This window comes from Anser brachyrhynchus, assembly GCF_964034855.1.
Source record: "Anser brachyrhynchus genome assembly, chromosome: 15".
Taxonomy (NCBI): domain Eukaryota; kingdom Metazoa; phylum Chordata; class Aves; order Anseriformes; family Anatidae; genus Anser; species Anser brachyrhynchus.
Window position 1 is genome coordinate 4145198 of NC_137733.1, and position 142768 is coordinate 4287965.

Consider the following 142768-nt stretch of genomic DNA (forward strand, 5'->3'; position numbering starts at 1 on the left):
CATGGCTATCTGGAGCTTGGGCATGATCAGAAGAGAATCTTTCTAATCATTTCTAGTTTCTGCTCTTTTTTGTTTGCAGTTGGAATTTCTTATGTTAAAGCTAATTGCAAAACAGCTTTACCAAACCTTCTGCAAAGCAGTTTCTTGTCACAAAATATTGTTCTAGTACTAAGGAAATATTCTGTAAGTTTGATATTTTAGAAAAATCACAATTTATACACCATAAAAATTATGTGTTAGAGGAAGAAAAGAGCTTTAACGTTTTGTCAATGGTTTTTTCATTTTGAAAATAGGTTCTTAAATAGTTTATATTAGAGAACACAACACTGAATGCAAAATCAAGCCTTTGATTTTATTTTTTATGATGTAGGTTTTCATAATGTAGGGGTCTTTTCAAAAACCTAATTTTGATATCTTAAAATCTGCTGGGAAATCAGTGTGTACAGTCCTCCTTGCACAGTCCTTCCAACTTCCTTAAAAATCCTCTTTGAAAGATCCGTTTTAAACTCGCTAAATACCCGCTCACAATAGCTGATGAAACGTTTCACTGCAGCACTGGGTTGCTGGCTGCTCCCTCCCGAGCCTCCTGTAGTGGCTCCCCGTAATCATTTTAACTTGTACTTCGTGTTGCTACATAAAGCATTATTTTTCCTTTCTTCAGGGCAAATGGATGGGATCTGTACAGCAAGAGATTTTGAAATGCATCTTAACTTCCAGATCAGCCTTTGAGAAATTAATTTCCACTTAGTTTTTGGAGTTGTTCCAACTCATCCTCACGAGTGAAATATGGGCATCAGAAGGTGGAACAGAAAATACAAAGCTAATGATCTGGTTCATGTTAGTTAGTTCTCTCTTAATCCTTTGAAAGATTGCACTTCCCATCTCTGGATTTCCTCTCACTGATGGTTTTTAAAAGAAACAAGACAATATTTGCCATACATTATATATCAAGATTAAGTCAAGAAGCAAAGATGATCTATTCACCATCCCTATAAGCCTCTTGTAATTAGGTCTACCCACTTTCAAGGACAGGACTCTTATCTTTAAGAATAAAAACTCCCACTGAAATTTAAACTGTTTCTCAGAGTAAACTTAGAAAGGACAAAGGGACCTGATCTTCACCACTTGTCCACCCATTGTTTTTACTGGTCTGAGAGTTGTGACTACACAAGTACTGCAGACCTGAGGGCACTTTGCTCCTGGAAAAGGGTCACCGCTCCTTCCCAGCCAGCCTCACACCACAGCTTCCTTCAGTTGGGATGTCCCCCTGGCATACAGTAGGGGCCACATTTTATTTTCTATACTTCAAGATTAAGTGCTGTAAGCTTTTTTCTCTTTTTGCAAATCTGCATTGCCTTCAGCTGGGCCATCTACAGTAATTTTGCTGGGAGATCCCTCAGGAGGAGGAGGCAGGACTCTGTGCTCTCCTCTTCCACAGTGTTTAGTGGAAGTTGCATCATGACAAGGCGCAGCACAGCGAGCTGGCAGCTGATCTTGTGCATAACCATGTCTTGGGAGGGCTGTGTTTCTGTCGTTACTGGGGTTAAGAGCAGTGATGCCATGTCTGTTAGAATCATAGAATGGCTTCGGGTTGGAAGGGACCCCAAAAATAATCTAGCTCCAACGCCCTGCCTGGGCAGGGATGCCACTCACCAGATCAGGTTGCTCAGGGCCTCATCTAATCTGGCCTTGAACACCTCCAGGGATGGATGGGGCATCCACAACCTCTGGGCAACCTGGTCCAGTGTCTCACCACCCTCTGAGTGAAGAATTTCCTCCTAATCTCTAGTCTAAATCTCCCTCTTTTAGTTTAAAACCATTCCCCCTTGTCCTGTCACTATCTGATTGAGCAAAGAGTTGCTCTCCATCTGTTTTATAGTTCTTTAATAACTGGAAGGCTGCAACGATGTCACCCCAGAACCTTCTCTTCTGTAGGCTGTTAGGAAGTGAAACCATTGTGGTGTGGCTTAGCGGCCCACCAGTTAGATCAAGCCTGCAGAAGGCTTCTCTGCAGTCCCCCTGCGTTTCCCCTGAGCAGATGCAGACCCGCTAGTGGCTTAGAGATCTTGGCCCAGTAGCTGGGCATTTTCCTGCTGCCCACAGGCTGCTGCCGTGACACAAGTGGGACAGCAGCTGCCTCCACCTCTGGAACAGAGGGGCTGGCCCTTTTGAGTCCCTGAAGCCCACCTGTGCCTGCTGCTCTGCCTTCACCCTCCTGCTTGCTCTCCCTGGCACCATCAGGGTATGCGTAGGACAGCAGCTGGGTGCTCAGCACTGCTGCCTGCGCTCCAGTACAAACCCCAGGCCTGACTGCTAGCGCTAGCAAGTTTGAACTACCCTGGTGGGCTGGCGCTGGCCAGAGCTGTTTTTGACAGGCAGCTTAGAAAGATATTCAGGATGAAGCACTGGCTGAACACGGAATGAAAATGAAAGTATTATCAAGTCTTTCTCTTTGTGTCCCCAAAGGTCCTCTGTGTCCAGGCAGCTCTGTCAACAGCGACACAACAATATTCTGCTAATGGAAGTTAGTAGCAGTATTACTGATATGCAAAGAAAATGAACGATATTTGTTTGTCTTGAAATGAACGGTAGTAAGGTTTGCTGTTTACTTACAAATATTGAGGGGGAGGGGATATTTGCATGAAACTATCACAGACATCATATTTTTCCTCTCATATTTACAGTACTAGAGAATGTTTCAAAGATCCATCCTCTTAAAGAAGCATAATCCTATCAGTTAGATGAAGAAGGGTAGATTTGAAGAGACAGTTTATTTAATTTTGTTCCAATAGAATTGCAAGCATTTCATTTTTTCCTACTATTTCAAGTGTTGGGCTGCAAAATTCAGTCCAGCTTCCAGTACTGGTACTTAGAGGCTGTAAAGAGAAGAAAATGTATGTGTTCACTTCCAAACAGCAAGGAAGATGGGTTTTAAAATGGATGAAAGTTTCCTGAAAACAGCTAATTTCAGTCTTTGTTACTGGCGATCAAGCTTTAGCATGGAGAGATGTTCATCATTCCTCTCAAAAAAGGTAGCTTGTGTTGAGGTTTTCAGAATTTCTCATCTTTCTCCCGTTTCCCCCCCCCCCTCCCCCATTAGATTATGCAGCTGATGGGGCTCTTAGGCTATAAAATAAGACTTTAAAGCAGAGAGCCTGTGTTTGTCCTACTTTCTTCACTTTTCTACATTCAATTCCACACTTGATAGCAGGGAAGACAAAAAAAGGAGACATTTTCAATACTCATACCCTAATAACATCCCCCTGGGATTACCTGCAGCTCAATACATCATTCAAAAGCAAAGATTAAAAGTAATAGTCACGTTAATATTATTTCACAATCCACAAACATAAATCCTCATTTGTTATTCATGAGCTTATCACATGCACCTCTTAGGAGCAAAATACTGCAGCATGTGCAGAAAATGGTAACACAAAGCAAACAGTGAAGGAGATGTAGACGACTTTATAGCTTATTTAAGGTAAAGATATTGCGGGTATGTTTGCTAACAGAGAAGTGCTCCTGCTTGGCTGTGATGATGCACCGTGCAGTACTATTCATTATCTCCCCAGTCATTACTTAGCCAGATTCCAGTCCTTAAGTGCCCCCATCATAAATGTGTTGCTTTTTTGTGACAGGTGCTTGCAGAAATTCCTTTGAAAGGAGTCTGAGGTGCTGGAGGGCACCTTGCAGTCCCCCTTCATTTGGGATGACAGACGGAAATCATGCCATGAATGAGGTGATAGACCTCATTTCTCAAGGAAGCTCAGAGCTACCACTCTACCTCTTTGGCCTACTATCTGTCAGGATATTTATGCTTTCTACATAGAAATAAGCTGCTGACCTTGAGCACTATAGGATTCCTGGGCTTGTACCATGCTGCTTTCTGCACACCAAGCTATGCACAGAAACCTTGGAATGAGGCCAGTGCAACACTAAGAGGCCAGTGCAAATTCAGAACCACTTATTTCACAAGTGATCTCCTCCAGATGCTAAGTCATAACTTTAATGCCCCAAATCTGACCATTCTGAGCTCTGAAACAAAAGCAAAGCAAGCAACACTCCATATGTGACGTACATAGACTGCTTCGGCGCTGCAGCGATGTGGGTTTGAACCTAAACGTGAACCCCAGCTAAGCAAATGCGTACGGCCCTCCCTGTGGTGGTTACTGTAGAAACAGAAAGGAAACTTTTACCAATGTTTTTCTCTTGTTTCCCAATAAATAGCAGCATCTCCCCTAGAAACTATATTGATCTGGAGTTGTTCAAATAACTACTATTATAGAAGTAGATGAACTCTCCCCTGATAGACCTGTCAGACTCCCTGCTGATGAGAAGGCTTCCATGCAATCCATATCCACAATTGCTTTGGAAGTAGAGGACTGACTTTCCTTCCCTTCCCTTTTCCCCCTCCAGCTATATCCCTGTAGTTTTTTTTGCTTTTTTAAGCTGATACTTGTTTTCAGAAACTGCTCAAGTTGTGACAGAAACTTCTGAGCTATCCCAGTAATTGGCCTGCCTGTGAGGGAGGGAGAGGTTGAGAATGACAGTGCAAGGAAGAGAGCCTTGAAAAAATCATGTCTGGGGAAGTTTCTGTCATAAATAGTGTCGCATTTTGTGAGTTTTTCATGTATGTGCAGTGCTCTGTACGAGTATTTCCTCTCAACTCAATATCTTCTCATGTACTTATAGATACAGGGTTTGATTTTATATATTAACCCTATTACATAGTTCTTTTGTGTTTCTGTATCTATTGCAAACCATTTTCTCCATCTAAGTGGAGAAGGCATAAAATACACAGCTCACTTCATTGGAGTGTTAAAAGTTTCCTGACGCAGACTCAGATACTGAAGAGTTAACCTAAGCAATCAGAACATCAGCACTTCACTGGAACTGCCAATATACCTAATGTTCATCATGTACTAAAGTGTTCTATCCTATAATGGTTTAAACAAAAAATGGTGTAGGCCAGATCCTCAACTGTTGCAGTCCCACACAGTTGCACTGATTTCGCTGGAACAATGTGGCTTTATGGAGCACAGACTCTGGCCTGCAGTGTAGCTGTCCTGAGTGCAGACAATTTGTCCCTTGCATACCTCCTCAAAATCATTAATTGGAAGCTGTTTCATAACTTTCTTGACAGATGGGCAGCACAGTCCACTGCCTGATTTCCTGATGCTCAAGGAGTGACCTGACTGAGCCAGCAAAGTTCTTAATATTTCACCACCTTGACATCCAGGGAGAGGTGCAGGAATGTAGTTTGTAAATGTATTTTTCTTTCTTAACTCTTTAATGAAAGAGATGAAAAAACAGTGGTGCTTATGCTCTCCTTTTGTTGTAATGGTAGGGATGAATGAGCAGGCCTGACAGTGTGCAGTTTGAACACTGCTTACAGAGCTGTCAGCTTTCCCAACCTCTTGTTCAGCCCACCTCCAAGTGACCTGAGGCTGTGCAGGAGGACAGGGCGACCTGCCAGGCTGCACCGTCTTCAGCTGCTCAGCAGCCGTCACCACACCTGAACCTCTCTGCAGCAACAGCCAGAACTGGGGGGATGGGGAAAAGGGGTGTCACCTGTATGTGCAGGGAACAAAATGCAAACACACCTGGATGCTGTTAGCTCTTTAGTTGTTCTCAACTGGTTCAGGAAGCTGGGTGAGTAGTGGAAATTTATTAGATTGCAAGGAAGCTAGATACACTGACCGTTCGGTTTCAAACTTTATAATATGGAGTTGGTCAAGGGGGAGGTTATAACCATGTTTTGACAACAAGGCTTTAAAAGTCTTCGTGTGCTAACCATCTGCTAAGCTCCCTGCTTAAACTCTTAAACTTTAAGCAGTGTTTCTGGCATTGGTGTTTCTCTATTCATCTTCTAGATGATTTCATTATCTGCCAGAGTGAGGTGCAACGAAGGAGCTATGTAAAGGTTTCTCATATCTAGACACATCCCAGTTTGAAGCTGACTCTTCCAGGAGTAAAACCAAGTGCTCACTCCCAACTTCTTTTACTCCAATATAATAGACCTCCCTTTTCCACATTTGTGTCCTTGAATGTAAAAAAATATTGGTAGTGGTCAGATATTGGAGCCCATCCCTCTCTAAGAACAAGTAATTTTAGAATAGAAATTAATGCTTTCAGACAGCAGTAAGAACCAGCAGATAACTCTCCAAATTTTTTGCTCTTGTTTAAAGTGACATCTGCTTGAAAATGTTCAGGTGCCTGCAAAACTAAAATAGGTCTGCTGGGAATGAATTCATAGCCCACAGACATGTGAGGCAAAGCTAAATTTTAAAGCAAATACATCACCTAGCACTGCAGTTCATCATACAAGTTCCCATACGTGCAATAAACCTCTCCCATCTGCACCTGTCGATACAGCCCTTCAACTCCCTCCAAGGAGGGAACTCACAATTAAGATTGACCCTGGTGCAAACGCTTTGATATTATAAAGTACTCAACCCATTCAGCAGGAAAACTGCTGATTCTGTCTCTCAAATGTAGAATGAGCAGGCTAGTATTAATCTTTTAAGGAACTAAATACTCCAGAAAGTAAGAACTTCAAAGCCTGTGGGTGGCAATGCACTTTATTTTTTCTTTCATCTGGAAGATGCTTTGTCTCTGTGTTTGGTACTTGATTACTTTTAAGGGAAGATTGAAAGATACAGTGTTTATACTGGATGTGCCGAAGGATGGAGGGGAGTGTTACTAATGCAGTCTGACTCGGCAGCTGTTCATGAAGTGTTGGGAGAACTGTATTTAACTTCAGAGAGATAAAGCTAGTGGTTTTGTTCACAAGCTTGGAAGGAGGGCTTGGGATCATCCTTATACCACCAGCCTAGCTGGGAATCCAGCCATCAGATTCATTCAGTTGACTCAGAGCTGAGCTGTGTGACAGCACAGAGCAATAGGAGATACAGAGAAAAAACAGCATTGTTCACTTCTATTGTTAAATACATCAGTTACTGAGCTAGAATCATGCTGAGATTACACTTCTATCCCCCAGCACACACAGCTGCCCCAGGGCTGGAGGGACCCCAGTACTGCTGGAGCGAATGTTGCTTCCCCTGGAAGCAAGTGCATGGCTCCATCTGGCAGGGAGGGATGCAATCCTGTTGGGAGCGTCCCAACAGGAGCCTCACAGGTGTTACAGGGAGCAAGACATGAAGGTGAGAGGGCTCAGGAGGTGCAGAGCTAAAGAGAAAGAACATGAACAGAGATAGGGAGCAAGCTCTGAAAACAGAAGAGCTGCAGGGGATAAGAAGAGAGAAACTGCCTCTAGAAAGACCCGAATTAATAAACACTGATGGTGGCTACAACAGAATAGCTAGGCACTCATGTTATAACCTGCCCAATTCTAATTTCATAGGGTTTGCAATATTCTGACACTCCTTTCATAATGCCAGGTCTTGTCCTAACTGTTTGAGATACCTGGATGAGCAATTTGGAAGTCTGCAGACACTCTTGTCAGGGTAGCACCCTCCACAGAAAGCACAAGGAAGCACAACTTATCTTGCCTCATTCAGTCTGAGCACATAGGCAGGCAAATGGAGGGTATTTTTCCTGAAGGATGCTCAGTGCACCCATCCCCAGACCAATAAAGTTCTTACACACTGGCTCAACATTAACTCCAGTGAGTCTATTCACATGCCTAAATTTAAGTCTATACGTAAGTATTTTTCTAGACTGAGCACTGTAGTGCACATCCCATGTCAAGTCAAATTTTTACTACGCAATTTGCTCCTCCATTTTGTGCATATAAAAAAAAAATCCCTTCAATTCTCATGTCTTTTTATGTTTTTCTCTATCTACTCTGTAAGATGCTCTGAGGTCCCCATATAAAATGTTTCATATGAGTGAGATTTCAGCCTGGTACTCGAGTTCTTTACTCAATGCTTGCCTGCATCAGCGGTCACCCTTATCAGCCAACCATCAGCCTCCTGTGCTGCTGCCTTCTCCAGAGAGCGATGTTGTGTGAGCATGTATGGCATCTCCCCAGATGGCAGGAGCTGCCAGCTCACACCGACAAGTCAGCAAGGAGCTCCCTGCCCACTGACAGCTCTGGGGGCTGCTGTGTGGGCAGAATCCAGCAGAAATGTGCTGTTAGGCCAACCAGCTCTTACAATTTTTCATAGACGTTTGATTACACGGGAAGGCACGTTGCTATCTAGGACCACGTTTGCCTGATGTTTGATTAGATCACAGAAGGGCTGCAGTTCTGTTTCATGAGCAGCAGCAATAAACCAAGGTTTGATTCCAGTCACAATTAACACCCCGAGCTTTAAGCCTCTTGACTGAAACTCCGAATGACAGCCTAGCTGGCTGCATCGGACCTCAAACCCTAGTGTCAGGGAGCAGCAAGAGCAGGGCAGCTCCATGAGAGAAGGAGCCAGGAAGGCGAGGCAGCGCAGCTCTGCCTGAGCACAACAGGGAGAACCGAGGGCTGGCAGCAGGGTCCACGAGCAGTCCCAGGCCAGGTGAGGGGCTGAGCCAGGCCCAGAGGCCATCTGGGGGGTCAGGAGCAGCAGCCCACAGGAGCTGGTGCCCTACAGCATAGCTCAGGCCGTGACTGGGCTCTAGGGCCCTAGTTTCAGCGGGGTTCTGGGCCCCATGGGTGTGGGTGGAGGCCACCGCTGAGGTGGTTCGGGGCCTTTGAGGGCTGCTGGCACCCACAGGGCCCAGACATCTGGGTGTCTGAGGAGCCACAAATGGTTAAAACAAGGTCTCCAAGCTCTTACTTATCAGGCAGGTTGCCGTGAAGCAGAGCTGCTGAGGTGTCAGGAATCAGGGGAAGGATTTAAAAGCATGGTCTTTATTTTGGAAAATGAGGTTATTTTTCATGCACTGTTTAAATTTTCTTGACTCGGTAATGGCCACAGAAAATCCTTATTTTATCCCTTTTTCTCTTTCCAACCAGCTTTATCTATAGTCCGAAGGAGGTAAGTGTTACAAGAATCAATACTTATTCTTATCACTTCCCTCTTTACAAACATCAGGATAGAGACTGAATGAGGAGCTGAACCCAGGGCGCCTGCATCCTCCTGCCCATGTCACTCAGTCCGTACTTACACCCACGTTTCCACAAGTAAGGATCATGTAACGTTAAATCTCAGGCAGCAGTTACCTACTGTTGGTTGTTTTCTGAAATGATTACTAGGTTAGAGGTAGCCTTGGATTTTGTGTAAATGTTTGTGTTATTCAGAGTATCACGTTGTCACCCAAACTGAATTTCTGCTGGCTTGGCTTCTGACTTGCTCCTTAGTGGGACTGACTGCTGCCTGGTAAACATCTTTGGAGGTGTGATTTTGGTAAAGGAACTATAGGCTAAAGAAAGAAAGAAAAAGTTCCTGATTTGTTTTAGTTTTCAAATGTCTTCATTAATTGATGATTCTTTGAAATAGATGAGAATTACTGAATTTTATATGGGAATTTCAGTGCAGATAAGGGACAGGTAGAGATAGTGATTTTTGGTAAATTCAGTTTGGCACCCAGCTCTGTAATTTATTTGATGATGGCCATCACATATGTTATGCATAACTGAGTGCACTTGTGTGTGCATGTGTATATAATACATAACTTTTTAGTTTGACAATATTGATTGAAATCCTTTCAGTTTGATGAATGAGTGCATTATGCAGTGAACAGTGAAACTAGCCTTGATGAGTCATTGGCAGGATTTTCCCAACTTTTTGAAGGCATCCTCTCCCATGGGCTAGAAGTCAGAAATGTCCTCCCAGCATGTCTGCTCAAGCTGAGTTTTTGACTGTGACAAGACAAGCCCAGATATTACTTCAAGCCTGTCAATTCCTCCCACCTCTTCAAATCCCTCTACACATAGCCTAATATACACATGGAGGATCAAGGGATGGAAAGTCTCTCAGGGTTCATTTGGATTTGCAATGCAACTCTTTCATGTTAATTTTCCTTTTCCTTTTTCTTCACCTCAATTCACTCTGACGTCTTGCCACAATATTGTCAGTCTCAGAGAAAACAACAAGCCAAAGCAGATGTGCTGAACACATGGTCACCAACAGGAGCAGTTCCCAAGCAAAGTTAGCATGTGAAATCGTTCCAAAACAGGGATGTCTTATCCAAAAAATAATCTGCATCTGCTCCTGTTGTTTGGTGGATTGGGAAAAAAAAAAAAAAACTCCACGTCTAAGCTTAGAGTTTCATTTTTTCCAGCATTCTGAAGTTAGAAGGGTCGTGACAGGCCCTCTGATACCTGTGTAATGAATTTCTCTTTCGTTGAATAACAGGGGCATACAACTTTTCTAGTGTTTTTTTTTTATAAACGGTAGAATATTGCAAAGACCCTTTATGTTTTGGTGTTATGATGGGCAACTCCACATTTCTGCAGGTACTCTTAAGAATAAGAAATCGGGCAAAATACTCTTAGAAAGATGTGGTTTTCCCATGGAAAAAAAATGCTACTTTGCTTGTAATGTTTTTCTGTTCATTTTCTTTGCCGTATAGAATATAGCAGAAGCTTGTACTGGGCTGTGAACTCGTCCAAAGGCAATAGATAGAATAGCAATTAAACATTTTTGTTATTTCTGTTTCTTTTGAGATCTTTAATTACTAAAATAGGAGAATATGAAGGAATCCCTCTGAAGACTGAGACACATCTGGCAAGCTCTAAAAATAACTTCAGCTTTCCAAGGAGACAGCACAAAGAGTCTTGGATCTGCTGAAGAAAGATGAGCAGGCATCTTTCTAGCTGAATCCTAGCTGAATTTTTAGCTGGAGTTTTGTATCAGATGAGACCATTAGCTGTTCTCTTTGATAGAGGCTGTCAATTCCTGCTCTTGCTGTTTCTGTAGCAGCAACTTCAGTGTTCAAGTCTGTTTCTGGAGATTGTTGAGGTCTGCAATATAAATAAAGTAGGCACCGCAAAGCAAAGCCAGAGCAGTTAAAGGAATGTGCTAAAGAAATCCATACGTGTGTTTGGGAGCAGGAGTGGCCAGGAGGCTCAGGTACTCAAAAAAATGTTCAGCCTCTGAATTTACGAGGACTTGTCCAACTTCAGCACCCTGAGGGACTCCCCCATTGCTATGATTTGATTGCCCATACATTCAGATTGAGTATACACCACCTGTTAACATACAGAACAAAACACTTCCACCAAGAGCATTTGGTAAATAAATGACTTGGAAAATATTATTAAGCTCAAAACCACCATTTTACCATGTTTGATTTGCCACCAGATGCTTTGGGACCTAAAGAGATTGGAGGAAAAAAAAAGTCAAACAGTGGCAATGAGAATAAAATAGAGGGAAAAGGCAAGTTTTGTTGTGAAATTATAGACAGAAACGGATGCAAGGCTCTTATTCTACCCTGGACTACGTTTCATACAGTAAACCCAGCCTGTTCAATCACAGAGAGTTAGCACCTCTGCCAGTCTTTGCCACGTACCTTATGAAGAATATTGTGCCTCATTGAAATAGCAAAGAATATATTAAAGTGAAACTGATCGTTGTAGTGCACTGCCCCACATGCTGGGACAGGCTGATGTACAGATAAGAGGCAGTCTCTCCTTTTGAAGACAGCTAATAAGCCTTCAAAGATTGTTTCTTGCTGGGATGACGGATGCCATAAGAGCAGCTGATGTAATGAAGCAGGTGAAACTTTCATCTTTTTGCCCCATTTCTCAAGTTGAGGAGGAGGGACTGCTAGTGTAAACAAGCAGGAACATTCCTCCTAGATAGCTTGAGTTTAGCAAACGTATGGCACTTTCAGTCTTCAGACTTTCTTTATTTAACCGATGAACATTTGCAGGTTCCTTTTGATAGTGATGGGTGTGTGGGGAAAGTTGAGTAAGAAAGGTCAGTAATGTGCCAAAGACCATGGTTAGAAGTGAGTAATGACTGTTGAAAAGAGACAGTAAGACATTTTTTGATTCCAGCTGTCTTCCCAGATCACACTGGCACCTTTTCACCTCAAGCTGAGTTCCCAGTGGACTCGAAAATGCCATCTCAGGCCAGAGAAGACCTTAGGGAAGGCCACCGCGTGTGGTCCAACTATTCTCCTCGAGACTGGAAAGAGAGGGGGTGCTCTGTAACCTCTACACTTCTAGCACAAGGTCACTCTGCCTTGTGTAACAACACTGGGAAGCGTTGTTACTTTTTAAGCTGATGGTTCTCTTAATGCTGTCCTCAGTGCTGTTACCTGGTGGTAGTAGACAAGTGGGCCAAAGAAGTCTGCCCAGTGGCACGTGTTGCATAGCCAGCTCAGCTGGCTGGGGACACCAGCACTAGTTAGGCTGACATTTTATTCTCTTGTGATATTTTCCCTCCCTTTTTATTACATTTGAACTGAGCTTTATTCCAAATCAAACTGGTGAGTAGATAAGACCTCCTGCAAACACATGACAGCAAAGTGAATGTGGTAAACAAACCCAGGCTACACTGAAACAAAGAACGTCCCTGGAGCCCCTGCCATTTTCCAAGTCATAGTGTACTGCACTCAGCGTCGTGGTCCCCAAGACAGATGATGCTAAGAAAGCCAATTTCTTCAAGTACCCAAGTTTTAAAGTTATCTGGTGACTTGGGAAGGAGAGATTTTTTTTCCTTTTTGCTTTAAAGTGAGTGCAAGATGAGGTTATATGACTAGTTGGAATCAATGCAGGTTCTTAATGATGCATGAAATGAAATATTGCTGTCCAGTGCACAGTGACTGTTTGGTGTTCTGCTTTATGATAGATACATCCCGCGTTGATCTGACAGGGGAGAAATGCCCCGCACAGCAGCTGCAAGCTCTGCCCCGTACCCTGCTCCGCACTTGGTGTCAGATGGGTTGCTGTCATCTGCTGCTGCACACTCTTCTCTAGGCTAATGGAGCTGGCAGCCAGTTAAGTTGCTTTAGCCAAGAGGCAAATAGAAAGCATTTTCCATGTCATGGTTCTTGCTTTGGGGGGAAAAAAAATCATCGACCTTATGGAATTTCTTAATAGCTACATATTTTATCTGGGACCTGTGCAGCCTGGGCCTGGATTATTTGTACATGGAACTACAGCTTTTTGCCCTTTAATACCTGCAGAAACATTACTAGTTGAAGCTGAATGCAGACGGATTAAAGCACTGCTCAGTCGGGGCCAGTGCATTTGTAGTTCAAATGCTTGCTGAGTTTCTGAAAGTTTTGTCTGTCAGAAGGAAGCAGCAGCATGGAAGGGGCTGAGTTACTACTTACAGAAGATGGAAGGCACATACTTACTTATGAGAGACATATCCTGGAGCAAAGAGCAGGGAAACAGCCTCTGAGTGAATACAAGCTGTCTGTAGGTTTCTGTTGTTTTAAAACCATGTGATGTTCTGTTTGAAATAGTTCCTTCCCTTTCACAAACTGCCAAAAAGGTAACCCACTGCAGGGCTTTTTACCCAAGCAAAATGACCAGCAAAGGTAAAGTAAAGAGGAATAGGATTGTAGAGCAATAGTGACTACACAGCTGCCTTTCCAAAAGGAAATGTCCTTCTGGAATTGTGCCCACAAGAGGCATTACACGGAACAGTTTGTTCTGCTTTAGTTGTGCTTGTTTTCTTATGCAGACAAGTGGCATCATCTTTATCACTCTTGCGGAGGTGACATTGGTATGAGAGAGAAGAATTAGGGAAAAAATAAATGAGAAGGGTATAGGCTTCCCTTCAGTAGAGCCCATCTCCACTGTATTTTACCCCTCCTTAGAGGGTGGACACAAGGGACAGGGAGACAAGCTTTAGAGACCCAGTACCAAAACCAGCCCTCTATTTGATGCAGGCTGCTGCCACATTTTAGATTTGTAACCTAAACAGCCACATGGCTCTGAAACACTGCAGGCAAATCCTAAAATAAAGGTGAGTTCAGAACGAGAAGTGATTGCCCTTTTACCTGTGGCATAACTGGGCAGACTGGGGTCATCGCAGCAGATATCTCTATCCCGTCTGTTTTCAGACTGATGTCAGAGGCACCAGCTGGTTTACAACACCAGCAGCCAGGCAGGATCGGTTCAGTTCTGGCATGAGTACACGTGGGAAAAGCAGTGGTGTGGGGCACTGGCAGCTGCTGCCTTCTACATCGTCTTTCCCAGCTTGAACTGCTTCATCTTATAAACCCTTTGAACGATATGTAATGCAGCAGAATGTATTTGTGGTGCCTTTCATATTGAATAGTACACACACTTCCATATTTCTTCTTTCTGTTGATAAATAATCTGGATGCTCCTTATCCAGGTACAAAGGACAGTGTGAGTTCCATGCTGTGCCTCAGCTTTTCTCCACAACAGCTCTGTCCAAAATAAAGATTTAGCCACAGAAATGACACCAAGAGCTGCTTGTCCAGTATTCCCTTTGTGATTACACTGAGGAGGAGAAAAGGAGGGGCAGCAAAAACAAGCAGTATGAAAACAAGACTAAATAGTAGGAGAGAAGAATAAAACTTTTTACCCCAGGACAAGCGGAGAAAGCCAGTGAACTGCAATTTGCTCTTTCCTATCCTTTGCCCAGGGAAGACTGTAGTTTTACCATGGTACTCTCCAATATTTCAGTCTGTGCACTAATTCTCCATGCCTTTCTCCCTACCCCCATCAACTTCTGCTCCTACACACCAGACGTAAGCTTTATCTTCATCTTTTAAAGCAGCTTGAATTGCCATTTCAGACCCTCCAGATTTATGGTTAAAATTAAAGTTTTGGCAAGCTTCTGTCACCACATTGCCCATTACTGTGGTACAATATGATGTAATTAATGTTTTTATGTTTAAGGAAGAAGAGGCACATATGTTCCTCAGCTGCTGATGAACAGATTTATAGGTAACACATCTGAGTCAGTGCCCATGTTTAGACATTACCCTGACAGATCACTAATCATTTTCTAAAAGCTGTGCACCACTGCCCCGCTTCCCTAGATTTGCAAGCAGGACTGCACTGGGATACCATAGTGAGATGATAGATTTCAGGTGACACAAGGGGAGGAAGCAAAACATCAGTAAATGTTTCAGCATATCTATCTCTTCATAAGCAGATGTTCTAGCTTAACACGTACCATTAACCCAGAGTACAGTGTGTGCTTTCTTAAAGAGAAACCCAGCCTGCTCAGGGTAGGCAGCTTGGAAAGGCTCCCTCGCCAGCCTGCGTTCTGTCCCCAGAAACTTAAGCCAGAAACTTATTCAAGCAAAACCCTCTCCATTAAAGAGTGGAAGCTGTCTTGCCCTCAGCTTCCCAGGAAGTGTCAGCTTGTGACTTTTATGGCCCTGTTCTATCTTTTCCTCCCATTCCTGTTTTGATTACACAAAAGAAAGCCAGAAAGAACAGAGGACGTACCCATCCCTCCTGCTGCCTCGGGAGGTCGTTCCAGGTGTCTGCCAGAGCACTGCCCGGTGTCTGTGCCATGAGACAGAGGTGAGTGTGTCTGCACAGCTTCCCCAGCATTCCTGCACACCTGTGCCGAGCTGGCCAAGATGCAGCCCAGGGCCGGGTGGCCATGGCCAGCTGCTGGCCCCCTCCCGGCCAGGCTCTCCCTTGCCTCTCAGCAGGACAGGGAGAAAGCGAGATGGAGGTGCTGGCCAGGATAAAGGCTGGGAGATCACATACAAATTACCGTCAGAAGCAAAAAGGACTCGAGGAACGTTAATTTATTGTCAGTTAAAAACAAAGCCGAAACAACAACAAAAACACATTTCCTCTAACCCTTCTTCTTCCCAGGCTCAGCTTCATGCCTTCCCTCCTGACCCCCCTGCTTCCTCCTGCCCGGGCAGGGCTGGGCCTGGGGCCGTGCCAGCGCCTCCCTGCCGCTCCTTGCCCTGCTCCCCCGTGGGCCTGCTCGGGCTGCAGGGGAATCTCTGTGCCTGGAGCCCCTCCTGCCCTGCCCCGCCTGACATCTGTGTCCCCTCGGCACAACGGCGGCACCGAGGGGCTCCGCTGCGCCCTGCGGGGCCTGGAGCGGGCTGGGACCGGCACCGGGCAACCCCGGCCTCTCCTCACGCAGGCCCCGCCGCGGGCACTGCGCCCCAGGGCACACCGTAGGACCAGCACAGTGCTGCATTTCTAATGTGAAATGGACTTGCAACTAAATCCCGACGGATGACTGCAACTGCAGAGTGCGGCTAAGAAATAAGTTCTGGCTGCCATTGAAGCTATGGCTTGTGTGCACCTTCTGCTGTCTTACCAATTCGTAGTCTCTGAGGGACTTACTAGAAATATTCTGATGGCTTTACAGTGAACTAAATATGTAAGATATGTTTTTCAGAAAAAAAAATATATATATATATAAAGATATTTAAGTGAGGGAAGCAAAGCTCTTGCAGCAGAGAAAGATCGGAGGCTTGTCTCCTTTGTACCTCAGTCAAGTTTTCCTGTGTTGCCTTTTTTTATTGTTATTATCGTGGTTTTTATGTGTGGTGGTGTTGTTTCTGTGGACTCCAAAAAAGGGAAATCAGTGACCTGGGAACTTTCTTTCCTTTTCAGCTCTCTCTCCAGGTCTTTCAGCCTAAAGTCTTTTAGCTCTGTCACCATTCCATGATTCTGTGGTGGGGAAGCACGCTGTGGTAAAAGGGCGTCAGCCCGCTGTCCTTCAGAGGAGGGAACTCCTCTTCATTCAAGAGGTGCAAGTCCTAGGTCTGTTTAAGGGATTTAAGTAGCTTAAAAACATCAGTAAGTCTTCTACTCATATAGCTAGGGGCTGCTTATGCATTTTGGTGAGTCAGCCTCTACTTCCAAACACAGGCTGCCTTTCAGAGCCCAGTGTATTCAATCTACTGACTACTGACTTAATGGCATTAAGGAAAAATAACACAGTTCAAGAAAATCTTTGCACAGAGCAGATTTGTTAGCCTATACTAAAGCCCATTCTGGGCACTCTCATTCAGAATTAAAGTGGCTTTAATTCAAGTTGGTGTTTGAGTTAAATCTAAATTAAATTTGAATTTAAATCATTAAATCTGTGCAGGGATTTAGTGTGGTTTACATAATCAATTTTAAGTTCATACCCTTCATTAATTTGGATGACTATCATTCAGTCTTTGCTTACTTAAAAATAGTTCTAATGCATTTATTAATATTATAATAGTCAAACTGGGTTATTCGTGAAGGAACAAGGAGTTTGAGCTTTCTTTGAAGTTTCACAAAAATGAGAGCATATTGCTTAAGAAATTAATTTTGTTCTCATGTATGTTAAGGGCAGAGAGGGCTTTTAATTCCACTTAAGGAGCTTCTGTGTCATGGCAGCCAGTGAAGCAGGCACGAGGAGCACCCACATGGCCACACAGCTGCCCTTCCCGAAGAGGAGCAGCATCTGCTCTGCTGCAGGGCTACGTCCTGCCTGTGCCCTGTTCACCCTTGCCCTCTCCCTGCTTTAGTCCTGGGAGTGTCCCCATGCTGGCGTTGTGCCGTGAAGACTGTGTTCGGTAGGCGGTGGTAGGTCTGCAAAGCCTCCTCAGCAAATGTGCTCCCACAGCCCTACACAGGCAGATATAAACATGGCTCCAGCCCATCTGCTAACCCACCTCTGTGTTATCCCCGTTTGGAGGCAGGGACCAAACTCAGTGGTGTACAGCAAGGCTGGGGCAAGCGACACAACTCCCACCTCCTGAAGCAAAGTGCTAGACTCCAGGAAGGTGGTTATGTGGGCGCTTTGGATCCCTCTCTTCCTCGAAGATGGAAGTGCTTTTGAAAAACGCAGCCTTTGGTGTAGAAGTCCCTACTTTCTTCCCTTCTCCATGAAATGCCAGACATGTTTGATTAAAATCCCACCTGTCACTAGATTTGAGAGGAATGCATAGTGGATTCATTTTACAATATCAGAACCAGCTGCTCACAAAAATAGCTTTCACTCTCCCAAGGTCTACTAATCATTTCAGGAGACAAGCATAGAAGAGGATATCTCAGCTGACACTGGAGAGCACAAATGTTGACACAAATATGAATCTGAATTTTCTGACAGCAGTTGATTGTGTTGCTTTAGAAGGTTTAACAGACATGCCACTCAGCCGACAAGACCCTGTTTAATGCTTCACTTTAAGTATTTGTATGATCTTTGGGGTTGTCAGTTCTGGGAATTACAGTTCTTTGAGAGCAGTTTCGGCAATCTCCGTGTATGTTACACAGGGAAGAGTACAATATCTGTTTCTTTTTCAGGCTGGCCTGCTGGTAATCTGCAATCCCATGGCATCTACTTTCAAGGGCGGTCAGTAAATCTTTTTAATTCTTTTCCCTGCTTTATAATAATGGCTAGTTTTTGTTGGTACCAAGTTCTCGTTACACCAGCCAGGTGTGTGCAGAAGCAGCAGTTGTGTTACATGTGGATGCGACCCGTCTGTGTGCTCTGGAACTGCGTCTCTGATTGCTCGTTCTTACTTCAGAGCCTCAGACTGCAAATCCCATATTAACCTGTTTTGTATAGCTTTTAATTTTTAGTGGATCAGGGAAATCCAGTTTCAAACAGTTCAAACAACATTGAAATATTTTTCAATATAGTCTTTTCTCTTTTGTTCAGCAAAAGATATTTGGCATGAATTCATAGTCATAGGTCTCCTGGAAGCACATTTTTGGGCAAACAATATTTAGGTGAAGGACTAGCTTGTTTCTAACAGAAGTAAACTGCTGTGTTACACTTGTTAGGATGCATTTATATGCTGTTTGCTTCTGGGGATCTGAAATTTCATGGGAATGCAATGAAAATGATTAAAAATTAAACTTTGTAACTGCTTTATATGTTTGGCATTAATATCATCTTTCATTGTTTTCTAATAGTGATAATTAGGTGTTGCATTACTCTAGGGTAAGCCTTGTAGCACCCCTGGGAAGGCTTTTATGCACAATATAAATACTACTGTATACATAAAACTAAATTTTGTTGAGACACATCCTCCGCTGGCTTTGCTTTCTTAATATTTGCTTTCACCCTTTTCCTCCAGACCCAGAAGATTCTTTTAGAATTTCCCTTTATCAGCTTCTTTTTATTCCTTCTCCACCTGAGCTGCCGTTTATCTCAGACCTTTCATTCTGCACCAGTGTCATCCTCACCACATGGGTGGACTTAACCAAGCAGTTAATGCTATTACAGTGCTGGATCCTCCTGTACTGGGCTGTTAGTGCACATCAGCACCAGCGGGGACGGGAGTCTGACAAGCACGTGGGAACTGTCACATAGGGACCGATGTCTGTTGGTCTGTAACTGATATGCTCTCAGTGTCCTGTTAGAATAAATGACTATAGAGGCAAACTCTCCCCGCAGTAAATCTAACGGCAGACATTTTAAGTGCCTAATGGTAAGAACTATGAAAACTGCATTCAGCTTGATTCAGGGGCAGGCCGGACCATCTCCGTGTTGACCAGCACCTTCCGCCCTGAGGAGTCCTCATGGTCACTGGTGCTCTTTAGTGGGGACAAAGAAATAGCAGTCTGGCTGTATGTAATAGTAATAAAAGTAGTCATAATAAAAGTAGTCATAATAAAAGTAGTAATAATAATATAATAATAATAAAAGGTAGGCCGGTAGTTATGGAGATAGGCACATTTTCAGCATTTCTGGGCATCGAGATTTTCGCAACCTAACTTCCAGTTTCCAGTTCAAAATTCCTGGCTGCTCCATGGTAATCTGATTTCTTCACAGGTATCTACACAGAGACAGTATATAAAATGCCCCGAAGTAGGTGAATATTCAGTTCTTCCCCTGCCCAGAGTAATGGACATAGGAAAGTTAAATAGATAAGTTAAATACTTAGTGAAGCTGGGAGAAATTCAGTAAGAATAGTGCTGTCATTTATGCCTATTTTAGCAATTTTTAGTCATGATTCCTGGATGTTTTAAAGTGGGCCGTGCGTTCCTACTTTCAGGGCTTACAAGACTAAAAAATTCACTCTAGACAAAACTTGGTGCAGCAGTGATGTACAATAAAGAGGCACCCTGGAGCTCCAGGTATGTAGCTGATCTAAAGGCCTTGACTACTGGGATACTAATTCTAACTTTCCACAATAGGAAAATAGAGAAAGTGATGATAAAAATAAAGTTACAGATAATAATTGTCTGAACATGAATTGTAAAAGTGAGTCTTCAGTATTAAAAACCCTCATAAAAAAAAAAAAAAAGGAAAAAAAAAACATAGATTGCTGAATGTTATTTGTTTAGTATTATTATTGTAGCTGTTATTGTGGTGATCGGCATGAAAGCCTGGAGATGAGTGACCGCCTGCTGCTTGTGTTGCTGTTCAATTTGCAAACAGTCAAGTACCATTTGGTTTGTGCCAGCTTGCTGCATTACTTAGCCATAAAAGAGACTGTGTTACCTAACAGCAGCTTTTTAACTAAAAATAGGTGTTCTGCTTATATCCAGTAGAAAAGTGGTATTTAGCGATTACAATACCAGGTATTCAGATTTTTTCAGCTGCTTCAAGCTGAAAGAACAGCTTCCTCAGCTACAACAACTAGAGCAAAGCTCCTTAGAGAAAAATTTAGTAACACTAGCAAGCTTGGAGACAAGACAATCGGACAGATTTACAGCTGCCGTAACACTGCAGAAGATGGCCTGTGTGACTGTGGGCAAGCCTTCGGATGGGGTTTTGGAAAGGCTGAGCACTCAAAACTCCCCCTGAAGTTCCTGCAGGCCCAGGGTCTATGCGCTTAGGAAAATCTGGCCCTTAATCTTCAGCATTTCTCTCTCTAAAACCAGATGAGGGTAAAAGGATCTTTTGTATTGACCTCAGAGAGTCAGACCAGGCCCTCACTTACGGGGTCCAGTATGAATTCAGAGTTGTTTTTTTTTTCTGTCATGACAGGTCACCTGTCACTGAGAGAGGACAGTTAGTGCACCTACCTGTACAAGGAAGAGTTGTCTTGTGTTTAGAGAAACTGAGTCGGAGTTCTTGGGAGCTGCTGTTATATCACACTGTGACTTTTGGCAAGAAAATTCACCTTAGTTTTTCAGTTAACCTGTCTGTAATACTTACACCACGCAGGCATGGTGATACTTAATTGTTATTTATAAAGTGCTTAGGGATCGCTGGAGATAAAACCCTCCAGAAATTAAAACCACAGTCATTTGCAGCAGCCAGATAGCAGAGGAAATCAGTAGCTGGGCAGACAGACTAGCTGTTCAGATCCCCGTTGCCGCTGCTTGGGCACGGAATGTGTTAAACTGCAGCATGCAGAGACATTCCTTATTCATTAACACCCTTATTGCATGATGAAAGGGAAGGCAAACTCTGCGACCATTTTGCTGATGTTAAGGATTTCATACACATAATAAATTATACGTGAACATCGTTGCCATGCATCCATCCCAGAATTCAGCCCCTCAGGGACTCAATCATGCTGTTCTCCTGTAGCTAGGAATATCAATGCACCGAAACAATGAGCTAAATCTACACGTATCTCATCAGTGGCTGTTATGAAGATAACATAAAAGGGGAGTGAAGGAATGTGGACCTCGCTCCCTGCCTGATCAGGGGAGAAGGTTACTGACCTCATCATCTAATGTAATAAACACCATCCAGGTAGGGAGCTATCACAGAGCCCCGAGCAATACGAAGCCCCACGGAATGAGATACAGCACAGTACATGCAACTTTCATAAAGATTTCTGTGTGGGTAGCTTTTGTTTTTGAGAGGAAGAAAGGAGGAGGCTGTGTGCCCACTGATGAAATATGGGCCGGCGGCACCGAGCCTTTTCTCACAGCACCCTCGTGTGCTTTCAGCGGAAAATGCTCCGTGTCACTGGGGGAATGCTGTGTCTTCCTGCAACACTGTAACTTGTTGAAAGAACTCATTTAAATTAAATAGGACAGCCAGTACATATTAATTAAGTATCAATTGATTCTTTAAAGAGTACTTATTGAGGGTTCTCAAGTTGGGAAGGGATAAATCTGGCTGTCATGTAATTAATTCAGAATGACACAGGCAGCAAATGCATATTACATGTTTTTCCTCTGAATATTAACTTGTAAAGAATGTTTACATATCCAATTAACATTTAACAAGATAACCTTATATTACGTTAATTAGCTATCTGCTAATTAAAAACGTACCAAAATTAATATAGACATTAGGCAAGTCAACTGTATAACTGCTTACGCACAAGGGAAAATCAACACAAAATATTTGGAAAAGCTCTTTGAGGCAAAATATGGGAGGATCTCATCCCGTTATCTCCCTGCCACTGTTTCAGGACACCAGTATCTAGCCAAAGTAAACAAGAATCAGTGGGGTTTACTTTTTCTTACATACATGTATAATGATTTGCTCTCTGGGACCACATCTCATCCCAGTGTTGTTGGTCTCCATGGTTTGGGAGCCTTACAGAATTAGATTGGATGCTTTTCTTTGGTTTTGGTATTAAATGTGGTGGATCAGGAAAAATAAAAAAAAGCAGGGGGGGATTTAGAGAGCTATATGAGAAACAAATAATGAATAAGAAACCCAACTGTTGTTCAGCTAAGCACCTTGCTTGACCTCTTACATACACAAATACTACAAACATCTGACCATGTGAAAGATACCCTCCTTGCAGACTGTAATAAAATTACTGCTCGGTGCACAGTGAGAGGAGATTTTGGGTGGTTGTCCCTGTCCCTGTGTTTTAAAAGGACAGAAACCTTCTTGCCTATTCAAATAAGACATTGAACAGCACAAGTGCAGTTTCCAGCCAGCATGTGGATGTGAATAGTTGTCTTTGTGGACAATTCAATGTACTGTAAACATCTAGAAAAGCATCTTGCTCCCATGAGTTTAACAGTTCACTCAATTACGTCTGCCTCATGTGTTTTATTTCTGAATGTATGCGCATATGGATCTGTGTGTGTGTATATATACACACATGCACCTGTGAGTCTTGTTAAATGATTACTCTTCTTCCCAACTGTAGTACTGATTAAAGTACTTTAAGATAAAGTTGATCTTTTTGATACCATTGCCAAGGCATTTACATAGAAACATTACAATATTCAGTTTTCATCTGAGTTTAATCATAATATATGATTATACGGATATAATTTAATCACTAAGATTTTTAAGACCTATGTAGTTCAAAACCTGATAAGCAATAATAGAAGTGAAGAAGAGCAAAAGTGAAACACAGAGCATTAAAATTATAGAAGGAAAAAAATAAGAAAGATAAAATAAACAGCGAGATGTAACAGTGAAGAGGAGTGGAGGAGGATGCCACTGAAAGTGCGTAGGAAAGAGACTGGTGTGGGAACAGGGAAGGCGGTGGAAGGTATGTGCTAAATTACTGGAAAAAGCTGAAAATAGGAGGTGATTCTGTGGGGGTTAGGAGTGATCAGCAGGAAGGCAAGGAGGACACGGGAGGGAAAGACACGTCATGTTTCACAGATTCACAGATTTCTCTAGGTTGGAAGAGACCTCAAGATCATCGAGTCCAACCTCCGACCTAACACTAAGTACTCCACTAAACCATATCCCTAAGCTCTACATCTAAACGTCTTTTAAAGACCTCCAGGGATGGTGACTCCACCACCTCCCTGGGCAGCCCGTTCCAATGCTTAATAACCCTTTCGGTAAAGAAATACTTCCTAACATCCAACCTAAAACTCCCCTGTCGCAACTTTAGCCCATTCCCCCTCGTCCTGTCACCAGGCACGTGGGAGAATAGACCAACCCCCACCTCTCTACAGCCTCCTTTCAGGTAACTGTAGAGAGCGATGAGGTCGCCCCTGAGCCTCCTCTTCTCCAGGCTGAACAAGCCCAGCTCCCTCAGCCGCTCCTCGTAAGACTTGTTCTCCAGACCCCTCACAAGCTTGGTCGCCCTTCTCTGGACTCGCTCGAGCACGTCCATGTCCTTCCTGTAGCGAGGGGCCCAAAACTGAACACAGTACTCGAGGTGCGGCCTCACCAGAGCCGAGTACAGGGGCACAATCACTTCCCTCGACCTGCTGGCCACACTGCTTCTTATACAGGCCAGGATGCCGTTGGCCTTCTTGGCCACCTGGGCACACTGCTGGCTCATATTCAGCCGACTATCCACCAATACTCCCAGGTCCTTCTCGGCCAGGCAGCTTTCCAGCCACTCATCTCCCAGCCTGTAGCTCTGCTTGGGGTTGTTGCAGCCCAGGTGCAGGACCCGGCACTTGGCCTTGTTGAACTTCATGCAGTTGGCCTCAGCCCATCGCTCCAGCCTATCCAGATCCTCCTGCAGAGCCTTCCTGCCCTCGAGCAGATCGACACACGCACTTAGCTTGGTGTCATCTGCAAACTTACTGAGGGTGCACTGGACGCCCTCATCCAGATCATCAATAAAGATATTAAAGAGGACCGGCCCCAGTACCGAGCCCTGGGGGACTCCACTAGTGACCGGCCTCCAACCAGATTTGACTCCATTCACCACAACTCTCTGGGCCCTGCCATCCAGCCAGTTTCTAACCCAGCGAAGCGTACGCCAGTCCAAGCCCCGAGCAGCCAGTTTCTTGAGGAGGATGTTGTGGGGAACGGTGTCAAAAGCCTTACTGAGGTCAAGGTAGACCACGTCCACAGCCTTTCCCTCATCCACCAAGCGCGTCACTTGGTCATAGAAGGAGATCAGGTTCGTCAAGCAGGACCTGCCCTTCATAAACCCGTGCTGACTGGGCCTGATCGCCTGCTTGCCCTGCAAGTGCCGCGTGATGACCCTCAAGATAATCTGCTCCATGAGCTTCCCCGGCACTGAGGTCAAACTGACAGGCCTATAGTTCCCCGGGTCTGCCCTGCGGCCCTTCTTATAGATAGGCGTCACATTGGCTAGCCGCCAGTCAACCAGGACCTCCCCCGATAGCCAGGACTGCCGATAAATGATGGAAAGCGGCTCAGCCAGCTCCTCCGCCAGTTCTCTCAGTACCCTTGGGTGGATCCCATCCGGCCCCATCGACTTGCGCACATCCAAGCTCCGTAGCAGGTCGCCAACCATTTCCTCATGGATAGCCAAGGCCACATCCAGCTCCCCATCCCCTTCCACCAGCTCAGGGCACTGGGTGTCCGGAGTACAACCGGTATTGCCGCTAAAGACTGAGGCAAAGGCGGCATTAAGCACCTCAGCCTTTTCCTCATCCTTAGTAACTAGGTTTCCCCTCGCATCCAGTAAAGGATGGAGATTCTCCCTAGTCCTCCGTTTCGCGTTGATGTATTTGTAAAAGGATTTTTTGTTGTCTTTAACGGCAGTAGCCAGATTGAGCTCCAGATGAGCTTTGGCCTTTTACATGTTCTTGTAGTGGAACTGACTGTGCTAATACCCCTTCTAAGCCTTGCAGCCCACCCCTTGTAAATGAGATGTTTTCAGAAGCCTGAGAAGAATCAGGCTGAGATGACAGCCCTATGCAGTCAAAAAAAAAAAAAAGGCTGGATATAGTCCGTGTCCCCCCTCTGCCTCCTGCGGCTCCCCGAATCTCACAAGAAGGCACAGTCCTCTCAGAAGCTTTTTCAGTGTACCTAGATGTAGGGACTATGAAAAACTTTGAGAGAGGAGAAGAAAATGTAGAAGGGAAGTCTCTGAAAGAAGCACGGGCTGGCCTGTGTGCACATGGTGACCTTTGAGCAAATAGTTCTTTTAATAGCAAGCCAGTTTGCTCTGAGAAACACAGGACCCTCGCCACTATGTGGCATGCAGTACATGGAAATAGAACTGACAGAAGCCATCTAATATCAGCTACAGCAGGGATGTAGTGAGCTTAAGAGGAAGCAAATGTCTGGAGAGAACAAGAGGACTGCAGACTCGGGGGGGAGGAGGGCATAAGAAACACTGAGTTTCCAGAGAAATAAAACAATGCAAGCATGGAAGCAGTTGAAGCAAGTATTGATTCTGTGTGTGCAGCTGAACATGACATATACAGATGAAAAAGCAAATATATATTTACAGGGACAAGACGGAAGATGCTGATGTCAGGAGTTCTTCCCGAAAAACTGTGAAAGCTGTTCCAACTAGCTGCGAGCTGTGAGTCAGCAAAGAAAGGGACCGTCAGGAAAAGGCGTTTGGTGTGTGGTCGTTAACTGCTGGTGGGACTTCTCTGGAGTGGAGAAGGGGAAAGTCAAGCTGGGCACCAAGCATCATAAACTAGCTGTTTCCTACCAGTAGAGCAGGAGTTCTAGAAATTGGAAGCAGAAACCCCATGAAACCATAAGAAACACAGTAAATCCTCCTCATCAGGGTATGGTGAGTGGTGACCTGAGTCTGCAAAGAGGCAACGCTGCAGCTCGCTTCTGGTTAAGTACTGTGCGGTTAGAGGTGCGGTATGATGTATCTCAGGGCAGACAAGGAGTCACAGTGATTCAGATCAGGAGCCAAAAGCATTTGCTCCAAACGCCTTGACAGGAACAGAAAGGGGACAGATAGAAGAGGAGGTTTTGGCTGTGCTGTCTGGAACAGAACAATTCTGTGACTGGCTTTTGGCACAAAGTGTGTGTGCTGGCTGATCACAAGCTGTTAGAAAGTGTGATGAAGAAACAAATGCTTGGTGCTTCCATACAACTACAGACAGAAGCGCTTTCGTGTAAGGTAAAGGCATAATTTGGGAGATCCATTCCTGAAGGCAGACTTGAGTGGAAAGGATATCCTCATTCCCTGGAAAGGAAGGAGTTAGTGGTTGTTTGGATATCTGAGATGAGCATCACAGTGGACACAAAAGACTTCTAGCCAGAAGGAAACCATTTTTCACTTCTCTTACAGAGGCAAGGGAAAAGACACCGAGTAGGCCTTCCTCTTTCTGTTGACAAGCTGCTAAATGCTGATTTTGGAATTGTAAGCACCAAATGCAGTACATCGATGAAGTGCACAGCAATTCTAAGTTGCACTCCACACAATTTGTGACTGTTATCTAGGACTGTTACCTAGTTTGTGATTCTAGAGTACAAGGCTCTTAAGAGGAAAACCATTTTTTTGGAAGAAAGGTTTAAATGAGTAACTTAATCTGAGGCCTCTTCAGTAACCTTAGAAGGTTTTTACCAGCTTCTAGGAAGACTAGTTTTGTCCTTTACCAGATGTACTGCAAAATTCAGCTTTTAACTGTGCCTGTGACATGCTTCTTGAGGACCTTTGATAGTATACCATTGCTCAGTGATCAGTAATACATTCTTTACTAGCAACACATCTAATAGGTTTTGCGTTTCTAAAAGACTGCTTCAAAACCATGGAAACCAGTATGTTCCCATTCAGATTTTAAATCACTGCAACCTTTGGAGAGTTTAAACACCTAATCGGGAAACAGCAATCAAGTAACAGGCATCTACGTTGCTGAATTCTGTTCCCAGATCTGGGATAGAAATACTGGTTTACATGTGAAAGAAACTGTCAGATAACTGGGAGTGGGAGAGAATGTGAGATTTTGGAGAGCTTCTGATTCTTCTATTCTGGCTTGAGACTGGTTTGAGATTTGTGACCAGCTTAGAAAACCTCGGTGTTGTGTACAGCCTCTGAACTACCGGTATCTTTCTTAGGGGTGTTCTGCTTCTCTGTTTTGGGGTGAAGGGTGCCCTGGGATTTTGGGGGGGGGATGTTAGTATTCACATAATTTCAGGCAGTGAGCTGAAGTAATAATCGTCATTTACTAGGCCTTTTTTTTTTTGTTTTAATCCTGCCAGTCTGTTACCGTATGTTACTTATTTGAGTTTTGCAGTCTCTCTGGGTACCATTTTCCACATCTGAACGAGAGACATAATGATAGCTACCTTACAGGTGAATCATGAGGAATAGTTATGTTCATGGTTGTAAAATACTTTCAAGACACTGAGTGTCTTGGCTTAGCTTATAAAACCGTTTGCTATTATTAGATGTTCTTATTTCCAGAGATATGCACGAATATTTTAAAACAAAGTAGGTGAGCTGCTGTTCACCCTTAAAAGATTATGTATGTACATAAAATGCTTGATTCCTCAGTTCTTAGCTCTATCCATGTTCTTATATTCCTACCAATCACAAAAATTGCACACTGAAGGATTTTAAATTTTATCTCTGCTTGGGGGGGGGGGGGGGATTTAAAGGACCCTGGAAACAAGAGGGCAGGAAGGCGAATGGGAGGAGACAAATAACAGCACCATTCACTTCTAACACACAAGCATTTCTTACCTCTCAGGTGTTTTAAACTTAGAGCAATTGGGAGGAGTCCATTGTATGGGATTTTTAAGTGTTGATTTTAAACAAAACTGTGTAAACAGAAGCAATCTAAGATTGCAGGTTAAATTATGTGCATTTTTCCTTAGAACTTAGAGTAAATATATGGTCTCTTACACCTCAACACAGAGCAGGATGACTCCTGTTTGGAAGCATGATAGCTGTAGTCCCAGAGGAGACAATAGTTATTTGCTATTTATTGTTACAGACGGCTGCATTACCAGAGGGATTTAAGGACATTTAGCACAACACATGCACTCTGTAACTGAGTGAACATGCCCTTTTGCAGACACATCTTCCCCTCTCAGTGCCGCCTGGAGCACTGAAACTTTCAGGCATTGCCTTCTCTGCGATTGCCGACACCTGTTCTACGGGAGCAGATAATTCTAGAGGCCTGTCATTTTCTTCTCCAGCTGCCATCTCACCTTCCAGTCTCCGAAGGGCCCTGTCACCCTTAATCACAATTTTCTTTGCGATGGAAACCACAGGTGAAGAACCAGACAGGTTCCAGACTTGCCCACAGCAGAATTGTTTTCAATGTATTCATTGGGAAAAAGATGGGGGAAAAACAGGAAGACGGGGTAAAAATGCAGACATACTACAATAGACAGCTACAGCAAAAGCAAATGAGCATGAATGATGCTCCTGTTGGATTTTCTTCCTCTTTAATTCCTTTCCCCATGTGGAGAAAGCATACTAGTACTCCAGGCAAAGATCAAGGAGTCATAAGGTTTGGGCTGGATTAGGTTCTTGCCGTAAAACTGAAGAATGGATTTTCATTCAAAGCTCTCCAAACCTACCTGCGTAGGTCCACTCAGGTCAACAATATCAAAACTCTGATTTCCCTTTCCTTTTTATTCTTTAGGAACTTCTTCAGCCAGACTTTAAGGCACTGGCCATAACTAAAACCTTTTCTCCTATTTAGGTGTCTGCATTTAAAAAAAAAATAAAGAGCAGTAGACAGTGTGCTAGGACAGTGCTGGACAGACTTTTCCAAATGCATCCAATACATTAAATCCTTGGAAATTCTGGCTGGGCTGTGGTGAAACCTTTTGTGAAACCTTGCCCTCAGAAGCGATCCTTGGAATCTAAATTAAGATTTAATCTAAGGTACAGATATTGGGACAGTTACATGTCACTGAGAAGACGTAATAAGAACAGATTTTGTAGAGACTAGTGCCAATGTGATAAAGAATTCCTTCAAATTTCAGCGTGAGGGTTAGACTGGGCAGAAGTTACATTAATCATTTTTCAGGTTCACTGTTTTGGCATCACAGCTCAAATGTTTTACTGATTGAATCCAGCATTCAGTGAAGGACTCTGCACAAACAGCAAACTCACCCGATTGCTGCTCAAAGTCATTCTCAGTCCAAGTCTGCTCAGGATTCAGACCTCACTCATCGTGTCCCATGCTATGATTTGTAATGGGAGTTGAATACCATTTTCAGTGTCTAACCGTACATGATAAAAGGCTGGGCAGGTAGGGTATAGAGTGATACTCTTCTTTGAGTGTAGTCACTCCACACAATTTTTCTCTGCTGTCACTAAACAAAAATGAAAGGCGTGTTATGGAGCGCTGTATGCCTAATGTCCTGAAAACTGTAAGAAATGTACTGCGCCCCTACCACAAGACTATGTCCATATTCTGAATCTACACCGAGCTGGTTGAGGACTTGGTAAAGACTCCTGTTACCTTCAGTGGTCTTTGGGTCTGAGGTAACTAAGTGATGTAGCGTAAATAGATCAGGATTTGGAGGAAGGTTTAACTATGCACCATCTATTTTATAGCGCCTTTAAACCAATATTTACAATAGCTAGCATCAAGTGATTCACTACTTAAAATGCTTCCAAACACACTATTGACAAAGCTACAATTCGCTTTCCATCTCCAAACTCTGGATGTGTATTTTTGGCCCTGTCTTTTTTTTTTTATATATATTGACATTTAACTTTTTCAGTGCAGAATGTATATTGACGGAGCCATCAAGAGAGCAAACACATTAAACCTAAAACAACAAGCAAAAGCTCTAAATAATACAAAGCTGGACCTACAAGCATGTATGCTGAAGAGCTTTAGATAGCTGGATCTGCAAATAGATCCTCAGGCTTCCATTTGGGCTCATGTGGTAAACAAAACAAAAGCAAATCTTGCAATTAATGAGACAACAGTTGATGGTGGCGGGTCAGAGCCAGGCTTGGCTTCCCTGGTTCCAGCCCTTCTGCAGCGTGGTAGTCACGAGGAACTGGGATCTGTTCAGAGCTGCCCAGCTAAAAAGTGCACTAGCAGAGCATCCACTACATCTTTTTGTCTGGTAAAAACACGTGTTTCTGGTTTAGATGGTAATTCCCTGCCTGGGGCAGGGACCTGCAGGCAATCAGGCTGGCACCAGGACACTACTGCACAGCGGTGCTGACTCCCCAGGGCCCCACCTTCTCTGCCAAGACTTCTGCCTGGGAGGAGAACCCGGCCTGTCGTTTTGGTTAGATTTCTTTCATCTGTTATCTGTAGGAGAGAAAACAGCTGCAGGTCAAGTATACTTAGGGCAGTACAGCAGCAGGCAGTGTCTTGCCCAACACATGCTACCACAAAGCAGAGACCCAGGTACCTGAAACAACACATCCCTTAGCAGCACAGGAGTAACACACAAACCCGAGAACAAAAGTTGCAGGCAAAGGTAACGTTATTTTCTCTCAAAGTCTAAAGAACGATGGATATTTGCAGTCTTCTGCCTTCAATTCTGGACTTTGATTCACTTCTGTGTCCCTTCACTTCTTCGCTCTTCAGCAATCTTGAGGCAACTATTTTGATCGCCAAGCTGTGTATATTTTCTCTTTTATAAATCATCCCTATCTCGGTAGGATGCAGTGTTACAGCCCAGTCATTTGCTTCAGGAAAGGGTTTCCTTCCCTCTGGCAGTATGATCTCTTCTCCTCTCATGTTTGTGGATCTGGGCTTATGAAATAAACATTGCTTTAGCAACCTCAGAAACAAAATCTCCTTGTTCTTGTGCTGCATGAAGAATTCTGGCCTGATTTTAGGCCTCTCAAAGGATTAAGATCATGGCTGGAGGCCTCAGGATAATTTCTTTTTGGAATTTTCTTCCTTTCTGTGGCAGAGGATCTACAGCAGCACTCCAGTCCACCACGTAGAGGATTAGCCCCTTCACACTGCCAGAGAGATGCAGGTATTTGGGTGTCCGTGCACGTGGTCCCAGTGCCAGGGCTCAGCCTTACAAAGTAAGCACCTGATTCCTGCCATCCTTAGCAGGGCACTAGGGAAGACAACAGGAATGCTTTTTTCGGGTTGTACCTCTTCTGTAGACTGAAGGTGTGGGAAAGTCTGTGTGAAGTACCTGTAATCGTGATGACTCAGGGGAGTAGTATCAGGAAAAACCCAGCACCACGGGACTTGCCGTGGTCCACAGCAACACGGCTCCTCCACGCTGAAGCCGGAGTGAGACGAGTAAACCTGGAGCGAGCGTGCTGACGGGGCACCTCAGTGTCACCTCCACTCAAAGTGCAGCCCCCTCCTCACGGTCCTACAGGGGTTGCCTGCCGTTTGGGGAGCTCGTGGGCCAGGGGCAACCAGGCTGGCTGCAGCAGCAGGTTCAGTAAGCACGGCTGTCACTGGCGGGTTGCAAGCACAATATGAAAGCCCACGGATAGGGAACTATTTGCTCTTAATGGGCCGAGTGCTACAGAAGATCCCGCAAGGGCCCTACTTGCTAAATCGTTTTCTGTTCAGTTTATATCTCTCCTCTAATGTTAATTCCCCTTAAAGTCTCCTCATGTTTTATTTTCAGTTTTATCCTTTAGCCTTTTCCTTTCTGCCTTCTACAGGAATTGTCTTTGTTGGCTGTTTCATTTCTCTTCCAAATGGTTTTGTATGAAACTTTATTGAAAAAAAGAATTAAGACTCCCCATTGCAACCTGACGATGTGGCAATTGCTGAAAGGTTGGAAAAAAGTCTTGTGAGGAGCTGGGAATACTTCTGCATTTTTTGTGGCTAGGACTAGAAGGAGGAGCTTAGTGTTAGGCTGCTGATGTGGCTTGACAGAGGTGTTCACACAGCTTCTTTGGGAACATCATGCTTCTAAAACATCATTCAGCCCCCTGGTTGCAGCTGCTTTTTTATACCTAAAAATCATGCCAAGTTCTCAAGCTCTTTATTTCTAAAGTTGCTGTGTAATGGTCCAGAATTTCCCCTTCACTTCTAAGCGGGTATACATGCTGTGGCTCTTACAGTGCCATCTGAGCATCTCGTATCTTTTACTTTCTGTCTTCATGGTGCAGAACTCAGGAACCGGGTGTTTTGTGGTTTGTCGCAATTCACTCAGAGCCTACGGAGAGCAGGCAGTTCCATGTCCCTGGCTAACAGCCAGTCTCTTTTTACACCTCTAAAGAGCAGAGATGGAGAAAGTCTTTTTGCACGTGCAAATGAAAAAGCAAAACAGCAACAGGTATGGCCTCCTTTCAGTCCTGGGGAAAAAAAAATGCTCTTGACTTCAGTCAGCTCCATCCCTTGGTTTGTAGGATATTTTCTTCCCTTGATGGAAAATGCAGAGAGACTCCCTGAGTCCTGCAACCTGCTCTTATTAACGAGTCTCTTTTCAGTCTTCTCTATGGAACAACAGTGACGTGCAGTGGCTGCACAGGGAAAGCACAGCAATAGAGAAGTTAACACGGTAAAATTACATTTAGGCATATAGCTGTTGGGTGGCCATGTCGTGATAACAGTTAATAAATGAGTTTGGTGAAATTCCAAGTTATGATGACTTGCACTGCAGAATGCTTTTCAAGCATTAATTTATATCGTATCTTCATTTCTCATGTAGCAGTGCTATTTACAGGGTAATCACATTTTAACCTAATTTGCAAATTAGCTGAAAATATTTGTATTGACTTGCAGTGCTTGTACAGCTTGCAACTGACAGCACAGGCTGAAATCTCTGCATATAATGAAAGAAAATGTGATGAAAATTATTCAATCTCTAAATGAGCTATTGAGGAGGTTTAGTTAAATCATTTATTCAACCTGAGGCAGTTGAATAGGAATGCTGCCATTAGAGGTGGTGAAGTACAGAAATGGCTATCAGTTAGTCCGAGGTCACAGAATTAATTAGTGGCTAAGTAAAATTTTGGGGGTGGCATTTGTCATTTTGGAGGGACATGCTGCTTTCCACAAGCCTCCAGTGTTTTATTATTGTCATGTTGTCTAAATTCGAAAGGAACTAGGAGTTACAAGGGGATTTGCTGTGTGAGCAGCTTGCTCTCTGTGGGATTATTTTCTGAACTCTTTGGGGCAACCGTTCCCACAGGCAAACCCAAGACAGTGGGGTTAATCACAGGGTTAGCTGGTCTTTGAAAAGACGAAGGCTTACCTGTATCGAATTCAATTCTTTTCCCAAATGGGCGAGTACACGGTTCATCAGGCTTCTTGGAAATAAAATGGCAGAGAGGCAGCTTCAGAAAGAGTGGGTGTGGGAGTTACTGCTCCAATAAAGAATGGAGAATTGCTGGGGGAAGGATTGATGAGCTCTAGACCGTGTGTAGGAAGAGGCCCTTGAAGTTAGAGAGGGACGTTTGAATTATAAGACAGCCATCCAGTTGTTATGGTGACAGAGCTGTACCGCGAGGGTCCTGCTGCCAAGGAGGAGGAAAGGACTTCCAGTGAAGAGCAGAGCGAGATGGGGAGCCCCGGGCAGACTCCAAAGGGCAGGTTTGTGCCCAGGAGGGGCTTGGGAGCATGTGCTTGATTTTTCTTTTGGTTAGCTGTACTGGAAGTAGACTTTTTTCACGAAGTAACTGGTGTAACAACAAACTGGTGTAACAGCGTCCTGGCTAACTACCCCCAAACAAATCCTAGTTTCAAGAAGAAGCAATCGTGTCTTTGTACACTTACGCGGCAAGCAAGTGTTCACTACAGTAGGATAATAAAGACATCATGCTGTGCCTATTTTGTTAATCAGCCCATTCAGAAAAGCTGTTGCTCCTCAGCTGCTTTATTAACACCAACTGCTGCTAACAGGTTCATCTGTGGCAAGCCACAAAAGTCAGGCAGAGCAGTTCCCTGTAAGACATGGGCAGTGGTGGGGTTTCTCCTACTCATTATTTCAGTGACAGCCAGTTCAACCCCTCTGCTACTGCATGCCTCCAGACCAGCATGTGATCAGGGGCTGAATGATGTAAGTAGAGTTTTTCTTTTTATATTGTGGCTTGTTCAGCAAAATTCAGCTCACAGTTATGAGTCCTGTCACCTGGGTGTTTGCATAAATTCCAGTGGCAACCTAAGCAATGAATGCCGGGACGTGAGGTGATCCTGTAGGTGACGTTTGAATCTAGAAGAGAGGCTTGTAATTTGTGTTGGCTGAGAGCACCCTGAGGCTCTTCCTTCCTTCGTTTTCATGAAATACCGCGTTATTCGTGAGTTTGAGAAAGAAAAATTTTATGCTGCACACTGTATTGAAACAATTTATTTTTTGTCTCTTCATTGAATGAAACAGGCCTGATCCTCTCAGTTCCATCTTACAGAGAATTATTCCATTTTATCAGAAGCACTGAGGACCAAATCAAGGTCCTGTCATATGGGATGTTTGCCATGGACAGGAAGCTTCCAAGTCTGCTGGCTCCAGCTGTTGCCTCACCTGTCTCTAAACAGAAAGGCAGATAGCTCAGCAGACTTGTTATTGCAAGTCCAACAAAGTTTGTTGTTTCTGTGGATTCTTGCCTGACAGTTATAAAATTATTTTTGTGTGTTTTCTTGCATAATTAAATGCTTCACTGCATAATACTAGTCAAGTGGGAGCTGTGGCAATAAAAGGTTTATGATGCCAAAGGGTTTTCACAGCGGTGATGCAGCCAACTCCATCAGGCTGTAGAAAAGAGACTCCTCCACAGTGCAGTTCAGTTCAGTCTCTCTGTATGCTGCAGGCATTACAGGCAACATTAGCTTATAAATATTTGAGGAGCCCAGGTTGGATGGAGAAATATGCTAGCTCCTCCAGCAGCCAGATGTGTTGTCCAGAAGCATAAGCCATTAGCAAGTGCTGTTCGGCTATTGGCAGACAAATCCATTTCGACACCTAGGGAGCACTACGCTGGGAGAGTCCCAGCCTTCCATGACAAGTGTTTGCCTTGTCCCTGGCAAAAATGAAAACAGTAAAATAATGAGCCAAAAGCTCTTCAGGGAGCTGCCTGCCATCCTTCCAACCCGAAGCAAGGAGTCTTCCAGCTAGCTTTGAAATGAGTGGTAGAAGCAAATTCCCGCAAGGGCTAAGACGCCGCTTTTTAACACTTCACTGTTCATCAGCTCTGGTCAGCTCCAGATTAAATCCATTAACTTAAACCACCATGGGAATAGGATCAGGCTGTAGAGGCAGTGTGCTGAAATAAATGCATTTTAATTCTCAAGACTGTTGTGAGATGACTTGAGAATATAAATACAGCTGTGACAGCTTGGCCAATACACAGTAACTCATTAACTGATGAAAACTTGTGGGTTTACAGTCTCATATTCCCTCTTCTCTGAAGGTTTTACATGTAGCAGCTTCAGAGCCTTGTCCTCAGTGGTGGTGGCACCTCAAAGCTTCCTGTAGGATCACATAGATGTTTTTTCTTAGGTGATAGATTGAGAAACTAGGTCGCATGTCACAAGAGATTTCAATCTGTCAATGCTGCTTCAGTTGCAGTGGGGTATGACATCGCATTTCTCTTCCTTTCCCTTGAGTACCTGAGTCCACATAACCTGCAGACTGCTAGCTAACTGCTTCCCATGGAGGAACCATCCCAAAATAGTGTTCATCCAACATATAAGTCTACCAACCTGATCCTGCACCACTGTTAAGAACAGGAGATGCTCTGCCTTTGTACTTTGGCCTGGAAAAATTACAGATGTTTCCAAGTAGTCTACGAGGAAATACGTTCGTAGATCAGGAGTGGACAATGCTGCCATAGTCCCCAAGAAATGAAGATCTAATCTAATAGAGGTGGGAGGTTAGAGTTCATCTCTTCTACATTGACTGTTGTTGCACAAAGTTCGACGTTTTGGTGGATCTCACTGAAGTTGCTCATCTTGTGCTCAGAACAGAATTGACTGATTTTTTTTGGAAAAAAAAATGTTGCCATTGAGAGAGGGTTAGGAACTGAAGAGCTACAGAAAACCATAGCATTCTGTTTCCTGAACAACCTCGTTTACGTTTTCTATACCAGTCCTGAAGTCTGTCTGGTTCAGTTGTTCAAGCCTTAGTCAGTCTGACATATTCAGGAAATAAGCCATGATATACAGGTATTTATTTTTCTGTTATAATTTATATTCCCAGGTATTCATTTTGATTGAGTTTAATAATGTCAACATTTGTGACAAATAAACTAAACCCAATACCATTGCTCTATTTCCTAAGAGTAAAAACAGTTAAAATTGTTTGCTTTTTATTTTTTATTTAAAAAAAAAGGGGAGGGGGGGAAGGTTAACAGTACATTTTCCATCACCTGACATTTTAATTTTAGGTGGCCAGCAGCTGGGAAATGTGGCCAGATGCAGAGTTACTGCCTTGGATACGGCAGTTCGTAGGTGGGATTCTGTAGGCTTTAAAATAGAGCAGCTACAGCCTAGTGAACGTGGTAGTCTCCTCTTCTCTTCAAACCGTACCAAAAGCAGCATGTATGGAAATTGTTTCTTTCCAAATACAGCCAACTGCTCAATGTTGTCACAAGATGTCAGCAGAGACTGCTGCTTCTGTGCAAATCCGTGTAAAACACTAAAAGGTCTCGACTCAGCATTCAAACTCTGCTTGCTAGCGTTACATACGTGTCACCCACGCGGGATGTGACCCAGCAGTGTGGATACTGCCACTGCTGGCATCCATCCAGAGACTGAATGTGACAGAAGTGTGACTGCGGAAAGTACTGGCAAAAAGGGGGAAACATTTGAGGGCCTAGTTAGGGTTAAAGCTGATTTGTAAAAAGTACAAGAAAGTTATTACAGTAAGACAGCTCTATTATGTTTCAGGAAAAGAAAAAAAATTATGATGGTGTGGGGTTTTTTTTTGTTTTTGTTTTTTTTGTAACCTAACTAGAATGTATTTCAGTAGCTAAAGACCTATAACCTAAAAGAGGGATGGCTAAAGCCTGTGGGTTGAACTGGCCTTCAGGGTGGTGTTGCCTGGCCTCCAAGAACATCTGGCCAGATCCCGCGGGCCTGCGGTTGCTGAGCTAACGACTGTGCCCGCTGAGCAAACAAACGGGGAGCACTGGGGCACAGGGGAGACTCTGGAGCATGGTTATGCCAGTTCCAGGGAGAGTTGAGGCAACTTCGTCTGTTAATAGGAGACGTGTTTTTACTGGTATATCTTGGGAAACTGGTTCACTCCGAGAAATTTGTAAACTGAAGCAGAGAAAAAGGAAATCAAGATTTCTGAAGTAGAAATGCAGCTCTACAGCACCCAGCTCAGGAACCGACCCAGACTCCCTGTGGTTGCATGTCTACATTATATTCACCGGCATTTCCTCTAAAGCTCTTACAGATCTTAAGTTTTTCCACCCCCATGGATTTCTGTGACCTTCCCTATCCTAATCTGCCATCCTCTGAGGGAGCCTTTAAGTGAGTGGCTAGCACTGGCCAGTAGCTGTGAGCACTCTATCAGTTCAAATTACTGCTCTGCTCAGTATAATGTTTATTTTTCTTCACTTTAACTGTGGCCAATTACCTATGAGTTTGCAATTCACCAGGAGGTACTGGGAACAGTCAAGTCTCTTCGTTTCAGTAGTGCATTTTGGAAAAATATAGCAAAGAACTGCGTATCATATAAATATTAGTTTCATTATAAGTAGGAGGCTGATAAGATCCCTTGGATTGAATTACATGAAGTCTTTTCCAGGATGTTTTCTCTTTCTAGTATAATACTTCAAACTGTTTAAAGCTATTGTTTTCTATTGTTTCTGTCTAGTTCTGTTGACTGTTCAAAACAATCTTTTTCTTTGTATTCAGAAGGAATTTCAAAAAAAAAAAATCAGGGGCTATACAAATATTGAGGAGCCAAAATTACTCTTTATTACCATTGTGCGAGATATTGCAGGAAGTCAGAATGAGAAATTCAGGAAAGCCATGGAAATGTGAATTGCTCTAATCCAATAGCAGATTCACTGGCTTTCTAATTAGGTTTGATCACTTGAGTACTGTATATTGTAGCTGCATAAGTATCTTATAAATACCTACCACATGTGACACAGGTACTTCAAAAGCATCATATAAACTGTAGAATAGATCTGCAGAAAAAGTTAAAGAAAAATATATATACATCTTAGTTATTCCATGTCTTTATAAATAATTCCCAGCTCTGGGTTGTCATTTTATTTAATTTTACGCCATTCAAAACCACTGTTATAGAACGTCTGTAATAAACATTGAAAAATAACTCAGATGGTATGTTAATATTACAGCTTACTGTAATGTCTAACATCATACAAATCGTACTATGTTAAATAACTTCACCAGCACCAAAATATAGAAGTATTACATTTTACATAATTCACTTGAAGAGCAATTCACGTGGAATTTTGGCTACAAAGGATTTTTTCTTATCCTCCTTATAGCGCTGATTTGGTATGCTTTAACTTGTCAAATGACTCCATTACACTGTCCCAACACAAGACAACGTGGAAAATATGTGAAAACCCACATGGGAGCAATTGAGAATTACAAATTAATTAGGCTATTAACAGGACTTCTACTGCTCACTCTGTTCAGGACTTCTAATCTCACTTCATTCTGATGGCATGCCTGCCACCCAAGGTCTTAGGCTGGGATTTGGAAACTTCTGGTTCTGCTTGAGCATGGGCAGTGTTTGTGCCTCAGTTCCCCATTCACAGCAGCGTAGTAATGTTTTCCTTTCCTTTTATCTGCAAAGCTCACTGCCGCTGTTTTTTGTGAAGTGCTTGGTACTGTGGGACTAAGATCAGAGCTGAGCTCAGTAAATGTGCAATCTTTAAAAAAAGACGATAAAGTTGTTCTGATGTTTAACAGAGGTAGGTAGATGATGCCCTTTGTGCTACTAGAGGAAGCACAAGGGACTTGCCCAATGACAGCGTGCCTTCCTGACAACTCCTGAGTCACGGTCTTGAGCTGTTGTAATATGCTGAAGTTGTCTGTAACGTAACAGAAAGGTAGTGGGGCAGTTTTACAGTTTCAGGTCTTTATGCCAGGCCACAGCAGTCAGGGAAAATTTCCTGAATAACTTCAGAGGGCATGAAAGTAAATTTTCACTTAAGTGCAATTGCCCAGAGGTAAAATAAATGAAAACCAGATTGCTTGGCACTTCAGATAAAATTCAGGCATCCTGTGTGCTCAGTTTTACTCAGCAGTTTTGGGCACAGGTTAAACATACTGTAGCACAAAGCATGTTAGTGTTTTCATGAGAAAGAAGCATCAAATTTGCAAAGTAAAAATTGGGAAATGTATCAGATATGTCTTCTGTGTTACGGAATTGGAAAAGCAGCTTGTAATGAGCTGAAGGGGGTAAGTATGTAGCCCAAAGCATCTGATAGATTGGGGCTGGCTGCAGTAGTTAATTAAAACATCCAGAAAAGCAGCTGTAGCTTTCTCTGAGAGTAGTACACACACCGTTACATTGCCCTTGAGAAGTTTGCAGCCATAGTCAGGACTGTCTGGAGGATAACGAGTATTGAGTCATTCACAGTATCTAGGCCTTACATCCTTTCATTTCTTCACAGCACCAAAGCTCATTTTTAGAAAATCATAGAATCATTTAAGTTGGAAAAGACCTTCAAGATCATCAAGTCCAACTGTCAACCTGACTTACAGAGTCCCATCACTAAACCATTTCTACAACAATTATTCTCACGTATTATTCCTATACTAACCCTAATCAATCTTTTCCACGTTTCAAAGAATGTGAGGATGGCATGGAGCTTCCTGTCTGGCAAGTGTCGAAGCCTGAATGTCCACCCAGCATCACTTTTATACTGCTGTCTTCCATTTAACTATTTATTAAAGGCTGGAGTTGTTAGGACTTTCTGTTCCAGTGGCCCCTTTCCCCCAGGGTTATCCAGTGGCATTATGCCACAAGCATTGGGGGATTTTTACTGTAAGAGTAATGATTTTTAAAAAGAGAGCATGATGCTGTGTTTCTCCTTAGTCATTAGACGTAGCTGACACAGAGTGGGCTTCTGGGGTTCTCTGATCTCCCAAATGATCATTTTTGTGTGTTGTCACAGCACTAGTGTGATTGTGGTAGAGGAGTGAGGAGGGCCTCTTTGGGGAGATGCTAGGGAAAAGAAAGATCCTATAAATATGGCAGGTGGACACTAGACTAGATATCCAAGCCATGCCATGGTGTTGGAGATTATCACTGAATTTCTCCAGATTCTCTGAAATTCTTATTCTGGACCTTTACTTTTGATTTTACTTTGTGCAACAAAGCCGTATGGAGTGTGTGCAGTATGAATAGAGGATACTTAGCCCCCACACTCTCCGCCTGGCTTCAGGTATATAGACATCGTATTTTGTATATGCTAGAGGCTGCCAATGTGCCTGGAATTCTGGACATACCCATTAGGAGTCTCAGAGGAGAAACCAGAAGCTAAGTGGACCGTGCAGGCTGGCCTGCAGGGTACTCTGAGGGACAACAGATGGGGAAGCAGAAAGAGAACAGAAAGCCAGAAATTTGTCTTGTTCTAAGCAATGAATGTTTATGTCATATGAGCTACCAGATGAAATTATTTTAAAAACACTAACAATGCAGCGTACTTTCTTCTAAAGCTACAAAGGTTTCCTTATTGACAACACTAAAAATGTGTTACTGATTTATCAGAATTTTTGTATTTTGTAGATAATTTTGAGGAGAGTTTATGGCAGCTGGCAAGATATTTAGTCACAGCCTTGCCAATTTTATTACCCCTAGTGACCACACAGACCGAGCGATCCACATTTCTAGGCTCTGCAGGGTTCTGTTGTTGCAATGATACCTGCTGTTCAGAGCGCCTGTTCACACCGCCGTTTCAGGCCCACGACTCTCGCTGCCAGGAGAAACGCAGCCCCAGTGAGCACTTCTGCGACAAACGAGATCCATACTAGGGCCAGAGACCAGCCAAACCTGATGTCGATTTCTACCAGGACATCCTTACTCCTCAGGAGGCAGACAGCTTCTTCAAAGGCAGCAGCTGAATATGCAATGTAGACACAGATCCCTGTAAGCGTAACAAGAGCTGGGAAAGAAAAACACATTCAGTTAATCAGGATCCACTGCAGAAAGTAAAAATACTTGCACTCCTCTTAGGGATTCCTTGCCATTCCTTCCTATCTACCTAGGCCAGATTACCACTTAGCCTCTGTCTACCTCCCCAGTTGCGTCAAGGCTGTTTTTTAGGGACGAGTGAGAGAAAAAGTTTTATTTTTCTATATATTGAGTTTCTCGAGTTCAATACTGAATCAGAATGTGTAGCAACAAGCCTTCTGCAATAGAAATCTAGTCATGTCTTTTACGGGTACCTTGTGCATCTCTGTCTTCATTGTGTGTTATAACACATCCTAATTTCTCATTGCTGTGCATCATGTGCAGTTGTTTATGCAAGAAAGCCCATGGCAAGAGGTTCTTGCATTTCAGGTCAGTGACCTGAATTTAGGATGGTTTTGAATGCTGACTCTCAAACAAGAAGCCAGATGTTTTCAGAATGAAAGGATTGTACAGAAACTAGCAAACCTGGGGAACTGTACATGTAGCACAAGCCCGTGCTACATCCTGGGCCTATCATCTGTTCACTCAAAGGACATGTACAAACTTCAGACTTCATTCAGTGGCAAGAAAGAAGACAGAGGAAGGCCCAGAATCTGAGGACTGTGGTCTAGGGGAAGTAGGAGTCACTGGAACATTTGTTGGAAAAGACGGTGTCTTATCTGATTCTGAGGGATAAAAAATTCGGTTGGGCTTTTATCACAGTGTAAGTCTAGATGTGATTATGTTTTTGCCAGAAAGACAAGTTTTAGTAGAGGCAGACTAAGACAGAAGATAATTGGGTTATCCAACGGTCAAAATTCATACTCATATTCTTGATTTTAGCCATGCTTTTATGTCTGTGCCTTGTTCTAGGCCTCCGCAAGGGGAAAAAAATCACTTCTCTATACCTCTTGTGAGCTGAAATGGAAATAGTGACTGCTTCACTGAAATTTTAAGGTTTGTTGAGTTGTGTTCCCCCTCGAGGGTAACTGCATTTAAAAAAAAAAAAAAAAAAAAAGAAAAAAAAAAGGAACCAAACAGCATGTCTTGGGATGTGGAACATATCAGTTCTGCTATTTTCCAAAATAATCACGTTTTTAGAGTTACAACCTAAACTACTTCCTTCTGGCAAGACAGCACTATCTAATCAGTATCAAGCTTCATGAACTGGAATATTGCATCGACCTGTTACACACATCAAGCCTCGGTGCAGCTGAAACAGCCAAACAGTACTGCCTGAGTAGGAGGCTCTGGTGTTGTGTCAGTCTGTACACGCTGTCCTCGGAAACAGCGCTAGCTGCAGGTTCAGAACAAACTGTCGCCACCCTTCCCCAATAATGTCTTTGTGTTTCCTTTCCCTCTCTGCAACCCCGTGTGTCTTAGAAAGGCACAGTACTCCACTCCTCAACAGGATAATCATGCTTTGCACTTCACGGCTTTTCATCTTTCACTTACTGTTTAGGGTAGTTTTCAAATAGCCTAAGCCTTTTTAGTGAGTTCAGCTTTCTGATGTTCTAAGAAAATAGGACTTACGGGGTTGTCTTTTTTGTTTGGTTGGTTTGTTTTGTTTTGTTTTTCAGAAGAAAAGCATAATGGGGGGTGGCTGGTCTTTGTAAGAGCACTTCAGACTAAAAAGGTCAATCAAGACTTCGAGACAGCAGCACATTTCCCTCCAACAATCTCTTCTCAGTCTCTTAAAAACAGGACTATAGGAACAGGCAATGTAGACCAATACTGACGATCCCCTTTTCTGTGGGAGAAAATTTCTGTTTCAAGTACCTCATGAAACACTACTGAATATATCTTTGGGGGAGGAAAACAGAGATGAATTTAAACCCAGCTATCCTACTTTGACAGAATGTTTTTTGTTTCAATTCGTAAATGACTTTTTAAAATGCAGAGGTTATGGTTACAGCAAAAATAATGATGAAATGAACCCCACAAAACTTAAAAGAATTTCACTAGCTTCAAATTGAAATGTTACACCAACTAACACAACTCTTTGGGGGTTCCTTCCGTAAGAATTTCAAAACATGGAATTTCAGTTTAGTAATCTGAACAGGGGCAATAAAAACAACAGAGCTTCCATCCCCTGCAAAAGCCTGGTTGTAAAAAAGTTGGCAACCAGGCCACTACCACATGAATACATGGGCAGAAGGGCCAGGAACAGGTGAGTAACAAACAGGTGGTTCAGGTGGCAGCAGTGTTTGGGTGCATGTCAGTGGATTTTGGGTGAAGTGCAGTAATTACGCGTATCTTCTGTGTGAACAGTGCTGCTGTTCTCAGTCCAGCTACCAACAGGAAGGGAGGAAGGGGTTTATTTATGGGTGACTTCAATGAGCAGCGCTGTTCGGGATCCTTGTCGGCCTAAGGCGGGCCGAGGCAGACTTTGGTCTCACTCACATTTGGTCCAGGGATCAGAACCTAGCTCTGCGCTGGTGCAGACACAGCCCTGGTCCATGAGGATTAAAGAGGAACTCTGGTGTTACTATAGAGCAAAAATAATGAAATATATATAAAATCATCAGATTTTTCAAACAATATGCTGTACAATTGGCGATTGTGACAAATCGGAAAATTCTTCTGTGACGTGCTCCGTACAGCACCTTCCTTGAGGAGCACAAACCTCTTCAGTGTTACACTGTGAGCATGTGACTGATGGGCAAATAACCCTCAGCGCCTTCCCTGTATGGTGTTTGGCCTTCTTACAAGCCACTGAAGTCCTAGAACCTGCTGCTGTGACCTGAAGCTGCCTGTGGCAGGCTGTGCTGGGGTGGTGCAACGAGCTGAAGGCTTTGTGCCCCAACAGTTTGGAGACACCACTCCAGCTCAGAACTAGCAGTAAAGGCAACCCAGGAATACCAAGCAAGACCCTCTTCAGGAGCTCTACTCAAACTCCTTTGAAAATATGTCATTTAAGTTTATAGGTGTAAGGTGTGTGCCAGGCTATTAAACCATGTGCTCTACTAATACCAAAATCACGTCTCCATAACTTCAGATTTCAGACCTCACCTGTGAAGAGTCTGAGCGCTGTGCTGCGAAGGTATTTAATCTTTTGTGTTAATGAACAGAGCAGTCGTGTTCAAGGTGTGACTCGCTCCACACAGATGTATGGTTGTGTGTGATCACAGACACTCCTGGCTGCGTGGGGCAGCTTTTCTACTCCAGAGCCCTGTCAGGAGCTGCACAGACACCAAGTGAATGAGCAGCAGCATTATTCCGAAAGCAAAGTCTTGCTTCACCTTTTTTGCTGGAAGGTAAAGTGATGTTTCCTAGATATAATCTCTTATTATCTAAAAGCATTAAGCCAGGAGTTTGATATAGTACCTCCGAAAAGAAAAAGCAGACCCGTCATTAGAAGCAGTAGGTAGGCCCTGGCAAGAATACTGATGAATCCAGTCATTCCTCCAAAAATCATCAATATCAGGCTGAGGGGCATCAGGATGACAAATGTCCCATGCATGTCTGAAGAAAAATGAAGAATGTTAGTATTATAATGTTTTACTGTGGTATCACTGGATAATTAATAATTAATAACTTATAATCAATCATTATTGAGAGCAGTGCCCCTAATCAGGATCAAAGCTGCCTTCTGTGCAGCACAAACAAGGAACTGAACTATCTCTGGGGTTCTCGGTTTAAGTAGGCAGGACAAATACATGATATGGAGAAAAAGGCATCATTCAGAGGAAGCCCTTTATAGACTGTGCTTCAGAGACTGTGACGATAAAGGATACGTCTACGTGGACATGTTTAAGCAATAAATCTGTTCCCAGGTATTAAGCCTAGCTGGCTAGCAGGTGATGCATTGCATCTGGTAGTCACTAGCAACCTTAATAAAAAGCAGTCAGGTTATCTAAATCATACCTATCATAGTGAGTGGCATTGTTCTGTTTGGGTGGTGAAGTCTAGCAGATGTTTTGTTTAAATGCTTTCTTTTCTGTCATGCCCTCTGCTGAACTGATCTACCAAACTGTTGACCTTTTCATCTGTTGCAGCAGAACAAGAAGTAGAGGCAAATTTCCCTACCCAGCTCTCATTCTGTGTCTGTCATTGTTTTCTACAGCAGCTTCACTAAGGACATTAGCCTCTGCTGGTTGCTTCCTCCTATGCTAAATGTTTTACATTAGTCCTTATTGATCCCTATAACATTTTAGTAGCTGTGTAAACAGAGGGTTGCTATGTATTTTTCATATCATGCTGTTTTTCCATCATAAACCATCTTTGTCTCATTCTCTCTCATGCAATCTATTCAGTGTTCCACCCTACCTTTCCTAGAATAGTAACAAAAAATAAAGTAAATCCAGTTTCCAGCATCCGCTTACTTTATACCTGAAGAGGGAAGAGTTACTGAGAAAGGAAAGTTACATTCCATTTTCTGAGGGGTTCTGGGCTTCAGTGACTTACTTAATTTCACAGATAAATAACAATACAACATTAGCTAGTTCCCAAGGAAAATGAGTCAGAAGATCGGAGTTTGTGTATGATCAGATCATTTTTTTAAGTGTCTGTAATTCCTGCTTACGTGGAGGTACACCACTTGTCAGCGGGTAAGAATCCAGCTTATCCTCTTCAGTATAATTGTAATGATTACAGACAGTCAGGGATCAACTTGTGTTGCTTCTGTGCTTGTTCTTTCAATTAGTTCAGTCTGTTTCTTTGGAGCTGTGACTCGTGAGTGATGCTGGGTACTGCAACACCCACTTGACTTTGATAATTAGGTAAAGATTTGTTATTACCTCATTAATATAGGTATTTGTTCCTCATTACCTTCTGTATAAAGAAGAAAAATCTGCAAATTGCCTTTCAGCTTCACTCTGAAAATTTACTCTCAGAAAATTTATGAATGGGAGTAACTTATTCATCTTATTCCTCATTTGTACTACTGTAAAGTCACTGAAGCAAGTTGGAGAATGTCTGTGTAAATTAAAACTGAATCTGCTCTAAGGCTAATTAAAAAATGTAACTTGGTTCAGTTCTAGAACAAAGCTGCTCTTTCAGCCATCTTGATGGTGCCTTGTAATGTGTCAAGGACTTAGCTGTTTAGCTCTTAATGGTTGAAGAATCCTCTCAGATATTCCCAGTGAGCTAACGAAACATCTTGAGGCAAAGTACTAGAGTATTCTGATCAAACATAGCAAGGTTTTGTTGTTGTTGGTTGGTTGGTTGGTTGGTGGTTGTTGTTGTTTTATATAAGAAAGAGTCCTGGTAGTTTTGTTCATTATTTGTTGTAGCTTGGACATTCATTGGACCTGATGAGTGGAGAGAAGGAAAAATCTCAAGCAAATGTAATGAAAAAAGAGCAAACTGCCTCAGCTAGAAGATGCACCAAGCACTAGAGATAAAAGAAAAGATGGATTGACGGAAGCCAGAAATAAAATTATAATGAAAGCAAGAAAGATAGCATTCAGTTTTGCAATGAACTGGCAATGAAATATTGTGACCTATTAGAAAGCCTGGATTCTCTTTGGAAAGCATGATGTGAGTTCTGGTTACGCTGGTGTTCTGGAGACCCCGAGTTACGCTCAGGGAGACCTTGGAAGGCTAGGAAGAGCCAGCATGGGAACAGGGCAGACACTTCATTTCTTCACTTGAGTGGAATTGGTCTCAAGACATAATTAGTCATTTTGTGTAGTACATGACATGCTCCCAAGGAAAAATGTTGCACATGACAAAGTTTTGGGAGGTCACTCTTTTGTTCCTCCATTTCCTTTCATTTATGCTGGAATTAGTTTCTTGTATTAAATGAGCCAGACTTAGGCCTGCGTCGGTATCAGTTGACGTCCAGGAGGCAGGAATTCAGCATTCCGCGTGGAAGGGAGCACTTTCTCTCCTTGCTTCTAAATCTGGGGATACTGCCTGGGCTTTCCTTCAGCAAAACTGGCCCATGGCTGATGTTGATGACTGGGAAACACAAACCTGCAGGAGTTCCCAGGTGCTAAGGCTCAAACCAGCGTTCAGCTCACTGTGTATAAATCAGTATGTCAAAGCTGTTGGCAAAAGGAGGAATAGGCACAGGACTTGGCCCAGGAGTTTTACATAGTCAGAAGTGGTTGTCAGGGACACGATGCAACGCGACATGACAGAACAGAGGTTTGGTACACAACTTAGTTCTCATTTTCTACAGAGGCAGCAGGAACAGGCTAGTCTTCTGCCCTGGTTGTGCTTCCTGAGGGTATTAGGCCTGGTTTTGATCCTCCACCTTTCTGATATCCATGTGTTCTCTTAGCTTTAGTAATACTAGTCTTGTGGGTAAGAGGTGAGAGGGGTTGGAGGGATGAAAGCTGATGCAATTAACATTAAAAAGTCTGAATGGTGCAACTGTCCCCAGGCCTGGCTTTGGTGGGAGGGTAGTCATGTAAACAAGCCCACCACAGGGCCTGTGCTTTGTCATTTCCCTCACTAGTCAAAGCTGCTGCTACCAAACCACTCCTCAGGACAGAAGTGCTGACAGTTGCTCGTTCTTTGACCTTCCTTTCCATGGTGTGATTTCAGCTTCTGCAGCTGGGACTGTAACCTTAGCTAGGACAAGTGCGGGTGATCAGGTCCCGAGTGTCATCTTTTCTTTTGAACCAAAGGGAGAACAAACCCATACCCCAGAGCGTTATCCTGGGGAGTGTCATAAACTACATTAGTGATCTGTGACAACTGCATGCAACATCAGAATAACTGGTTTTTAGGCCCTCTGCACTGAAGGTATGTATGTTTTACGGATATATCAGGTGAAACCCACACATCCCACTTAACAGAGCCTTTTCCTACATATAGCTGGGATCATTGTCTCTCATGAATCACCTGCGGCTGTTTTAAAATCAAATATTTAATGGGCTGCATTTGGCTAAACAGGACTTTTATCACCTTGAGTGTTCTAGTTCAATACCTAATACCCATTCGTGCTTCTTCTATGCAATCTGCAACTGCCTGGAAAACTTATTCTAAGATGCTGCCATGGAAACCACTCAGGAATTTGAATTCATGCCGTCTGGCATATGATATTATGCCATTATATGCCTTGATTAGAGGGACAGAATTAGTTTATAGAAGGACATGACTTAAAATATCTTTACTGTATTTCTGCCTTCAATAATTACTTGGGAGAGAAGTTCAAACACAAATTTTGCAAACTTTTCTTTTTAGGTTGTGTTGAAATACACATTTCTGTTATGTATTATGCATATAAGTGTCTTTATTTTGATAAGATCAATATTGAAAAAACAAACATTTTGCACAACAACAGGTACGTGCACTTCCCCATAAAGCAGAGCTGTTTCCCACATTGATTTCTCAATAATGCCCGAGTTCCCTGTCAGTCTAGCCCAGGAGATCCAATACTGAAACAAACTAACATATAAAAAGTACTTTGCTTGCTGTGTCTTCATGCGGTTTTACATCAGCTAGCCAAAGCTGTTTTACTCGAGCTGTGACCAAATGTCTCTAAGAGTGCCATCCACACGCAGCATGCGTCCAGATCTGTGAACCTGGCAGACATTTCTAAATTACCATCCGACACAGCTGGTGATGAGCAGTTTGTAACAGATATCTCTGGAACGAGGTACAGGAACTGAATGGTATCGGCGCTAACCACTGGCAGGTCTAGCAGCTTTGGTAATCGTCTCCTGCTAACCTGCTGGAGCTTTGTTGCTGCAAACTAACTTTGGATTTGTTTGCACAGCTTATATTATAGCAAGGAGCCTCTAGAAATCTGCAACAGTCATCTCATCAGAAATAATCCGAATGGCAGCAGCTCAGAAGAGCCTAATTAGGGACCTGTTTGTCTTCCCCAGCAGTAACTAAACAGCCCCTCAGAAGGAGCTGCACGGAAGCCTGCAGCTCAAGCAGAATGCCGGCAGGAGCAACAGCCAGCAGGGCTGCTTTGGAAAGGTTTGGCAGGGGGGATGAAGTGGTGCACTCAGAAAGCCTGACCTGCTCAGAAGGAAGGCAGGAAACGACCTAAAGAAACACGCAATAGAAAAGAACTGCTGTCTGTGGCTGGATGTGAGGCTTCTGGGCTAGAACCCCAGCGACACGAGGGCCTGGATTCCCCCGTTCAGCAGAGAAAAGGTGGTGGTGGAGGAGGGCTGACAGGATTAGGGTGGCCCAGGATAATTAGCTAGCCTCTGGACTTTGGGTTAGTGGTGTCAGCTCTGTGCTCTTTTCTGCTAACAAATCTTTGAGCTGAACTGGAAGACAAAGTGAAGACAGGAGAAATATAATGATGCTGACCTGATGGGAAGCTTCAATGGATGGAATGGTAAACATAAGCAGTGCAACGGTTCAAATTCTATTGCTATGACAGCAATGATATATGAAAATGAGGACATTCATCTGAAGTTGTCACTGTTATTTCAGATTTCTGTACGTATTTACTATAATATCTACTGTAAGGACTGGAGCCCCTCTGAAGGACCACTGCACTGGTGCTCAGAAACAACGATCTGTTTGGGTATACATCTACCATATCAATGAAGACAGAAATCCTGTGTACTTCACTTGGGACTTATTTCACATGGCCCCTGCACTGGCTCTTGATGGGTAGGCCAACCATAGCTGTTCTTTTTGATAAGTTGAAACCAAAGAGAAAAATCGCGGAGAACTGTAAATTCCCCAGGTAATATGCAATGGCAGCCAAACAAATAGTCATTCTGGGATAGCAGCATGAGTACAATCATTTAACTCAGTAAAAATGAAGCAGAACTATTAAGAGGGGGGAGAAGAGTGAAAGCAGCTGGTTAGTGACTGTTACAGGGTCTGCATGCTGTGAGGAAATCCAGTCTTATTAAACTAATTCTGTTGAGGAAGAAACTGAGGCAGCTGTCACATTACAACAGAGGTATTTAGGAACTGCCTCTACTGCGGAGCTTGTTTCCCTCTAGGAAGCGCCAGTTCCCTGCAGGAAGCACTAACTTGTCTGCAGCCTCATGGGTCCAAGTAAATTAATGACTTAAAAAAATAATTATAATACACGGGGGAGAATAATTTCAGCAGTTGTGGATGGGCAGCTGCACACTCCCATCTTGGTTTTACAAGCATTTCTTTCAGTTGTGGAAACCACAGACATGAACTGATCGTCCCAGGATGGCTCAGGAAGAAAAGAGCACTAAATAAAGGGGCAAACCAGGTAGCCATCAGTAGCTAACAGTAGTTCCTGTCACATTATTTTTGTACCACTAGCCCCAGCTCTGCAGTGTAAATGGGCCCCAACACCAGCTACGGGTGCAAAGTTAAGAAATCTTAAGAGGAATTAAGCATTTGGTAATTTTGCATCTGCTTCCATCTTTGGACCAAAAAAAAAAAAAAAAAGGAAAGAGGTTTTGTGACACTTTGGTTTTCGACAAGGCCGGGGGAGTCAACACACAGAAATCTCCACGATTTAACAAATTCCACCATGCTTTGGAAAAACCTTTGCGACAGCCTTCTAGGATCAGCAAATCGTATTGCATGTAGTTCAGAATGTAGCTGGAAGTAATTTGTATGCTACCAGGCAGGGGTCACTCTCCAACCACAACTGAGACACGAGGTTTCACGAACTTCCAAAAAGTCAAGTTCATAGAAGGGTCTTGCCGAGACACCTTAGTACCTAGCTGACACACTGCTGTTTTTCTTTTGACAGCTAATCTGTCCTACAAGAAGTACTCCAACCTAGCCTGGAGTACTGATCAATTCTGATTTAAAAAAATATATATTTACAAAATTGTCCATTTTGCTCAGATTACACTGGTGCACCTTTATTTAAATCTATACTGGTAATTACTACTTAATTAACAATACCGAGTTTGGTAAGTTAAAAATAGTTGTATTATAAAAACTCCCAAGAGTAACCTTTTCCCACTGAAAGCTTTTTTTTCCTCTTTTTTTTTTTTTGATAAAATGATTTTACAGCAACTCTTGGGGAAAACTTTTCAGTTGATTAAATCCTGCCACTTCTTCCATACACGCATTTCCCTCTCTCTGTATGTGATCCTCAATGTCTGGGATGTGATTTTGAATGTTACCAGCTGGTAACAGTGGAATCTTTGGCTTCTTTCAGGTTTTGCTGAAGGGATTACCTCTGACATCTGGGATGGGGTAACAGTCATCCTGGCTCAGGCATCATTTGGAGAGGGAAAGTACTAGGTACATTTGAGCAGTTCTGCTAAACACAGGCATGGTTCAGGTCTTTCAGACGTGCAGAACCTGCTGCAGCCTGGGCTGCTGCTGTGAAAAATCCGTGTTACAAAGAAGTGCCCAGAAATGCAATAAAGAGGTTTTTCAGTTTCTGTACAAAATTGATGGGCTTCCATTACACCAAATTAGCAGAGCAGATCCAGAAAAAAGAAATAATGTTAATTTTATGTTATGAAAGCACAGAGGAATTTCCCTCAGAAAGATACCTTTTCGTGGTATTTCATAAAGCCCTATATGGAACAGAGGAAAATAAACACCTCCAGCTAAAAGGCATTTTATAAATGCAGAAAATTCAGAAAAGCTCCTGGCAGGTAGTCAAGTCATATCTTTCTGTAGATGGTGGCTGATGTTTTAAACAAATACAGAATCATCCCAGAATGTAATCTGCAGTGGGAAAACATTTTATACATTGTAGGTTTGGGGGAGAGGGGGTGTATGTCATATGTTCAGCTGGAGGGAGTGGTAGGAAAACAAAACCAGTGGAAGGTTAATGTCCAGCAGAAGGCACGCTTGTGTCTAATCTGTTAGAGAAATTGCTCCGGGGTGCTCTAGTGATGTGAAAATCCATCATACTCTCGGGGTTAACAAGACCGAGGCTGACTGCCTGAGCGATGCTGCTGGTAGCACAGCGCTTTAATTTGTACGCCCAATTGTTCTAATTTGTCAGGAGCTCCATCTGAAGCATGCAGTAAGCCTAAAAGGAAACTGCTGGGAATGAATAGGGGAGAGACTGGAAATGTGGAGGGAGGCAACGTGCAGTCTTTTCATTCTCTAACAAAGGATTTGTCTTCGGGCAGTGACCAGCGCGTCGGCTGCCACTTAGACTCAGCTCTTTGCGCGCAGGCACAGACCTTCTCTCGTCTTTTTGGCTCTTGTGTCTAGTTAAGATGTGCCAGGAAGAGCACGGGAACACTGAAGAAAGCAGAATGGGATTCCTGATGTGTGCCTTAAGTGCCCGCACTAAGAGACAGCCCTTTAAAGATTTTTAGGAATAAAAGGCAAGAAATGTGCCTGATGTTACCAGAGCTCCTGAAATGCAGTCTGCCAGTCAAACAGGGAGAGATACGGGTGTACAGCTAGACAGGATGAGACTAATTCCGTGTGAATGTGACTCATGCTGACACCTGCACAGGCACGCAAAGGAAAAAAAGTACATTTAAAGCTGTGTAGTTAGCCTGTTTGCCCCTTGTAGCAACACATGAAGAAATTACCTTAACTACACTGGAATCAAGAATGTGGGAATTGTCCTCTGAAATTCTGGTTAAAATTTATTGTAGGTGAAGGTGAAGGTTAGCACTGATCTGCCTAAATATGATTCAGTGACCACTGTCAGAAAATACCTAAGGAAGAAATACAAAGCTCAGTACTTAACAAACCTAGATGACACTTAGAAATACCTGTTGTTCCTAGAAGTACAGCTGCTATTGCTGTGGTCTGTAGCCTAACTGCACTGAAACTGCCCATCTAAAATATCAAAAAGTTCGCTCTGTAGCACATTCTAATCAAACTTTATAGGTTCTTCTAATTAAAGTGTCCTTAATTCCTTATCTCCTCATTTTTAGGCAGACTACACCCGCTTATAATAAAATACACGAGTGTCTTTGCAGCCTGTGGTCTTTGCCCAAGAACCTAAGAATAGTATTTGATGTGAGAGACAAAATTTCTCTGAGGCTTTGAAGAGTCTGTAAACACAGTTACGAATCCATTCTTTTTCCATTCATTATTTTCTTACACTTCGTGACTACCAAAGACATGTCCTTTGTTTCCAAGCCAACATCATTTTTGTAACAAAAAGAGCTCCATAATAGTCTTTGATTCTGTTTTGGCAGAATTCAGCTTCCATCAAAGAGCTGTAATCTAAAATTTCCTTGTCTGAGAAGAATTACAGATGTAGCATTTGCAAACATGAACACAATTTTTGAAATGCTAGTAATTTTGTCCTAAAATTTTAGACAACCTCCAACTTGCTAGTTGAGGTACCCACACTTAAAATGTGATCGGTGTGGTTAGGTTCAGTGAACTATTAAATAATAGTAAAAATTATATTACTTTGGGGTAAATTAGCCCGAGAGGGTTATGTGATCCAGCAGACAGTCATTCTCAGTTACCTGCACTGTTTTCACCAACATCAAGCAGCTGAGGTCCTGCGCCTTAAGCAAGGAAGATGACAGGAATGGCACTTTTACATTGGGAAGCACAGAGACACAACCTGTGCGGGTAGGCTTGAGCCTGTTGATACGTCTGTCCCGCAGTTTCAGCAGCCCACTGGGGTTGTGCTGCTACTTTAACTTCGCAGCCCCTGCTGCAGCACAGCTGCGTTAGCATCGTAGCCTTTCTTTGCCATGTTTAGCTCTGTCTGGAGATGCTGTTCCAAGAGATTAAAGACACTCTGAGCCTCTCAGAAGGGCTGCTCGGGGAGATGGATGGATTTGGGGGAAAGAATACAGCTTTAAGGCACAGGACAAAAGCTTACATTCTGCTTGCACAGGGAAAACAAATAGGGTCAGAGAGGAGAGGTAAATAAAAGGAAGCCCACATACAAGCTCTTGTATGAACAATATCATGCTAAAGATGATGCAAATAAGCTAATTCATCTTTTATGAGAAGCCCAAAAGCATTTGAAAATGTTTAGTATGGACTGTCTGAAAACATTCTGATACTGACAAGTGAATCTAAAGGCAAGGAATACCAGTGTATGTAACTAGAAACTTCAGGCAAGCTTTTTGAACACGATGTTCTTCCCCGAGTTTGAACACTTCTTTTAGTTACTGGTTTGTTTTCTTAAGTTCCTGCACACTCGTTATTTTTTCAGTGCAACAGATCCCAATGACAGGGTAGATAAGTATCTGTCTTAAACAGCAATTTAACTGTCTGCTTAAGGGATTGAACTATTTGGGAGGGGTATTTTGAACACTCTCGCCATTTAGTTTAAGCAATCAGGTACCTTCCTGAGCCATGCCAGGCAGAAGCATCTTGCTTCCCTGAAAAAAATTAGCTGAACTTGACCTGAAATAAATGGTTCTGTCAACAGAAGTCGCACTTAAGGACGCCATGCAGTGACGGCTCTGGCACAGAAGCAGCCAAAGCACCTGCCTGAAGGGCTCCCCTCCGAATCAGAACCGGGACTGTGTAAGTGGCTCAGAAGGGAGGGAAGGGTGGATGGAAGCACAGAAATAACACAAAGTTACTCACATAAAAGCTGTCTGTGTGAGTCGGTGATGTTTGCATTCCCATGCCAGAAGGGGTTGATCAAAGGGTAGCATTTGTTCCTAACTGATAAAGAAGGGGAAAAAGAAAAAAGCAAAGGACAAAAATGAAATATAGCAATATATTCTCTTTCTTTTGTGTGTGTGTGTACATATAATAAATACGTTATCATCTCCTTTAAAAAGTTGTTCCCAGTAGGGAAGCAAAGGAGGGGATTTTCAGTACTCCACCAAAGTAACGTCCTTCTTGTCTACGATGCCCATCGGTTACTCCATGTTCCTAATGGTGGAGTCAAGCCGAGATTAACTCCAGTGCTACAGGCAACATGCCCGGCATCCAATGAAACTAAATGGGTGAAATCCTGTAACATCCACGCGTGGTCGTGGGGTCCTTCGTTACAGCGCCGACCTGCGGGACGCCCGTCGGGGTCCCGTGCAGGGCAGTCGCCTGCCTTTCTGCTGCACAGGGCTGCGGCGACGGGGCTGGTGTTGGCGTTATTCGCAGGTGTGCATCAAGCACCGACGCCATCCGTGCCGCGTTACTCCGGGACGCCTGTCGCGCAGTGCCGCGGGCGCCGTTCACATACCGGCGATATTTGGCTGCTTTCAGCCCAGCCGCGCTTTGGCCCCGCTCCCACCCCCGCCCCGACCCAGGGCAGCCCCACGACACCACCCCGAGCCCCCCAACCCCGGCACCCCCCGGGGCTGCTGGGGGGAGTGGGGCGGGGCCTCCGGCCGCCCCGCCCCCTCCGTCCAAGCCCCGCCCCTCCGTCCAAGCCCGCCCCCTCCCTCAGACCCCGCCCCCTCCCTCAGACCCCGCCCCCTCCCTCAGGCCCCGCCCCACTCACGCCGGCAGGTCCGCCAGAGCCCCGAGTGGGAGCTGAGCGCCGCCGTGCCGTTGCCGGCCGCCTCCAGGCGGGAGGCGTCGATGATGTACCAGAAGTCGGTCGCCATGGCCACGGCCAGCAGCACGAAGCTCGAGGCCCCCGCCAGCGCCAGCACCAGCGGCAGCGCGCCCAGCCCGCCCCGCATCGCGCCGCTCCGCGCGGGGAGCCGCGGGCAGCCCGCCCCGCCCCGCCCCGCCCCGCCCCGCCCTGCCCCGCGCACCGCCCGGCCACGCCCCCCTCCAGAGGCCACGCCCCCTCCCGAGGCCACGCCCCCTCCCGAGGCCACGCCCCCCCGAGGCCACGCCCCCGCCGTGCCGGCAGTTCCCGCGCGGAGCCGCCGCGCACGTGGTGGCGCGGGGCAGCGGCCGTCGGCCCCGCGAACGGACGGGTTGTGCCCGGCGGAACGGGTGTCTCCTACCTCCCCGAGGTGTGTTTGTGGTACGGGAGGGTGCCCGCCTACATCTGCAAACCGAGCAGCTGTTACCACCAGGTGACGTTGGGAAGGGTGGCGGACAGAAGCCGTACGTTACCTGGTGATTGAGAAGGGTGGGTGACAGAAGCCGTACAAGGTTTATGGAGGAGGGTAAGATAAGTTTTGTTGGGCTAATTGCCAGTAAGAAGGAACAAACGAGCTTCGGGTTGTAAGCCTTAGTTGGGGCCTTATGCTCGTCTGTTTCTCCCAACTATATTTGCAGTTTACTTGAAAGATTTACTTGGCCCCACAAGCATCATGTATTGAGCAGGTGTTTTATCAGCGCACTTCTCGTAAACCTAAATCAGAGCCATTCATGTATTTAAACCATCACGCCATTGTAATGATCAGCCATTGCCACCCTGCAGTCAAAATCAAGGGAAGGCAAAGGGTGTTACAGAGTAAAATGGCAGGAACATGCAATCCACTTAGGTCCAAGCTGCAAATCGAGTATTTTATAAAGTGATCATCTGTGTCCTGGGCAGTTCTTTTCCTAATTTTGGTGCCACAAAGTTCCAGCTATGTGCTTATTTTTAGAAACAAATCAGTTGTTTTAGTCATCAAGTTATGTGGAAGCCCTTGTCGAATCTGTCTAGATTCACTTTACAGTAAACAAAAGCTAAAGCCTGCTAACTCCTGATACTTTTGTGCCCAGACTGTGATAATAGAAAAGCTTATGTCCAGAATAAGTCAACTCTATGAGGAGATTTAATTTCCACATCATCATAATCTGATTAGGCAGTCATTCTTGTGCTGAGGAAAAATGAAGAAAGTCAGAAAACTAAAAAAATACAGTTCATCAAAATATCTTCATGTATTTGCCAGGAAAGGTTCATAATGAAAGGAAAAAGACAGTAGTACAGATTGGCTTCACCAGAGACGCTGTTTCCAATTTACTGAGGTCTCAAAAAATAACACAAATTCCTGAAGCTATGCTAGGATTTTCAATATAGGGTAAGAGCCCAGAGTGTACTTATCTTTGTGGAAAAGGAGTGCTAAATTTTGTGTACACAGACTAGCTGTTGATTAGATCTGCTGACATCAACCTGCAATGCAGAATACCAGAGATCATTCAGAAAATGCTGCCAAATTTGCAGTCAATTAATAGCCCATAGAGTGCAATGTACCAAAATTAGCAGTCCTCCGGCCTGAATATACCAGAGCTTCTGTAAGTAACTTCTACCTTATCCTTTCTGCTTGCAAGATGACATGCTGCTGAAGGATTCAGGGTGTGTTCTGCTCTGAAACCCTCAGCATGGATTCCCGGGGCCCTTATTATTATTAGGCAGAATGCATCTAGATTGCAGTTCCTTCCCAGATGCTCTGAATCTATATTGTACTGGTGCAGCAGAGGCCCCAGCCCAGTTATTTTCATAGATTAACAGCTAAGTCCAATAAGTTATTTGGGGTAAAGCTGCTGAGGAAGTGCTGTGCTAACTCATTGTGTTAATGCTGGAAACGAGTGAATGAAAGAAAGGCAGAGACATTGATTTGGCACCCTGTGGCCAGTTATTCTGGAACTTCTAAATGGTTTACTGAGTATGAGTGTTTTGAGTAGGAAACAGCATGTTATTAATTCCATTATAAACATGCTTGCTGTTGGCAAAATTCCACCTTTTGTCTGGACTTAAATTCTATCTGGATTTAAAAGAGCTATTCCTCTCATAGGTCCAGTGTTTATCTTTTCATACCATATAAACTATCCATGTAAGTTCAATAATCACTTTTTAGGATATTTATCAAAAACTTTATTTTTTTAAAAAGGCTCTTAGAAGATAAATTCCTCAGTTTTCCCTAATGTTTATTTTATTTCCTCTACTCTGTACTTGTGAAAGAGATGTTCGATATACTTACAGTAAGTTATACGAAAATCTGAGGGAGGGAGGGTTTCTCACGATGTTTACCCATATGACTGCAAAAAAGTAAAAGCTAGATGCCATAAATGTGCACCAATGAATCTAAGTAATTCCACCAAAACAAGTAATACCAACTTATCCAGCATCATTCAGAATCTTTGCCCCAGAGCAATGAGCTACAGGGTTCCGTGGCCTGCAGGTGTACGGAGACCACAGCTGTGGGTTCACATTAGAGGGAGCAGAAAGGCAATTAGAGGTTGTAAAAATCAGTAACGTATAGCAGCAAATCTGGATTGATATTAGAGGTTCAACAAACATCAATAATACTATGGCAGTGAATAGACTTAAAGATTACGAACTTACCAATACTGTAGCAGTGAATATGCTTGTGGTAGGTTATAGTTATCAAGACGACACTTGCAGTAGGTTATGCTTCTCGGTACCGTGCTTATGACATGCTACGTACATATATATACATACTCATATACATATTCACCAGAACCAAATGCAGCAGACTGGCCCCAGAAGCGGGGGGCAAGGTCATACTGACCTCAAAGGGTCTCATTTAAAAAACAGTCTCAGAGGAGACCGACCGCCCCCAGAAGTGGGCCCAGAAACGGGACCACAGTAGCATTCACAGTCTCACTTCGAAGCTGAACCACGTCACATTGCGTAGAGCATCAAAGAGTTGGGAGTCAGTGTGAGAGAGAGGAGTCAGCCCTCTGACGTTCAGCAAAGCTTCGGACTGTCTAGAGTAATAGAGGATGTGCAACACGGTCAGTTCCTCGGAGAGAGCAAAGGACAGGCTCCACTTGGGGTGAAAATCAGGCCCTTTTTATTTCATTGACACATGAGAGGGTGCAGCACACCACCACTTCTGATGACTAACAGATCTTGTTACTTTCCATCTTCCTCCTGAGACAGCCAGTAGATGATGATATTTCTTATTTTCTTTCATTTTCTTAAGCAAAAATTGTATTTTCCCAAACTGATCCGTCCTTTCTCAGGCAATAAGCTGTTGCCCAGTTTCTTGCTTTGCCCTTATCGATGGTATCTGCAGGACGTCTCCAGTTCTCAGGATGTCCCAGCTTCCCAGGCCCACCTCCCAAGCCGAAGGCTGAGTTCCCAGGCCTGGTTCCCAGCCTGGCAGACATTTCTCTCGTCAGTGTTCAGCAGCTGGTTTAAGTCACTATTTTCTCATGGTTGGGTTGCCTTCGTAACTGCTGCCATCACCAGGAAATGTCCTATTTTGTCTGCTGTCTTTTTTTTCTTGGCTGAGGAATTTAATATAAGATGAGTTTATTATTCAACATTCCAGTAAAGCTAATTGGATTCTAAAATTTGTTCTTGTTTTAAGCTATTAAAAGGTTACCACAATTACTTCCTCTGTCATTAAAAAGAGAAAAGCTAAAAGGCAATGTATGGTATTACAATTTTTAGAGTTAGTGTCCTTTGAAATTACTAGCTTTTGTCTGATTGATCTGAGGTTTGACCATTACTTCTCTGATTTAATCTTTTCATGCAGTTGTACATGTTCAGTTTTTGAACAGCCTCAGCCTGCAGTGAATTTAAAGGAGGGCTGGCCAGTCAATTATGTCTTTGACAAGAGAATACAGGGTGTACATCGCAACGTCTTCACTCCTACTATTACCTGGTCTGCCGAAGAAACCCATAGTGTAGATACGTGGTATTGAATTAAAAGGGTAATTATATGAGGGACGTGGTTGAAGTACCCAGCACAGATCATTGCAACCAATTAATTTTTTTTCAAGTCTTGCTGCAAATTGTTCTGTTGAAGAACTAGTTGTTGAGGTTACAGTAGGAAGGGTAGGTAACTCGTTCTGAGCCAGCTGACCGTGGCATCCTCATCTGCTTGAAAATACTGTAGCGCTGCACAGATTGTATTTCGTGATCTCACCTGCAACAGATTCTAGCAATTTTATTCTGAAAATTGCAGCAACAAAAAATTCTGTAGCAGCACCTATCATTTTTCTTACTGTTTTCCAGGGAAGAATCTTCTGTCTGTGCAGATGTTAGCGTTCATGAAGACACATAATCCACAAAGTGATTATATGAAGGTGCTTTATTAGGCGCCGGAAGTTAGGGGCATGCCTGCCCAAATCTAACTTCGTCTGATTTGTTTTCTTAGTTCTCTTTTATCTCCTAAGATACTACATATGCATTAGGTTTCACAACTCATCTATGCATATTCATTTCCTAGCTCCGCCTAGCCTCGCTTAGTATGCTAGTTATCTTATCAGTCCTTCTGCGCTTGCGTACTAATCTCTGGTGGCCGTCCGGGTGGTCGTCGGGATGAAGTAAGATGTCTTCATCAGAGTTGAACTTTTTAACCTTTCCTTTTCACGCATGCTCTCTGAGCCCTTGGTCTCAGTCGAAACCGCAAGGTTGGTTTGACCCAGTTCCCAGAGTCCAAGAAGCCCCAGTTATCTAGATGTCTTGCAAATTGAGCATTCTTTTAATCCTCCTTACTCCTCATCATGAATTGGTGCATTCTCATGTTACCCTTGCACATATATTTTGTATCTTCCAAGCGCAGCCTCGGAACAGTACATCGCAAATGTAACATACTAAACAATATTGTATTATTTCTTCTTCTATTACTAACACAGAGACAGCATCATCCATGTCTAAATGTAGGTAGAATAATAGTATCTCTACAGTGATCTCTTACCAAGCAAGAATATAGGTTTCTAAACTTTTTTTTTGGGGGGGGGGGGGGGGGGGGGGGAGAGGGCGAGAACGTCATCTTTCTAGTTACTGGATTCAGGTATCCCATAGGCCCTGGGTCAATAAAACATTCCAAAAAAAGCATATAATTTCAAATGTGTGTACCTCAATTGTAATTCCATGATCAAAACCTAAATGAGACTAAAGTCTTCCAGAAGCGTGACTATGGAATTATTTGTTGGAAGTACACTGTAAAGGTAGAAGTCAAGTTACGCTGTTCAAGGACTCCCACTGCAGGGAGTAGCACTGTGATCCTGACAGGATACATGCTTTTATTTGCACGATGCCCTAAGACAATAGGCCTGCTAGGTCCTTGAAGAAGTGTGCTACTGAGGGTACCTTGGAAGGCTCGTTTTAATAACGTTTCTGCTTTTAGATAAAGACTGCTAGAACATGCTGTGGAGAATGGAGAAATACAATTATCTGGCTTTCTGATACAGAAAAGGAGATGACTGCAGAGTATTAAAAGCAGTAATTTTGAATGGCATAAATCAAGGTATGTGTTTTTCTTTATAAAGTTAAGGCTCTAATGCTTAACCATGTACAGAGACAGAACGTGCTATAAAGTGAAATGCTTCATGCAGGAGCTGCTTGTGCCATTAGAAATAGACCCCACTACAGGAGGGTTTTCTTTGAGCCTTGTAACTATCAGCAAGTGCTAGCGATACATATGTATAGGAGCTCTTGGGAATTCTTTGTGAAATTTGTCAACTGAAATATCTATCAAACTAGAATTTAAGTTTGTCTTGTATGTATCTGCCAGAGTTATATAGCCCCTTTGATCCTCTATTCAAGGTCACACCACTAAAAGAAGTTGCAGTTCTATGGAAAAATACTGATCTTTAGGCAAAATAGAATATCATACTGACAGGAACTGAAATTATTACACAGTTATACCAAACCTTCCTACTGGAGCCCCAATAACAACAAAAAGGATTACTGTAGGCCTTCTGCAGTCACTGATCAAATGCTGCCTCAGAATTCAGCTCAAAACCTTCTTCTTTGTCATTATGCCGTGTTAGTTTATATCACAGTGGTTTCACAAACTAAAAACCTGTGTGCTTCTGAATTTAGTCACGTCATGCTTAGGCATCTTCCTTAGGACTGGGGTGAACTTGAGTCTCAAGCCTTCCTGTTTTCACTGTGCGAGAATATGGAACGTGGGAAGGCTTTGGTTATCCGTGCTTACGCTTGGTGATGCCATGAAAAAGACTGAACTAAAGAATCTCAAGAAGCTGGTTTAGATAAGCTTTGTAGTTAAGATTTTCCAAATACTTTTCTGTTTTCAGGCAGTACAAAACACTCAATAAACAGATTAGTCACATCTCATCCTTTTTAAGGTCCTTAAAGCCAAAAAAAAAGAAATACCTTTCTTTGAATAGACAGCTGGTAACTGTAAGCACACAGGACAGTTAATCCATTGCTCTGAACGTACAAAGTGTTAGCTCAAGTATGAGAAAGAAAAGCTCCTGGTTTAGGCACTCTGCTTCTGCCTAATGATATCTGAAAATGATCTCCTTGTTGTTGTATTGAATATAAGATTTACCAACATTTTCTTCTTTCATTTTTGATCTCCAGCACTGTAAATGACCCAAACCTCAATGCTGTTCTTATATGTCACTTCTCTCAGTTTGTAGTAAGGCCTCCAACTCACCCACGTTTCAGTCCCCAGAGATAACAGCACTGTTTCCCACTGTTTCCCCATGGTGCATCCCAGCTTAAATATTGTATTTAAACATACAAAAAAAAAAAAGTTGTCTTGAGCCTCAAATCACTCAGTTACACATGAAAGATGCCAGACAAATAAGATAGGAGTATTGATAATAAAAAACAGCCTTCCTCGGTTCTCTTCTCTTGCAAGTTGTGCGCTCTGGAGATGAGTTTATGGAGCACTGGGTTGAGTGCTGATGTGACCGCACACAAAGCACTGCATAAAACCCCGAGAAGCACAGCTTGATCTACTGAAAAGTGTAGGAAACACAACGCAAAAAAGGAAGTTTTTGTTACTTAATCAATCAAGGATTTATATAGCATGTGAAGCAGAAGAAGTTGGGTAGCTTTTAAGTGTATTGAGCTGGTACAACAGATGCTGATAACCTGAAACACTGAACAGGGACAGGCCTGACATGGACAAGCAAGTTCAGGAAGACTGGGAAACAGAGGGCACAACACAAAGGCACTGCAGGCTAAACAGGAAGAGCCCATCTGTCCTGAACAGGAGGAGTTTTGATTGCTGAAGAAGTAGGTAAAGAAGGAGCTTTGAAAGAATTTCATCACCCTGACTTGTGGCTTGACTTTGGTCTCTAAACACGTATCAAGATTCTAAAAAATGGAGCAAATCGTGAAGATCTCCAAATGGGGAGACTCTGCAACCTCTGTGGGCAACCTGTGCCAGGGCTCTATCACCTGCCTAGGATAGAAGTGTTGCTGGTGCTCAGAGGGAGCCTCCTGTGCTACGGTTTGTGCCCACTGCCTCTGGGCCTGGCCCTGGGCACTGCTGAGCAGAGCCTGGCTCCGTCCTCTGTGCACCCTGCGAGAGATCCCCCTGAGCCTCCTCTTCTCCAGGCCGAGCAGGCCCAGCTCAATCAGCATCTCCTCACAGGAGAGGTTCCCGTCCCTCCATCATCCTTGTGGCCCTTCACTGGACTCTGTCCAGTGTGTCCAGGTCTCTCTCATACTGGGGTCCCAGCACTGGATGCAGCACTCCAGGTGCAGCCTCACCAACACTGAGCTGAGGGGAAGGATCACTCCTCTGTCTGCTGGCTCTCCTTCAGCTCCATAACAAGTGTTCACAAACAGTATATTAGCTGAAGTTTCACTTTCCCTGAATCTGTAGAACTTGGAATTTTCTATTATTCCTCCTATTGCGGGCTTTTCTACCAGCCATAGTCGCAGTACTGCAAAATGACAGTGTGTCACTTCAGCTATTCTTCTTCATCTGACAGGCGTGCCAGCAAAATCCTTCCTTTTTGTGTGATGATATTTCAAGAATCTTTTCAACCAGGAATATCAAAGTAAGAATCTTGCTTTTACATTTCTAATGAAGAAGTACTATCTTGCTTTGTAAATTGATGTGGTTCAGTTGAATTTGTTTTCAAATATTTTTTATATATTATTAACTTAAATTAAAAAAGCAGCTGGAAGATGACTTTTTTTTTCTGAAAGCATAAATGCCTCTGTTTCCTTTTATGATAACAGAATGATGTCTTTAGGCACAGAATCAAGTCCATTAGACAGGCCATTAGCAGGTTCATAGTTGTCCTTGAGCTCCACATCAGGCCAAACTAGATTGAATTAATTTGATTCTTCTTTGTTCTGATTTTATTTTTGGTGTTAGGATAGTTTTGTTTTGTGCAAGTGCTTTATCATAGACATATTGTTAAGTTTATGGACAGCTTCATTTATTTATTGCTTTGGCTTTATTATTCCTTCAGCTTCCCCAGTAAAAATGCAAATGCATTTTCCACTCATTTGCACTGTAATTTTTATTTCAAATGAAATATTCCTTTGCACTGGTTTATACTACTAGTTCAAACAGATAAGCTGACGGCTGCTAGAGAGAGATGGACATGAAATGTTCATAAAGAAAGAGAAAGCTCAGAATTGATAAATTTGATAGAATGAAAAACTTAGGTGTCAAGGTGACATTATCTTATGATGAAAAAATTCACATAGCATAAACTGAGAGTCTTGGCTGCACTGCAGCAGGAACAATGGGACAGATAGAGAGCAGGTGGTATGTGCTGTGACACGTAGCATTACATGCTTCGGGGCTAGGCCTGGAGACATCTGAATTAAATTGATTAATACATACAAGATTATGGAAACCAAACACTAAGCCTTCGGTCAGAGGAGGTTTGCATCTCAGCTGGATGCATAGTGGGTAGAAGGCAGAGACAATAAAGATCACACCCATGATGAGCATCACACTATTCTCTTACCCACTTGTTACTTCTTGTCTCTTTCCTCTTTCCACTGCACTGATGATTTTTCAAGCCATGTTTGTCTAAGCAGATATTTGCTAGGGATCTAGTAAAAGCTTAGGCAGAGATAAGATACAGCTACTTTCTGAGTGCTTTTTTTGTGTGTACCTCTACATGCTGAATAATTTATCCTCTCTTTGCTCTGCATTCTACAGTGCACGTTTAAGTTGGTTGTGTTTGATGTAAACAAGTAGTGAAAACTAGTTCCACGTATCTCCTTTCAACAGCACTGGTATAGTAGGATTGAAAGGATGGGGGCCGATGTATTTCTTCTTCCTGACAGCCTTCAGTTTGGTTTTGGTTTTGTTTTTCATTTTTACTGACCTAATGAAAGCACTGAATGTGTTTCTGTCTGCTAAGCGTGTAATGAAAGAAAAGAAGACAAGCAAAGAGACAGTACAGTAAGTACTGGAAAGATATCATCAGCCATCAGGGATAAACTACTGAACAGTACAAGATCAGATAGATTTATTTGGTGTAGTATTAATTTGTCTGGTTATTCCTGTCTTAGAATCAGCTCTGTTCTCTTACACATTGCTAAGGAATTAAATTTGTCCCATGATACATATTTTTCAGGGCTGTCTCTAGTTTTTCTCTTCTCTGAACCTCATGCAGCAGTGCTGGTGTTTCAGAAGGCATCCTGCAAGGACATCGTCCTATCAGCATCCATTGGGCCATGAAAGCATTGGGCAAAAATGGGATGCTCTGGGGTTGCCTTCTGTAAACAAACTCCTAGTTCATGTGGCTGCGAGGAAGACATAAAATTGAAGTGCATCTTAGTCTTTTACAAAAAAAAAAGTAGATCTCAGGCATTTGAAATACAGTTCAGGTTCTTGAGATCCTCATGACTGTAAAACAAACCAATTTGGCAGCTTGAATTTTAAGAGTGAAATTCTTATGGCAATTCCCAGTGCTCTTCTAATCACAATATGCATTGTGGGCAGAAGTAGCAGTAAACATTTCCAAGACTTGCAATGGAAAAATAGGGCTTTTGATATGTGTAACTATGTTAGAAACCAAGTAGAGCTACATTAGCAAGACTGTAAGCTGTACTGAACATGAGGATCCTTGCCTACAAGGATCAAATAATGAAGCTAGAATCAAATTCATGTGCCTTGTAGCAACTGAAAATCAAAGAGATTCCTTGTTAGATATTGCCATGACAATGGTGAGGGAAGATGCAAACAATTTTACTAAAGAGAGAAGGTTTTTATTTTAAGATACAGGAAAAACAAGTATAATAATTAAGATCACCCGTATGACGGACCAAGGGAAACCAGCTGATGTGATTTTTTTGGACTTCAGCAAGGCTTTTGACACGGTTTCCCATAGGATCCTACTGGACAAAATGTCCACCATACAGCTAAATAAAAACATCATACGATGGGTGAGCAATTGGCTAACGGGCAGGGCCCAAAGGGTTATGGTAAATGGGGCTGCGTCAGGCTGGCGGGCGGTCACCAGTGGTGTCCCTCAAGGCTTCATTTTAGGGCCGGTACTTTTCAATATTTTTATAAACGATCTGGATGTAGGAATAGAAGGTATTTTGAGCAAGTTTGCTGATGACACCAAACTTGGAGGAGTTGTGGACTCGAATGAGGGTGGAAAGGCCTTGCAGAGGGATCTGGATAGGTTGGAGAGCTGGGCGATCACCAACCGCATGAAGTTCAATAAGAGCAAGTGCCGGGTCCTGCACCTGGGACGGGGAAACCCTGGCTGCACGTACAGACTGGGCGATGAGACGCTGGAGAGCAGCCCCGCAGAGAGGGATGTGGGGGTTGTGGTAGACAGCAAGTTGAATATGAGCCAGCAGTGTGCCCTGGCGGCCAGGAGGGCCAACCGTGTCCTGGGGTGCATCAAGCACGGCATCGCTAGTAGGTCAAGGGAGGTGATTGTCCCGCTCTACTCTGCGCTGGTGCGGCCTCACCACGAGCACTGTGTGCAGTTCTGGGCACCACAGTATAAAAAGGACATGAAACTGTTGGAGAGTGTACAGAGGAGGGCTACGAAGATGGTGAAAGGCCTGGAGGGGAAGACGTACGAGGAACGGCTGAGGTCACTGGGCCTGTTCAGCCTGGAGAAGAGGAGGCTGAGGGGAGACCTCATCACAGTCTACAACTTCCTCGTAAGGGGGTGTCGAGAGGCAGGAGACCTTTTCTCCATTAACACCAGTGACAGGACCCGCGGGAACGGGGTTAAGCTGAGGCAGGGGAAATTTAGGCTCGACATCAGGAGGGGGTTCTTCACAGAGAGGGTGGTTGCACACTGGAACAGGCTCCCCAGGGAAGTGGTCACTGCACCGAGCCTGTCTGAATTTAAGAAGAGATTGGACTGTGCACTCGGTCACATGGTCTGAACTTTTGGGTAGACCTGTGCGGTATCAAGAGTTGGACTTGATGATCCTTAAGGGTCCCTTCCAACTCGGGATATTCTATGATTCTATGAATCCCTATGAAAGGGACAGTGCATCTTTGGCCTGGGAGCTTCATGCACTGTCTTCACCAGCGTTTCATTGTCACTCATGCTGCTGTTCCACACCAGCAGTTCATGACTAAGAACAGAGAATGGCAATTAAAATTAAAAGCACCTAGTTTTCATTTTGCTTCTGGCAGGGGTAGCCTGGTCAGGGGCAAAGTACAGCACTGGGAGGAAGCGTGAGCCAGAAGTTTCGGGTGGATGCAGATGAGGTCATTTTGGTTTGGGCCATTCTGAGTGATGCCTGTAGTGAGTTCAGCGTCTGTAGCTGTCCTGCTGGGAGTAGAAATTACGAGCAAGAGCTGGGAAAATGTAAGAGGTAACATGACTTTAATTTTTCTGTCACCAGATGTGGCCAGCCCAGACTTTGCTTTCCCTCCCACACCTCTCAGAAAAGGTAAGTTTTTATAAACTAAATACATTTACCAACTTCAAGGAGTTGTTGAGGTCACTAAGCTAAGCTATTACTACACATCTGCTTTGCTTCCTGAAGTGCACACAGCCAAAATCTCACTTCTAGGCGTGTCTTCATAACCTTTGTGCTGAGGTGGAGAGGGAGGATGAGTGCTGAACCCATCTGCCTTCTGCTGTGGGGCATCCCTTCAGAGCTTCACCGGCATTTCTTGGTCTGAAGCTTTCCTCTTTTTAAGCGTATCCTTGCAGCTGTTACCAGCCCACAGCTGTGCTCCTACTCATCCATGGACTGCCTTGTTGCTAAAGCCCTCTTGTGTGTAGTCCAGAAACTGCATCTCCACAGCTAGATTGTCAGCTAGCTGTCAACTGCATTATGATGTCTGCAACCACACTGGCTCCTTTAAGACCTTCTGCAGCCATGAGGTATTCCTGCTTTGCCTAATGATATTATCTATGTGAAACAAGGTAATTGCATTTCTTAGAAAATAAGTGATAACAGCTCCATTTGTCATAAAACACGCTCTTGTGTTTAAAACACCTGTGTAATGGAGTGAATTGCCTAACTTTTTAACTGCTCCAGTAATACAAACTTAGTCTGCACACCAGTAAAGTATCTCTTACTACAAACTGGTAAGATTTTGTGACAAATATCTGCTTTGTCTGCATGTTGTTAGTGCTTTATAGCAGTGGAAAATATGCCAGCAGAGAGAGACTGCAGTAATAACTTAACTGGCAGAGTATCACCACAGGAAGCAAATAATATTCTGCTCTTTCACAGGAGCCAGACAAAAGGAAAACAAATCTCCAAAGCATTTTGTCAGATATTCACCCACAGACACTCCAAGGAGAGATATGAATGGCTCGCTATATTTTCCATTTCATTACCACTTAGACTGTAAATACAGGGAAAGATTACTACACTCTCTTAATAATTCTTAGCCTTTATAATAGATGCAAATAACAAGAAACAGAAAGACATCTAAAAATACAGACTTTGCATTACATTCCAAGGTTTTTTTTTAAGAGCATTAATTTTGTTTAAATTAGAGCATATCTATGCCTGCTGCTGCACAGAGACCAGGAACCAGAGCTGCGGTCAGCCCGGCCACCACAGCACGTGGTACCCACAGGCTGCCCGAGGCCTCCAGGCAGCCCGGCCGGGCACCGCGGTGCCAGGTGAGAGCAGCCTGCCCTGGGCCATGCTGTGCCTGCCCCGGGCACTGAGACCCGAGATGCAGGTAATAGAAGCTGCTGTCAGCTGGTGCCTGATGCTGCAAGCTGCTTACATCTCTGTTCCTAGTTTCCCAAAGTGCTCTGGCGTAGCGTTCCTGCTCAACGCCTAACTCGGGCTTGTTTATTTTACCTGGCTCACTACACCTGGTGAAAACTGGGATTAAGCGAGGCCCCCTATCCCCAAATCAGTGCACAGATCCTGCTGTTGCTCCATCTAACCCCACTGCGGCAGCAGCAGTTCTGACATTCTCTGGCTACGAAGAGCTCTGCCCGCTTGCCCCTTTAGTTTTGTTAGTTGGTGGCGTTTTTTGAAGTGTTGCATGGAACTCAGGATGAAGCGAGGCAGGGTAGCTCTGAACCAAGTAACTAATGGCAGTGGGGAGCGTGGGTTCAATTCTGCCTGAGTGCTGCAGATGCTTTATGGACTGACAAAACTTAGCTGCTGGCATCTCCTTTTGCCAGCTTGCAGGACTTCACCTCGGGCTTAGCGCTAGGTAATTAAAGAACCTCTGCGTGCTTTCGAGGGGCCAACGCCTCCACCCCAGCGCAGCCCGCAGCGGGAAGCCGCCTCGGCGTTTGCTGCGAGGAGCCGGACCGGGGCCGGGCAGGGCCTAGGAGCGGCCACGAACGGCCCCGGCATTTCCCCAGAGCCGCGGCGGCCTCGGGGCCCGCGGGGCGCGGCCTCGCGTCAGCTGCGCGCCGGAAGGGGCCGGCGGCTCCGCCATGGCGGCGGGCCCGGGGCCGCGGCAGGTACCGGGGGGGCGGGGGGCTGTGCCCGCCGGTAGCGCGGAGGGTCGGCGGCTGGGGGCCGTGTGTGAGAGCCGAGCCTGCCGCCTCTGGGTTTAAGACGTGGTTTTGTGTTCGCGTCTTCGGTTCGGCAGCGCTTCGCGAGCCCCCCGCAAAACGCCCGGTTTGGGGCGTGTGGGGAAATAAACGCCGCCTCTCTTCTCGTGTTCGCGGCGGGTAATTCACCCGTTCGTGCTCGAGCAGAGCTGTGCGTATGAGGCAACGAGGATGGCTTCGGTTGTTTCTTTTCTGGGGGAAAGTAAAGAGCACCAGAGATGACAGGCAGGATACCTTACCTGCTCTGATTGTCAAGTTATGCACTCAAGTCATTTCTATGAAGACTTGGCTTTGTCAAACTGCACATTTGCAATAACGTTTGGTTTTTCAGGGGGTTTGTTAGTTTTTAACGCTAGCTAATTAGCAGCTCTTCTCCTGAAAGCATGTGGTATCTGCCAGCAAGCTGCTAGTGATAGTTGGTAGAGTGGAGCATTGCAAAAGAGCACAGAAGTATTGCAACTTTGTAGTCCAGTGTAACCGTATTTTTATCTTCTAAAATATTGCTGGAACAACACTATATAACTAAAAGCTGTCTGTATTTGGTTTTAGGTTGAATATCCTGATTCACAACTTGGTGTCTTATTGGAGCACGGGGGAGTCATTGCATGACTGCAGCGTGCATGAGTTCTTCGCAGCACCCACGTCGTGAGGTTGTCTTGCTGAGCAGAACTGCTGCCTGACGCCCACTGACAGAGAAGTATTGGATCTCCTTGTGACAGCACTTCACAGGAAACCGTATGGTTACTGTAAATGTTCCTCTCACCAGCGTATCATGGGAGATGTGACAGAGGAGGAGATGGATAACCTCACATTCAAAAGTGACACTGTGCTTTCTGATGTTCACATACACTGTCCAAACAAAAGACATCTCATGGTACGGTTGAATGCAGTTGGGCAACCAGGTAATGTGTATTTAGACTGATGGAACTGTATTTTAAGTATATTTGAATATCTTTGTAATGGCTGAATCCTCCTTTGAATGGTTGATAGTAATCATTACATATTTTGCTCCGGTTAGAAGCAGAATTGCTTCCTGCTCAGTATTTAGGAAGAGGGCTAACTGGATTGTCCTTGTGAAATTAAATACATAAATTAAAACTATTAATGTGGAATTTGTAGACAACCCATCTTAAAAAAAAAAACACGAGTTACTTTCTGAGAAGAAGTAACCACATTAATCTTCTTGCAGGCTTAATTTTATTTACCTGTAATCTCAAGACAGCACCTTGGGAATCATGTTAAAAAGTTAGGATGTTTCTTGCATGTAGACTAAAGCCAAGAAGCCATTGGTTTTAAATATTATCACTTAAAATAACAAGATAATTATTAATGATTTCTATAAAATCTTTAAGTGATGATTTACTATCTATTCCAGAGGAACCTAACAGCTTTGTTTTCTTTGTTTGTTTGTTTGTTTTTTGAAAAAAGCAATGACAAAGCTCAGTATAGCAATGAACTTACATTAGCAATGGCTCGTATAATTCAAAGAGTCAAAGCCTTAGTGGAAATGAATTGACAAATGAATGCCTCTGCCAGTTTGTGGGCTTCTGTAAGGTTGTCAGGGAAAATGACTTTGAAGCTGTTAGTAAAATGTTCTGCAGAAAAGTATCTCTCCTGCTGTGACAGAAGTGCTAATTGTTTTTTCAAACCTAGTTGTGACGTTAAAAATAAAGAAACTTGCAATTATTCTAGCACATGCTAATGTAAAAAAAAGTAGAAGAGAAAAGAGGGTCAAAAGGCTTTACAAGGAAGTAGAAACTAATTATGACCTTGATCAGGTCAAAATCAGGTAATTAATGCTGTGATGTGTTGTCACAAGGCTTAGCATTCATTTGCTGTGATTCTTCTTGATGTCAAGATCCTTTTAACACGACAAAATGAGAGTCAGTGCTATGTACTCTGAAATAAAGGAATTTTCCAGATCAGAACTGGATTGTAGTGTAACAGCTTTAAGTTAACAAATGTGACAATAGAACTTCATACACTGTGGAGCTGTTGAAAGCAATAGTGGCAATTGGTTTCCCTTTGGTGAGAATAAACAGAATTGTAAGAAATTCTTAGAATCCTGCTGGTATTGACCTTTTTCACTGGTCATGTTCTTGCTTAAAAAACAAAAGTGTTAGCATGTCAGTATGTCCAGCCTAAGCTGATACGAGACAGATTGCCTATTTGTGCTGTCTCATTCTGCTTTAAGCTGATTTCAAGGTAGGAAGTTATGTGACTCCAAAAGACTTTTAAAATAGTAAAAGAAATTGTTTACTTTTTACTAGAACATGTTAGTTTCTTTTAAAACAGGAATTAAATCAACATAAAGACACAAATTGTAATTTATGATATTAATTCTTCTTTCAACTTGGTTTAAGCTTGTCTCAGCAGAAGTTGTTTTGAAGGATGTAAGAAACCATTCATTTTCCCAGTTGCTAAGAGAGGTGTTATTAAATCAGGTGAACGTGAACTTGACTGAGTAGATGTTGAGTCAACCAGTAGACTGTGGAAGTGCTTCATTTATTCCTACTGTGACAGAACTTAGTAGCAGAAATATTTCCTCCTAGCAAATAGAACTATATTTCAATATACCTGTATGATTTACAATCTTCTATATTTTTATAATATGTGAAATGCATATCAAAATGTCATGCATATGGAAATTGGCCTATAGATTCTGTTCTTACCTAGTGCTGATCTTTAAATTCTTCCCCCTCCTGCCCCATGTTCTTGCAGTATTCCTGTCGTATTTCAAACTCCTTTGGAACACAGACAATTGGGCATCTGAGAAATCTGGAAGAGAAGCTACAGCTGAAAGAGAACACCAGTACAGCAGTGGAGATGAACTGTGTGACAAGGACAGGAATAATCTAAAAAATGAAAGGGAATCGAATACTGAAGGACTAGAAGCTCTGCTGGATGATGATGGAGACTTGGAAGTGGTCAGAAGACCTCGAAGCACTTCTGATTTGGAGGCGGAGGATCTTTCGAGGGATAGGGTATATCCTGTAATTCTGATGAAAGGGAAAGAAGATACTTTTGAAAACGAAGAACAAGAATGCACTTGCACTGATGTTGTTAAAATAGGTAAATAGTAAGGTTATGTTCAAGGAGAAATGGGATAAGTATCTGTTTGGGCAAAACAAAAGAAAAGTAGCTCTTTCTTATAAATTAAACAAAAGTAGTTAAGTGAAAGGAGATAATAAACCAAACGTAATACTGTGATATTTTAAGTACTTTAAAAACAAACTGTTTTTCTCCAGAAGTGATTTGGGCAGTAGTATACCATGGGGGAATGGTTCTACTTGATTAAAGTGGGGTCTTCAGCATTATCTAGCATTATGTAAAATGAACAGTGTTTGGTTCTAGATTTAAAAGGGAAGCATGAACTGACTTTTCAAATTTGCTACTTACTGTGGAGCTTGATTTGAACAATGTTTTAAAACAATTATTTCTGCTCCTCCTCCATTTTCACAGAGCATACTATGGCAACCCCCTTAGAAGATGTTGGAAAACAAGTAGGTATTGTACCTTGTATTATCTTGCTGTTCATGGATTGTGCTTCAGAATGTGCCCAGTGAAACTGCATCTCTTATCTGAAGGTCTGGCGTGCAGCTTTCCTTCTTGCTGACTACGTTCTGTTTAAACGGGACATGTTCAGGTGTTGCACAGTACTAGAGCTTGGAGGTGGCACTGGAATTACAAGCATTATAATGGGAACAGTTGCCAACAGAGTTTATTGCACAGGTAAGGCACTTGTTTTTAATATAATATTTTCATGAAACTCCACAAAGCAGTATTTTCATCCTGGGATTTTCATCCTCATCTATTCTTTTTTTAATTAATAATTTGTTATCGATGTGTATAAAATTGTGTTTATTGAAAAGTAGCAATAACTTTCAGAACAGGATGAAAAAGCAGTAATATTTCTAGGTGCAAAAGCTTTAAAAAACAATATGTTGCTGTGAGTTCATGATAGTTTGCCTGGATTAAAGTACAGCAACCTAACGTTGTTATTCAGGGATTACTCAGAGCTTAGTACTGAAAGACACAAGCAAGAAGGATGCTAGGGAAGCAGTTATCAGGGGTGAGAGTTGCTCTGAATTTTCCATAATCTCATCAGTTTGACAGAAATTTAGAGAGTTAGTCCGAGAGGTCAGGGACACACACAGCACATGTAAAATAATCTTATTTTGAATATTGTCATCGCTTTTTTCCAGATGTTGGTGACGATCTTCTGGCCATGTGTGAGCAAAATGTTGCATTAAACAAACATTTGATGGAGCCAGGAGGTAAGTGCTGTGCAGTCGATACTTGTACGATTGCCTAACTGTGAATTCCTTTGGGATTAAACAACATAAGTCATTGGCAAGGTGGTGTGTTTACAAGTAAAATTAAACTTTTGTCTTGGTTAAAAGTCACTCATTTAGAAAGATGGAAGAAATGTATATGTGGTCCATAATGGGACAGCTTCTTTTGGAAAAGAGCAAAATACTTGATCTTTCTTTGGTCGGCAGTTAAGACGGCTGTGGTTCCAGTCATTGTGTTAGTTTCACCGAGGTACTTGGAGGATCACAGATGTCTAGGTGCCAAGGGTCATGTAAACAGAGTGTAAATGACAGAGGTGGAACTCTGAGAAGTATTTTGCAGGTGAGACGTGTAAAAGAGAAAGTGGGGTGTTTCTGATCCTTAAGTTCATCTTATATTCCTTTTGTCAGGGGTAACTGGTTTTGTAAAGTAAATGATTTGATGTTCAACCTTACTTGTTTCATGTGTCCTCGTAATACATCTTTATCACTTGTTGCAGCACTGGCTGAAAGGCCATTTGTGACTGTTGTGGTCTTTCTTCACCCACAGGAGGAGAAATTAAAGTAAAGGAACTTGACTGGCTGAAAGATGAATTCTGCACTGGTAGGTAGTTGTAATGGGTCCTTTGTGATGATTTTTTTCCTCTTAAATCCATGAAGAAAAGTTTGCTCCACTATTTATGTAGACAGCCAGTCTTCCAGCACCCATGCCTCTGGTAAAATAGCTGAAAGTTCGCTATTGTGTTTGGGGGTGTCGTTGCCATGTGAATGAGTAAGAAAAGGATTACTGATAGGTTGAGGATAGATGAATAGTGGTTGTCCTTTGCTTAGTGAGATGAAATTCAGAAGTGCGAATACAGTGTGTCATTATGTGGTGATACCAAAATCCAAGTACAATGACGTGGATTTGTGTAATCCAGATTTTGATGTGATGGTATTGTATTGCTTACGATGGCTTGCATACAGAACAACGAAAGGTGGGGAGGAGGACAGGTGATCTCTTGAAGGTGTGTAAATCTTTTTTCCAAATGTAGTAATGAATGTGTTATATTTTACATATTTGGAAAGGAAATATGGTTTGCTACTTTTAGTAAAATAAAAGGCAGCTAACGTGAGTAATTTTTAAAGTGCAATTAACAGTAGTAAAGCAGATCATTAAAGCTTTCTAGTAGTTACAAATATCGACCTTTTGTAAAAGAAATTTAAGGTCAACACAAAATTATAGCACTTGGGTGTGTGAATCCTGCTTTGCTTTTTAGGTTATGGTATCACTTAACTGTAGTAGTTCAATGTAATGATTCGAAAAATAGAACAACTATTTATGGAAGTAAAACCATCCTTTACGCTTTCAAAAGCCTCTCTAGGACCTTAGAAATTTTCATGAAATAATAACATTTAATATTGCCAGTTGAAAAGGTTGTGTGATTTTTAGACCATCAGAGAGAACATCTAAATTTTAACCAAGTCTAAATTTTAGAAAGCATAACTAAGTAGGAATCTCAATCAAATTTTGCATGAAAATGCATTTGTTTTCTCGTTAAATCTGTGATCTTCCTACAGGGTAGTAATGGGTTGTAAATTCTTACGTCAAGGAAATCTTACTCGTGCCGGTCGATCCTGAGAGGACTGGACATATGGCACAGAAAGCAAAGGACTGCAGGGAACTTCAGGGAACAAACGGAGGCTGTGATTTCCCTGTAGTGGGATGCTCTGCTTACTGAGTAGCAGATGAGCAGAGGAGTTAAAATGTTTGTTTGTTTGTTTGTTTGTTTTTAAGTCTATCAAACACTTGAGCCAGTTAACCTTGTACACCAAAACCATCTTTGTTGTTACAGATCCTGAAGCTCTTTTTAGCTGGTCTGAAGAAGAGATTGCTGACTTGCATGACCACTGCACTGTGATAATGGCAGCTGATGGTATGAAAATGTAAACAGTAAACTTTTTACATCAAACACTTGAGCATTATGAGTAAATAACATAACCGTATCTATTTTGCTTTGGAAATCTAACAGATCAGATCCCTACCAAATTTGTCAAACCTCTGCCGTGTGTTCTTGTCTTTATTTTTTTTTTTTTAAGGAATTGTATTTACAATCTGAATTAGCAATAGGAGAAGAGACACTGAAAACATCCACTAACCTTTTCTTTCATTTTATGTGGTAATTTTTTTGTAACTAAATAAACTATTCAGAGAACATAATCACACACAAGTGATGAAATTGACTTTCAGATTAAAAAAAAAGTTAAGTGTTGTCGTGTTGTCGTCCTACCTTTGTCTTGCATCAGATAACCTCTATACAAATAAAGGTTGATGGCCCAAATCACGTGTTCTGTAATGTGGAAAAAAAGTCTCAAGCATTGCACTTACCCTTAGAGTGTGTCCCTTCGGACATCTTTCGTTTATTTTCCATTCTTGCTTAATGGAGAAAAAAAAAGACAAGCTAGCTTATCTGTATAGAAAAACTTCGTTTAATATTTAAGTAAAGGAGGATTATTTTTAGTTATGATATTGAAAGATATTGGAAAACTGCCTTCCAAAGAGATGCGCTGATAGTGGTATTATTTACTGCCTTTTTTATTCTTATTATTAAATAAAGGAGGCCCTATACATTGTGATACCATGCCTTTTTTAGCTTTGCAGTAAGATATTTCCAGGATGAGGGAGAGTTTGTTAAAGTTTGTAAGTTGCCTGACGGAAGGGATTCCCACAGACACGAGAGAAATCTTTAAGAAGGTCTGACGTAAAGAGCAGCAGTGGATATTGATACCGGGTCAGTTGTTGCCATTAAAAATATAATACTTCGGGATTTAGCTAAAATAATGACTTATAAAAAGCTAAAATAATGACTTATTTGATTAGAATAATCTAATTAAGGTTTGTTGTTGTTTCATGCCTGAGATTTAAGTAAGTACTACTCTTAAATGTACATACTCTGTGCTCTTTTTCCTGTAGTGTTCTATGATGATGACCTGACAGATGCCTTGTTCAGAACGCTGTATAGAATCACACACAACTTGAAAAAATCTTGCACAGTTTTCCTAGCAGTAGAAAAGAGGCAAGTATTACCGAGAAGCACTAAAATTTTACATGCTTACCTTTATTTGGAAGAAACCCCTGATTTACTTGAAGGTTGTTTTATGATTATCATTGAACTGGTTGATCAAAGGCTGCAGTATATGCCCAATAAACGCATTTGGTTTTATACTTATTTAATTTTTATCAGTTCAGAATTTTACTTCCAGAAGAGTTTGGCTTTTGTGATCTTACTTTTGTCTTGCATCAAATAGATAACCTCTGTGCAAATAAAGGTAAATAGCTGGCTAGTCTGATCTGCAATACTTTACAAAGTGTGCCGTGTGTTTAGGAGGTTGTAGACTAAAGTGTCGAGTAGAGTGAAGGAGCTTAGAATGAGGACATACATCTCCCAGCCTGCATCCCTCCGTAACAATTTCTCTTGTGTTTTCTTTGAAGGAATTGTTGTATGTTTTTGAGTACTCACATGTTGTAGTCCATTCATGAAGTAATGTATACATAGTCCACGTGTAAAGATGTGTAAGCAGCAGCTATTCATATGATTTGTTGCAAAGCGTTTCTCCCAGAAGCGAAGCTAGTGATTTTGTTGAGGCAAAATGCGCTAAAATCAGTGGAGAGGTTCATCCAAGACCTGGCTTATTGATAGCATGTCTCATCTGCTTTTCAGGGGCAGCAGGGTTACTTCTTTGACTGTGAGAGTTAATTACACTGAGAAGACCCACATTTGCCATTAGCTGAGGAAAGTCACATAGCTCTTTAAGCCACCGGTATAGGAGAAAGGTTTTAAATTAAATATTTTGTTGCCAGACTGAACTTCACTTTAAGACATATGGATATTACATGCGAAGCCTACAGCCACTTTAGAAATACTCTAAATGATTTGGAGAATCTCCAGGATGGAAAAATGAAATATCATGTGGAGCCCATTAAGCCTGATTTCTGCCAGTTTCTCAGTTATGAACGGATCGAGCAGTTGGTAAGTGGCATTCATTAAAATAAATGTAATGCGTTGGGCTAATAATCTCAAATTAGATTTTAGCTGTTTACTTAATATGAAGTAAGAACAGGAGAATAAATATTACCTTCTTATTTCCATTTAGCTGTTTATTATTTTAAAATAATTCTTGTCCGTGCTTACATAATCTATACTAAACTGACATAATGTGCCCTTTTCTATTACAGAGCAATACAATGGCTTAGATTGTTTCTTAACCTCTGAGGAAATGAGTGCAATTTCCATTACTTTGTAAAATATAAATGTTGCGATTGACTAGAAAATGGACCAATATCTCTTTTCATTTATTTGCTTGTAAAAGAGCTTTCATTTTATAGTTTTCATAATTCCTTTCTCAGCTCAGGGTTAAGGTAATAATATTCCAATACCTATGAAGAAGTCGATTAGTAGTAAACTTCTGGTATTCAGAAATGTATCAGATATATTATTTCTGGTTGTCTAATTACATTCCAAGCATTCGTGGTTCTCTCTCTCTCGCTATATTTCTTTTTTCCCCAGTTGTATTCTCTTATGAATATTGTGCAGGCTAGCTAGTAGCTTGCTAGCTTCTATAGTGATACAAAGTAACTGACCTTTTGGGAGAACTTGCAAGTCTTACAGTGGATTGCAGATCTATTACCATGTAGTCAATGTGCTATTGCTATGTCTACTACAGTATGTGTGCATAGTAAGATTCTGGGGACCACAGTTGTTTTGTGAGATTGATTTATTTTTCTTGTTAGTGCTGACACCTTCAGGTACCAAGTTTTGCATGTATGATTTATAACAACTTTTACAAGTGTAAAAATATAATACGGGTTATATCTAAATGTGTAAACTCGTTCCCTGCATGCTTTTTGTGGAAGGTTGCTACTGGTCTTTGAAATAGATGCATTTTTTAAAACAGACAAGTGGTTTTTTTATTGTGAAGTACACTGCCACAATTCGAGATGTCGTGGTGATGAGTATATGATAGTCTGATTAGTAATCTTTATATAACCGGCAAAGCTTATACTGATTTGTTCTACAAAAATGAAGTGGTCTGTTTTTCATCTTTGTTGTACAATGGATTGAGAAGTGTGTGTGTGTATAAAACATGCATTTGTGGGACCTTGGTTCCTCAGTAAATCAAGTATTTTTTCAGTTGTATCTTTATTGGCATTATTGGAAGCATTTGTCAACACAGGCTAAGAAAAAGAGCAAGATTCTCAGTCAAAATGCTGCAAAACATTATGTAGACTAATGAAATAATTTGAAGAAACTACTTGAATTACACTACTTGTTATAAAAATAGAAAATAAAAAAATCCGTGCTGCAGGAATAAAGAACTCGATTCTGTTGCTCTGTCTCAAGGACAATTTGGTGGTCATTCTAAGAGACTAGAGAGTTGGATTGACTATAAAGTACAGAGTGTGTCTTAAAAGTTGTGTTAAAGTGTGCATGTTTAACATTATCAAATAACAGTCTGCTGGTCTCAGAAAATAACTATAAATATTTTTCCCCTCTTATAGGAATTGTGGAAGATTATTGCTGATCAGCTAACGTGACAGGGACATGAGAAAACAGAAGATATTTATCGAAGGACAATGACTTTTTTTTGGATGTTTATTAAAAAAAATCCTGGTGGAACTGAGTTCTCAGAAAGTGATTCCACGCAGATTTGCCTTACCTCAATAAGTTTTTGTTCTGGCACTTAGGACATGGTTTCTTTGCTTCTGGTATGAAGCTGGTTAATGTTGAGCTGAGTACATGCTGGATGAGAAGCTGGCTGTGACACAGTACTGTGCTGTGTGCTCTCCAGGACTGATGGCTTAGGTTTTAGATTCTGACAAAGAGGTATTTAACCTTTTTCTGTGTGGCTGATTTGCAGATGTCATGCATATTCCCTTTGGGTTTTCTGAACTTGGACACTGTTCTCAGTCTTACCCCGAGTTCCACATTATGTGTATTTATGGACAGTTGTGAAACAGTCCACTGTCATGAACTTTTCTTTAAACGGTGTGTTTATGCAATGTAGTTCTTTGGTTTTGGTTTGTATAAATCATTCTAGTTAGGGCAACTGTCTCAACTGAAAGGAGACAAGATACATTTAGTCTGAGCCTCTAAAAATGTTCCACATAGGTCTCGGAGCCATATCGTCCTGCTGGCATTTTAAGCTATTCTGTGCTCGCCAGCTTGAGGATAGGAAGGTGCCATGTGACGTGACCTCCCCCTCTTTAAAAGCAGGAATTCTGAACGTATACATGTGAGGCAGGGGAGAAGGAGGTGACCCACGTCTTGCCCGTGAGGGGCTTTCAGTGCCTTAGCTTTTGGATTAAAGTACAACATACTTATCAAATCTCTCTTGTGTTATTAATGAAACCAAAGTTCACAGTATTTGTACTTACTATAAATGTTACATGTACTATCATGTTTATATCACTTGCCATATGTACACTGTCACTTAAGTTCTTGTGCCTACTGGATTCTTTTTGTGCCTACTGGATTCTTTAGCATTACGAGAATGTTATGATAAAGCTGTCCCAGCCTGTGACTCGTGGGAGTGTGCATACATTACATCAGAAGCATCTGGTTGTCTTCTTGGAAGTCTGTTCTACATTTGGTTTAGTTTGGTTGTTTTAGGTCAATTATTTCATAACCTTAATGCTCATTTACATGAAGACATTTTTTCTATTTTTCATGTTGTTTAATGAGGTGAAAGGTCATTAGATGAAGATGGCCTTTTCCTTTGAGTATAGCCAATCAAAGTAAAAAATGCGCTATGTTGGCATATACCTGCCTAGATTATTGTAGAAAACTCTCAGAACCCTCATTTAAAGCTGAATGATAAAACAAGCAAAGAAAACCCTATTATTTTAATCCAAAGATTCCGAAACCAGAGTTCTTGGTTTTGGTATGTAGTGGTTTTGGCAACATGCCGCCTCTACCATCCTGAATGACCGTCTTAACAGCTAGAACCTAAGCCATAGACTAAATGAACTCTGTGGACATTTTATGGACGTTTCACAGGGGTGGTTCGTAGACTAAGGGAATGATCTGTGGGTATAAGTTGAAGGATAGTGATCAATGAGCACATACTGGATAAGGTGGGACCTGAGCATAATGTAAGTGGTGTGGAATAACGGGTGGATATTGTACTGGTTTTGTCTGGGATAGAGTTAATTTTCTTCATAGTAGCTTGTGCTATGTTTTGGATTTGTGATGAAAACAGTACTGACAACACGCTGATGTTTTAGAGTTGCTGTGCAGTGGTTACACAGCATCAGGGTCGTCTCTGTTTCTCATGCTGCCCTGCGGGTGAGTAGGAAGGGAAGGGGATGCAGCCAGGACTGCTGACCGCAGCTAACCAAAGCCATGTTCCATACCGCGTGGTGTTGTGCTCAGTAATAAAAGCTAGGGGGAAGAAGGAGGTGGGAGGGACGTTTGGAGGTACGGTGTTTGTCTTCCCAAGTTGCCGTTACACGTGGTGAATCCCAGCTGTCCTGGAAGTGGCTGAACACCCGTGGGAAGTGGTGAATGATTCCTTGTTTTGCTTTGCTTGTGCACGTAGCTTTTGCTTTACCTATTAAATTGTATTTATGTCAAACCATGGATTTTTTCATGTTAACGTTTCCAATTCTGTCCCCCATCCACCTGGGGCAGTGAGAGAGCAGCTGTGTGGTGCTGAGCTGCCTACTGGGGTTAAACCGGAGAAGTTTGTTTTGCAATGTTATTAACTGTGACAAATTAACTGAAGAAAACTGTTTTTGAATGTAGCTGCTCATTTAAATAGTGCTTTTCTGAAGGTTATAGCAAGAGATGAATGTGAACTGGTGTGAAATAGCGTGTGTAGTTAAAGAAGAGTTTTACTTGCACAGGAATTCTGAACGCCTTTGGAATTATCGACAGAAACTCATCCAGGTAGGGGGGTACTCTAAATCCGTTCAACATAGAATTCAGTCACTTTACCACAACTGGCTTAAATGAGCATCTGAAAATATATATATATATACACCTGTGTCTTTGTTTGAGTAAATATGAACATCACTGCTGCTTGGGAAGCAAGCTGAAGTAGAATTTCCTCCTAAAGACATAAAGCTAATCTTTCTGTTGAAGGGAAACAACTACTTTGGGGGTTCGGTGACGGAGGTCTGCAGGTCAGCTTGCAAATTTGGATATGACGCTTATCACTGATGATAAGGAATAGTCAAAAACAGGCAGTAATTCTAAGAACACAAGAATTGCAGAGTCTTGTGTTGCATATCTTGCAAATGCCTTGGCTTTGCAATATAAATGAGAGAGACGTATAGGCTGACCTGCCAGGGAACTGGCTGCTGCTACTTAAGGATATTTAGTAAGGACCTTTTCAATTTTATTCTTAATCGCGCTTTAAATAGGTCACACATGGTAGTATTTTTTAGAACTCATCACAAAATTTACACCTTGTTTGTTAGGATGGTTAAAAGTGGAAAATTGCTTAGTGTTAAGCATACAGATCATGACTGGAAACCAAGTTGGTGCCTAAAATGATAATACTTCTGGCACGTTACCTGTATGTATATGATCAAGAAGGTGTTTTGTTTTATTTTTTTCCTAATAAAGCATGATTAAAAAAAAAATGGTATGCTTGTGGGGTGGTGCATCTGAATTTTGAAAAATTCCAACAGGTAATGTTCTTAGATTTTTGCCAGTCCTGTCTTGTGATTTTTTTGCTGTGTGTTAGATGCAGTTTGCCATGATTCTAAAATCATAAAAGAGAAAATATGCTGGGGGGGGGGGTACTGGTGTGTGGGCAGCACTCCAGTATAAATCGCATGTGGCTTTCTGGTTCTACAGAAAAGTCAAAGTATTCAACATCAGTTTGGATTGTCTTGGACTTGTGAGCTACAAGGAAAGAGTTTGCACATTTCATTGTCAAACACTTAGGAGCTCTGCTGGCTTATTCATATATTTCTTTTTGATCACCTTGTAGTGAGTAGGAAAATAAAAAGGTTTCTTTTTTATTTGCAAACCAGTAAATGTTCCTAGTCTGTATTACCCGTTTCAGCACCAAATGTTTCTGCTCTTCTGTGGAGTTGAGGTTGGAAAGGTTTCACGCAGAAAACCGCCTTTCTCCTCAGCTAAGTAAAGGTGGGCTGCTCCTGGGGACACCTGCGGGTCTGGCTGGTCAGCCAGATGGGGTGTCCTGGGGACAGACGCGTCGTGAGGGTGGAGGGCAGCCTGCGCAAGCCCTGCAGGGCAGTGCTTCTGGTGAAGGAGCAGAGTGTCTTGGTTGTGTTGGGAAGCAGAGTAGTAGTAGATGTGACCTTCTGGTAGGATTTTGGTTTGAAACAAACTGATTTTTCTTTTGTCCCCCGACTGTTTTGAAGTAATACACCTGTCCTTGGTCCCCATGCTTCAGATGAAGATGCCTAGCATCCCTGTCCTTCTCTCTTAAGAGGAACACAGGTGACAATTCTAGATACTGGTCAAAAGAAGAACTTTGATGTGACGTTTGAATGAGCCCTGCAAGTTGGTAACGTTTCTTTCTTTTCATTCTTTGTCGATGTGAAACTCAGCAGCTCTGTTGTGAACTTCTGTTTGCAAAAGTAAACTTCAGTGTGTCTTTCTGTATTAGGAAGAAAAGTTACATGAGATAATCGCTTTATTAGAGGCATTATAGATGTTTATTAACTCAGTTCTCACGTGTAGGTGGCTATTCATACATCATACTTGCAGCTCCATCTGCTGTGCAACACTTCGAGTCAAAACATTTTACAGCTTGTTAAACACCCGTGTTGTTAAACACTCTGTTCTTTTCTGTTTTAACAGTATTGTGGGTTTGTGGAACAGTTTAGGTTGAATACACAGTTCTGCACTTCTGCTGACTTGCAGATGTGTGTGTTAGAGATGAAATGACTGGAAATAATCGCAAGAAAGGTAGTGTGTCTTTACTAACTTTTTAACAGTACTTTTAGGATGCTGCCTCCAGCAGTTTGGGATTCTCAGGAAGCATTTTAGGAAGTAGTGGACGTAACTTCTTGGCTGTGCTAGGAACTTGTCATTCATTAGAAAATCAGAGCTTAAAGTGGAGCTCCAAGTTATAGCAGATAAATTTCATGAGATCAGCTCTTCGTTGTTTTAACTTGACTGTTCCAGTGAACTTTCACGTACACCACTAGTCCCAGTTGGTTTTCGTTTTCACCAGAGATTTGAGGGGTCTATCCCTCATGGCTGCATTTCTGTTATTTTTCTTTTTTTCCTCCATTCTTATGGTTGCATTTCTGTTTTGCATTGTTTTTTTCCATCCTGGTGGACATCTTCATGAAAACCAAAGAAAATTTTGTGAGCTTGAGACTTCTACTCTGTTTCATGTCAAGATCAATAAGCCAACGGACTCCAGCATCTTTCCTTAGAGAGCCAATGTAATGCTGGACTGTCTGCAGTGGGGTAGCACAATGTGCTCGGAGTAAATTGTGAAATCAATTATTTCGCAACAATAAAAATGACGAGTTGGTTTTGGAAAACCTTAAGTGTACATTAGCAGCGACCTTGCAGTATTAAATGATGTTATAAACATTCATCTTGCTGTTTCTGAAGCACAGACCTACCTCTTGCTAGAGATCTTAAATAGAATAAAGAGGGGGAAATAGCAAAGTGGATTATTGTACTTTTCCTGGTGCTTTACAAATAAATCATGTTAATTATACAAATAGAAATGAGAGGAGTCCCGGTGAGAAAATGAGATTCCCTGAAACCTGTGAGGGGGAGATTCACGGAAAGAATCAAAGAAAAACCTAGAAACCAGCACAGGGAATTCATTCTTGGAAAACCAGTGGGACTTGGCGGCGTAGGAGCAATCCTACAAAACTGAGGGAAATCTTAGAAAGCAGCGTCGGGCTTTCCCTGGAAAGCCAGGAATTGGGGGGATCAGGGTGGGGGGTGCAGCCCTACACAGCAAAGTGGGGTTTGTCAAGAAGCAGCACGGGGAAACTCCTAGAAAGGAATGGGATGGGGAACTTCTGAAAAACAATAGGGGAAACTCCGGAGCCCGAATTTCTAGATTATGCATACAAGTAAACAACGTATGATCTTTTTTTTTTCTTTAATGTCCTTTTATGTAGAGATAGCGGCCTGCTAAAAGATGAAGATGCAAGTCAACGTGTTTGTGGAGAAAAAAGAGGATAGGTTGCTGGGGACAAAATGAGGAAGCAAGTCCTCGGTTTTATTCCATCTGTGTAGTTGCCTTATTCCTTGCAGTGAGCAAGGAACTTTTGGAAGCCGGTTTCTTCATGTGTTGAGTCTTGGCTTGCCTGCGTTTGAAGAGCCCGAGTTCAGTTGATGGGCTGCCGGGCTGTAGCTGAGCCACACACAGCCTGTGTCTGTCTGAACTGGGATCACTGTAGTGTATGTATCATGTTTTGCTCTGTTAGCTACAGGTCACGGGTATAGTCTTGTATCATGCTTTATTTTGATATAAGAATAGGCAGCTGCAGTAGAAGCAGTCCTGCTTTCAACCCCCTTGTGCTTTTTTTATTATTATTATTATTATTTTACTTGTATATTTTCCACTTCCATAATTTTGGTTATAGCAGTTTTGCAATCTGAGTCAGTTTTCAAATCCAAGGACATCTAATTGCAAGTGTATTTCTCTATTAGCTCAACGAACTAATTCAGCTGATTCCTGTGTTCCTGTACAAGGTCATCAGCAGAGTTTTGTTGCTAAGGTTACAACGAGCAAGCAGACCACCTGTTTTGAAGACAATGGATCGCTGGGTTGGCTTTGGAGTTCCACAAAACCATGCTCCTAACAGGTGTGGATGAATGCACCAGCACATGGCATTTTAGGAGCTGTATTACTTGTAGTCAGATTGCCAGAAGTGCTGATGCCAGATGCTGCTGTTGCTTTTAAAGGCAGTTTTTGGTGCCGAGTCTAGAAGACTAAAGATTGTTTCTGAAAAATGGATATTGAATTCCTGTGTATCTGCTTGTTGTGGAGTGTCAAGAATAGTTGCCTGGCATAAACTTTTAAGAGATTTTTTTAATATAAAAGTAAATTGAGAATTATTCTCTTTGTGCTTATAAGATGTCTTTAAGATGCAGTTCAACTTGTGAGTGTGGTGATGGTGTTGGTAACCTGGAAAACACAGCTGGCAAAAAAAAAAAAAAGACCTTTTCTGTATATTTCTCCCAAAGGGAAGGGACTGAAAATGTGCTAAGACCCATGTGATGTGACATAGAAAACTGGGAAGGAATGAAGGTAGGAAGTAAGCAATACCTGCCCGTTTCTTCCTGCATTTTGAAATGTGATTTCGTTCATTTGATGACATGGTCAGTGAGAAGCTAATTACTGTTTAGCAAAAACAATCAGGCTCTAGTCTTGAATGGGATTTGTGAAAGCTGCTGCAAAGAGGCTGCTTCTTTTCTGCTTCTTCTGTGTCTAATTAAAGTCCTGTTCCTTCCTCACTTTCTCTTACCTTCTAGAGAGAAGATTATGCAGTGGTTTTCACAGGACAAAGTATAATTTGTTGATTAATGTGCTGTTACCTAAAGACTGACCAGGTGAGCACATTGTGATGTGCATAGCTAAAAGAAAATGGAAGAAAAAAGTCCCTACCTTATACCATACTGGAAGCTGGTGCGCTAGCAGGGTGAAGGTTCGTCCTGAAAGGTCCTGCCAAGAGAGGACCAGAACTCTGTTGCGTTGCCATCAGAGATCAGTCAGGTGTGTCGGTACAGTATGCTGCCTCAGAGGTGCTTCTTCCAGCAGATGGCACATGGAGTTCCCTTTAACAATACCATCACCCAAATAAGTCACAATATCTACGTGTATATGTGATTAGGGATTGCTTGCCTAGGCCAGTCTGAGAAGCGTCTGGAGGAGGAGATGTAAAGGAACTTCCCTGGGCCCTTCAGCAAGGTGAGTGTGCTGTCAGCTCCTGCTTCCTTTGTAGGAGGGGTTTTCTGTAGTACAGGTAATGACAGTAAATTGTACTGTGTAAAAATTATGTTGGTTTGAGGGATGGTCTTTTCCACTGGTTTCTTATTACTAATAATAATTCTGACAGAACGTGAGCCTTGTTTTATGTTTTTGTTCCAAGGGCTTGAGCTGATCAGGCAGTGCAGATAATAACACTAGCACCAGCCATAAAGAAAACGTGCTCTTTGGAAAAGGAAGAAGACAGTTTAGCATAGGAATGTATGACCCAAAAATGTCTTTCCAGTCTTTTAAGTGCAGTTTGTTGCTAGCACAAGAGCCTGTGCCATGCGATCCCTTGGGAGCTTTGGTTCGAGTGGATCATCTCTCCTCCGCTCCTCAAGAAATGCCGTTCGTTTTCCCATTTCATTGGGGGGGGAATTGTAGTGGGTCAGATAGGGACTAGTGAGATGGTAGTTAATAATTAGCGGCATTAACTCCTGCCTCAAAGCTGAGGAAAATAATGCGAGTTTGGCAAGAAAACGAACGGTGAGTTGGGCAGAAGGTACTGTGAGGGGTAGCGTTCGCTGCTCTGTAGGGGCCCAGCTCCAAGCCTGCGGCGGGCTGTGAGGAGCAGGGGCTTGGGTTGGTGTTTAATGGCCAAGCCGCCGTCTTCCTCGCAGCTTTCGGCTGTTGGGTGTTTCTCGTCATGGACTACGAGAGAGGCGAGAGCTCTGCCTGCGGGGACAGGCAGCTCCTGCGGCCACCTGCACGCCCGCACTGCTTGCGGCGAAGGGGCCGGCCCCTGCCGGGCGGCCGCCTCCCTGCCCCGGCCGCCGGGGGGCCGCGGGGGCTGAGGGGCCGGCGGGCCCCGCGCTGCCGCTCCCGCTCCTCCCTCACGGCCCGTGCGCGCCCCCGCGCCCGCCCTGAGCCGCCGGGGGCGAGCCCGAGCCTCGCGCCCCCATTGGCCGCGGGGGGCGGCGGCGGCGGCACCGATTGGCTGCGGCGCGCGGAGGCCGGGCGGGGCGGGGCGGGGCCGGGCGGGACGCGGCGGCGGCGGCGGCGGGGAGCGAGTGCGGGGCCGGGCGCGGGCGGGAGCTGCGGAGCCCCGCGGGTGCGGTGAGACCCGGGGGGGGGGGGGAGCGGGGCCTGGAGGGGGCGAGGGCTGCGGGGCTCGGGGCCGGGGGGAGAAGCGGCGGGAGGAACCGCGCCGGGCTGCGGGGCTCAGGGCTGGTGGCGCTGCCCGGGGCGGCCGCGCTGGGAGCCCGGAGCCTGCAGCAGCCGCGGGGCTGGCGGCCTCCTGCTGCCGGCCTGCGGGGCCCACGGCTCGGGCTGGGGCCGAGGCAGCCCGCAGCTCCCCCGGCAGACGGCTCGGGCTGGGGCCGAGACAGCCCGCAGCTCCGCCCGCAGCGTTGCCTGCTTCGGTACCCGCGGTCCTGCCGCTCTGCGCGTGGAGGACAGCGCGGCAACGGCACGCGGAGAAAGCGACCTCGTGGGGAGGTTCCCGAGCGCTCCTGCGGTCGGTACCGGGCGCCGAGCCTCGCAGGAAGCAGACTGTGCCCCGCGGTCCAAAGGCGGGGCTGCTGGGCGCGGGCCGGAGCAGCCGCTGGCAGCGTGCTCGGGAGCCCGGACGAAGCCCGGCGGTGCGGGGGAAGGTTCCAGAAGCGTTCCCAGCTAGGGGCTCCACACGGAGGGAGTTACCTCTGGAATCCCACAGAAATCGGGTTATTGTGTTATAAATTGTATCGAGGGCATCTTCCTGCAGCTCTCAGTGCATCTTCCTGCAGTCGGCCTTTCTCCGCACCTGAGTAGCGCGGGTGCTGAGCGAGTGGTGCTGAGGCCGGTGTGTCTGCGCCAGCTGAGAGGCGCTCGCAGGCTCCGAGATGGATGGCTCGGCCGCAGGACCGGACCTCACGGCGTGACAGCACGGCGCGTGCAGGGAAAGGTCATGCCCAGGTGTGGCATTCCTCACCCGTAGCACTCAAAGCACTTCACGACGAGATGAACGTCAGAGGCCCGGCCGTACGGGTGGGGAGCCGAGGTGGGTGCACAGAGGGAAAGCTGTAGCTGGCCCTGTGACCTCTCGGGTGCGGTACTGTGGTTGCCTGTATTGCACCCGTGGAAAACGTGGAGTGCAGAAGACTGTGCTGGAGACACCCCTGGTAAAAGAAACCCTAGTCTGGAACTGCGCCGTGTTAATGCACGAGCTGACGGCTTGTAAAGTTTGTGGGGAAGAAGCACATCGGAACTGCTTTCTCCAGGGCCCGGCCCTTTAGGCTCCTGGGGAGTACTGGGTTTAGGGACGTGCTGTACAGCGAGGCGTTCTGTGCGTTCGGAGGGAGTGACCTGGACAAGTGGGTGGGATTGGGGATGGGCGCACAGGCGGCGGTAAGCTTGCAAATGCGTGGGTGCCCTGCTGGCAGCTGTGCTGCCATCAGAAGAGGCAGGTGTCCAGATGGGGGTTGTTCCGGAAGCGGAGGGGAATTGAGATGCTCAGAGGGCGTGTGTTCGTGCATCCAGACCGGCTCTTGCTGGACCCAACGGCCCCGTGGTTGGCACAGTGCTTGACAATGAAGTGTCAGAGCAGTTGGCACGCGGGGCTGCCCCGCAGCTACGTGTCTGGGTGTTAGCAATAGTGACCTGTGCATGTAGGCAGCAGCTGTGCCAGCGGCAGTGCTGGTGGGGCCAACTCCTGCTGGCTTTATACAGTGCTCCAGCAGCTCCTGGTTTGTGCTCCAACTGCTTGGGCCGGGATGAAAGCAGCTCAGGCCGCATCATGGCACGCAGCTCTGCGGCCTTCGCCCTGTGCCTTGGGAGGCTGTAGCGTGAGGGTTTACAGGGTTAGGAGGAGCTCGCAGCTGGCGTAAGATAAATTGGGTTGGCTCTTGGCTTCTGAACTCTGCTCTGTGTCTTCTAGGATTGACGGTCTATTTCAGCAACACTGAAAAAATTGTTAGCTGTTTTCAAGTACAAACTGAGATTCCCTTCCTTTCTTAACGAAATGGTACCAGCTTGTGGAAATCTCAGGAACAAAAGTGCTGTTTAATAGCGATTATGTCCATACTGCACGGACAGTTCGGCATTCATTGTTTATTTACTACAACAACAACAACTGCTGTATCTTAAAGTCTTTCTGTACTGGCTGTATACCAGAAATTTTTTGTGAAATGATGATTCTTTGAACTTGAACGAATCTCCTTTGTCCTTGTCTTTGCCTTTGTGCGCAAGGGGGAGCACGGGGAAGAAAGGAGTACGTCTCGATGGGGTAATTCTGCCATAATTCTCAGATTTCATGTAAGACATGTCTGCTCTTTATTGCTTTCAAATACCATTTGATTTGTTCATGTATGTTGCAGATTTCCAGTGTGTGCGCCGTTTTTGCTCGAGCCAGCTTTGCAGTAGCGCCTGCTCTTCCTTAAAGTTCTCTACAAGTGCTGAGGAGTTTTTCAGGGGCAATGCTAAGTCTGAATCCAGAACTGAAGTACTTTATCCCCTTGGAAAGAGTAAATAATAGAAAAGAGCTGGATTGTGTCTTCCATCAGAAGCAGGGCAGCTGGCACTGGCATGCAGAAAGGTGTGAAACTACTGGTAAGCAGGGCCAAAATGCCACATCAGGAGCACGGCAGCTTAAAGGCCACGAGCATGAGGCACAAAGAGTGATCACCATTGGCACCGCGGATGGGAGGATGAATATGCTTTAAAGCTGATGTAACGGACTTATCTTTCAGGAGGCTGCGAACACCTGGTTCTTGTTCCCAACTGATCTCCTTTTGAGCTCCTTTTATCAATGAAGAAGAGGTTGCCTTATGCTGGAGCTGCAACCAGCTTAAAACAGATAATTCAGCCAGCAGCTGCTGTGTGGCGTGAAAGCCGTACGTTACGTCTCCGTCCCCTCCTCGTTTCTGTATTCTGTGATCTGTTTTGTCAAATCACAGGCCTGTTTTCTGCAATGACGGCTATGGGCCAGGAAAACAGGGACAGTGATGTTTTCTTAGTCAGATGGTGTTTGTGCAAAAATAACAGTATTCTGGGGGCTTTCCAGAGCATGCGAAGCGTGCAAAATGGGGAATATTGTCCTAAGCGGTTTCTGTGGCTTTCAGACTCCGGTCTGATCGGTGGGAGTAGAGTTCAGCTGCGTCTTCAAATTACTTTGCTTATCTTTCCTTTTGCAAATATTTTACTGTTCCTTCCCTGTTTCTTAGGGAGCCAGATGCTAGAAATTCAGTAGAAGAATATTTTTCTGTTTCGTGCTTGGCAGCTTCTCAGTTGTAAACCCTGATGAGGAGAAGAATACATGTTCTAGCTCAGGCTGAGCAGTCATTTACTTTTTTGACAGCTGATCTCACTTAGGTGCCTTTGTGAGGGCATGGTGGAGTTGCTTCTGAAAGCTTCACACTTGTGGTGTCAGGGATACAGTCCTGCCCTAGTGATGAACTTGCTTTTTAAAAAAAATAGTAGAGCTGCACTGTGCTAGTCAACGTGAGAAAGCACTAAAACACTCAGCTAAAGTACAGCCTTCAGTGAGCGGGTAATGCCAGCCTCCAAAAAAGGGCCAGGAATGTGAACTCCCTTATTCAGACTTAGGTGATTCTGCTTCATGTTGCCTAGTGCAATTCCTTGAGAGGCTGGTCCTGTTTTAGTGCAAGAAAAAAGCATTTGTGTAGATGAGTGCTTATATTGTACTACCTCAAAATTTCATTTTAGTCTCTGGCTAAAAGGCAGTGTGGCAAGGCACGAGGCACTTCACAGACAGAGCTTCAGCTTGCTGGGTTTCTCATCCAGATTTTGTGATATCACTGAAACGTAATTCAGCATTGGCAGGGAGCAGAGCTCTTTAAGATGTGTTCATCTTACGACTCTTGGGAAACGTTGCCATTTAAAAATTAAATTCTAATTCTTCTGTTGGTTCTGGGGTTGGGTTAGGGTAAAGCAGCTTGCTAGAGATTTCTTGTAAGAAGTCAGCCTGTCTCAAGTACTCTTTGGGTGGCAGGATGAAGTGCCAAACTATCCTGCTGGCTGTCCAGCTGTAATTCTGAGTATAACAACTTCGAAACCTGTCTCCAGTTTCCTTTATCTTTAAGGCTTAAAAATAATCCTCCTTTCTGATGGAAATTCTTCATCATTCCTCATCAGATCCAAGCAAAATTCAGTTTAATTTTTACAAGTGAAAATATGTTGCTTTGCAATGTCGTACCTGTATGTAGTTTTATTTTATGTTGGTGTTGTTTAAGAATGTCCTCAGAATGCCTCGACTTTGAAACCTGGCATGTTTCAAGTACCCTTTTTTTGGAATACATCCCTAGCTAGATCTGGGGCAGCAGACTGGCGAGGATAGCGAGGAGACTGAGTGATCATTCTTTAAGCAATTCTTGTCTGGCACCTGCTAAGGGATGCTGGCGGAGGCCCGCCAAGCCCTGGCCGAGCATCGCTGGGACGTGGTGGTTCCCTAGCCCCAGGGGGCTGCTGTTGCAGGAAAAAACCCGCACGGGCTTCCTCTGGCTTACAGAGCATCCCTGGTTTGTGCTGCCTCCCTCGTGAGGTGCTTCTCGGAGTCCCCTGAGAGGTTTCGATTCGGGTTCCTGGGTTCAGACCTGCTCTCCCTTCTACACTGCCAGTGCAGGTTTTGTAGCTCTACCTGCTGTGTCTGTGAGCGTGGATGCTGGTATCCCCATCAGCATCTCAGTTCATTTCATCTCTTCTGTGTCTGCCTGGGGCTGGCAGCAGCCTGCCTTCCCTGAAGCCTCCTAGGTGGCCCCCAGTGTCAACGTATCTGTGTTGCTGCTGTACTACATATCTCCTGGTCCTTCCACAGAGCTTTCCAGCCCTTGAATACCTCTTGCTGAAGCCGCCTCCTGTCTCTGTAGTCTTCTCAGTGCCTTCTTGTCTTAAAACCAGCTGGTTCAGTAGTTCTGGTTACTGCACTAGCATCAACGGTAAAGTAGCAGTCACTGTTTTTTCATTTTCTCTGTCTTAGATCTGTTTTAAGGACTCGTAGTCCTACCTGTCAGTTCTGTAACTAGATGCGTTTGACTAGAAGACACTGCAGGAGGTAGAGCTGCTCCTGCGGAAAGGGAGCTGGAAGGGTGGCCGTGCAAGAAGCAGCGAGGAGAGGCACTGTCCTGCCAGCGCTGCTGGCCTGCGTCTCAGCCTGCAGCACACAGCTGCTGTATTCACAGGTATGGAAGAGTGTTAACAGAATACAGATTTCTACTACAAGGTTTTCTTTCTGGTTGTCGTCTTTTTTTTTCTTTTTCCTTTTTTCTTTTTTTTTCCCTCTGAGGGTTTCTATTCTTTTCCACCCCTCGTAACCTTGGTTCCGTCTCTGTTTCCTCACAGAGCAAAGCAGTGGGGGTTGGAAGAAGACATCAATTAGTGATGAAGTTTTCATCATCTGTTTTTGATGCTTGGCTCAGTTTTCAAGCATCCAGCTTCCACCTGTAAGCCTCGTAACAGGCAAAGCACAGTGGCAGCAAACTCTTTGGGAAAGTCTGTGCCCTGGTGCTAGAGACTTCCATGCTAATGTTTTTGCCTGTAATCCTGGTATTAAATCATCCCTTCCTCTTCCTCTTTCCTACCCAGCAAATGAACAGCCCTGCAGATGTTTTTGCAAAGGCTGTCACCTTTTGCCCTTCTAGTTCTTTGCTTTGTAAATGAAATAATGCAATCATAGAGGCTTGCAGAAGCCCTAGAGAGAGCAGGAAAAAAATAGTAGTTTGTGGGGAAAGGAAAGAATAATATCACTCATTTGTATTTGTATGTCATCAAGCTCAGTCTTGATTAATGACTTTGAACATCACAGCAGCATGCCAGTTTTGGATTCCTCTTTTAGCAAAGGATAGTGTGTGTGGAGATTCTTGGCAGCATCTCTTGACAGCAAACACAACTGAAATCCAAATTCAGAATTCACAGAAATATGAATGAAAATAACCTAAGTTAAATACCTTAAGTTTGGTGTTGTTTATTAACAGCGATATTTTTTTGTTTGTATTGTGTTTCCTTCATACCCGTCTGTCCAGCTTTCCTCATGTTAGATGCTAAACAACCAGCTGTCCTGTCTGTCATCTCTCTGCCTCTTGCATGGATGACACGTTTTTTTTTTGCCAGGTGCTTGGCTGATGCTACTGTCGTGATGTACACCTAAAAATAATAATAATAATAATGGAGGAAGTAAGTTTGTACTGAAGCATTTTGACCATCTCACTATATAAATCTGATGCTAAAAATGGTTGTCTCACTGGGGATTAGAGAATACCACAGGTTAAAAAGCTATTTAGAAACCCAGGCTGCTCTTGGGTGACCAGACAGGGCTGTGGACAGGCTGAGAGGCCCTGACGTGTGAATTCTTACTGATGCCCTCATTGCAGGCAAAGCATGCTGCCAAGCGCACCGACAGCAGCGGCCCCAGGCAGCAGGCACGAGGGATGCGTTTTACCCGTGTTTCACGCTGCCTTCCACCGCCGCGTGCCCTCAGCCCAGCAGCAGTGAAAAGCAAACCACGTTGGTTTTGCTCCACAGCTGTTGCTGCAATGCAGCTTCTTGGAAAGGGCAGGAAGATCACCAGCACGCTCCCGTTGTGTAGAGGTAGGAAAGCAGAGGACGAGCTGGGCTCTGGTGAATCCCAGTCCTTGGTCGCAGCGTGGCTCCGAGTAATGGAGCCGGGGAGTGAAAATCTTCGATTGGTTCCAGGGCTTGGGCAGCACCTCTTGGAAGGGGCTGGCGTAGCTGCCCTAACGTGGTGCTTGTACCTTGGCAGCTGAAGAAAACCCTGAGAAGGGCCAGCCTCTGCTGTTGGGGGAGGGAGCGGTGGCGCATGGAGACGATGACGAGCAGTGCTAGGGGCTTGGATCGCGATGTCGTAGGACCTGCGGCTGGGAAGAACTGTCACGATCCCAGCAGCCATCCGGGCGTTGCAGGAACTATAGCTGACAAATCTTGTTGTGCTTCTTTCTTCCAATTATAGAGTCTAAAATGCCAGGTCTTTTCGAAGAGCCTTTTAGCAATAGCAGTGACCACCTGCTTCAGTTCTCCCTGGTAAGGTTTGTTTCCGCTTGGCCAAGGATGTGGTTGGAAGATGCCCCTGCTGACGTGACCTGTAGTATGTCAGTCTGCTCATTTGACCATTATGTGCTTATGGATGAGTTTAGAGTTTGTTCTTTGCTTTTCTGTAGACTTTGGCATAGTGTGACTCTGCTCGAAATAACACAAACATGGCTTCATGGCTAGGTGGTATTTCAACACGGAGTGCAGGGTGGTGGCTCTCCTGGTCGGACGTCGTGTTGCCTGCACTGCTCGGTTGTTTCCTTTCTCTGAGGTGCCTCCTCGTCTCCGAGCTGAGCCTGTGAGGAACAGCTGGATGCTGTTGAGGGTTCGGTGGTGTCTCCTCTCCAAACTGGGAAGTTCTTTGGTGGGGATGGGAGACTGCAACTGTGCAGGTGACAGAAGAGCGAGGTGAAAGTGGGGCTTTCCTTAGAACAGAGGCTAAGAAGATGCAACTACCCTTGCAATGCATAGGGCAGGGCAGGTTTCCTGACACACACAGAGCAGCTGCAGAGAGACTGACCCTGTACCAGGAAACATTTTCCTGAATGCTGCCTTAATTACCTTTTCACTGCAGCGGTATCCCGCAGTCAGACCAAAAGAAAAAGAAAGAATCACCTCTTTAAGTCCTTGGAAGCCAGGGTGGATCCTGTGGAGGCAGAGGAGAGTAGGAGAAAGGAAAAGCCTACTAGGAAAAGAACTGGAAACATGGCAGGCTGAAAAACAAATAACAAGGAGGGAGGGAAGACGGGAAAATAATGAATGCCTTCCAGGTCCTGTATGCTTTAAATCATCGACAAAAGGCCTGTCTTTAACTGTTCTCCTTACATTTGGGTAGTCATCTATTTCTGAAATTCCTGGGCTAATTCTGTAAAAAGTATAACAACCCAATGAACTTCTGTTAGCTTAGAGGTCCCTAGAGGTTTGCTTTTTAGATTTCTTTTCTTAACACTTGCCCTTGCTGTATGCTGAGAAATTAATCCAGCTCACGTTAAAAGGAAGAGATTTTTTTTTAAGCAAACCCAAGGTTGGCTGGGTGACACCGCACGTAATTTCTAGAGGCAGCACTTACATAAAGTGTCTTTGCATTGCAGTAATCATGCTTTCACCCCTAACTTTTACTTCTGATCTTGCAGTACGAAGTAACGTGCAGAAAATATGCAGGGGAAATTGTGTTCCAGAATGATCTGATAAATGACAACAAAAGGCTCACGGGTCTGATTTTATTTTTCTGGGAAAAAAAAAAAAGTGACCTGTTCGTTACACCTGGTCAAAATCCATACACAGCCTTGCATAACTGATTTCTGTTCCGGCTGGTAAGCAAGCTTTGGAGGCTTGCAGCTGCATTCTCCGTCCGTTGCGAAACTTCAGCCTCTGGTTATCTCTTTCGGCTACTGTCGCTGGTTAACAGCAAAGAGAGAAGGGACAGTGCTTCTGAAGGCTAACCAAGCACGTGATTTGGTAACTTCTATGAAGACCTGTCTGATTACTGATAAATCCTGTGCTTGAATCCATTTGGTGAAGCCCTGATTTTGTAAAGAAGATAACTTTTGCCTTTTTTCTTCCATTTTGGAGCCGCTATGGCAGGGCTCTGTTGGTTGCTGCGCGGGTGAGATCAGGTACAGGTGTGGGCCGGGGGGCAGCGCTCTGACGTGCTCTGCTCACGTTGTGCGGGGCTGCTTGCTTGTGTGAACTGCCCTCAGAAAGGTAAACAGCTCCCTTATTTAACAAAAAGCTGTTTAACGTAACTAATCCTGGTGTAACCTGGGGGAGCTGCTTAAAATTACTCGGGCAGCGGGCTCACCTTGATATCGTTTTGGTAGGACCGTCCTTCCTGGTGTTCATTCGTGCCTCTGGCAGCGCTGTAGTCGCAGAGGCAGGCTGTGACATGCAGAAAGGAAGGGTAGCTGCTGCCCCGTGCTGCTGGAAGTTCTCCTTTGCCATGTCTTTCTCAGGCCTTGTCACAGCATTCTTATGGTTTTTTGACAGAAAGCACCGTCTCCGACCTGTCCTATCACCCAAACGTAGTGGTGTTGCCAGCTGATTTGTTGCTTAGTATTCATAGTTGCAGCCTGTATTAGCAGAATATTTCCTTGCAGCAAGTAGATATTCCAGAAGAGGTTATTTCCCAAATACTTGGCTAAGTTGGTCTCTTAACTGGGTGTCAGTGCTGCCACCGGAGGAGAGGCTGCGGCACAGCTGTGCCTCCATGAGACTTAACCACCGAGTTTGGCCACGCACACGTCAGCAGACTCAGTGCAGCTTAATTTCCCTCCTCAAATTTGTGTCCAGGCATTTGCTACTTGGGTCAAGTGTTGTAATGCAGCAGCTTTATTATTTTGGTTGACTATATAAGGATTAAGCAAGCAACCATGATTTTGGCAGTATGTAAGGATCAAGCAAGCAAAGGTGAAGCAGTAGCCCTGTGTTTTTCTCTAGTGGGTAATTTTCAGATTTCAGTAATCATCAAATGGGACTTCATTAATGATTTTTCCTACTGTATTTTCAGTTCAACAAGACACTTGGGCTCATTCACAGCTTCAGGTTTGTGAATGCAAAGAAATGCACAAAAAAATGTGCAGTGAAAGCAAAGGACTTCACCTGAGAAGTCCATACCTTGCTGAATCAGGTTGGCACTCCTTTTTTTTTTTTTCTTCCATCTGGAACCCAAAAATAATTGTCAAAATATACTAGGGAATTGAGCCATGCAGTCTACTGAAACTGACACTGCGTGTGTCTTTCTCTTCCCTAAACTGCTTTGGAAACTGCCCAAGTGATGTTGTTTAACTGAATCATGAGCATCGGGCAGTGACAGGACTTTTCAACAGCAGAAATTCATCAGCATTGTGCTTAATTCCTGTTTCCCATTTCTTTCCTCTCCTCCCGACTGTGGAGTTCTTCTGTTTAATGCAAATTAAAGTAGATGGCATCTGAAGAGAGGGTGGTTCCCCTCTCCCGTGTCAGTATGAGGTATAGCTGTTACTGACTTGTCGGTAGTGCAGGTGCTGCAGCTCGGCTGTGTCCTTGCACCCGTCCAACCTCGGGTGATTTTATTTTTAAGATGGGCCCACCAAAAGAAACGCCTGGAGTTCAGTGGTATTGGTTGTGGCAAATTCCACGCTGTTCGCTGCTGGTTTTTGTTTCTTTTAAAGGGGAGAACCCGCCTCCTTAAGGTTAGCGTGATTTTATTGAATGTGCTGGGGTAGGAAGCAGTCCTGGGACCAGCCACAGGCTGGAAAAGCTATAGGGTGTTGGGTTTCCCACCGAACTGAGCCATCCTGGGCCTTCCCTATATTAGCAGGTATGCCTTTTGTGGTCACCCCCTTTGTGCAAGTAAGGTTTTATTTTTCTCTCTGTAAATCACCTGCTCAGATTTTTTTAACTAACTCGTGGTTGACATTTATGTAGGCTCAATGTGGGGTTTCTTCCAAATGCACTGGAAGATTTTAAAATATATTTGAAATTGAAGCTAGTGGTTCCATTAGTTGTAGTTACCGTAGGTGACCAACGTGAAGGTGACCAAGTCATAAATGCTTTAGAAAAGCAGAATTTTGCTTTTCCAATGCTAAACCGATTGGCTTTTCTAAAGTAATTTATGACCCCCGTGCTGATGGACGCGAGTGTTTACCTACTGTTTTGTGTTAGGGTGCCTCTTCCTACAAGACCTCTGGGTTCGGCGTGTCTTTGTTTAGCTGAAGCCAGGTTGCCGCTCGCAGCACCCTAAAAGCGGAGCTAGCGCTGCAGCGGATGCTGTAGTCCTTCTCCGAGAGCACCAGGCCCTTGAGATGGCTGTTGCTTTTCTTCCCCATGCAAGTTTGGGGATCTCAGACCTTGTGATGACCTTGGCTTTTGCAGGAGGACTAGGACCTGATGCTGTCTCTTCTGACTTGCCTTGCCCTCTGCATTGCGATGCTGCTGTGCTTGGTTCCTGTTTCATGCAGGCGTATGTGACATTTAGGATTTTGACACCGTTTCTACCCTTGGGCTGTTGTTTCTGGGTACTTATTTTTTTCTCAAGCGCTGTAGCTGTGTGTTAGTTGAAAAGCTGTGTTCTTCCTAGAACATGGTAGCTTTCTAGAGCGTGAGGCAGTGATTAAGGAAGGTTGTGAAGTTGCTTCTGGGGGAATTTGCCGTCATTTGCAGTGAAAGTCAGCAGTCGTTAACATAGTTAAACCTTCCGATATTTTGAATAAAATCCAAATATCCTTTATGCTAACCTTGTGCTTTTACTTTGTCTTGTGGACCAATCTGGCCAGAATCTGATCCCCATTTTGCTTTGCATCATTGTAATGCTTTTCAGCAGGATGTGCATAGCATTGATGCATGAAAATATGTATAACAGTGGCAATAACATGTTTTTGAGCAAGAATTCTGCTAAAGCAGGAGATTATTTTGTAACAATAGAGGGCTGTATAATGTGTTGTCCTTGGAAAAGTGCGTATCAGTGCAGATTGTAGAGTTACTGTGGGCTGTCAGCAATGTCCCTTCCAATGACAAAAGGTTCGAATAGATCTTATAACCAATGTTCTCTTGATTAAACCAAGTGGAGGTGTGTGGCTTTCTTGTTGCAATTCACAATTTAGTGAACTGCACACTTTATACACTTAAGTGTTTAGCAGTTACAGTCACTTCAAATCACTGATCTAGCAATGACTGGGACTCGGTGGTCCTCACCCTGCAACTGGCTGGCACAAGTCATTGTCACCCCCTCGTGCACCCAGCCTTTCAGGCAGGGTAGTTGTGGGTAACGAAGGGGCTGAAAGCAGCCACCTGTAACAGCATTTAACCCAAGGATTAAAACATGAGAAGGCACTAGAAATAAAAGTCCACTGCTGAATAATGCCTTCTCTGGAGGTGGGTTTCCAAGCAATTGGACATGACGTGTCTTAGCCTGAGGGAGCCCTGCGTGGGCTGGAGGCCCTAAGTCATGTTGTCACATAAATCGTTAGCACCACTGTAGTGCTTCGCCATAAGGAGTGTGTTTCAACCAGAACAGCTTTGTTTCATGCATTTAGCCTCATCATGCACAGTAGCCCCTAGCAGAGGCACAGAAATTTCCTTGGCTCTCCAGAGTGCACCTTCAGGAGCCGTGATCCTGATTTTTCACCTTAGAGGTAGTAAGAAATTGCTGATGTGGTGCATTTCCTTCACGTCCAACTTTCTGTGACTGTAAACACCTACAAGCTTTCTCAATCCTTCCCCCCGTGCTTTGCGATGTGTCCCTGGCTGCGTGGGGTTGCTGAACTTTCTGTGGCAGGTGAGCGTTGGCAAGTTGACTTCAAAGCTGGTTTGTTTTACTGCCTGGCAGTCAGTGCAGGCCAGTTTCAGGGGGTTGTTTTGAGGCATGGCTATGGAGCGTGGGATAACCAATAAGTTTGAAAAAACAGTCTGCGTAGGTGAATGATACCAGATTTCAAGTTCTGAATCCCCAGCCTGTTACGCAGGAATAGCACGGTATCGGTGGTCTCTCAGTGGCTTCATTAGCGGTGTGCTGGCATGGTGGCCGATGGTCCGCTCAGCGCAGCAGAGCTCCGGAGAGCCGTGAGGTGACTTCAAGCCACGTTCTCCCGCAGTGGGTGCAAATGGGGCGTGTGGATGCTGGCATCGCGTCTGTCAGTGTGTAAACTGGCTGTGTCTGGATGATATGTCAATGGAGGGAGACTGCAAGGTGTGTCTGGTCTGCCTGAATGACTTCGTCCCGTGCTGTACTTGTTTTTGAACACGCTAATTACCTTAGCATCCATCCCAGCCAAATGAGCACTGCTGCTGCTATTCCGCTGAGAGAAGGTGACAGAACAAGGCTTGTTGCTGTAACTGCAGCACGACCTAGCGTCGGTTGTAGGGTCCGTAAATCACCAGGGATCTCAGCTGCTTCCTGTACGCATCGCATCCTCTGGGGCCTGCTGCTGGTATCCCCCTCTGTGCCTCAGCCCCTTCCCGGCACCGCACCCTGAGTGCACCTGCGTGGGCACCAGGCTGCTCCCTCGGCGGGTACAGCCTGCAGGCCTGGGCCTCTGCCTCGGAAGGCACCGCGCGGAGACGTGCTGTCGCCCGTCTGCACCCGCAGGGCATGCAGCATGGTGTGGGTGCCGCAGCTCAGACCACGGCCTGCCTGGGCTGGGGGTGTACCTTGAGTCGTTCTGATGCCCTGAGTGCCGGAGGGGGTAAGTCACTGCCTCGCTTGGAATAATTACAGATTTCCGCCGTGATTTTCACCCATCGGTTGCCACGGCAACGATGCAGCAGCTCAGCTGAAATGCTGTCAAGCGGATTTAAAACTGAGGCGGCTCGGGCACATCTTCCCAGTGCCCCCCTGGCGCCATGGCAACCCAGCAGGCCCCGCATCTTCCCTTGTGCCCCCCCAGTGTCATGGCAACCCGTTGGGCCCCCAGCCTGCGGGGTGCTGCAGCACCAGGGCTGCTTTCAGCCCCTGTGAGCAGCAGCGGGGCTTTTGTTTTCTGCCCGAGCAGCGCTCTGCGGGAGGTGGCGTTACGGTGCCCGCTGGCTCTTGTGTTCCCTGCGTCTGCGCAGGACCCGAAGGAAACAAGCCGAGGTGGTTTCGTGGTACTCCCTGGGTGTTACCCTGGGGATATTTGCAAACTGGAGTCAAATGGGGGGTTTTAAAGACAAAACCTGTTCTTCAGTTTCCGCAGTTATTGAAAACTAGGGGGGCATTTCGAGCTGTAATAGTCTGGCCCTGCGTCTCAGTTACCTGTTTTCAGAAACCCACGGAGAAGGCGTTCAGATGAACTCTGCCGGTAGGAGCTGATGGGCTACACCTACACGTCAGAGGCAGTGGAGTGGTGGCTGGCAGTCAGATGATCTCGGTTCGGTTTCGTTAACTAGCGGCGTCCCCCCGGCTCAGCTCAGCTCGGGCTGGGGGTTCCTCCGGGTGACTGATGCCTGGTCCCGCTGCCAGCAGTCGCAAGCGGGTGCTGAAGGGAGCGACGGCAGCGGCGCTGCTCCTGCACTGCTGCTGGATGCGGCCCGCTTTAAAGTGAAGGGAAGAGCGGGTTTTGAAGCCGGCAAGCTGGCTGATGCACATTTTCATCCAAGCCATGTAAGTGCCTTTGGCGTGTGCCGCGCGGTAGGGCTTAACGCAGGCTGTGCCGAGCCTGCATTCGGGCTTTGGTACCACCACACGCAGGGGCCCTGGTTCCCCAGGGGAGGGTTTGTCTCTGCAAGCAGGCATGTGTGATGTGAAAATGTGCCCCCATGAATATGCATGCTTGGCTGTTATGCGGTTCGCTCTATGGACCCCTTGTGAAAGAAATCCCCCCGCGTGCATCTGCTTTTCTATGTCTTTGCCTGAAGCAGGGGTCACCTTGAGAAGCCAGGGCGCTTGCTCCCATTTAAGATGTTTCCCTTGCTTTGGTGCAGGCTATCTCCAAGCGAGCGATGTTATGACCTCAGGAAATAAATAATGCTTTGAAAGTACGGTTTACTGGATGCTGTTTTTGTGACCTTGAGGAGGCTGTGATGGGATGCTGAAGAATAAAATCTTAGAAGGAAGCTTCACTTGAGGTTGTTTTGGAATACTATAATTTTTCACAACTGCAGAGCGTTTGTGGAGCAACTGATCTGAAAAGCACGGCTGTGTCATAATTTCAGCTGTGTAACCCTTTGAGAACTGGACTGTCCGTTTTAGTGGGGAAAAGTCAGGAGATTAACATGCAAGGGTCAGTTATCTTGTTGTTATCTTCATTTAAAATAATGCATTCAAAATATGTGAGCTAGAAGAAAGGTTCTGGTGGGTAGATCACTAGTAAAGATGGTACCGTGAAATATCCAAGTGCAGTTTTTGCTGTAGGAACTATTAAAGAATGAAAAACTAAAGCTAGAAGTAACATTTCAGCTAATATTAATTGTCATGCTTGCTTTTACCAACATTTATTTATACACAAACTTCTAATATACAATCTATGCCGGTTTTATAGGTATTTTCAGCTGTGGCTCTAGAATTTGCCTAATTCCTACCAGCTGCTTTCTAGGCCCCCCATTTTTCCTTTCCTGAGACAATGCATTTCTTTCACAGGGAAGGTGTGGGCACATCTCATCATAGGTTACCTGCTCCAATAGTTCTTGAATCAAAGGCGAGCTGCTGAAAGGCTTGGTGGGTCGCCTGAATTCTAGTGTGTCATAATTGCAACATTTCCACCTAGTTTTACTCATTGGATTTTGGACTAGGGATTATTTGTGGGAGAGAGGGAAAACAAGGAGAGACAAGGGCAGAAAGATTAAACAAATAAGTAAGGCAACCAACCACCAAGTGTGCTTAGAAGACATCTGAAGAGGAGAACCTGGACACATGGGAATAGTGTGACAGAAGATCTGAAGGTTCCTGTCCTAGCTTCTTTGCTGCTTCAGCTGTGACCTGGTTGTTGGTCTGATTCGGCAGGTCGGTATTGCTATGTCATGATGGATCGTGCATGGTACTTTCAAGCTATGGGCACGAGGTTTTGTCTTGTGTGTTGCATCTTGCTTCGTGCTTTCGCTGCTGTTTTCAAAACAGACTGACTGAAATGCCAGCTGAATGTAGAGGGAGAGAACGTAGCTGTGCAAAAAGCCAGTTTATTAGGGAAGGCTTATGCTGCCGTGTGCAATATTTACTGTTTTGTCAAGATGTGAAAGTCAAAACCAGTCTCCCCATTTCTCTTCTTCTGAACAGTGGTGGGAGCATTTGATCCTGTGGGTGTCAATAAATAAATAAGCAACCATGAATAACAGGCACTTGAGCTTTACTTGTAACTATGACAACTGTGTCCTTGGCGACTTAAGTACAGTCATGGAGTTTCCAATTACATCCTGTTCTACACAAAGCCACTAAGGTTATTAGAGGAAGAAACGTCAAAAGCAACTGTCAGCTCGTGAACTGTTGTCTGCCAAAATCCAGGTTGGTGGCAGACGCACGCTTCCCCTTGCAGACACCCGCCGCTTGTTTCGGTGTCGGTGCCTTGGCGAGCCGTGACCCCCAGGGACAAACTTGCCAGTACACGTGCCGACTTTATGTGGAACTGTAGAGATGAGCTCCTGAGCAGCTGGGGGGGCTCTGCTGTGAGGTGGGGGCCGTCCCGCAGGCCCCAGCAGGCCTCTGCTGTGGAGCGGGACCCAGCGCCTGCAGCAGGCCCGCGTGAGGCCTTTGGGGCCAGGGTGCTTGTGACCACCCCGGTTTTGTGGCCCCCGGCTGAGCACAGTGGGTGGGCGAGCCATCCCTGAAGCTGAGGGTTTCAGCCCATTTCTGTGCTTGGCTTCTTATATAAGCACTGGATGGAAAATGCAGTGCTGGCCTTATGTGAAACTAAATGTGCATTTTCATGAAATTACCTCTTAACAAGGCTTTCCTGTTCCCATGAAGATTTCAGATAGCCTTAGCTCTAGCTATCATTAGAAATTCTTGGTGATACTCTAACAAACTTTTCTTGCAAATGCTGTTGTAAGCTAGTTAATTTTTTTTTTCAATGAAATGTGTCCTGAAAAAACACCTGTAGAAGTATAAGGACCTGTTGTATTTCATTGTGTGCAGCCAGGCTTTCCTAACTACACAGGCTTTATTGAACTCTTAACTCTGCTTCTGGGACCAAGTGAACTGCAGTTCAATACACCGACGTGCTGGCAGGCTTTTTATTATTTATTTATTTATTTATTTATTGCTTTGTTGGTTATTCCATTTAAGTGGCTAAAGCAGTTCAGTCAGGATTCCTAACATCACCCGGCATTCTGTCAGTAACACTGATAAGTGGTTGAGAAGTCCATCGGCTTTTTCCTGCTGTAATCTATGGGAAGGGGATGTTCCTGTTCTCCCCAAAGGAGTATGGGATGGGACATAACGATTGCAGTGAACTTTTCAAACAGCAAATGCAGTATATGTTGATTTTTTTTTTTTATGTGGATACAATGATGCCATTAAGTTGGCCCATTCTTCCTCAAATGCAGGCTAAGGAAGGAGTCGATAATATTTAAGGGATGGCAAATTCAGTTCTCTTCCACCTCACCCATACTTACATCTTCATGAAATTTCAAGGATATTCCAGACTCTGGGATGTCCTTGAGCTGTTTATATGAGTAAAATACTTGAGCAGCATCACTTAAGTCATGAAATGACTTAAGCATGACTTAAGTCATGAAAGAGGCTTGCTCATGAGCACTAAATGCCTGGAGAATTGTCACTGTTTAACAAATGGCCTTGGATATTTTTTTTTCCAGCTGTTCATCTCAGAAGCTGCAATCCCATCCAGCTCCTTTTTCTCAGCCTTCCAACCTTCCTCCTTTTGTTTCAGAACCGCTTATCCCATCTCTGACCATACAACAGTCCCTGCTTGTGTGAAGGGGTCTGTGACACCTCCTTAGTAGCCCCCTTGTCCTGGCCTCATTACTAAACTGTTTCCAACTTGCTTCTAATCATTCAAGTCTGATTCTCTTCCAGAAAAGCAATCTGAAGAGCCCCCATGTGTGGTTGTGGAAACATTGTGGAGGTTAGAAAAGGAGAAATAAGAGCTCACAGGAGATAAACACTACAAAAGACTGGACCATGAATGCTTTGGCATGTGGTGGGTCTTTGTATCATTAGTTGGACTTGCTGTCCTGCAAAGCCAAGGAAATACGCTTTTAATTCAAAAGAAAGCAAGCTTTGCTTGGTTTTCACGTCAAACTTTTAGAAAAGCCAAGTGAAGGAAAACAGGAAAGATGGAATTAATTTGCCTTTACCTCCGCCAAATACATATTGGGAAGACTTTGTGGAGTAATTGCAGTGTGCAGCTTGTGCTGCTGTTTCTAAAGCACCTAATTGTTCCTGGTAAATGGGTTTGGAACAGCTGAGAGATAGATGCTCCCATGAATTTAAAACAGGTTTCCATGTCTTTGACATGAACTGGAAGAAGGAGATAAAAATCTGCAGTGCTGACTTCTAATACATGTGTTATAATGTCTCTGTTTCCCCTCTTACCTTTGAATCTATCCCGAGGATGCTTTCGGGGCAGGTTTTGCAAGCTGCAGCCTGAAACACAGATGTCATGCTGCATTAGTTTCTCTGCTAGCAAGAGAGAACGGGTCATACAAAGTCCTCGTTTGTGGTTTTTGGCTCTTGTAAAAAGCGTCTGGATCAAGCACCTTAAATGTTGGGGTCCCTCCCTAATTTGTTTTATTTTTTCCAGGGGTTCTCCCCACATCTTGTGAGTTCACAGAAACAATTTGTCTTTTATATGCTTGCAATAAGCTACTGTTACTACTGCTGAATGACTGACTGTTTGTCATTCCTGGTAACTAATTTTGCCTGTCAGAAATAGTCACTTAGTACATAATTTTAGAAGATGCTGTTTTAAAAACAATACATCCAATTTTACATTGTATGCATAAAAAAATCCATGTATCCCTGTTTCACGTGCTCTATAGACTTAATGGAGCTGCTTCTTTGAAAGTATTTTTTCTTACTAAAAGAATGCAACTTTGTGACTTAAACTGTTTGCCAATGCATGTGTATACGTAACACCCAGAATATCTGCAAAATTGATATATTTACCATTCATTTCAGAATAGCTGCTGTGTATAGTGAGCTCTAACCTCCAGCTCAGTCAGTTGCCATTAGAGGAAAAATATTTAAAGATGACTATTGTGAATCTTTTTTCTGGAAAAGTCTCACTTCTTTGAAATCTAAGGTAGCTAGCGTTTAATTGTAAAGCTAATCAAAAAAAATTGTTCGTCACATCCTATCTTACAGTCTGATATCTGAAATTGGTGGGCGTATTTTGCCTAGATTTTAAAGCATCTGCAGCTGTAAGCAGCTGCTGCGGAGCAGCAGTGCTGATGGAGCATTGCTTTGCTGCAGCTTTGACACATGCACGAGCACTGATTTCTGCTGGCTTCCAAATTCTGCCACTGCTGCTTGCAGCACTAGAACAAGCAAGGCCAGTGGGAATTGATCAAGAGATGGATTACGAAGGCAAAATTCAATTGGTTATTTTGGCAACCAAATAACATGTGCTTAGACAAATGTCCCAGTCATATCAGCTAATCTACTGTGAGAATTTCTGCGCTTAACAGAGATGGAAAAGAAGTTGAATTTAGTTATGCTCAAATGTGATATTACGTGATTTATTCTGACTCTGGACTGGAAAATGGTAAAACTTTTTATATAACAGCTGCCAAGGAAAATTAGGGGTAAGCTGCTTTATTTTTAAACTTCTTGCAATAATACTTTCTATGACTTCTTCAGAAAGCCAATACCTTTTCAAAATGTAATTTTGAGCCTTTTATGAATATTGTATTTCAAACATCAAAGGACTTTAGATAAACAGTAAATAGAAGTGAAAGGTAAAATAGCGTTCTGGGGGCAAACACGTAGGAGATGACTCGCCTAGGAGAGGTAAAGGGGGTGCCGCTGAAGGAGACCTGGTCGCTGATGGACAGGATGGTGTGGTGTGACTGGAAGGTAGGTTTGATTTGGATGTGAAGAGACATCTCATTAAGGACGAGGTAGACTAGTCAGTTTGTAGCAAAACACCCACAGGAGATGACTCTAAAGGGAAGCGGAACACCAAAGTGAGTCACGGTGGGTTACGTTTTAGCTTTCTGTCATAGGTACGTTTGCACTGCTCCAGTTGTTGGCTACTGCAAAGCTGTGCTCAAGTTAGCTTTTAACAGGCTCCTAGAGACTTCTGTATCTTGCAGAGCAAAGTTAAGGAGGAAATTGAAGGTTGAAGGAGTACAGAGGAGGTGAGTAGCTCTGAGCAGAGGACATCAAGGTAGTTAATCATTGTGAGAGGTACTGGGCTGATCGGCCCTTTAGCAGCTTTTTTTCCACTGTGGTGATTTCACTGACTCAGACTCACCTTTGCTTTTTGCTAGAGAATGACTGTGAGATAAGAAATGCATGGTATCGGGATTTTCATAAGTCTAGTTCCTTCTACATTTCAAACCTTACAAAGCTGAGTGAGCTTTTTGTAGACTGCGCACAAACGTTGTGCAAGTGTTTGCTCACCTTGGCAGATTTCAAAATACATCAGATTTTAAATTGAACTCAGAGTGAACTGCAAGAAACCAAGTGCTGCATCAATTGTCTGGGAAGGCACAGGGAATTTTCTTTGTACCAGAGTATTAATGTATCTGTGAATTAATAGATCTCTGCAGGTGAGGATGTCTTTTTTTGTTTTATTTTGCCAATTCTGAAAAATCTGAAGTGTGAAGGAAAGCAAACGGTGCGTTCACTGAAGATAATACAGAAATAAAACTTCTGATATATTACTGTTGGATAAGAGATGCTTCCTACCATGGCAGCTTAGCGTGTTCCCCACATCCAGTCCCCAGTGTGTGTTTGCACGCCTTCCCGACGGCACGGGCAGGGTGCCGGCAGGGAGCTGTGGTCTCGTTCTGCGGGAGGAGCAGCGCCTTTCCGTGGAGCTCTTCCCGGGCGGTGTATGGGTGATAGCTGCCGCTCCCTTTGGACCGCAAGCCTGGATCCACTGCCAGTAGATGGCCTGCCCCTACTGGGGGCACGGGGGCACCCGGTGAGGGGGAAAATGTCAGCACGGTCTCTGCACAGACAAGCAGGGCCTATGAAGTCCTAGGTAGAACACACCAGATTTTTAAGCGTAAGGTTTGAATTTAACCTGTATCGTAGATAATAATTTAATAACCTCTTCTATCTATTTGTGCCTTCCAGACAGGCTTTCTGTGCAGGTAACCCAGAGTGAAAAAGGAGTCATATTAGCATTCATGCTACTTGACTTGACAAAGGCATTCCGATTCAGCTGGCTGAGGCAGTCGCCGGCCGGCTGAGGCTGGAAGGGAGCTCTGGAGGCCTGCTGCTCCAAGGCCTGCGCAAGCAGGGCCACCCAAAGTAGATGGCCTAGGGCAGTGTCCAGCTGGGTTTTGAATAATGCCAAGCAGGGAGACTCCACAACCTCTTCTGTGGTTTAGGTGGAGCTTACTGTATTTCATTTTTCGCCCATTGCCTTGTCCTCTCACTGGACAGCACTGAGAGGAGCCTGACTCTCTTTGCTCCCTCTGTCAGGTACATGCCTTGCCTTCGCCAGGCTGAACAACCCCAGCTCTCACAGACTGTCTTTGGAGAGATGAAATTACTTGGTAGAAACTGTGTTTTCAGATGATCGTTTTTCTTTTATTTTCTAATGTTTCTCCTGCTGTCGTCTTGGCTTCGATGAAGTTTTTCTCATGAGCATAGGTTCAGTCTAAGTAACACATTGTCTTGAGAGACTGACAAGAAAAAAATTTTAAAAATTATTAACCTAGTCTAACATGCATACAGAAAGTAGATGAGCAAGGGAAGAAGGGAAGCTAAATGATGATCTTTTATCTCTTGGCCCCACTGAAGTTGGGAGTTACAAATTTGCTCTGGTAGTCATTTGCCTTAACAGGACCTAGTGTCAGACTCAGGTCTCAGTCCTGATACTGAAAGGAGAAATTGAAATGAATGGCACAGTAGCTGCATCCATAGGGACATGAATAAATGTTTTTTTTTTTCTCTTCCAGAACATCAGCCTCAAGATTGAGTCCTTTTGAGTAAAGAAAACATAAAATGGCGTCAATGTTGCTTAGTCGACAGCTGAGCTGTTGTCTGCAGCAGAACTCCAGGCTGCTTGTATTTGGTAAGTGGCTTTTGTACTATTTGGTTTGTATTTGGTAGCATTCATGTTATGCTAGTGAAGAAAATTCCAGTTTGAAAGTTGCTGGGGTTTATCTAGTGTTGCATCTTTCAAAACTTGAACAATGCTGCATTCTGCATCTCAGATAGTGATGCATTTGTAGTACAGAAGTGGCACACAGCTATGCTGTGGGGTTTTTTTATGTGATTCTTTTTGTTTGTTTGGTTGTTTTTTTTTTAATTTAGTAAATTGAAGGAGTCAGCATGTTTACAGTGCAAATTATTAAACGAAACAAAGCTTGTCAGCCCTTGGAACTCTGCTCTAACAGGGCTACTTTCTGATGCTACGTGGTGCAGAGGTAGAAAAGTCATCCATCAAAATCACCTTTTTCCAGTTTGCACATCATAGCATGCCCCTGCCTGTCTTTCTTTGTGGGGAGGTTTTGTGTGGCTGACACCAAGAGGTGTCCTTTGCTGGGGGTATTTTTCTGCCTGCGCTTAGCTCTAATGTGAAATAAAGGCCTAACCCACAGCTTCAGGCTGTTTTCTCCTAAGTGTATGATGACAAGTTCTTGCTAGACCCCTGCTCCTAGGTTAGCACGTGTACATTGAGCCTGCAGTCTCATGAAATACATGCGCAAACTTCGGTCTCATGCTTTAAAAGTGCAAATTTCTGTTGGTCTTTTTGGACAAAGTGTAGAACTTAAGATCTAGCATCCACTTTATGTGCTGTTACACTAATACAGAACGGCTGAATTGCTTTTTCTGTGACAAGTAAATATTAATGTTTCTTCTCTTCTAGCCCTCCTGCTGAGCCAATGTGCTCCTTGTGCCACTGCCATGCAAACACAGAACCCCTCCATTTGCTTAGAAATTAAAAAAACAATAATTAATTTCCTTTTAAACAATAAACTTTGGGGAGCAACTGACCTTTGGCTAAAGAACAGAAAGTTTGTTCTTGTAACTATTGGAAAAGTATTAGGTCAGTGTTTCAGGACTGGATGCCCTTTTATTTATGGGAGTGACGCACTGATTACCCGAGCTGTGCAAGAGCAGTGATCGTTTGGTCGATAGTGGCCAATGGAAAGTGCTTGCAGCAATTAGGTCCTCAGCAGCTGCCAGTCCTTTGAGCTAATCTGTTGTCTTGGTGTCACTTAACACTCCCTGTCTCTCCCAGCATCTTGCACACTTCATGATGCTCCTGCCCAGGAAGACAAATCACTACAGCTGTGCAGTGCACCTGAGGTCCCTGAAGTACAGGTGGGCTAGCTCTTCTGTTCTCACCATTGCAATGAAGGGCTGCAATACAAAAGAAATGCAACTCTGGGCCCCATCAGTCCATCCTTTTCAGAAATTTGTAAGTGGAAAGGCTGCTAAAAGCAGGCTTATAGCAAAGGATGGAGGGCCTTGTTGGCAGGTTGTATAGCAGGCACGCTGCTTTGGGTGTACGTCTTCAGAGATAAGAAAATATGGAGCAAGAGCAGAAGCCCCCACCAGAAGGAACTGTCTCCTGCTAGTTTTTTAGCCTGCTACGTTCCTGGCTGACACAATAGGCAAGAGACTGGCAGCTGTAGAAAAAATGTGAGCTTCGGGTCATTTTCCTGCTTAGTCCCAGACAAGGCTGCAGCACTGCTGGTCACGCTGCTGGTCTCTGCTTGTTTTTAGGGAGATGCTGGGGGGGATGTCCAATTTCTGCCTCAGGGTGCTCTCCTCTGACTTGTTTTTGAGCATGCAAACTCCAAGCTGTACAGACTGAGAAGGAGACTCCTCATACGTTACTCCCACAAAATTCCTACAGTGCCATTTGGTCTGCTGTTTTTTTCAGTGAGATACTGAAATGACAGGGTTTGCAAAGGGGAGGTGGAGAGGAGAATAGCCTGCCTCTTGGTAGAGGTCTCTCTGTCTGTGGGCTGTGATGTTTCAGTTGTGTGCCTGCATTAAGTGCAATAATATGTGCAGCTTGAATCTATTATAAATGTATTTACAGAAAGAGAGTCTTCTTCCTTGATTATTTCTGATTTTTAAAGCAGATGTGGGAGGTAGCGTTGTGCTGGCCCTGAGCATGAACTGCGCTGGTTTCTGACAAAAAAGGGGCATGTGAAAAGGAAGGATGTTGGCAAGTTTGCATTCACTGCGGCAGAGAATTATACCCACATTCACTGCTGTAAAACACATGGGAACAAAGGAAACTAAACTTGATATTAATCAAAATATTTGTAGGAACTTTTTCTCTGGTTGTATGTGGGAGATGGTGTTTAATTCTAATTGAGATAGATTTCAAGTTCTCAAATCTTTTAACAAATGTGGGACAAGAGTTAAACATCTGGGAGGAATCTTCTTTACTTGACCATTGCTTGTAGTGTTCTAGTTCCTAACACAGTGCTAGTCCATGGCCAGATAACTACAAAATGAAGATTGAAAATTGTTTAAGCTGATTAAAATGCAAAAGCTAAGTGAAATGTATCGATGTAAAATACAAGTTAAATCTTCCCCATAAATGTAAAGCCTGTAATAATTTGGAGTCCTTATGCTTTCCTGAATAATAATAATAATAATAATAATAAGCTGTAATCAGGTATCAACTTGTTGTCTTTATGTATTTCTTGTACTTGATAGTTTGCCATCAGAGATACAGTGTAACAGAATTTGAGAGGTGGCAGAAGAACATCAGTAGACTGAGTAGCTAGCTTTTTTTTTTTTTTTTAAACATAGACTCCTGCATAGTGCTCTCAGTACAGCAACATCCAGACAAGCCCAGGAGAGGCAGCTGATGCTGGAGAAATAATGGCGTTTCTCAGCGTACATCCTCGGCTGAGCTCTGCAGGCACAGCTGCGTTGCTATCAGCAGTCACCGTGCTGCAGGTTAATCACGGCTGGCAGTCAGAATCACGCACTTACCCTGCTCTGCGCTACCTCTGGTGTTAGCGGCCATGTCGCTACGGTGGGAAAGTCATTCCATTTCTGTGCTTCAGAGGCAGACCAAATCATAGGTTGTTGTTAGCTGGTGGGGCAGCAGCACAGTTATGAGGACTCTAGAGATCTCGGTTCAGTTTCCTACTGATTACCCTAAGGGGCTGAATTCGTCTTTGGTTCTTGAACTGGAAAGCGTGCCAAAAGGCCAGTCTTCTGCCTTAAGGAGGCATCAGTTCCCATTAGTGCTTGCACATGCTCCTCCAGGGTGCTGACCTGCTCTTAAAAGCCCCCAGCGGTACAGCTTCTGCAGCCTCCCCAGGCAATCTGCTCTGTTGCTGAATTGCCCTTATCTTTAGAGCTTTTTTTTCTAATGTTTGACCTAAGTTTCAAAACAGGAAAAATCAAATCCTTACTATTTGTCCTATCCTCAGTGGACCTGGAAGCTGGAATGTTTATTTCTGCTTAGCAGGAGCCTTTTACGTATTTGAAACCTATTACCTCTCCCAAGACCTTGTACTTCTGTCTCAAATGATTTAAATAATATTTCAGTCTTTTTTCATAGGTCCAGTTGTTCTCCTGCAGTTTCTCAGCACTTTTATTGCAGTGCCCCAGGTGAACTAACTCTGGTTGAGGCCATACCTCACATATCTCAGCCTGTTTCCTCTCTCTCTTCAGAGAATAATACCACTTTATCTCACCAGCATGCTGCAGTGAAGACTGAGAGACGTTCATATTCATTCTTGACTTGTCCCCATCACAATTATCGGGAAGAGGTTAGAAAGCCATGAGAACGATTCACTCTAATCCTTCTTTTGTCTCTAGTATTAATCCTTGCTATGACTTTTTGCACTTTTTTATTCTGTATATATATTAGAAGTTTCCCCAGAAGATCAGGACAAGAAGTAAAGTGGTCTGAGGTCTTGCTCTGCCTAACGCAAACCTTATTATCGTCCAGATAATATTTCTTTCTTTCAGCAGAGAGAATAAACTGGATATGTTTGAGGGATATATGGGAGAAGCAAGGATCATATCCCTTCTCTGAGTTGTAGAGAGCACAAACTTGAGGTCACCTTCAGCTGCTGCCGTGAGAACCAGCCACTGATGACCTGGAGTGCAACCTCTCCTGCTAGCCTGAGAAACCTTTCCTTCCCAGCCTGATGGAACATTCTGCCAAAAGCTGAGATACTTGGCAATGCTCAGATAAAAAATGGTGGCTGGACAAGTACTGGCCAGGAGGCTCTGCTGTAAGGCCAAGTTTGGGCAACAGTTCTCAGCTCCTTAAGGCGAAGGAGGACAAGTAAGGCCCGTGATGTTCCCATCTGATTTCCCGTTCCTTCTGTCCCACACAGGGCAGCCGTGGTAATGCTGGCTGTTTTCCCTTGTGGCTGTTAATCTCTAGAAGGGTCCTGACAAACTTTCACTTACTGTGGTCTGTTGGGCTGCAAATGAGGCAGAATGTTATGACTGATTCACATCACAAGTTCTGCAGGAAAACTAGCAGCTCGATGCTCCCATTAGTGCTGAAGAGCTGATTTGGGATTATGGTGTGTTTGGGGGGAGGGAGCTGTTCTTGTTCTTTCTTTTGGGAGCTTCCACTCCTGTACACCCTCTTTGGTTTCAGGTTTTGTCTTGGTCTTTGGAGAATCCTTTTCCCATAAAATCTCCAGTGTGTATGTGGGAGTCCTGAAACACACTCAATCTCATGTGGAGCAGCTTCTGATCTTACAGCATAAGCACTCTGTAAATAGCAATCTCAGTTTTCACAATATTATGCAACAGCGATGTTCGCTTTCCAAACACCTCTAGCTAGCCTGGGCTTTTGCCATTGCATTTCAAGAGCTGTTAGTAACAGATTATACTTGCAACACCTAAAATAGTATTTGGGGGAAATCACAGTCCTCCTACATTAGGCTGTCAGGGCCTCCATGCTCCAAAAATTCTGTCTGGAAGGAGGTTTGGGAGACACCATGGAGCAGAAGTTACAGACACGCATGGGAAATTGCCTTTCTGCACTTGTACAGGGCAGCAGTGGTATGGCATGTGTAACGTGCCTCCTTTGGGACTGGGCATCTTTCACTCTACGCTCTTTCACAGCAAAACATTTGCATTTGAGAAATGTGCCAGCATTTATTTTTTCTATCTTTTCGTTTTTGCCTTAGGATAGTTCCTCCTCTTAATTACACTGATGTAATTTCAGTGCCTCCTCTGGAGTTTCTCTCAGGTAATATGCAGTTGTTGTACGTTCAGGAACTGTATTTATTGAGAGTGGTTTTGGTCAAGTGTATCAGAGGTCTAAGTACTTTCTAGGCCTCTGGTGAACCTACCTCTCATTAGCAGAGATCACTACTTACCCCAGAGACCTGCTAACAGTAGCGCTCTTTGTGACTACTAACATCACCAAATGTTAGAAGGGTGTAATTATATTAATTATGTTGCTATAGCAATGTGGTTCTTTATTAAAAATTGCTGAGCGAGACACCTGGTGAGTGATGAGGATAGCTTAGAAAACAGGAGTTGAAATACGAGCTTTTCTGTCTGCTGGCAAATGATGGCATCCTGTTACATGAAAAGGAAGAATAATAATTTGCTGATGTTAAACACTCAAGTGTTTAGAAGGATGCTATATGTTGTATAGAGCTTTGAAGAGTCTGCCAGAAGCAATAAAAGTAAAATTTAATTTATTGTACCCACCATCTTCAAATGAGAGGGGTCAAAAGTTCTCTGCAAGTCATTTAGCTGATGTGGTCTCTGATAGTTAGGTTCATTAATCATGCATCATTTGTTTTCTGACTTTTGATTTGATGTCAAGAGATGCTCTGTTCACTGTTCACAGTCTTATTAGCTACATGTAATTTAAAAGCTTTCGTAATGCTTTTTTAGGAAGAGAGCTGAGGTCATAGTATTTGGTCCTGTTCTTATGCTAAGTTAATATACCATGAGAAACCCTTTTTCCATTGCAGCTTGATTACAGACCTCAACAGAAAGTCAGTATGTTGAGCTGGCCCATTGGCTCAAGAGCATAAATATTGATACATCTAGGGAAAAAAAAATTGCTTGGATGTGGTAAGAATCTATCACTTATATATTCTGGAGATGCAAAGTGGAGCACTCAAAACCAAGACCTGAATTCATCAGTATCAAAATGGAGTAGCTTTATTTGCAGAGTTTCTGTTGCAGAGTAACTTGATATTAATAAGTCAAACAGGAGTAATTCGGTCCGAGCTGTAATGTACGTTCAGTGCCTTCGAGAGAGAGAGATTCCAGCTGAGCAGACATGCTACAGTTAACTAGGGATGAAGCATTGCAGTGAGTGGTCTGATTTCCTTGATTTACTGATTTACTTGCAAGGCTCGCAGAGTACTTGGGCTCCGTTTGTTGGACAGGGCATTACTGATTCGTGCAGTTTTTGGAGTCTATTCTGCAATTACTTGCGCACTTCAATCTTCTCTACCTGCTAAGCTGAGTTGTGTTACATCAGGACACCTGATTTCCCAGTAACGCTACCTACCTAGCTCTGCTTTTGTTATGAACGATAGATGTGCTTGTGCACCACGGTGATGGTCGTTGTGCACTCATATACAACGTGTGTCTCTCTCTGTGCCATGAAACATGCTTGTGTGCTGGTTGTGTGCAGACACACAATTGCTGCTTATCATGACAGATTGGGCCGTCTGCCATAAGTATGGTCATAACATTTTTTTTACTTCAAATGAAAAATCCTATGTCAGGTGTAGGGTTGGGCCCAGGCCCACCAGTTAACCTGCTGTCAGGGAGCAGTACTTCTGGGTGCAGGTAGGCCTAGAGAGCCTGGTCATAGCAATCCCTTCCTTCCCAGTGGGCTGGCAGGATGAGGTAACACAAGCCATTTTCCTTTTCTTTATGGCAGGCTGTTCTTTCAGATTCAAACCATAGCATTTGCATGAGCTAGGAGGTGGAATGACTCCTTTTGCAAGCATAAGGACCAGTAAATTGGTGAAGCTGTCCTTATACTGGTGTTCATAAAATGAGACACTCTGTGGGCTCTTGAAAGCAAGTGTATAAAATCAAATTTGTATCAGTGAATCAGCCGGGAGATCACTTGCTTGTAGAGCCTGATGACGTGTAGCATGCTTTAGGAGCTAACAAGCAAATGAAGGGAAACCTGTCACTTGTGTTGCTCCTTTTTTAGGTGACTCTGGTTCACTGACATCCTGGAAGTAACTGAGGTTTGGCTAAGCTGCTCCTGAAAGCTGTTTAAAACAAAGTAATCTGTCTCATAAATTGACCAACATCGCTAATATAATAAAAATGATCTTTAAAGCAACTCTTCTTCGGGGAAGGCTGGCATGCTTTCGTTTCACTTGAGCAACCTTTGCTGTGTATGAAAACCTGTCTGTTGACAGGTACAAGCTGTGCCAGTGTGAATTGATGCAGCACCACACAGCAAAGCTCTGCTCATTTTTGATCGCTTGTGTGTGCCCTTAGCACATATCTAGTTCAAATATCAATGCAGAAGAGGCTGTTGCATAAATAGCAGCAAAAAGATGATGCTACTAGCTTCTGTGGTCTTTGCTGCTCTACTGAGCATTTCTGGGAGGTTGGTTTCCCCCTCCCCAAAGTAGTCTTTCTTTAAAAATCACGGAAATACAGTGTGCTAAATGTTTCCCCTAAAAGGAAGATTGCACGTGCACGTTACTGATAGACTTGTTTACAGGATGTGAGTCTTGGAAGGGTTTTCCAATGTCCACTCGCTTTGTTACACTGAGGTAGGTGTTAGCACCCAGGGAATGGAAGAGGAGGAAAGTGCATGTGGATCGTAGCTCACCTGTCTTGGATGTGCAGCTTTGTCAAACTATTGCAAGTGTACTTGCAGTATGTTCTCAGGAGAGAGGAAACCATTTCACTTGTTGGAGAAAGTTCTGGAGGAGAAGGCAACATTTGCTGTTTGCAGAACAAGTCAAAAAGGTTCCTCCCAGTAAGGCTCATACATGCTGCATGTTTTGGCTTTTAAAAACTCCCTGCTGAGGCTGTCACACCACAGAGAACAGGGTCTAGAGCTCTTCCAACAGAAACACCCTGAATTACATGTTCCTATTAGCTCCTTTTCAGCAGAGGAATGAACTAACCTGCACTGGAGCATGACTGTAATATAAGCATGTCTTTTCTTTTAAACGACTGAGAAAACAGTTTTGTGGCCACAGAATTAGTAATAATGAAATAACAATAAAGACTTTGGCTTATTAAAACAACTAAAAGAAGTTCACTTTTTCCTTTGCGTTTGGAGGAAAACTCGTTTTACAAGTATGTTTAAGGCAAACTTTCAAAAATAGTGGTAGAGCTTTAAACCTTACAAAATGTAAAAGCTAAAATGAAGTTCACTGCATCTGTTCTGGGAAATGGCAGCTTGGGCTATGACTGGTTAGAAAGAGGGTTCCGGGCGTATGTTCCTTTTGCTTTGTACACACCCTGTAACCATAGTTCAAAACCATTAAGTACGAGATAAGTGAACGTGCTTCCACACCTTTAACAAAAAATGCCAGCAAAGTAATACCAGACTACAATAAAACATTTGTGTCTTACTGTAAAGCTATTTCCCTCTCACCCCTGTACTATTTGGCATGTTCCTGGCCAACGTTATAACCCTTAGTAAATCTTTGTTGTGCAGGTATTTCAGAGTACTTGGAGCAGAAAACACCTGCACAGAACACCAACAGAAGGGTTATTGGTGTTACTTCTTGAAAGCTCATTAGATTTTTATTTATTTATTTATTACTTTGTAAGGTTTATAAAATAAATGCTGGTTTTCTGTTTTACCTTATTTATTGAAGCAGATTAAATTTAATTATTTCATGGTAGGTTAAAGACCTGAAATAGTCCAAAATTTTTGTTTTCATGCTTATATTTCTAAATGCGTCGGATCCAGGTTTTTTTCCATATCTTTTATGCTACTGCCGAATTCCAAAACGTCCTGGGTTTTCTGTGCCTCTCTTGGTGCTCTCCCCTGTATCACACAGCAGCACACGGAGCCTGGTAAGGGAGAGGAGAGGACAGAGGGCAGGGAAGTGAATCTCCTGCCCTCCGTCTGCACCATACAGTGGGGCACGGTACAGGGATGCCCGGAATAGTGCTGCCCACCTCTGCTGGCATCCAAAAGCTGCACAGGGTGGTGGTGGGCCCAGCCCAGCTCTGCAGAAAAGAAGGTTAAAAGGAAATGAGAGGGATATTGCAGTGCCCTGTGACATGCAGGGGGACAGTAAATTCCTCCACAGAAGGGAGAAAGCAGGGCTGGTTGAGGGGAGGGATGGAGGTGAAGAGCACGGGGGCTTGGGTGACGCAGAAGAAATGGAAATGTTCCTGCTGGCTTGCTGTGATCTCCCATCGGGGAAGGAGCCCATCGGGGAAGGAGCTGGGGGCACGGAGGGGTCGGTTGGGTCTCTTTCCCCTTGTAGACCTTGTAAGCTGCCTACTGAATCTGCAGCTTTATTGGCTCTGTATTATGTAGCTTCTGCTGATCTTTTTATCTGCAGTAGCCTTTTTTTTCTGGTGGAACAGTTGCCATGCAGTCTGCAATTTACATGAATGCTAAACAGAATGACACAAAAATGAAGTGGTGTTGCTGTAACAAAACCTATTAATAGCTTCGCAGAGAGGCAGTGACGCATCTCAGATATAACACTTGGAATTAAAGCTGAGGAGAAGATTTCTCTTTGCAGACCAAGTTTTCCCAAAATGAGCAGTGAGTTTAAGTGCTCAGCTAGAGATACTTCCAACGGGCTGTGATTTTGCAGATAAACTTCCTCAAAATCAGCCTTGCTTGACACATCTCTCAGACTCGCAGCCCCCGGGCCCATCTGCTCCCCCTGCCCCAGCAGGGCCACCCCGAGCAGGGGGCCCAGGCCCGTGTCCCAGCGGCTTTGGGAGACCTCCAAGGAGGAGACTCCACAGCCTCTGTGGGCAACCTGGGCCAGGGCTCCGGCACCCGCACAGCACAGAAGTGCCTCCTGGTGCTCAGAGGGAGCCTCCTGTGCTCTGGTTTGTGCCCACTGCCTCTCATGCCTATCTCAGCTTGGGCTTACCAAATCCAAAGAAAACACCTCTAACCACAGTTACAAACCTTGGCCGAACGGCTATGTTCAAAGCACTGCTGAGCACTCTCAGAGTATAGCCTCTCTTTCCTTGATAAATGCTTATTTGATAACTGTCGTTTGAAAACAAGAACACTTCTAGTGATTTTCTGAAATGAAATTGTGGCTGCGAGGGGCGGTTGCGGGTGTCCCGCTGCCCTTTGTACGCGTGGATGCGGCCTGCCTCCCCGGGTGCCTCCCCTTCCGGGGCGATGGGGACGTGGTGTGCTGTATCACCGTAGCACCTGGCAGCGCTGTGCTGCCGAAGGTGCCTCTGTCACCTTACTTCAGCCATCCCCCACCACTCCAACCTGCAACTCGGCCTTCCTCTGAGAGAAAGGGAGCTGAGGATCTTCACGTGGGGTTTTGCAAATTACACCATTTTAAAATGCCAAGCCTGTCACAGCCTAAAACAAGTGATGCGCTTATCTTTCAGGTGTTGACCTGCTGCAAGAGCGATGCCCCTAAGTTGAGCTTATTAAGACTAAATTGTCATTGATACTGTGCTGTGTGAAGGCTTGCAGGTGCTTGATGATAAAAGTCATAGGGCTGTCAGATGGTTAGTTCAGTCCAGCACTTAGTGCACAGAGCTAGCTCTTGCTGGGCACCTCAGTAAAGCCATCAAGTCTGTACTTCCTCAGTTGCAAATGTGCAATTATCCCCTAATCCCCTTAATGGAACATATACATATTCCAAATGGATGCTTACCATTACCAAAATGGTGCTTACTGACACTTCCTGATCACATCAGCCTGGTGGCATGGGTAGGCCATGTCCCCAGCTTCCCTTTTGCATGGCGGTGAGCAAAGCACGTTCTGTTCTGTTCCGCTTGTCCAAAGCACATCCTTCACTTTCCTTCTTTCTGCCGCTCAGGCGTGTAGGGAGACCAGGGCTGGGAGGGACCAGATTGCTCGGCAGTGTCTCGCTGTCACTCCAGCCTTCAGCACCGGGCTGGTGCTGGTTTGTGGGGACTGCTGTGTGCACATGCTAGCACAGGTAATCCTGTACTGGGATATAGGCCTGTCTCTTTATTTCGTACATCCAGCACTCCCCTGAGCTAAAAGGCTATTTGTGCCCTATCTATCTGTTTCTAATCGATGTAGAGTGCTCCTTTCTGGCCTTCCCACACACCCCAATTTGGGTGGAGAGAACAAGCTTGGAGAATCAAAAGGTGTTGCCATGACTTTGTGGCTGGGCAGTGACACTTGCCCGGGTCAGGGGTTAGAGCTTTGTAGATTTCGGATGACCAAAGTTGAAAGAGCTGCTTTTCCAGATCTGCTGGCTGAACTCCACAGATATCGTGTCACTCTTCTGTTTTATTCGAAAGGCTGTATCCTGACGTGTTGGTAAAGATGATATGTAAAGCTGCTCGCTCTCTTACGAACTATGCCTAAACACTGCATTGTGGTATAGTTGCTTCAGAAATGGGAACCGAGCATGTTACTGATGAAGTTCAGGAGGTTTTTGCCTTTTAGCTTTGTTACAGATACAAAGTTTATTGTGATATCCCCATTATATACATGGATAAAGAACAGCAACCCAGGCACAGGACAGAGCGAAAGTTGTGTTGCTGTTTTTGACCAGGGTTTCAGAGCTGTAGTGAGAGATGCCGGATTCACGTGAGATTTTCAGTTTATTTTAAACATACCTGTTTTCCTTTCTGAGGCACTTATATTTTCCAAGCAGTGTTCTTTGAGCTATTGCAGAACATTGCAATACTGTTTACCAGTGGACTCCATGAAGCTTTTTGGTTGTTACTGGTGGTGAGCCTTCGCTGCGTAGGAATGGGGCATTCACAGCAAAGGCTTGCTCAAGGTGTATTGGCAGACTTACCAGTGGAGATGGAAACATGTGCTCTTAGTCCTCATGTCTTTTACAGTAGGATTTGCCTCTGTTTTTCTAGGCTTGCGTTGTCGTTTCACTTTTTTTTTTTAAAGCTACCTCACTGGTAGTAGTTTTATTTCACACTTGTCAAAGATGAGATATTTGGTTCACTTCAGACAGCGCAATGTAATTGGTCTCATCTGTCAAGTGTTCTCAGTCAGATAAGGTATGGATATTTATTCTGAAGGAGAACACAAAAAATATGGTCTGTACTCAGGTTTTCATTATTTCCTACAGGACACAGATATATCAGTCAAGCTGCAGCTAAAATTGATGTGGATTTTGATTATGATGGACCTCTAATGAAGACAGAAGTTCCTGGACCACGATCTAGAGTAAGTTCTCAAAGTATAATGGCTTGTATATTTTTTTCTTTAGCTGTGTTTAACTTACTAGAGGACGAATTTAATTCCAAACTTTAAATACAATATGAATAAATATCATTTTACAACAGTCTATGTCCACTTTTATCAAGATGCTGAGAGTGAAAAGCTAGGAAGGGGGGAAGCCTGTCTTGCCCCTCCCTTAGAGAGACATCTAAATTTCTCCTGAATTTCAACTGTCAACTTCCTATTTGAAGTTACTGAGAGCAAAAGAGCATCAATTTGCTGAAACTTCTCATCTGCCTGGTGTAGGGACGTGGCTTCTTGTCCTTCTGCTGAAACTGAGCAACTTAGTTGACTTTATGATGTAAAATAATGCTTTGGTTTTGAAATGAATCAAAAGTTTCAGTTTGCTGGACAATTTTACTCTGACAGAGTCAGTATTTATACGGAAGCTGTTCAATTAGCACAGGAAAGCTAACAAGCTTTAGAGCTAAAGCACTTAAAATGCTTTCAGTGTCAAAATAATTGTTTTTCAATAATTTCCATATTGCCTCCTTCACAAGTTCTCTGCAAAACACAGGAATTTGGATGGAACACAAATACAATTGGCATAGCTAATCTTGATGTTAAGAAACTGATTTTTAATTTTTTTTTAAGCTGTATTTCTAGAACCAATGTGCCAGCATCGCGTCTGCATATGTTTTGTACATATGTCATTTGTCTCTTATCTTCTCAGTTTGGTTGATCAGTATAGGAGAGGCAGCTTTTCCTTTCTGAAGATTTACAATTAAACAGTGTGTGCAGCCCATGCAGCTCAACATGCCACAGTAGCAATTTAACTGTGGTATGTGCAAGATACACTGTGAAAGTTCATGTGGCAAGTGCAGTTGCGTGGGAAGCATCTAAGATTGCAAGTTTTGCACACAATTTATGTGCTCATATAAAAGAAACATGTTTTTCTTCAGTGTTTGGTAATTACATACCTGGGGCTGATTTATTTTTTTTATTATTTTTTATCTGCAGGAATTAATGAAACAGCTGAATGGAATTCAGGTAATTTGTCAAATTTTCTGAGTTTGGGCAGGTATCAATCTGGTGATTTCAGAACTTGTTTTAAAATCTTGTTTTGTATGTTTAATTCCATTCAAAAAATAAGGTGGAGGACTGAATTTGGGTTTGAATGCTAAGACATGGTATATGGTGGACATGGTATATGTGTGCATTTGAATAAAATCTAGTCTATTTTGTATACAGCAGAATGGTTTTGCTAGAATCAGTGATTTCTCTGTAATTACTTAAACAGTTTATGTGCTTTTTGAGTTGTTATGAAGTGGCCAGTGAGAACACATGTATATTTGGTCTTAAAAGTATGCCAACCTAAGTGTATACTGCCTTCGCAGGACAAGCAGTTCCTCAAAGTGCATGTTTGCCCTTAACTTCCTTCACAAACTACTGAAAATAAGGTTTCATATAAAAATACAGGCTGACAGCCTTTTTTTGTTATAACTGCAAGCATCATGTGGGGGTTCACTGGATGAAGAAGAGTAAGTTATATTCTCAGATCTGAAACTACCTAGTTATTGAGGATTGGCAGAATTATTTTGTTCACTCAGTTGTTCAGTCATTATATATTATTTAGCTGATAGATGTTAGAAAAGTGCATTTTTCTGCCTCCTTTTTTCGTTATAAAAGATGATTCTTAACAGTCTCTATAAAAATAGCTCTACAGTTAATTCCCATGGGATGGATATAATGTGTCTTTATATTTTATCACTAGATATTTTTATCGGATTTTGCTGTTTCTTCCTCCACACTGCTGCTACTTAAAGCTTTCATTGTTTGTTTTTTCTTTAAGAATGCGGAAGCTGTACACTTTTTTTGCAATTATGAAGAGAGCCGAGGGAACTACCTAGTAGATGTGGATGGCAATCGCATGCTGGATCTCTACTCTCAGATTTCATCCATCCCAATAGGTAGGAAACAGCTATACCAACACTTTGCTTTGTTCTCAAGCTATTGTTTTCTTCTCTCAGCCACTACCAAAGAACTTGGTTGATTAACAACAACAAAACACAAAGCTGACATAATTTACGTCTTGTTGCAATCAGGGTATAACACTGCTATGTAATATGCAGCGATACTTTTTAGTAGCTGGGGAAATGGGGTTAAAAATTCAGTACTTATTGCTCACTTGGAGCACAGAGTGGTATCTGGAAGAAGCTCTAATACTAATTTTAATTTGTATATGCAATTCCACAATTTAGGCTGTCTGTGCTTGGATTTGTATGCCTTGTGATTCTATAATAGTTTGCTACTTTTTTTAAACATTAATATAACAAACATAACTTAAAAATTTTAACATTAAAACATGTTTTGCACTTTAGTTAACATACTTGTCTCAAAAGAACTGAAAAAAGAAGCTGGCTATGTGGAAGCCAGTAAGGTGAAACAACCTCATCCTGTGGTACTGAGTTCAAGCAAAGGTGGGGTGGCAGGCTAACTGGGCTCAGGGACCAGACAAGAGACTTGTCAAGTACTTGGGAAAGTTGCTTGATTTTTGTGGAGCATTTCAAGAAAAAAACGCGGGCAGAGATGTAGGCCCCAACTGCAAGGAATAAAGGCATTGGTAGGTGTTTAGTTTGTTTGTTGCTTTTCTATGGTTCTTCTCAGTTGCTTAACAGTAGCAACTGTTCTGCAGAAGCAAAAAGAGTAGAACTGTTGTAGTTCAAAAAGTAGATATTATACTATGTATAGAAGCAATGATGACTCAAAAGCATCCCTGCGGGCCTCCCGTTTGGGAAAGAGAATTTAGTGATGTTCAGGTCATTTTTGGTATCTAAGACCTTGAGATTGCAATAGGTTTTCAACTATCCCAATCTTCTTTGCAAACAGTTAATATTTTTGCTGTCATGTAGTATCCTAAGAAATGTGCAATAATTTCAGAACTCTTTAATGTTTGTAGCTAATTTTCATCAACACAGTTTCTAGATATTTTTCCCCTTTAGAGAATACAGTGAGAAAATTTTGTCAGCGCTAATGTAGAAACAGGAATGAGACAAAGAAGTGTGATGCTTGTATGCCAGTCCTTATCTAAATGGCATTGAATTTTAGGGATCTAGGAAAAGAAGTGTGTTTAGTTTTGAGGACCTCCCATTCTTCAGACAAGAAAAGATGTTTTGGAAAAAACTCATCTGTAATCAGCTAGTCAAAGGCAAATCAGTGCATACACCAAAAGAATGAAATGAAGGTTGTATAGACAATGCACTGAGATTTTCTGATGTTTTAGTTTATGATGATACAAGCATACCTCTTTTAATACAGTTTTTGTGTATAAAATATTTGAGCACTAGTATTATTTTAAGTGAACTTTATTACTAATATGTAAAGGTATCTGTTTAATGGCTTGCAAGTATCAGGGTGTCCAGTGGGCAGTTCCTCTAAAGGAGCTGACTTGTGATAAGCAGTGTCTAGAGCCAGTAGCTTTAGAACCCCTTTCTCCCTCCAGCCCAGGTCTTTCAGTTGTCCATTTTTATTATTTATTTTTATTTTTTTATTTTATTATTTATTTCAGTAAAGCTCACAGAGTATTGGGAGCACTGGCATTAGCTAAGAGAGAAGACAAATCAAAAAAATTGTGCTGGGTACACATAAAAGCTCTGTCTCCTTACTTTTATAATGAAAAATAGTTGGGATCTGTAGTCCTTTCACATGGACAAATATCTTCTTAAGAGGTTAGAAAATGGGTCAGCAGTGCTCATGTTCTTGCATCCACGAGAGGAAAGAAATATTTTCCTAATGGGCAAAACTTGTTAGAAATATGTTCAGCTATTTATTAATAGCTGAACAACTCAGTGTTTAAGCATCCTAAATGCCATGTAACCTTTTCTGACATTTTTAGCATAACGGTAAGTTAAAGCAGCTGATGGCTAATGCTTTTTTTGTTTCTTTATTTTATTTTTTAATTTTTCTCCTCTTGTCTAAATTATAGTTAGCAACAGCTGTTTGTTAATAGGATCTGTTTTAGGACCAGAGTCATCATTGTAATATGTAATATTAATAATCTGCAATAATGCCTGATTTGGTTAAGATTATCTTTAAATAAATTATTTTTAACATCTGTAGCATTATTGGATTTGCTCTTAATATCATCTGTGACCAGAACTGAACTGAGATCTATTAACTCTCTTGAGATAGGTATACTTGTCCTGTGATGTGATAGCTGAGGCTTCTGCAGTTTTCTCTGGTTGGCTGAAATTTATGACATGGACATGACAGACTCCAGTACATATAGCTGATCTTCAGCTAAGCCATCTAGTTCCTCCTTCTTGAGGACAAGCTTTTTTTTTGCCTTTTTTTTTTTTTTCAGGTGACACGTTCCTCAGTCACCTAAGAATTATAGTACAGTGCTTTATATGGCTTCCCAGGTAGCGGGTCTGTGATGTGCAGCAACAAGTAAATGCAAACATAGTACTTACAGGCTGACCTAAATCTGATTGAACACACAGAATTATTTTAAGTTGAATGGAATGACAAGACAGACTATGTGAAGCTGCAGAGGCCACTAATAATGTCCCTCTTGGTGACAGAGGTTCTAGACTAGGACACCAAAAGAAAATCATGTTGGGAATTCTGGGTGAGTTGTCGTTCTCAGATCAAGGTGCTTGCTCGTTGCCTGTGCTTATCTCTGCAAGTAAATCCAATAAAATCTTTCATGAATCTGTCAGAACTCCACAAGATTTAATAATGGTTTGGTATACTAGAATATACTTATCAGTAGAGGGTGAGAGGTAATACCTGACTGTGCAGAGAGATAAGAAGTATATAAAAAAAACTCTAGGCAAAGGTGTTCTGGACTGTTTCATGCTGAAAAAGCAAACAAACAAAAATTAAAAGTCGTTTTTTTGTTTTTTTTCTACCACTTACTTTTTGGGAAATCGTAACACAGCATATTCCTTTCAATCTGTATCTCATCTGTGTAATAGAGTTACAAATCCCATGGAGCCAAATGCAAGACATGTTTACTAGCAAACTGCCTGGAAGAGCAAATGAAATAATCGTCTGTCTTTTTATTGTTGGCAAGGTCTGTTGTTGTTCGGAGAGATTCAGAGAGGTGTGGTTTGGTATTGCTGGCAGCAGCCTGGTGTTCAGTTCAAATGGATTCTTAGGACTTCTTCCATCTCATTAATTTAGCAGGCTGCATTTTTTTTTTCCTGTTGCAGGCAGGGACACTCATGAGCCTGAGGATATGTTCTTTCCTGCCACATTGATCGAGACACACAGCAACACTGATGAAGTGGGTGCCCTTCTCTCAGAGCCAGCTCTGTCACTTCTTATAGGAAAGTAGTTAGAAGTGGAGTCATAAAGCTACAAACCACTGCTGTCTTAGCCCAAGAACTTTTTGACTTTGTATACAATAGTTACAGAATAGTTACTTAACCAATTAATTCTTTCTGGTGTTAGTTTTATGAATATAAACCCACATACCAGTTCAGCATCCTCCTACACACTGACCTACTCTTTTAAATAGAGTCAGGGTTCAAGGATTCTCTCTTAATTTACCGGGGCCTATACAAGGATGCACCAGTGGAACAGGGAATGTTAGGAGGAGGAAGAGTGAGCCACTTGGCATGAGATAAGAGAAAGGAAGCAAAAGCATCTTGTGTGGATGGAAATAGATCGGTTATGGGTAGTAGCAGCGTCAAATTTGTGTTACATAAGAGGAAATACCAAGGTATCTCCTGTGATTCTGTGAAATACCAAGGTATCTCCTTCAAACTCTCCCGTTCTTCATTCAAACTTACCACCACCAGCAGAATCTCACATTTTTACAAGCAGTTTTAGAATTAATGGTTAAGCTTTCTAGGCAATGGTAGTTATTTATGACAAACTTAAGTAAAGTTTAATTTGGAGATTTTTGAAACATTAATACACGCTCTCAAAGGTGCTCTCGGCTGTAGCCACAGCGACAGCTCTCAGTGACACAGCTCTCAGCTGGGTCACTCCCTCTAGCTTAAGCATAATTCTTCCCGTGACAGCAGGTGCAATGTGGATTTAGTTGTCTGTGTCCAAATAACCACTTATATTATCTTCCTACTAATATTAACAGTTGGTTGGTTTTTGTTGTTTTTTGTTGTGTTTTTTTTTTCAGTATGATGTGCAGTTAAAAACAGACTGGATATTTCTTTGTTTTGAACTAAAACATCCAAAGGGAATTTAAAATTTACTTGTTAACATAGTAGCCAAATACTCCGCTGCTCAGACAGGATAATAATGGCTATTGTCATTCAGCTAGAATGAGGAATTCAGGGACATGATATGCTTTTGTAATAAAAAACTGAGCGGTAGGGAAGACGAGGTTTCAAACTGTTTCTACAAGGGAATGTAAAAGATGGTGCTAGTCAGTGGCTTTGGCATTTCATAAATTAAAAATCAGGCCTATGATAAATTTTTCTGGGCTCCATTGCTGTTTTTTTTGTTTGTTGTTTGTTTTTGCATCAGGTACATTGGTTTACCTTTAAGTAAGCAATTTTTCCCATAGAGCATAAATTAAGCACCTTTGTCTTGTTAAGTCTGAAGTGCTAACAGATAAAACAACTCCTCGCATCATATTTAAGATTTTTCATTTAATAACTCACTTGATGTTTTAGAAGACAGCTCTAACTGCTACAATAAAAAGCAGCTCATTTTTATTTTCAATCAATTAAAAAAGCTGTTGCTTCTGCCTAGGTACGGTAGGTGGTTTTCATTCATTTGTGCTCTTTTACTGTCGCTAATTTTCCTTTTTTTTCAAAATACATGGTAATAATTTCAACATTTTGAAATGCAGGGTAAAGTACTGCAAATATAAAAAAAAAAAAGATTAGTAGAAAGTTGTGGATTTCTGTTTCTTCCTCCATATAAATACATTGACAAATATATTTTCTTTGGAAATAAGTACTGACGATGGCCAGTGCAGGATGAATAAAGACAAATGAGGGAAAGTAAACAGAAGTTAAAAAAAAAAAAGCATGTTGATGGTTGATATTTGTTATTTCAAAATTGCAAGTGCCACAAAGGGTCTGTTCCTCGCTTACACTGGTCTCAGTCTGCTGTAATCCATCCCTTCGGTGGAGTTGCTTTACATTTGGCCACATGCTGAAGAAAATAGAGCCAGTATTGATTGTTGACGCTGAGGTACTCATGTATTAGGAATTAGAGAATTTAAGTGTCACATAAGAAAGGGAGAAAGATTAAAAAATATATAAAAATAAAAAAAGGAAGCCAAAGGAGAAGGGCAACAAGGAAGTATCGAATAACAGTTCAAGGGGGTGTCACATTCGCAGAGAAGCGGTTAGGAAGTTGCAGCAGTTTTGAACTCGGTGTCTCACCTGGCCATTGGCAGTAGCTGAGAAATGAGAATTGATCTCTCCAAGGTCTTGATGTGCTGAAAACTAAAGACTTTGTATGGAGAAGACAAGTGCTATTAACTGGAGGGTCCTTTCTTTCCTCTGGAAGGAAAATGCAGACGTTTTCTCTATCAGCTGGGAGAGTTACCCACGGTCCGAACTGCAGCGTTAGCACTGCTTGCCACCTGGCCTGGGCTACACTCAGCTCGGCGTTCGGTGACAGACAGAGCCTGCACCATCACCCTAAATTCATTCACATTGAGGTCGTAAGAGTTGGATCCTAACATTTTAATACGTTCTCATGAGGAACTCACATTGTGGGAAATGATGTAGAGCTTTAGGTGTTTACGGCTGAAAAAGATACTCCAACATAAACTGTAATGAAAGCTGGTACTAAAATATGAGTTTCTGAGTTGCCTGTGTGTGGCTGTCCACATACCTCTCGTTGTGGTGCGATTGTTCATGGTCGTGCATAAACATCTGCAGAGTGCAGGAGAGGAATATGCATCTCCATGGGTGCAAATGGATGTGAGTGTATATACATATGTGTATGTAAGTGAAAGCCCAGATAACGTAAAGGCCAGTACGGGCATGTCTCAGAACAAGTCTGACAGCATCGTGCGTAGAGGGGCCCTTCAGATAGCATTACAGAGGACGGCAGCGATGAATGCCGTCCTATTGCCACAGATGTCCTGGGGTGCTGTCAGGCCATAGGCAAAATTCTGCTCGAGTCCAGTGCTTGTCCCTGCTGGGTCTGCCTGACATGTGCTCACTGCACGCATCGGCGATGAAATCCATCTCTGAGCGCAGCACCGCTGCGTGTCCACCTAGCTCTGCTGAGGGACAAAGAGCCCTGGCGGATATTTTGGTACTGACTTTGTGTCTGGATACGTTATAATGCATTGAAATTAGAATTATTAAATGAGCTTTCTTTGGGAAATCAGTTATTATTTAAAAGAGGGAAAAAAAAATTTACAATGAAGAAAAATCCAATCGGCAAAAAAAAAACCACAGTGGAGAGGAAGGAAAAAAAACCTGCTGTTGTGCTAGGGTTGATCAGTCTGATATTCAAGGAGGGTAAAAAGTGGTATGAGACTGGAAGTGTAGTTAGTACTGGCTACTGTAAACGGACACAGCTGCATAGGGAGCTCCCCTCTTGTGGCGACTGTCGGAAGCTGTTTCTGAAACGCGTGCTGGGTGGGCAGAGCTCAGCGAAGGAAATCAGGGTGATGTGAGCAGGCATGGTAAGCAGCCTGCTTCAGGCGGGAGGTCAGGCACGGCTCTGTACCACAGCCAGCAGAAACTACGGCTTGTAGAGGCTGTACTGGCCCAAAGTGGCTTCTGCTCTCAGCTGAGGAAGAGGAGAGGTTTGGTGTTGTACTGTAGAGAAACCAAATGTACACAGGAGATCTAGAAATAAGAGCAAGCAAACTTAGTAATGTCAGACCTGCAATATTTGGTGGAAACTGTTGTTTCAGTTGTCCAACAACCTACACCATGTTCATTTCTTTTTTTGTGTTCTGTTTTTAAATGTAAATACTAAATTACATTGTGCTATTGCCTGACACCAAGTTTGTTCTGAAGTTCTAGATAATACATGTTGATAAATACGAGGTTTGTCCTACTTCAAAAGAAGTTGTATTATTGATAGCTAAAACACACACAAGTCAAACAGAAATTGAGTTAAGAACTGAATGAGGTTATTCTCTAGGTTACCCTCTACATTAGTTTATATAACCTAGATACAACTGTTCTTTCTTTTTTCTTTTTAATTAGGTTACAGCCATCCCTCTCTGATAAAGCTTCTACAGCAGCCACAGAACTTGGTAAGTGAATTAAGACATTAAGTACCTGAAGGCGTCCCCTCCCTCCTTGTGGCAGTCTTCAATTTTTCTTAGGCTGATAATCAACACTTAATGACTCAATTTAAAGAGTGGTAGGAACTGTTTTTATTATTTCTCACTAGATGAAAAGAGCTTGGTAGTGTTTAAGAAGATGTCAAAAACTATGTGAAGCTCTATAAGAAGTAAACGTTTGGGTGATACAAGCACTTGATATGTTTACAGACAGCTTTAAGTCATACTTCAAGCGCAGTGTTTCCAATTAATTATTTTAACAATGCTCTTGAGTGAAGGTTTTTGATGCTGAAAGCAAGCACAAGTCCTTGAGAGAGAATACAGTATTCTGAACATGAAAATGGCGCTTTAAATCTGGAATGCTCCATTTCTTTTTGTTGCTGTTTTCTTTTGGTATTGCTTTGTTTTCATTTGGGGAGGAGCAGGGGAGTTAGTGGCTGGTTCACGTCTCTGAAGTACTAAATTGACTAAACCACTGACATGTCCTTGAAAAGTTCAAATAGTTGGACTACAACAACAGGATGATTTCAGAACTGAGGAAGTGCTTCTAAAATAAAGTATCTTAGTATTTCACGAACACTATACTGACAATGTTTGGAAATAATCTGGATTGAGTTACGGAAATAGTTGAAATAAAGTTACATTCTAATTCAGGCATATATTTTCACTTCTTGGACAGAAGTTCTGTAGTCACCTTGCTTTTTTTTTTTAAAAATGTTTTTTACACAATAGCTTATGTATAAGGTACATAGATATTTGTGCACAGAGATGAGATTTAACTGAAAACCTGGAATGTAGCCATGCAAAACCGAGCTGCACTGGCTTTTGGCTATACTTCAATGCATCCTTGGTGGTTGTGCTGTCTTTCAGTGAGTTAGCCATGGGTTCTGCAAACCAGGAATGGGTGTCAATGCTACCTGCAAGGCATTGCTCAGGTCACATTGTTCATTGGTCACTTCCCTCTCATTTTCCTTCCTAAAGAGCCTGCTGGCTCACCCCAGAAGGGTGCAAAGCTTGAGCCAACACGTGACAGAAGTGCAGATGCTTGAGTTCCCTGAGCTGATTTGCTTAAAAGAGAGTTCTCAGATCTTCAGGATGAGAAAAAACTGCTTTTCCCAGAACCAAAATATTTCTTTTAAAAAATAAAAGATAAAAAAATCCACCACTGTGGCAGGAAATCCCAGAGTTATCAAAGGCAGATCTGGATATCATGGAAGCACTAATATTTCTAAATACTTAATATTAACTCATAAAAATGATTTCTGAGGAGATAACAATGCCTTCATTATAATGCAACAGTAGGCAAAGTCAGATTTTAAACAATTCAAAAAAAAAAAAACCAGTTGCTAATTTATCAGGTGGAAAAGGGAAATTAATAGGCTGCCAGCTAGAAGCCTGCATTAAAACAGCTACCTCCAAAGTCCAAAATGTGCGGTGCAACCAAAACCCATCTCACCTGCATAAAAGCATCAAAAACATTGGTACTCCCCGTTCCAATTTCTGAAACCTGCATTAATTCAGAGGAGAAGGTGGCACTAAAACTGTTTGTCTGTGCCTGATTGCACGCTTATGATTTCCAGCAGCCTTTAGTCCAGATAAAGGACCAGCTTTGCTGTGAAAATACTTTTTTTTTTACTTTTTTTTTTTCCCAGCAATAGGTAGGGCTCTTGTTTATTGTTAGCAATGGGATAGGTGTTTTCTTGAAGAGATTGGGGGGGGGGGGTTATTTGTAATGCTTCATGTACCCTCTTTATAGCCAGCTATAAAAAACAGAATATTTATCTATTCATTTGAGACCATAGCAGCTTGATGTCAATGTTCTGTTTTTCTCAGTACTGAGCATCTCATAAACAACAGAGGAAAAATACACTCTTCTGCTTAATGGCAAATGTTGTCAATTGACTGTGACAACCCTTAATCAAATCCGTGACAGATTTATGTTCTCATATCTCTAACTTTGTATGAAAATTTCCTTCTAAACTGAGGTAAAAAGTCAAGTAAGAATTCTCATATGTATTAAAAACTTAGTGGTTATCTGCCAGTAACATCATTATGATTTTTTTTTAAGCTTGAGTCTGTTGAAACAAATACTGTTTTGGAAGTAACACACTTGTATGAGTTACCAAGTCCTAGCTCATTCTTTATTGTAGCGTGTTTTTTGGTTATGCCTAAGAGTTCTGATGATGTGTTCTTACATGTACAGTGTGACCTCTCACACATCTTACTGTGCTCTGAGTAAGTGAGTACCTCTAGTAAGGAAAAAGATGGAAGGATGATGGAATATGTAAAAGTTTGGGTTGAGGTCTGTCCCCTCTGGAGACCCATAAAGACTTAACTCACCAAAGCTCAGCCTGTAATTTCAATGTTGACTTGCTAAAAAAAAATAAAAAATAGAGGGGAAATAACGCTTTGCAGTAGGCAAAATTACTGAGCTTGTCCTTTTGTGAGCAAATGTAATTTCAAATAAAAAGTAGCACATTGTGAAGCAAATAAGATTACCTACAAAGCAATGATAAAGCAATTTTAATCCATGACATCTCATTTAAATTAAATGCATATACACAATAAATTCATCTCCCATTAGTGGACCAAAGAGAGACCAAGGGGGACTTTTCCAGAGCTTCTTGAAAACCACTTTTGTGGGTGGCAGGCTCAGCCTTCCACCAGCTGCTGTTCACTAACACCAAAATTATCTTTCTCTAAGGTGTGAATCCTGACGTGACCAGTTCATATGATCAGTGGGACAGCTCAAGTCGGAAGGGACTTAGGAGGTCTCTGGCCCAACCTCCTGCTCAGAGAGGGTCAGCTGGGAGATGGGACCGGGTTGCTCAGGGCTTTACCCAGGGGCCTGAAAACTTCTGAGGGAGACAGCACAGTCTCTTTGGGCAACCTGCACTGTCCTCTTCCTGAAAAAGCTTTTCATTACACCCAATCAGTACCTCTCATGGTTTGACTTATGCTCATTGCCTCTCATCTTCCCAATGAAGAGCTTCTAGCCAGGCTACATCTTCTCCGTAACCTTCAAATAGGTATTGAAAGTCTGCGTTCCTGTAGTCACTTCTGTGATTACCAAGGCCCTCGCAGTGGCACAGGTTCAGTTTTGCTGACTGATTAGTTTGGAGAAAAGAATTCCGGGAAGCAGGCATGAGTTCAGCCAGGTAGGCTGTGGGAATGCACTTTTAGGAGGGGTCACATTGCAGCCATGGAGACTATTTCAGCAGTGGTGGCACCCGAACTCGGTCAGGCCTCAATCAGGAAATGGAAAGGAAAAAAGAAGAGGTGAGCATATAAGCCACTGAATATGAGCCAGCAGTGTGCTCAGGTGGCCGAGGAGGCCAACAGGATCCTGGCTTGTATGAGAAATAGTGTGGCCAGTAGGACTAGGGAAGTGATTGACCCTCTGTACTCGGCTCTGGTGAGGCTGCACCTCAAGTACTGTGCTCAGTTTTGGGCCCCTCACTACAATAACGACGTGGAGGTGCTGGAGTGTGTGAAGGGCAGTGAAGCTGGTGAAGGGTCTGGACATCAAGTCTTATGGGGAGTGGCCAAGGAAACTGGGGTTATTCATTCTAGAGTAAAGGAGGCTCAGTAGAGACCTTATCACTCTCTACAGCTATCTCAAAGGAGGTTGTAGCGGGGTGGGGATCGGTCTCCTCTCCCAAGCAACAAGCAATAGGACGAGAGGAAATGGCCTCATGTTGCACCAGGGGAGGCTTAGGTTGGTTATTAGGAAAATATTCACTGAAAGGGTTGTGGAGCATTGGAACAGGCTGCCCAGGGAAGTGGCTGAGTCACCATCCCTGGAGGTATTCAGAAGATGTGTAGATGCGGTGCTTGGGGACATGCTTTAGTGGTAGACTTGGCAGCGCTAGGTTAATGGTTGGACTTCATGATCTTAGAGGTGTTTTGCAACCTCTGTGATTTTATGAATACTATTAAACTGACAAGCTGGCAATCTTTTATTGTAATGTACCATAATAATGAATGTTCCTAAGTTCAGGCTGAGGCACTAAGAAAGGTGACTGTGCAAATTGAAGGCACTAGAACAGAAAACATTTAACTGGAAAAATTTCCAGTGCAAATCAGTAAGCTTCACAAAAGCAGTACATGGTTGAAAAGAATCTTCACCGACTTGTCTGGATATATCATGGTCAATGTTCTTGAGCTTGATTAAATGCCTGTTGCTGATTAGTGACAGAATAGCATGCAAGGTAGGTTCTTGCCGATCTTGCTACCCTGCCCACTACTGCACGTGCCAGAGGAGGCCGGCATGGCTGTATACAAGTTTTTTTGTCAGGAATCTATTTTCTTGTACTGTTGGCATTGCTGATCGTTGCATGTGTGTTATCTCTCAGATGTAGTCCCTGTCCTTTAAGTCTATGTTGGTCTTGTTCCCTCAAATACCATTGCAATAGTATCTGGAGGATGTTTATAACCACAGTGTTATGAAATGGTCTTATTACAAGCCCAAAAAGGAAGAAAGTACTGTTACCTTAATTGGATTTAGATTTAGCTACTCCAACTGAAGGCAATTAATTAATATTTTAAGGTACATTTTTCCTGTGTATAAGGAAAATTGAGATTGGGTGACTAAAATGACAATATTGAAGAGGAAATGTAATTACCAGTTAGTATACACCTTTTCTAAGGTGCCCTGTAAGAATAAAATATTACAGATGAGATGGAAAAACTTAATCTAAGACATTATATTATCACCTGGTTTTAAAACCCTTTGTGCCATGACTACAAATTTCTGGTTGGTATTTGTAATTAGAATTCAATGTAACTGCCTTGATATCAACATGATATTTTTCATGTAATACTGAAAAATAACAACATCTCTTCATTTGTCTTTGTAGAGCACTTTTATCAACAGACCTGCCCTAGGGATTTTACCTCCAGAGAACTTTGCAGAAAGACTGAAGGAATCTTTGTTATCAGTAAGTTTGAGATAGCAGTGATGAGGTGCCACATTTTGTGTTTAGGGACACAGGTGTATCAAAGGATGTTACGGATTTTAACAAGGAACATTATAGATTATCTATTCTCCCATCTGCCTTCCCTCTTCCAAGAGACTAGAACCAGCAAGTGATGAAATCGAACCTTTTTTCTCTGACTTGACAGATGTGAGAGGGTGATGTGTCTGCTTTGTACAGATACTGCCTCTTCCAGTGTGGATTCAAGAACTGATAACAAACTGCATTTTCACTAACTTTTGTTCACTGTGCTTTCATAAGAGATAGCAGAATATATTGAGTGTGTTTCTCCTGTTCTAAATTGGAAGATCTTTGGGGGCTGAAACCGAGATGAGCTTTCTCAGGTGTAGTTAGAATCTGTTTTCCTCATCCCGGGCATGACTGGTTTCCCATTATATTGAAACTGATGATGTTATGTTCAATTTACACTATAGCTGTGCCTAGTATTTTGGAGTAATTTGCTCTCTTCATTGACAGGTGGCTCCTAAGGGTCTGCCACAGGTGATTACCATGTCTTGTGGATCCTGCTCAAATGAAAATGCATTTAAAGCAATATTTATGTGGTACAGAGTGAGTAAAATATTAAAAGTGTTTTGTTTTTGGATTTGTTTGGGGGGGGGAGGTTTGGATGTAGAAATCAGAATTTATTTGTCATTATGACTGCTATACAGAGTAAGCAGTAAAACAGAGTAAGGCTTGCAGGCTCTCCAGGTTGTGATGTGATTTTTATTCGATATAGTATAGAATCTATTTAAAAGTTTTCATCTAAGCTTTCTATTCTTATTAACACAACTTTAGAAATGAAAAAATAAACAAAGAAAATGTATTCAGCATTACTGCTTATTCTTTCTTTGGTTAACCATGTGATCGCCTGTGTAGTGTGATCTGTTTCCTCTTCTTCCAGCAGTGGTTTAACTTAGAAACTAAAATAAATTCTCCGGTATTCCTTGGGACTTACCTCCCTGAAATGGTCTTCTTCCTCCTATAGTCGAGGAGACATCTTAAACGGTCATTTATCTAAAACAGTTTGTTTTATGAAATGCATATTGCAGTCATAGGAACCACACTCAATGTCTTCCTTGGCTCTAGTCTGGAATACCGGAATTATTAGTGTGTGACTGAGCTAAAAATTCATTGGTTACAACTGAAGGAGAACTGTTTTTGTTTGGTTTGTTTTTTTGCAGAACAAGGAGAGGGGCCATAATAATGTCACAAAAGAGGAACTGGAATCTTGCATGATTAACCAGGTAACATTGTTTTTTTACCACACCTACGCATGTAACATTGTTGTGGTTTTATAAAAGAATATTGGGGGGAAAATTGGCTTTCCTATCCTGAAGGTTTGTAAATTTAGAAAATGGTGAAAGACAGACTGTTTCCAAAATATTCAAGACCAGCTGCTAGTATTCTTCTGCATCCTTCCCAATTGTGAATTTTGGGAAGATCTCCCTTATTTCACTTACTAGAAAGGGAACAAAGTGATGGATGGGTCCATGGAGATTATTAATACATGCAATTTTTTACAAATATTAACAGTCCTTATTATTTTTCCAGAAGCCGTAATTTTATGGCTTAAAATTTATCAGGGGGGCAGTTAAAATTTGACTAACTGTTAACAATGGGTGGGATGAGGAAATTGAGATGCAGCTGAGAAACCTGAAATCCTATAAACTTTCAACTGAGGTGGTCTTTCTCCTGCCAGTCACAAATCTTACACGCAGCAATAGCAGAAAATGGTGAATTCAATTTCTTTTTGAGATACATATCTTGGAAATGAATGATCTGCTGGTCCTAGCTTGACTAGCACTTCTCTAGGGAAACGTATTCAATTCATTTCCATGGAGTTAAGGAACTCATTTGGCTTTAAAAATGTAGAGGAAGAGGGTTTGGTTTTACTTGTCTTCAGAATTACTTTTTAAAGTTCTCTGATGTTACTCAGCCATGTCAGACAGGTGGCTGTGCCAGTACAGAAAAGAGGATGGCACATCTTGACCTGAAGGAATAGGAATTTTGTGAGATGACTAAAGATTTGTGAAACCGATGATGCCTTTTTGTCCAAGTTTAGCTATCTAAACATTAGGATTCCCACTTGAGCTAATTCTCCGACTTTTCTTTATAGTTGCAGGGGGAAGAGCAATTTTCAGAGGGCAACTCATCCCCCTTTCTTGGGGCGATTCCACAGAATCCAATTGCAAATTTTGAACCCTTGAGCTGAGCCTGTAGCTGGCTGGGGTCCTCTGCAGGCTGCAGTGTGGGTCTCAGGCATGGTTTCTCTGGGTCACTTTTTTTCTCTCCCTGCCAGGAGAGCTCTGCTTGGGCTGAAACCTGTGCCCCGTGGCAGCACCGAGAGGCTCTGCTGTGCCCTGCGGCAGGGCCTGGGGCCGGCTGGGCCCGGCCGTGTCTGGCACCAGGCAGCCCCGGCCACTCCTCACACAGGCCCTGCCGCCGGCACCGCGCCCTGGGCACGCGGTACATGTGTGCTCATAGTTTGTACAAAAAGTGCGTTGTACTCAATGTTCTGCTGACGTGTCAGTTCATGTGCAAAATAATGCTACAAAACAGTATAAATTGCCAAATATTCGTTAATACCAATGATATACTTTATGAGGTCAGGAAGATCTCAAGGGATGACAAACGTATTGCTTAAATGTGCCAGTATAACAATTTTTGATGGTGATGTTGAAGAGGAAACCTGTGGGCAGGCTGCGAGGGGCAGCAGCTTGGCTCCGACCCCATGCCCCACTCAGGGCCACGGCCCTGTCAGGGCAGGGTGTCTGAGGGGGCTGCGTACAGCAGCGGCCCTGCCGCTCACCTGCGGCCCCGCACACTGACCACTGTGCTTTGCTTGCAGCCCCCTGGCTGCCCTGACTACGCTATGCTATCCTTCATGGGCGGCTTCCACGGCAGGACCATGGGTAAGAAAAACACGGCCGGCAGCACCTTCCCTCCTAGCTCCTGGGGTAAAATTACCACAATATAAAAATGTGATCTCACCTGTTTTTACCATTTTATATTGGACCGATCCCCGTTACAAACGTGTTACCCAACATGTCTGTAATTGAGAGCTTTGAAACTGGTTTTCTTTAAACAGGTGAAACCATCTAGACTGAGCGCTGCTGTTCAGATTGATAGAGGTTCTCCTGTCCTTGTGGAATAGTACATACGGAAAGTGATGCTTAAAAGTTAGAGCACTCCACTTAAGTTTGACTAAATCCTATTAGTCAATATTTCAGAAAAGAAAATAAAAACCTGGAACAATTAAGAAAGACTTTCTTTTTTTTTTTTTTTTTTAGAAAAAGAAAAGCAGTTAAGAAAGTCCTGGTGTCAGGCAATTTTTCACCTCTTGGTAGCTTTTTTCCTGTATTGTTCCTAGTCAGGTGTTTTTCTAATTCTTGTGTTTCTGGGTTTAGGTTGCTTAGCTACAACTCACTCTAAAGCAATTCACAAACTGGACATTCCATCGCTGGACTGGCCTATTGCTCCATTTCCAAGACTAAAGTATCCTCTGGAAGACTTTGTGAAAGAGAATCAACAGGAAGAAGCCCGTTGTTTAGAGGAGGTAAAAATTCACTGGCAGCTTTCTGGTATTTTGTTTTGAAATGATGAATGGTGTTAGTAGGATTAGTTGCTTTTCACTAAAAGAATGTTTTCAGGGATTGGAACACCATGTGATTAAAATAGCATTCACTGTTGTTTACAGTTAGAAGTTTGTCCTTGCTTTTCAGAAGAACAGCCAGTTTACTGTGAATTAAGGTCTACATGAATTATACTAAAGTGAAATTTCACATGCTTGTTGTATCACAGTGAACTAGCCCGCCAGATTTTGCAGAGGGACATGGACTAAGAGCTCAGTGTATAATACTCTGCAAAGAGAACCTGTACCGATATTTCATTTTTTTCAGGTTTTCTGTGTTAGCTTTCTGGTGTAGAGCTCTGATCCTGCCTACAGCTGCAGGGAGTGAGCGGGCAGAGATTCCGTGCCTTCCCTAGCACAGGAGAAAGGAAAGGTGGGCAGAACCGAGTTCAAGGGAGGCAAACTCTCTGCAAGTACCAGAACCATGGGATTCCCTGTTGGGCTTCCGGGGATCCAGGATCTGTCATTTGCAAGGGCTCGTTCTCGAGACAGGGCTTTGGGGAGCAAGGCATGATGTGCCCTGTGGCTGGAACAGAAACAGTGCGCTATCTAGAACATTCTGACTACCGAGGAGTGGGCTGTGATGTACTGAATGGAGCTCAGCAGCGCTGCGTGGATGGCTGCGCAAAGCTGGATTGGAGAGACTTCTCATTCAAACCTGCATCATAACTTCAGGGAAAACTGAAAGCATAGCAAATTGCTTTCCTGTGTTTGCACCACAATAGCTTATTGGGCTGGAAGGAAAGTGGGATGTGAAAAATCAATCCACAAACTTGAAGCCATTATTTAAAAAAAAAAAAAAAAAAAGCTGAACACTCTCTTGAAAGTCTGTAAATTTGCTTCCTGGCTCCCTTTGGAAATCATTACTTTACACAGCCTACACAGACTGTGGGCCCTGAAAGCTGTAAGTGGTATTTCAAATACAAATGACACTACTAATCACAGCAACTGGCACTACAAGGTTAATTAGAACTTCTCTGAAAGCCCCTTATCAGCAACAGGATTTCTTCACCTCTTCATCTGATTAATTTTAAAGTATCTTAAGTGAGTGATTAGAAAAGGCAAATTTCCCAGATTGCATTCATTAATACATTAGATGAGTATTGTTTTGACACAAAATCTACTTTTTTTTTTTTTTTAATATAAGTTAGGTAGAATGGCAGCAGTGGCACAGCAAACTACAGTGGTTTCAATGGTATTTTCAGCTGAAGTTTGCTGGACCTTTCACACCATCGTGGACAACTATGCAACTAGTTACAATGTGGTTCAGGATATGGTTTAAACTTCATCATTTAGGAACAAGAGGGTAGTGTTAAATCCTGGATGAAGTATTTGTGGATTCCTTGTGGTTCCTGACACCTTTATAGCCAGAAATAGCTTTGAAGAGTTGACGTGCTGGTGCTGAGGTTTAATCTTTCTGGGAAAGAAATGTCAGAATGTCCTGAAAGGAGAATGTAGCATAAATGTTTGATTTACAGGTGGAAGATCTGATTGTAAAGTACAGGAAAAAGAAGAAGATTGTGGCTGGAATCATTATAGAACCAATACAGTCAGAGGGTGGGGACAATCATGCCTCAGATGACTTCTTCAGAAAGCTACGAGATATTGCCAGAAAGGTAATCAAATATTTCACTTTTCACTCACTGGTAGCTAAACATGAAATTATTTGTTCCTGTCTCCAGATACCTTCCTCTCCCACCACTCTGGAGCTTCACAAGCCTCCTCATTAGCAGTTGGGATAGTTACGTGCATGTACTGAGATACTAGCTACTCCTATAGTCAGCACAGTAGTTCCTCTTACATTTGGTGCACAGTTAGTGGTTTCCTCAGTCCACTAAATTTTCTACTACTGTCTAAATGACAGAGAAATTGCTCTGACTCATTTACACTGGATTTCATAGTAGTGTTCTTTAAATGGCAATGCCAATTTGTAGAGGTGGGTTAAAACAATTTTAGAAGAGGCAGGCTTGGGTAAGGGTAATTTTTGTTTGACATACTTGTTTTTCAGGTCCTTTTGCAATTATAAACAAATTGAGTCTGTCTGTAAGTTTCAGTGTTTCAAAAAAACAACGAAAAAGGCAGATGCCTTGATACTCAGAATGTGAAGTTACCTATTTAGAAGCAGTGGCCTTCAGTAAGACCTACTTTGTGCTTTTTTCCTCTCGAACATCTGTATCAGAAGCTTATGTGTGTGTTTACAGAGAAGAGAATAGGTAATATTTGGAAAACTCTCTTTGGAAAAGAGCAACTTTTCCCATTGTTAACAGCTGCTCATGCAAGGGTGATACCGTAAATAAAGTGATGTGAAAAGGTTTGTCTTATCTAAAATGTGAATCTGCCAAAAGTACTTAGCAACTGTTTTTAATGATAGTATCATGATGTAGTTTGATCTCCCTGTCCTGCAGCTTCAACAAAATTGTCCTTCACATTAAAAAAAAAAAAAAGTTTTTTGCCAGTTAAAATGAGTAGCTCTTTCAGCAGATTCATCTGAAAAGGCTGTTCTTTTGGGATCATTTTAGGTCCCTAGACTGAACAGATCATGCTGCTGGTAGTGCTTTTATGCCACAAATGTCTGACTTAGATTGGAAGCTCAGACTTCTCATCTAAAACAAACAAACAAAACTCCTAGAAATGAGGTTCTGCTTCCCTCAGAGGCTTTGACAATGCCACCTAGACTCCTCCCAGATGTTTTTAGGTATCTCTGTTTTAAAAGGAAATATATATATATACACACACACACACACATACAGAAAAAAAAAAAAAAAACAAAAAAAAACACGTATTTTGCTTCTGAGTTCAGGTAGAAAATATGTTTCTGTTACCTTTCTGAAAAAATAGCTGAGTTCCTAATTGTGAAATCTAATGTACAATGAGTTTCAAGACTGGTTAGGAAATATGGCAGCATTGGTCTGTGGTTGAGGAGGGAAGATTTGGAGCAGTGAAGGCAGAGGAAGGAGGGATGTTACATGTAATTGACTATATTTATCATTTCACTAGGGGAGGTATTTTTGTTTTGGAAGTGTATACTCATGTCCCCTGCTTTTTCCATCTGTCTCCACAGCATGGCTGTGCGTTCTTGGTGGATGAGGTGCAGACAGGAGGTGGCTGCACCGGAAAATTCTGGGCCCATGAACACTGGGGCCTGGATGATCCAGCTGATGTGGTAACATTTAGTAAGAAGATGATGACAGGAGGATTTTTCCACAAAGAAGAGTTCAGGCCAAATGCTGTAAGAGTTTTCAATGGAAAATGGAACTTTCTGCTAGTTGGTGCCCCCTTCATTGGGTACCTGTAATGTCCATGGAAGAG

The 142768-nt window shown here is 43.2% G+C and overlaps 3 protein-coding genes and 1 long non-coding RNA gene across 20 annotated transcripts in view; 3 read left to right on the forward strand and 1 right to left on the reverse strand.

Moving 5' to 3' along the window:
* Positions 1-32712: 32712 nt before the first annotated feature.
* LOC308178454 lies at positions 32713-55312 on the forward strand. The gene is made up of 3 exons (XR_013939773.1): positions 32713-34229; positions 46508-54566; positions 54830-55312. It is a non-coding gene; the product is annotated as an uncharacterized lncRNA (long non-coding RNA).
* TMEM114 (transmembrane protein 114) lies at positions 34548-55719 on the reverse strand. 4 transcript variants are annotated; one of them, XM_080557120.1, is made up of 5 exons: positions 55492-55719; positions 54630-54710; positions 44601-44738; positions 41026-41265; positions 37909-38307 (listed from the first exon to the last, which is right to left on the reverse strand). In XM_080557120.1, the coding sequence occupies exons 1-4, from the start codon at positions 55673-55675 to the stop codon at positions 41033-41035; spliced, it is 636 nt and encodes a 211-aa protein (XP_080413246.1). In that variant the 5' UTR covers positions 55676-55719; the 3' UTR covers positions 37909-38307; positions 41026-41032. The 4 variants fall into 4 exon arrangements, with proteins under 4 accessions (XP_080413249.1, XP_080413246.1, XP_080413248.1 ...); XM_080557122.1 differs by lacking the exon at positions 37909-38307 and adding an exon at positions 38326-38990; XM_080557121.1 differs by lacking the exon at positions 37909-38307 and adding an exon at positions 39035-39186.
* Positions 55720-55854: 135 nt separating this feature from the next.
* On the forward strand, positions 55855-80407 carry METTL22 (methyltransferase 22, Kin17 lysine). 9 transcript variants are annotated; one of them, XM_080557086.1, is made up of 12 exons: positions 55855-56020; positions 60983-61102; positions 63552-63620; positions 67414-67461; positions 70104-70456; positions 72276-72626; positions 73017-73057; positions 73142-73286; positions 73760-73831; positions 74397-74450; positions 75682-75762; positions 76800-77657. In XM_080557086.1, the coding sequence occupies exons 5-12, from the start codon at positions 70327-70329 to the stop codon at positions 77132-77134; spliced, it is 1209 nt and encodes a 402-aa protein (XP_080413212.1). In that variant the 5' UTR covers positions 55855-56020; positions 60983-61102; positions 63552-63620; positions 67414-67461; positions 70104-70326; the 3' UTR covers positions 77135-77657. The 9 variants fall into 9 exon arrangements, 8 of the variants coding, with proteins under 8 accessions (XP_080413212.1, XP_080413213.1, XP_080413214.1 ...); XM_080557088.1 differs by having other exon boundaries at positions 55869-55957; XR_013939762.1 differs by lacking the exons at positions 55855-56020; positions 60983-61102; positions 63552-63620; positions 67414-67461 and adding exons at positions 69233-69461; positions 79386-80407 and having other exon boundaries at positions 76800-76902; positions 77548-77856.
* Positions 80408-86692: 6285 nt separating this feature from the next.
* Positions 86693-142768, forward strand: part of ABAT (4-aminobutyrate aminotransferase) — a 60317-nt gene continuing 4241 nt past the window's right edge. Inside the window, exons 1-13 of one of the 6 annotated variants that reach the window (XM_080557046.1) lie at positions 86693-86752; positions 109271-109386; positions 121520-121617; positions 122632-122661; positions 123464-123581; positions 130770-130819; positions 135709-135789; positions 136303-136395; positions 137010-137072; positions 138677-138740; positions 139236-139384; positions 140938-141075; positions 142521-142688. In XM_080557046.1, the coding sequence (XP_080413172.1) occupies positions 109317-109386; positions 121520-121617; positions 122632-122661; positions 123464-123581; positions 130770-130819; positions 135709-135789; positions 136303-136395; positions 137010-137072; positions 138677-138740; positions 139236-139384; positions 140938-141075; positions 142521-142688 (1122 nt within the window). In that variant the 5' untranslated portion in view covers positions 86693-86752; positions 109271-109316. Of the gene's footprint in view, positions 86753-87767; positions 87869-101036; positions 101847-109270; positions 109387-121519; positions 121631-122631; positions 122662-123437; positions 123582-130769; positions 130820-135708; positions 135790-136302; positions 136396-137009; positions 137073-138676; positions 138741-139235; positions 139385-140937; positions 141076-142520; positions 142689-142768 lie in introns of those variants that run through there. The other 5 variants (XM_080557043.1, XM_080557044.1, XM_080557045.1 and 2 more) reach the window with 5 other exon arrangements.

Bases quoted from the DNA above. Each gene is read 5' to 3' on its own strand.
- TMEM114 (XM_080557120.1), bottom strand. From the start codon at position 55,675: ATGCGGGGCGGGCTGGGCGCGCTGCCGCTGGTGCTGGCGCTGGCGGGG. The intron at 54,711-55,491 runs GTGAGTGGGGCG...CTTCTTTATCAG, and splicing joins GCTCTGGCGGACCTGCCGGC to TTAGGAACAAATGCTACCCT. The intron at 44,739-54,629 runs GTGAGTAACTTT...ATTTTTCTTCAG, and splicing joins CTCACACAGACAGCTTTTAT to ACATGCATGGGACATTTGTC.
- METTL22 (XM_080557086.1), top strand. From the start codon at position 70,327: ATGGGAGATGTGACAGAGGAGGAGATGGATAACCTCACATTCAAAAGT. The intron at 70,457-72,275 runs GTAATGTGTATT...ATGTTCTTGCAG, and splicing joins GAATGCAGTTGGGCAACCAG to TATTCCTGTCGTATTTCAAA. The intron at 73,832-74,396 runs GTAAGTGCTGTG...CTTCACCCACAG, and splicing joins ACATTTGATGGAGCCAGGAG to GAGGAGAAATTAAAGTAAAG.